General features: G+C 40.1%; 1 protein-coding gene across 6 annotated transcripts; it reads left to right on the plus strand.

The window, feature by feature from the left end:
- Nucleotides 1–28110: 28110 nt before the first annotated feature.
- pbx3b (pre-B-cell leukemia homeobox 3b) lies at nucleotides 28111–84360 on the plus strand. Of its 6 annotated transcripts, XM_054610944.1 has the most exons (10): nucleotides 28126–28322; nucleotides 28944–29017; nucleotides 72790–73034; nucleotides 74058–74248; nucleotides 75288–75423; nucleotides 76218–76247; nucleotides 80206–80371; nucleotides 81544–81656; nucleotides 82504–82593; nucleotides 84205–84360. In XM_054610944.1, exons 1-10 carry the CDS (start codon nucleotides 28126–28128, stop codon nucleotides 84295–84297), a joined length of 1335 nt encoding a protein of 444 aa, XP_054466919.1. In that variant the 3' UTR covers nucleotides 84298–84360. The 6 variants fall into 6 exon arrangements, with proteins under 6 accessions (XP_054466922.1, XP_054466919.1, XP_054466920.1 ...); XM_054610947.1 differs by lacking the exons at nucleotides 81544–81656; nucleotides 84205–84360 and adding an exon at nucleotides 80977–81054 and having other exon boundaries at nucleotides 28111–28322; nucleotides 82504–82550; XM_054610945.1 differs by lacking the exon at nucleotides 76218–76247.
- Nucleotides 84361–144179: the final 59819 nt, after the last annotated feature.

Here is a 144179-nt window from a genome sequence, read left to right on the forward strand (position 1 = left end):
ATTAATAACCATTACATGGTATTTATGTCATTCATATGGAATTGACGTGTGTTTGGACAACGATGTAGGTCTATAGCACAGAGGAATGATTTATCACATTGTTTTTTGTCTTTTCACGAGATGTGTTGACAGAAAGAACAGTAAAGATATAACCAGTCATACCCTTTAATGCTATAATATATCCATGCACTTGTTCTGAAGGGTTACTGTAAGGGATATGAGCACCAAGGTGTTGCCAACATAACATTGGGCCAATGTGAGGAATAGTGTGGCCCCTTGGCCGCAGCCTGTTTGCTGAGTGACAGGTCAGCGTGCAGCCCTCGAATTCCCCAGCGCTCCTCCTCATCGCAGGACATGGTGGCCTCACTTGAAGTCGAGCGAGGAATAAAGGATTGCCTTCTGTATTTTTTCATTAGACTTTTCTTTTGTTACTGAATACATAAATCCATTGTGGCAAGATGCAATATGTATCATGGCGCTCCACCTGCGGACGTCTCATAATGGCTGCCATGTCCCTCCAGTCAGGGATGATAAGTGAACCCCCCGTGAATGTTAATGATAGTGATCATTCTGAACCAGCCCGCCTCTTCGTCTTCGCTCACTGCCCGGGTGTCACACACAGGGTGGCAAGGATCAAGGGACTAAAATGAAAACAAACACTCAGGGAGATATATAAATAAATAAAGATGGAAATGAATGAATGAGGCGCGAAATGAATGCATGTACATAGCTGCACCTGGGGGAAAAGAATAGGTTTGACCATATAGATGCTTAGATTTTCTTTTTAGATTACTGTTATGTTATGTTGTATGCAATGTTTTGTTTCATATTGCTGATTCATTATTGTGTCATTTAATGCAAAGTCCATGATGCTGTAATATTTCTTATGCAGTAATACGTTGGATTTATTTCATTATTTACAGGGCCAGTAAACACAGGGGAGCAGGTGGGTTCAAACAGATGTGGCTGTTTACATGACCGCCATAGTCTGGGCTTCATATCTGGTCATTGCTCGTAAACAGCTTTGACAACATGCACACTTGCAGGGCCAGACAAAGGCTTGACTAAGCTAATCAAAACTGACAATACTGAAATCACAATGAGCCTTTTTCTATCAAGCACTATGAGTCAAATGGGAGATGAGCTTAAGTATCCTGATAATCTTGAACAGCACCCACACAACAGAGATAACCTGGTAAGTGAAAGGACTCTGCTGCCTGTTACCAAAATTATAGGAACAGTTCCACGGTCTCACATGCAATGGGAACCTCATTTAATCCCATTTTCACCCCTCTCTCTTCAACTTTCTCCGTCTCTGTCTCCTTCAGTGTTTGGTGGATTGTTTTGACCAACACAGCAGCCTCTCCAAGCAACACACCCAGCTCAAGTAACAGGCAGGGGAGAAAGCAAACACAGAGTCCATGCCAGCTCATCCCCCTCTCTACATCTCACCGCTTCCTCCTTGTCTAACTTTGCCAAAGTCCTTGGAACTTGCCAAATCCGGTCATGCCTGCTTAGCTTGCTGGACTGATTGTGCCAGAAAAGAAAATAAGACACAGATGTATACAAACTCTTGGTAGTGCCAGTGGAGAGACAGCTAATGGCTTCATCTCGACCCTCCCATTGTAGCGGGGCACAGGTGGGGATAATTAGAGATCTCTCTCTCCGCTCAAAGTCGATTCTTTTCCAGTTGAGGCAACTCAAAGGAGGCTAAGATTCTTGGCCCCTCCCCTCACGAACCTCCTTACCCCCATCACAGCCTTGGTAAGAACAGCAACACCTCCCCAAATACAGCCTCTCTTATATAGTTAGTGACACCACTGGACTGATCCCAACATTGGTTTGTGTTGGCAACAATGCAGGAAATTCAGAGTTTTCCAAATAGACATCAAGAAATATCCCATTGGGAAAACAAAGCTCCTTAGCAGACCTTCTCCTGTCAGGCCAGACTGTGTCATAGCAGTGGAAGAAGCACAGCAAAACCACAAGTAGAGGAACTCATAGCCAATACTGATCTACTGCTCAAAAACAGCTCAAGCTTCATGGACATATAAAGTAAAAAAAAAATAAAAAAATAGATTTTCTTTCAGCCTTTGGAAATAAAATACCTCCAAGTGCACCATGAAAAACAGTTAGGTGTCTCTGTCCAGATTGCTGCATCATTTAATAATTTACGTTCCTGAACTCCAGATGTTTGAATGAGCTCCAAAGTGTGACCTCTGTCCTCTCTCTGGGAGACTTCGTAATGAAATAATCCCCCATGAGCAGTTCCTGATGCAAAGCGTAGCGCTAACGTATAGCCCGTGTGCTTCAAAAGCCTCGAAAAAAGCCCTTTTCCCTGCGTTAGCCTGAGTGACAGCAGAGAGACATGTGTCTTCAGATGAGAGGAGGCGAGTCTCATTACGCCGTATTTGGTTGACACTGAGTGATTCAAGTGTTCCTGGACAATTCAGACACACTGATATAAAACACATTAAATGTCTTTCACAGCACTTTACCTGACACTGTTCATCTACGCTCATCTGTTATCCCTGACGAGCCAGCTTCACGTCTGGGATCAGGACTGTGGTGAGCAGTGAGTAAAAAAAGGAGCTGTAATGAAATACAAAAAAATTAATAATACAATTAGAACATGAGCTTTTAAGATGTGAATTATCAAATCTTTCTTTGAATTTGTTTTTCAAAAATAATTAGCAAATTTTATGTTGCTCATAAGTAGAATCTGTTTCAGCTCATAAGCATAATATCTGGGTTGCTGGAGATACACGGCAGGTACTAACGTATTTACACTTTTGTCAAATTTGATAGACCACATGCAGATAAAATCAAACACATACTGTTATATTAGCTGATAGTATCTGACAAGGTAACCCCCCCAAAAAAAATGATATTTCATGTGGCACAGTAATCATACATGACACACCATAATATTAATTTGACATACTGAGTTGAAAAAACAAAGAGAGCAGTAACACAGGCAGGCATGTACAGTTCCTCTCAGAGTGACAGGCACAGAGACAAGATGACACATGTGAACCTGAAAGACAATCACTGTGACAATGACGACTTGCAGCTCAGTGAGGATGAAGAGGAAGCTCCATCTTCTACATACAAAGAATGAAAGTTGTCTTGCTAGTTCACAACTATTATGTATTATATACTATATGGCTATGCAATGCATGCAATCACGAAATAAAATAAACAAATGTTTTTCTCCAAAACTATGAATTCTACATAAAAACTGCATTCTCTGTTAACTAAATGAAATATACCTGATAAGTCACTTACGTTTAAAATGAAGGATTGTCACATTGTCAGACTGGGAGTATAGTAAAAAAACAAACAAACAGAAGTCATCACGCGGAACCGATACTTGTAAGTCTGCAGTCAGAAATTGTTAGCTCGCATCCCTCCTCCTTGACATGGAGGTGTTGATCCTCATTCTTGCTGTAAAGAGTTTGAGGTGAGAGTGAGGCGAGGGATGGAGATATGGCGGAGGCGGTGATAGGGCAGGTGAGTGGAGAGGATGCCAAGCCCAGTGGTCAGCGGGTAACACAGAGAGGGCGGCTGTCACATCCTGCTGACTTAGCCAAGACAGATGAGACAATCAGCAACCCGAGGCCCGGACAGTTCTTCAACGCCGTCCGCATCCTGTGTTTGAGGGCAGCTATCCACAACATCTCAAACCCGAAGTAACCTTTTTCCTCTGCTGCGATGTGGAGGTGAAGCTGCTGCCCAGGAATGTTCTCCAAGTCTTGTTAAAAGACATGACATCCACGTAAGACTAATGCTGATAATCAAAGTTGCAAACATTTGTTTAAATAGTAACACTGAAAGAATGGGGGTTCTCTTGTAGTGATGAACCCAAAGAAAATGATGTGTTAAGTGTTTAAACTTTACTGATTTGGTTGACAATTGGAACTCCAAACAGCTGCAGGTAAAATAGCTTCTAGAATGAAAAATGTTTGAAGCTTTTAGCAGTTAAGAGCCAGACATTTATTTCTCAGTGGATGAGACCAAAACAGAGCAAAAAAGAGTGATGATTGGACTGAGTGAATATCAATATAAGTCAATACTGGCCAGACACACTTCCAAATAAATGCTAATGTTACTTTGTGTCTGCTGGATGTGTAAATAACAGATTATCCATGTCAACTTCATGTCTCTTCACTGCACAATATGAAATATATCAAATGTGGTGAGTTCTTGAGTTTCTTGACCAGTGCGCTTTGCAGCAATTAACACAACAAAGTCCTGTGTTCCTCCAATGAAGAGGTAGAGCTTGCTTTTGATAACAGACACTGGACGGAGTGAAAAGCTGATACAACAACAATTTGGACCAGAGCAGAGGTATTGAAAGCAAAGGGTTTATGGGAAATGTGGTCTTAATTTTGAAAAGCGCTAACATCAATAAAGGTGGTGTGAGACAGGGACAACCAATCATTTTGACCGTTGTCTCATTTGTTTGTGGTAATTACTGCAAGGTGCCACAAGTAATTTGACAATGACATATTGATGTTTAGAAATGCAACACACTGCACCTTTAAGCAGAGAATGCTTTAAGGATTCAGATTTTTTGCTGAGTACTCAGTGGACATTCAGTATTACTGCTGCTTATGATGACCTTGTATGTCCCAAATAAGAAACACAAAATAAGTTTCGAAGTGTGTATGTGGGTTGTGTGTGTGTCAAAAAATGTCCTAAAGACCACGTTGGACCCCAGGCCAGCTTCCAGCCTCTCTCCTAATTGCATTGATTTTTAGCACAGTAAATCTAGCTGTGTCACAATCTGCACTCCCCAGGCATGATGTACTACTCCAACGGCAGCCTGCACGTCTGCTCCCAAATTTGCTGGCTTAAAATCTGAACAGTAATGGCGTGATTAATGGTTAAATTAATTAATTGCTAAATGTATGCTAATTGTTTAATTGGTTGCCTGATCTATATAAGATCATTTATAAATGAAATGAGTTGATTTACAAAGTTTATTGATTAAATGTGACAATGAGTTATACGGCTGACTACCTGATTTGCAATTTTCCCAATTAAATTCCCAAAGTGTGGTTTTGCAAAGTGTGCCCTATCCAAGTGATCTATACCAGACCTGACACCGCTGTGGTTATTTATGAAATCAGACAGCTGATAATGATGCATTAATATTAATGCCAACTGTAAATTTTCATATTGCTGTGCAGCAACCAGTCCAAGAACGTTTGTCATCGCAAATCCGTCTATATTTCACATTTTTAATGCAAATTAAAGTGGAAGTCCTCGGTAAGGTCAAGTATCTGGGAGGAGCCATATTTTTTGTTCAATGAGCCACAGGTGAATTATCTTGTGAAGATATGTGAAGGACACTTTTAAGAAAAAGTTCATGAATAAGCTGCATCTCTATCTGTTCTCTTAAAGACCTTAAAGGAATGCTCACTACGCTTAACTCCACTTCCTGTCTGTGAATTACCACTTTTGTTGTTTCTCCCTTGGGGCTGGATGACATGCAGGGATTTTGGGAAATATGGCATTATGGTGACCAAAACGACTGCCCCTTTATATGTTTAAATCTGGTACAAGCTCATTAAAGATCTGATTCCAGGTACTAAATATTATATGTATCATTTTGTTACAATAACTATAATGACTATAGTTTGGTTAGAAAAACTATAAGGTAGTTACCAGCGGATGTAATTACTCTTTTATTATTGTATGTTTTAACAACAATTACTCTTCATGTAAAGCAAAATCATGTTTACTTAATGAATTAATTAATTGTATCTATTTATTAAAATACATGTTTAAATGCCAATTATAATATGATTTATTGATTAAGGAGTTACCAATACATCACTTTCATGACAACTGAGTAAATTGAGGCAGCTGCGGCTGAAAGCTCCCCCCAAAAAATCTAGTGAGTGCACATCAAAATTAACCATGTTCTGAGTGTTAATATAAATTACATGTAGTTACTTGGGAGCCTCCAGTAAGTTTTATAGAAACCAAGAGTTTAAATTCATTGATCAAAATCTCAAAAAAGAGTTAAAACTATCTGTTGATATATCTTACTTAGAGCTAATGAATGCACACAGAAGCATGCTGTTAAGAAATGTAAAAATAAAATCCAAGGTGTGTTAAGATGAAAAGTAGCTGTCACTCGTTTGGTTATGGGCAATCCTGCTTGAAGTTAGGTTTCAATAAATGGCAGATCCTACTTTTTACTTACGTGCACTGTAAATATTTTAGATTAATATTGTAGCTAAAAAATAAAGTGGTGGTCCAATCCTTGCTCAACTACATTGATAGTAAGGGTAATTCACAGTATTGAGCTAAAGGAAAACTCTTTCAAATGAATACATGGTGCACGGAGCAGGCGCTGTCTGCTGCTGAGTACCTGGATAGGGTGACAGTGTGTGTCAATGAGATACAGAGATGGAGGCCAACACTGAAAGCAGTAAGGGAATCTAATTCAACTTCAGCATATTTTTTCTCTAAGTGATTTGTAAATTGTATATGTTGAGCTGTTCTAATGTGGAATAATCCAATAATAGGGCATTACAGGCAAACTTTTCATCCAAGACAATCCAAACGTTGTTAGACTTGGAAAAATTGATGTCTTTTTTTTACCTTCACCCTTCATATCCATAGTGTTTACAGCTATGTCATACTGAAGCTGGCAGGAGAACGAAAGATGATAAACTAAAACACATGCTCAAAGAGAGAGAGAGACAGGGGGACTTGGTCTGTTCATGACCAGTTTGGCTAATTTGTTGTGGTTCACGGCCAAAACGTCTATGTATGAAGCCCATTAAAGTGCACAATTGTCTGGACAAACACTGGAGGTCTCTTTCATGCAAGCAGATGAATTCCAAAAATGAAATCCAGGTTTCCGCTGAATTCAGAACTGCCAAGAATCCTACCATTCAGACACATTCATCTTCGTCTTTGTCTTGTCTCCCACCGTCTGTTTATTCTGGCATTCATCAGCACCATTACTGCCATGCCCGTCAGATCCCTTCGAGGGAAATGAAAAAGCAGTCATTTTTACGGTGCAGGCTAAAGGTTAGTTCATGTAGAGGGAGTCTGGCACATAATTTCTTGCGTGCATATCTCCCATGCTGGTATATTCTGTATTGCACTGAGCATATGAGAGCAAAAGTACAATGAAAGTTCATAAAATGCTTCTCAATTTTGTATCTCGATTTTTTGAAAAGGTTACGAGAAATAAAGATGGAGAAAATACAGAAAACGGTTCTGAAACTAACAGACGCTTTGGGATTTCATTTTATAGGCTGTCAGGATTAGTTCATGATGTTAAAATGACCAAAAGAAACATATATTCTACTGCAGAAAAAGTGTCCTCAACTTAGAACTTGACACTTAAGAAGAGATTTACTGTTTAAAAAGTATTTCGATGTGAGAAAGTCATATTTTCTGTTTCAAATGCCTCATTAGATTATATCCATCCCTGCGAGTAAATGAAGAGCAATTAGCTCTGTTAAATTCTCCAAAAGGCCACATTGGCAATAAAAAGGAATGATTGTGCAGGTGGCAAACATTGCCTTGTCTTCAGGAGAGGAATGCACTTTTGCTAATGTTGGTGGTGTCGGTCCAGAGGTTACATGCGTAGCTTGTGGTGATTTTTTTTTTTTTTTAGCTTTTTTGTAGTTCCTTGGAGGTGATGAATGGCAATGGGTGTAGTGCCAGTAGCGATGTCTCTAGAAGTAGCTTATTCTGTGCTGCCAAGCATGATTTATGACAAGAAAAGGGAGGGGGGAATCTCTGACTTCACCATTTGCCCTCCTACACTTTTCCATATCGTCCAAGAGGAGTTTGGGGGTAGTGGATTGACACAGAAAATGCACACATCTGGTTTGGAGATATAGCCAAGCCCGTTTCAAGCCAACAAGCATTTGAAGGAAATAGGTGGAAATGGGTAAATGGAAATATGATGTGGCAAAAGAGGTTTCCACAAAAAAGATTAGTATTGCTTTTTTCAACAAAGCTCCCACATTGTTGGATTTCAGTTGAGTTGTCTTCTTTGCGGGCTTTTTCAATAAATGTGGATAACAAGAGGATACGTCTTTTAAGCACATGTGCTCACATGCAGAAATATTGACTGGCTGGTGATTCAACTAACACTGCTGAGTGCAGGTTTTCTGAAAGCTGTGTCAACTGAAATATTGCTCTAACCACCTGACTGACTGGAAGATTTAAGTCTGTTTTTTAATTCTTGGATGGAAATCACGGCATGATGTGATGCATTTATGGTGGCTGGAGCTATATCAACATTATTTTCCTTTTTATCGATTTTTTTTATTTTTTTATTGCAACACAACAATGTTGTTTCTCCTTTCTAATTTAATTTTCCTCCACTAAAGTCGTCTCATTCTCCCTTTAAGACAAAAAAGTAGACTTTTCGACACTTTATGAGGTCTTATAGACCAAATGACTTGTCAATTAACCAAGAAAATAATCCGTATATCAATCAAAAATGTATATTTCTTGATAGTATAGATTTTAACTAAAAGGTAGCAATCATAAATTCATTTTTCATAAATGCAGTGGTAGAATGCAATAACATTTGCCCCTTTACTGAACTTAGGTCCTATTTTGAGATACATATACTTTACTTGAGTATTTCAATTTTCTTGTATCTGAGCATTTTGACATTGTGGTATTGCTATTTTGTATATGGTATTGGTTACCATTTTGAAAAGACTAAACATAACAAACAACAACAACAAACTTCCTCTAATGAACCATTATTATCTATTTTTCCAATCTTAATTAGATGTGTGGATTAATTTGACGTTACTGTAAGGCATGAGACAGAGATGATAGAGATGTGTACATTGGGTCAAGTGCTGTATTCAACCTCTTAAAGATATGGTAAATACTACAACCTGTGATGCCAAACAGCTCCTTGAATGCTCCATACATTTTACACTTAAACAGATTTGTGGCATTAAAGAGGAAAACAGTGTCCCTGTGACCTTAGGCCATTAGTCCATTCAAACAGGAGTAAAAATGTACTTTGGTTTGTTTTTCCCCTCAACCATAAAGCTCAAGCATCAACTGACAAAGTTCAAAACAATCCCACTCTAATGTGTGTGATAAATGTAATGCTAATGATGCAACCTCAGTCTCAAGTAATTCAGTTTGAGCATTTTATCCTCCAGACATGCTTTTAAGGACCTCTGTCTTCCTAAATAATATTCATATAAAATCAATGCGGTTAAAATGTTCAAGGAGAATTTTAGCACCATAAGGATGAATTAGACATTCAGAAACTCTATTAATTTCAGCAGTACGAGGCGTCATATTTAGATTTAATAGAAAGTTTTTAATGAAGCAGATTGGAAAAGGGATCCTTGCCTCCATTACCAGATGATGGATAACTGAGAAAGGTTAGCACCAACTCATTAACACTCTCTTAAATTACGAAAGTACTTGGCACTTTTTTTTCCTCCCTCCACCTTTTATTTTTTCCCTTAAATGAGATAAAATAATATTGAGAGGATGAGCGTTGAATCAAGTCCAACCATGATTAAATACACTGATGGGGTTAAAGGGCTCTAGTGCTGCTGCTGTTTGAAAATGTTGCTGTGAGTTAAGATCATGTTTCAATCCACTCGGATGTCTGTGGGAGTGTGATGGATAAGTGCAGAGATCCATGTGTTAAAAGAGATATGGTAAAAAAGTAGACACTTGTTTGTCTTGTTAATTAAAAAAAACAGAGTCAGCAAATGGTGTCATCTGCTCCAAATTAATATAACATCCTAAATAAACACTTGAATATTGTCTATTTGTAACCTCCTGAATATATATTGCATACTTTCTAACCTGTCAGATTTGTTCTCATGTCAGGTTAAGAACTACAGTAGATACAGAAAAGGGAGAGAGAGGTAACGGAGCATCTGATAAAAATAGAGGTCATAAGGTATTCCTCATTTCGCTGAGTGCTACAGAATTGAAACCACTTGGGATGTTGGTATATAGGACACCCGCTGCTAAAACACTGGCATGCAGCACCATGATTACGACTTGATCCTTCCTCCACTGAAAGCTCATGCTGGCGGAAATCAAGTACCCCGAGGCTTACAGCTCGCAGCCCAAGGCCTAAAAGGTAATAGCATGAAATATAGATACGGAGGTGACAGATGTTTACAGTGCGTTGCGAGATGGCATTGAGACACAACACAGTGGCTCCCTCCATTGGAGAGGAACCTGATGAGTGGTATATAGTAAAGAGATGGAGTGATATAGGAGGCGCTCCGGCAGTGTTTGCAGGCAGATCATTACGGCCCCTCTTTAACTCAACCCCCAGTGACAATCTATTGCTCTCCTCCCCTGTCAGCGAATCATTATGGCCTGATCATTAGTGACATCGCCACATGCCCATCACTCAGGCTGGTGCCATATTGGCAGATGAACAGCCTCTGCCCCAGGCCCACTAATCTAGAGACTTCAGACAGGGAGGATGAAGGAATGTGCGCCGAGCATCAAAAGGACTGGACTCACTCAGATCAAATGTGAATGTCTAAGCATCGGTGTACACAGAGGGAAGCCATGATACGTGTAATGGTTGAACTTAAAATGATAGGCACATATTTATTGTCTTCATTTTTTTGTTGTTTTCCTTCAAATGTTTATTTCTTACAGTGATTTTTAAGGCATTTGTAGAAATGGTCTACAGGTATATGCAGAATTACACGTGACTGCTTCCATGTTGGTGATACTGTTTCTACATCAAATGAGGGATGCAACTCACAAATGCTATTTAAGAAAAACAGAGTTGATTCATTTTTGGGATGATTAGGAGGATTATTGGTGGGTTTAATAATTTTTTATAACTTTTCTTCTCTAACTCTTTTTACTTACTCTTCTAATGGAATCACTTCATTTCAACATCCATTTGGCAGTAACTATTAATGTAAGGAAAATAAGCTGTTTGATTAGTTTGATTATGGTTGATTGTGACATAAACTCCTCAAACTTTTGGAATTAAAGAGATCAAGGTTTGAAGTCGGATTTCAAGCCAAGTCATATGTCTGGTTTATGACTCACACCCCTCTCACTAGTGTAACATTATTATTGTTTATCATGTCACTCTTGTTGCTATAATTAATGTCATTGAATAAAAAAGAGAATTCAAGATCAAATCAGTTTATTTATAGTTTTACCACCTTTGTTTTCCAATGTATTACATATACATCCGGTCCACTTTGCATACTATACACTCTGTTCTGCACATGTATGTATTTTGGGTTGCTTCTTCCTCTCATCATTTCACATTTAAAACAGTTACATGAGCAAAAAGCAAACATGCATCTCTCTTCAACATGTATACTAATACCAGCACAACAAGGTCATTAGTTGTGAACATAATATTCATGTTTGGATTGATTTCATGGAGGGGAACTCCAGCGATGCTGTATGTTTTGAGGTGATGATGCAATGAGAACCGAAATGGTTGGCCTCTGCTCTGTGACCTGTAAATAATTGATAAATCAATTTTCTCGACTAGAACACCAAATAATAAAGCAACGCAATTCTTATCAATTACATTTTCGTCTTAATTGTTGACTTCACTTAGCACAAAGCAGCACAGCGAAACACCATGCCATTTTTCAATTAAAAGGTCCAGATGTTTTTGGAGGCTTCAGTAGACACAGGCAGTTGTGAGAAATGCTTTATCTGCATTGTAATAATCACTAGAACATCAGCTCCAGGCTGCATTTACATACTCATGTTTTATTCCAGCCCTCTTTCTAATGCACCGCTTAATTATACTGAGCGCAGACAATGTCAGACCCCCATAGCCCCAAATTTATTATTGCACTGTGTGAAGCCCCTCATCACAACATACCACCATCATCACTGCTTCACTGTATGAAATACATACATAGCTCTCAGCATTGAACACGTGTCTAAATGTTTGATTTTCTGATCACACTTTAAACCCATTTTCCTTCCCTTAGATGAGAGTGGAATGTCGACAAATCCTATTCAGTTATGTTATATTGGGAAAAAAATGTAACATTTACAGTGTAGGAAATCTAACAATGTCAAAAATGTTTTTGTAAAGTCTCTCTGGATAATGCATCTTTTTTCATCTTTAGCAGTCAGTAGTATCAAAACATTTGATATAGGAGAGGTGTTTTATGAAGCACGTTGCAACAACAAGATCTCTGTCTAATGTCAAACTGCATGCTCGTTCATTTCTATATGGTGTCTGAATAATTGCTATCGAGAGTTTGTATTGTTAACATCACATTTTGTTTTTCATGAGAAAGATTACATTGTTATGAGAATCATAATATAAATTGGATTCAGGATGAATAATCATGAGATGTAATTACCTTCCGAGGCCTTACAGCAGTCTATCATTGGGAGTGTCTGCCTCGAAACTATTGTCTTTTTTGTTTCAATCATTTCAGTTGTAGCCTTCATTCATAAAGCTGCCCTCTGCAGTGGAATGAGTAAGTATTCAGATCCTTTATTGTTGTAGAAATACCAAATTGCAAGATACAAAAAGCAAGTATAATTAGAAAAGGGTATTAAAAAGTATCAAAAGTACTCATAATGCTCAATAATGGCCCCTGTGGTTTTTAAATTATTTTGTATTATATCATGGGGTTATTTTTAGTGAAGCATTAATATAAGTAGCATTTTTAATTAGTTGTTGTTCAAGGTGAAGTAAAGGTTTACTACTTCATATACTGTTGGGTAGTTTAATCTATAACAATGGATCGAAATCTTTACATGTTTAATATCTTAATTTGCAAAGTAACTAGTGACTAAAGCTCTCAAATAAATTCAGTGGGGAAAGTATGAGGTAGCATGGAATGGAAATACTAAAGTACCTCAAAATTGTACAAATTTATAGTACCTAAAGCAATGTAGTTTCATTCCAGCACTGATCGTTTATACCATACACACATTTGACATCTGGTAAGACTGTATAATGTTAAGAATGTGTTTTATTTACTTTTTTAAATCGGTGCAAATTGGGGCTTATGATTTAACCTGAATTAACCTTCAGAGACACACATCAAATAGAAACCTAAAAATAAACCTCTTATCGAAGTACAAGTTCAGTCAATTCATATAAAAAGTTGATTCATGGTTTGGTTCTTATACGGGGTGTCTTCGCATGTCTCGGGATAAAACAGACATCCTAAGTGCACCGTACATAAAAAAACACTTCTTCTAGCGATACAAGCCGACATCTCCAGTTTTGTGAGGTCACATGTTCCGTTAGAGTGAGCAGAGAGTGGTTCTCCCCCCACCAACAATGCAATCCCTCTGAGAACAGCCAAGCATGGAAAAAATATTCTTATTTAGATGAGGGCTCTGCGAGGGGCAAAGTATGGCATAACAGAAGAAGAATAAAAGGTACTGTAGCATGCATTGAGAGTGACTCCAATACAGCCCCCTTTACAGAACGCAATCAAATCTGGCAGTCATGTGTAAGATACTTATCTGCCTGGAGAGGATTTCAACACTATATTTCTTGGGAGAAATGGAAATCAATGCTGACAGCAGCTTGTCAGTGTTATATATTCAGAACATCTGATCTCAATAGAGGAACTTCCTTGAGAAACAGAGAATAATGAAGAGATCCTTCGTAGTGAAAGGTCAATCCTACATTGTGAATAAAGTTAAAACACAGGGCAGGAAAGATTTGTTCATGCTGTAAGAATTCGGTATCCTGTTGAAGTTTGATATTTCAAGAAAAACACACAGACCTTGCACCATGCTTTTTTACATACTTTACATCCCATATTGATTCTTGCTATTGTTTGGATTTTGGTTTATTACACTGCTTCACAAATCCAGCATATTTCTGAATTCATAAACAAATATCTCTCCTCTGGTAGGTTTTTTCAGAAACGTTGCTGTAGAGAAGTCCCTTGACGTAATCTATAAATTAAGTGTCAAAACTAACCACAGTGGAGACTCATGAAATATGAAAATACTCCAGCAAAGAGAGACTTTGGCATGGACAAAGGCACTTTATGAGCTAGTATTCCTGCAAATGTGGAATTATCGCCCAACAAGCGAAACGACTTCACAATTTCAGCAAGCGGCGTTAATCAGATTTTCCCACCAGAGCTGTAGTTCATTGTCATTGCTAATGGAGCCTCCTCTGCAGGTTGTTGCTCTTCACTAAATTAGTGTGAAGTCTTATCCCAAAAACATTGACTAATACTGCACTTAATCTTAGAAACTCTCAACTCCCGTGAAAAATCTCATCTGGAATGACACTGATGCATCGGAGCGTCGCCCCGCATTGCATTCATCATGTTCCTGACAAAATTAATCTTGATAGGCTGAAACCAAATTACACCTGAGTTCACACCCATTGCTCACCACAACCGCTGAATAAATATTTATTGATGATACGTGTAATTTCTTCTGCATGTGGTAAAGTAGTTTTAAAGAAAATAAAGATGACATAATAAAACTTTCAAAAACAAAATGTGGAATATTTTAGCTGGTTGAATTCAGATAAAGAAGATGCTCCCAGGCAAAATGCAGAAAAGAGCCTAGGGCATTTCCTCAAGGTGGAAAACTTGAAAGACGTGGAAGGCAAGTTGAAACTGAAACAATTTAAAACGTGAACACTTCAGTGTGCTTTGACCAAACTGGATGTTTGAGTTATGAATTATTTTAATAAATACTGACCTCTTAAGAGAGTCTTTTTAGTCATTTATCTATAACTTTTACCTTGATGCTGCTTTGTTGTAAGAGAAAACTCAAATACTTAGAAAATGTGTGCTACTTTGAAAATATGCTTTTACTGACATTTCATAGATTAACTCAATGATAGAAACAAGTTGGAAAAAGGATTACTGTTTGTCACTGCACAAAGCCCTTAACTCACATTTACTAACATTAATCAAGTGTCATTTGGTGTGAATATAGTGCACATATGGCAATATTTTGAGAATGCAAATCCCTCCTAAAACCAGTTCTATTTTATTTGCAGGCTATTCTAATATTTTATATTATTCTAACGACCATGAAACCATCGGCGTTCCTCTTTAAGTAGCTTTGTAAGCTATGCAAATTGTGTCTCTCTCCTCTCTGGGGTGAAAAACACCCATCTTTAGCCCTGCCAACCAAAAACAGACATGCACAGCTCACGTTATTTATCTTCCAAATTAACTCATTTTTCACCACTAATTAAAACATGTTGAGATGAGGAGGAACATGGAAGAAGGAAAGCATTTGTTTGCGAACTGCACAGTCACTCATTTAGACACGTGTGTTTGGCTTCTGTTAAAAGAGAGCAAAGTGATGTACGAACACAGAGCAAGTCATTGTCACTAATAGCAAGAAGGAGTTGTTTGTATTGTTACGACGTTGCTTACACACCAAACGGATTGACAGGCCTTAAAAATATTGGGAGGTTTGCCAACCTTTTCGGGCAGCATGTTTTAAAATAGATCATTCCGTCACTTCTTTAATGTACCTTAATCTATTAGGTACACAGCAAACCAACACGAATATTTTTAGATGATGGGTTTTATGGCTTTGTGTTGGTGATTAATTGAATAAAAAGGAGGCATTTCACAAATCATCCCTTTAATTAGTCTGCAAGCGTCAGAGTGACGACGCTGCCTCTGTCTGAAAACACAGAGACGGGGCTGGGGGTACCAGCCAGAGCTCCAGCAGGGGCCGGGGGCTGTTAGGGGGCTTTAGAAGGGGGGTCATGGGGAAATGCTGGTGGGGGGGCCTGCCTGCCCCTGGCTGCCTGCGCTGCACACCCAGGTGCTGTTGTCAGCTGGAGTCCTGCTCCAGCTGCTCGCCAAAGATTGATTTAATTATTTCCATTCCCTCTGTCACTGTATTTTCTTTAATTCTTTGTCTTATACCTTGTTGCCTTTTGGCTTCTCTCTCAGCCTTGACTCCATGGTGATATGAAAACCTAAAGGTCTATTGTTACCAAAACAAAGCATGATATATATTCAAATATATAATCAGATACACAATCTTATCAAACGTAACGCTCCCTCACTCTGTTCCTCGCATTTCGAAGCATCACATTTTTAATTCAAACACACTCGATGGCTCACATCTTCAAAGCCAAATTTTGACTCTCATATCGCTTAATCTACTTTCTTTCATTCGGGTCATTTTCACACATAATGAGACAGATTCATTTTATAATTACGGATGTACTGTATTGTTACAGTCCATAAGTGCTGAAGGAGATTCCGGCTCCGCTCGCTGAGTTTGAGGTCGTAGGACTTGTGTTATCCATTCTCAATGATTTAAATTACTAAAGTTCTTTTTCTCTTATCTGATCTTTTAAAGGGCAATGAAAAGGCCCATCTTTTCACTGGAACCCGTCCTCAATCACTGTTAATGTTAACTCCATGTACACATAAGAGGGCTGATAAAGAATCATTAGTCTCGTTAATGGAATCACAGGTCCAATCCCTCTATCCTTTTCTATTGAAAAGCGCTCTTCATTTCAAAGTTGTTCTGCTTTATTAAAGCTCATTACCATTTCTCTTTTAATAAGCACTCTTTAAAGTCATTACCTGCAGTGGAGTTAAAGGCTCAGCTATTAAAAGGTTACTTTAATGTGAATAATGGCCTCCCGATATACTCAAGTTAATTACTATTGGATACTGGATCTAGTTTAATCTAATGCTTAAACCTTAATGAAAGATATGTCACGGTACAATGAAATGGTAAAAAAAATTGTTCCTGATCAACAGAACTATTTGTGCTATCTGCCCTCACACAGGCAACATTCCTCCATCTTCACCTCCAATGCAGCCTTCCAATACATTCAATTTGACTATTTTCTCAGAATATCAATAGACACATGGTTTGCATGGTTAATTGCAATTGAAGTAAATCTTATTTTACGCTGTTGTCATCAATCACTTTTTCTAAAATGATGATGCATTCAGTTACAGCTCTTTCCTTTTATTCCTGAGGTAAAGATGTTATCATTTTTCATTTTAAAAGAGAATAACACAAAAGTGTTGTGTTTAAACACACATTATGAGTTACTTTCTGTGTAAAAAAAAATTCCAATATGCTTTTTTGGTCTGAACTGACAATACAGTACAAATTTGCAACCGCAACTGTATGTTTTAGGAGAAATAATTCTGTCCAAATAACATTTCATTTAAAAAAATGTAATGAACCTGCCAAGTCGTTTGTGTTCTTGCAGTATCCACATGATAGAACGTTTTTGACCGTGTATCTTCTGGCAGAAATGGCATATTATATTAATAAGTATCTATTCTTGAGTGTATGATCACCTTAAAATATTAATCGTTGTGTTTTCATTGCCTAAGAACAAGACTTTTATATCTACAGACGGAGAGGGTACAAAGCCGGCCGTCATGATGCTACAGTAGCCCAGAACGGACAAACCAAATACTGTGTCTAGATGGGGTAATTTGCGTTTTCACATCAGCCTCCTACACGACTAGCTAATGAGAGAAGTTTTAGTTGGTCGTAATCTGACACCTCACCTCTAGAAGTCGCCAAATCCTACACATTAGATCTTTAAATTACGTAAGTAAGTTATCCTACGTTAAGCACGAGATGGAAGGTAAGCTTATTAAGTATGTGAGGTAAGTTAAAATGACATTTAGGGACATTTAGTTTCACAAGGTACACAAAAAGTGGCCTCTCTTCCATCCACCCTGATGTCCTCTCTGTGCAGACTTTGTCACTTTTGTATGTTACATATTTTACATATTTTAAGCAGTGAGTTGAAGCTCAGGGCACAACACGTTACCTTTCAACAACCTTCTTTTCTAAATGTTAACCAAAGTGCTTTTGTTGCCACATGCAAGACTCAGTTTGCTAACCCCTGGTCAATTTGTTCACTTGGAAAAAAAACATCCCCAGGGAAATAATCAGTTATTTTATATATATAAACATAGACAGCGATTCAACTTTACTGGGAACTAATTTAGTAGTATATATACGTAGTTTCTAGGGGTCAGGGTTGCATTCAAGGCAAGAAATTAGTGCAGAATGAAAGGCCCATAAAGCACTACAAATATGTGCACATATTTGCAAGAAAAACAGTCAAAACCCAGAGGGTGCACATCAAATTATTCATCACCCGGAATTCACTATAATCCTTGCCCTGTAATATGAAACCTTTGAACTCTGTGTTATCTTCCTCTTTGAGGGCACACGGTCAGATGATGAAAGCTGACCTCTCCGTTTTAAACAGATTTAATTCACAAGTGAAAAGCCTAATTGCGGTGATCTGCACAGAAGGCCAGAGGTAAAGGCTCCTGAGAAGCATTAACCTTGAGATCTTAGTGAGCTTCACTTTCCAGAGAAATCAATGCTGCAACTCAGAGAATAAATTGGGATAAAATGTGGAACCAATTTTCCCAAACACATTAGGTCAGGTGCTGCTGACGTAAAGACACATCATATCTAACAGCGCCTTTAACACAAATCCTTAAACACCTTCTTCTAACAAACTTTCCACCTTCCTTCGAGGATACTGACATCCATAATTAATGAATTTCAAGATGCTCTCGCTGACACACTGAAAACCTCTCAAATCAGCAGTTTTCACTAATTCGCATATTCTCACAAGAAAAATAATCATAGCCACGATGATATCATCATTTAACAAATTACATGTAGTCCTAATGGCTAAAGAGCAGATTCCATTAATGTTTAAGATAGAGTAAGGAACGCATCACTCTTAAGCTCCATTTTTATTTTTCTGAAGTGAAATATGAGTCGTATTCATGCACAGAATTAATGTGCACCAAATGCACCACATTAGCATTTTCCAGTGATACGTTTCCCTCTCTCTTAAGGTCATGTGGCTTTAACTGGAGGCTTAAGAAAGACTCGTGTGCATGTGTATGACCCATTTCATAAATCCCATCGCCTCCTCAGCGAGATAGTGGATACTAAATGTCACAAACCAGTGGGTCATCAAATCCCTTTTCCTCAACAAACCGCATTAAAACAATGATAAGGAATACGCAGCGGCTGTGTTGGAGGGCTTCACCGTGCTAAAACACCCTGATGACAACAAGCATTTTCAATCATGTCAACAACAAACGGCATATTCATGAATAGGTTTGCTGAGATGTGGTGGACAGATGTTGTTATAGTCATTGGTCTCCATTCTTGGCAGATTATTTGCAGAACTTCAATGTATCTTTGAAGTCCAGGGGTCGCCCACTGCCAGCCAAACAGAAATGGCACTGTCAGAGAAAGGATGGACAAGCGACTACCAGCAAAGAACTGCATGATGAAAAGACACAACATTGTTTCTTGATCAAGAGCATGAGGCTTCTATTGAGCATTGGCTTTTAAGATCAAATATTTCAACTGAGAATTGGTTATAGCTCAGGCTGTACGGTGGTGTGCTTCATAAATATTGTACCGTATGTTTCACATGAATGCCTGGCTAACAAGACGAACGGGACACAGACAGACATATTCACCTGGAGATGTTTGAAGAAATCTGACAATAAGAAATGTAATCTTGTGACTTCATAGAGGCTAAAAATAAAATATATTGCTTTTAGCATTTATTCAAATGCTCCTGATTACACAAACCAGGCTGACTGCTGTGATGCACCTGATCTTTCTCTTGCTTTCTTTTTGTTTTCATTTTTTCTTGTCTTTGAGCTCTCCATCCAGGACACTTAAGAGAAAAAAAGACAGCTATTGGTGAGTACGGTCACATTCGCTCCACTGCTTGTCAGCGTTCCAACATTAATGAACTTATCGTTGAGTTGTTAGGTACAATAAGATTATTTTCTTTTGCCGTGTCTTCATGAGAAACAAAGGATGACAAATGTTTGGAAAGAGGAAAAACAACTGTCTTGACTACTGCCTGACATGTATGTCAGCATGTCAAAATGAAACATTGAGAAGTAAACTGTGTTAATACTGTAAAAGGAAATTTAAAGCTTATTAAAAGAGTTTCCACTGTAAAAAGGCGTTCTTGTTTCAGTCTTTGTGGTGAGCTACTGAAAGCTTCATCTTTACTGTACTTGTAATCATGATGTGGTATCAATCTTCTCATCTAAAGCAAGACGGCGTCCTTCTTCACTGAGCAGCATCTAGAACCCTACCTTGATGATCTATTCTGGCATTTGAGAAATGTTTTTATCTGCATGACAGTAGATGTAAATGGTCCAAAAATATTATGTCGAGTTCATCTTCTGTTACATAGTCCCACTAGCCCGGATATGGAAAAAAAAAATCTTAACATAACTATGGAGACAACTATTGACAAAATTTTGATCTCATCATACAGGCAATTAAAAAAATCAGGCCACCATCACCACAACAACATATCAAGAATTCAAAGGTTTTTGTGGAATTTAGAAAAACTTAGGCTCAGGTCCTTAGGAGACCAGGAGAGTGGTCTCCTAAGGACTTGCATCCTTCTCAGCACTTTACACTGGCTTCTGGGTGTCATATAATTATGTAAAGTGTCTTTTTATATTGCATTTTTACATTGTCACATGAAATAATAAATATAACAATAATAATGTTTATTTTTCTTAATCCCTTTTATGCCTTATTTAAGTCCTAAACTTTAACTTTGGTGAAAACATTCATGCAAAATATGCCTCATGCATCCTTTTGCCATTGTTTCATTACATTTTTTATCCAGAATGTGATGTTTGTTTGCATCCCACTATTTTTATTCACCAAAGTCTTTCAATACAATGGCGGGTTTAGATAAGACAAGCTATTTCTGAACAATGCACAATATACTGCTCGCGCTACACTCTTTCCCTCAATTGAGAGAGAAAAATAGTAATATTGCACCTCCATAAGAGCCTCTTAAAAATAATGAAACTCTGATGCTAGCTGCTCTCCCTGCTTCCAGCAACACTACATTTGAACTGTATGTCGACAAAGCAACAAAGTCATCACTATCTACAGCGAGCGCTTGCATTTTGCTGATGAATGGAGAGCCCTGCCAGATTACTTGATTTGATAAGCAGTACAACCCATCGGTAACATAATACATCACAAATTGTTTTGTCAACAATTTATGATACCATTTATCAAATGACCATCGCAGTGGGCTGAGTTATGGTGTCATAGCTGGCATAATGTCAATACTCATGCTGAGTTGAGGGCAGTCTGGCCACAGTGATTTAGACACACCACACTCTGACCTCTTCGGAGATTTTCTCTTCATTACCAGAGAAATTGATGTTGAAGGGAGAAGAAAAGTTGTAAAAATGTAATGTTTAAATCTTTACAATTAAATATATGGAGGAGATAAAGTAAGTGAGATAAAACCCAAAGTCAATGTAGGTTTGATGCAGTTGGATGAAGACTTCACATGTATGCGGTTTGTCTTGAGATTTATTTTTGACTTTGAAAAATGAAAAAGAATTTAAAATATTTAGTTTAACACTAGTCTATATTAATGGTTTGAATGAAAACCTGTATTTTGTCATAATCTTTCTCTAGCAACTTCCTCCAGCTTTATGTCACATAAAAAAAGTCTTTGAAATCTGCTGACTGAACATGACTTTTACAACAAAAGCACGGCAATCAAGGTCAGATTTTATTCCACGCCTGAGAATCAATTTGCACTGCAGCCTGGTTGACAATTAAAATGTAAGGCCTTAAAGTGCCTCCCCAAGTCAACCCGCGTCTCTGGTATTGACCACAATATATGGCCCGTGTCCAAGCCACCACCACTCACCGGCCAATCTTAAAGGTTACTGCAACCACTACATGTACCCACATTAGCAGGACTCTCACCTCTCTGGGTTTATGGCCTGTGTAATAATTTTAAGCAAAGAGAGAAGTGCATTCAGTGGAGACAGTAACAGCGAGAGAGTCGAGGGAGGACAAGTAGAGTATGATTGATCGTGGTGAGCAGTGTAGCTGTGTACCTCTCACCTCCCCCCTGATTACTGCCTGCGCCTGATCTCTCACATCTGTCTTGACTTCCTAAAGAAACCGATTCCTTAGATATCATACTTTTCACTCTTGGGAATAAAACTTTGTCTAAAAGGTTGATTTTTGACGGAGCATCCTGCGTTACATTTGTGCAGAAACACACATCGATGGAGTGTAAACTGAAGTTACAGGGGGTGAAATGTATTGATTAAGAGCATTTAAGCATTCAACTTAGTGCTTAAAGAAAAAGGACGCTTCTCCTTTTCGATGTTTATCGCCTTATATTTTTCCAGCTCGTCCACATCAACACTTTGCAAAGTCACCGGTTAAATTCACTTCTGTCCCACAAACACGTTGGAGATGTATCAACTCTCTAATTGTGCATTAAACATTCTTAATCGTTTATTAGTTTACCTCCCACACTAACACTTGAAATGATTTAAGAACCACAGGGGGAGTTAACTACACTCATTAGCAGATGCAATATTTTCTACATAGTTATCTACCTTTCAAGCGCACTACTGCATGTACAGTTTATGGTGGGATGTAACAATGTACATTTACTCATGTACTGTACTTTAGTACAATTTAAGGGTACTGTACTTATCTCTTGCTTTCTTCTTTTATTCCACTACAGGTCGGGGGAAAATGTTGTACTTTTTACTCAATCAAATCTATTTGATAGCTATAGCTACATGCTTTGCATATCAATTAACATTTTACATACAAAAAATATGATCAGCTCATTAAATATGACACAATGTTGTAGAATTAACTTATCAACAGTATAAAAACTATTAAGAAATGAGCTCCCTCTCGACCCCCTACAACAGTAATAATTATCCATAATGAGTTCATGTTTTTAAATGAAGTTTGTGTGTTTTTTTTACAATGCTTTTTTCTTAAGTTAAGGATTTTAACACTTCTTCCTTTATTATCTTTAACACACAACACCTGATATTGTGAGCTTTGAAACATACATCATTTTGAAATGCACACTTCCTGGATGTGAGTTTACTGCACAAAACCAAGGAGCAGATACAACAAATATTCATGCTCCCTCTCTCTGCTTTCACGTGTGCAACCTTAATGAAGACAAAGTGCATGCACACGAGCGACAAATACCAGGAAATAAATAAGAATAAAATATCCAAACCCAATGAAACACTGTTCATAATTGGGTTAGTAATGTCTCTGGCACCGTCTGCTCGGCCATTTCCTCCAATCTCCCCGAGCAACAGGGGGATTATACAGGCGACACTCAAACCAGGAGGTATCTTGCTGCAGTGTGACAGGCTGCCGTCACCAGGCTCCAACATTCTTTCACCGTCTCCAGCTCCAATTCTGATTCGAGAAAGCTTAGAGAAAAGACGGACATCATCTGCGGATGTTAAACACGCAGCGATTCCACAAATCTTTGAATGATTTGTGACCCCTTTGTGGACAACAAAATTGTGAAATCATGCACCCATAACTTCTCACTTAATCTGTATTACTCTCATCACAACAGAGCAAGCCACTCTATCAGTAAATGCTAATCTCCTAATTAACAAGCTAATTAGGCAATTACAGCTTTGCAGAAGGATGCCTAAATGAAATATGACAACACAGTCACTTTCTACAGCACCTGTGGGTCTTTTCAAATGTCACAATGAGAGCCATGATGACAAAGAGTTGTCTCTACACTCATAGGTGCTAATTCCTATGCCTCGCTTAGCTCATTTGTAAAAATATTGTCATTTTATTTATCTAATGTACAGTGTGTTTGGAGGCAACTTGTCAAATTACATCTTCAAAGAACTGACCTGCAGCACTTTCAAGACTTGTTTTGTATTTATTTAATATGATTTTAGAAATGGAGTGCACAGAAAACAGGGGTTAACACAACCTCTTGGTTATGTAAACTAGGTTTTGTGAACTGGTACCGCCACAGTGTCTTACTGTCGGGAGCTGTCACATACGGAAATGAATTATGTTGACATATGGCTGAAAACAATGGTGAATAGGCCTGCTATGCAATGCAATGAAGAATCATGCACTGCAACAGAGGAGAGGAGCCGAAGCTGTACCTTTGAGCCCCTCTTGACAGGTATGTAGTGTGACTTGACAGCTCAGTATTTCAATGATAAATGCAGTAGTCCTGGGACTCCCATTCACTAAACTCAAGAGTGTGTTGATCCAATACTTCAAGGTCAAATGAATGAGCCCAACCACACAGACTGCTAAAGACTATCTGTGTTTATATTTTTCAAATGTTGAAATATTGTTATAGTACGATTACAAACTTCAGAGTTTGACACATATAGTCATATAAACTGTGTCAGAGTGCATCAAGTTGCTTTTTTAATGACAAATAAATGATGCTGGGCTTCTCATTTATACAACAATTTTTATTAATTTATTTAGATTCTACTCTTGACCAAATTAAATGTCATCTAGCTCCTGGACTGCAAATTTAGAAAAAAAAGACAGAATGCATCAGGGTGATGTTCTCCTCCTTCTCTAGTGAGGGAGTTGAAGAGTTATTCTAAGAAATGACTCACTGTATCTAAGTTTTAGCAAAAGGTGCTTCCTTTTTCTGAAAATGAATCCAATCACACAATTCTGACTCAAGAAGATGAATCATTTCCGGAGAACTGTTGGTCCATGATCTATCTATACAGTGTACTGACCAAGTAGAAAATACAGTATTTTAGAGAATAAGTGACTTATACCAGGACAATATTATAATGGGTACACTTAACTCAGTATTCATAAGGAATAATCATTTTGTAATAATGAGAAAAAGGTAATAGATTTTCAAATCACAATTAGAGATCATGTGCATCTTTTCTTTAAAAAGGAATAATTTATTTATTAATTTATTTGATTAATTATTGGAACAATTACCATAAAGAAATTAGAGCTTCCATGTCAGAGATGTTTTTTTGTTTTTTTTCATAAAACCAGTAGCTTTCTGTCAAAAGGATTATGCTTTGCCTGCACTTAATCTCAGTGTCAACCTGCAGGTGTGTGTTCTTTTTTTTTTATTTCATTGAAGAGGATACACAAATCTTTTCAGATTTTTTTGACTAATTTTACAATCCTGTGAATATATTTTGCTCCGTTTGTGTTTTTCTCTATTTGGTACAAAACAAAAAGTGTTCTTTCTCTTGCTGTAAAGCAGTCAAGCAGATTCCAAACCAAATCTGACCCAAATGCTGCCATTGTAAAATACAGCAGAGAGACAGTTACAGACTGCCTGTCAGGCCCAATGATGATTTGTCAGTTTGCTGATGTGTTAAACACATTTATTTTACACTACATAATCAGCAGGCTGAATAAAACAACTACCAACAACAAAACTTCTGAAACATTAGGATTTTGGGTCGGGAAAAATCAGGTTTCATCACAATAAACCGCAGTCCATGAGGATGATATTTGACAGGACTTCTGTTTAGCTTGTCAGTGTGTGACGTAAAAAATGGGAATAAAACTGAAATTAAAAACCAAAGATGGAAGTGTTGCAAACAGTTAGCATCTTCATTTTCCAGGGATAATGCTGACCATGGCACATTTCTTCAAGTGGAATTTTTGGGCTGTTCAACACATTTATTGATTTCCTGATGCCTAGTTTTGGAAGAAATGACATCAACAAAGGCTACTTTGGCTGCTGGAGGATAAAATGTCTTATTTGAACAAACAGTAGGTATCATGAAGCAGTAGAATTGTCCTTAAAAGTTATATACTGTATTCCAAGCATTAAGGTTGCAGCAAAGAAGTATTTGCTATGTTAAGATATAGAGAAGTAATTGCAACCTGAGCAGAGTATCAGTTTACACTCTTTAGCTGTGTGTTGTAATCACAGACTGTTCATAAGACAGTTGAAGCTTATCTGTGCTTTACTTTCAACTGTTAGCAACGTTAGCTTCTAGCCGCCATCGCTGGTTTGAAAGCCGTTCCGGAGGCAAAACATACGTTCAGAATTCGCGTCATAAGACATGGACTTGACATCACCCATTGGCTTATGAACAACGGTTTTGTAGCTTTGAGCAACCAGCTAACGGAAGTGACGCCATGGCAGCGAGCCGTTTTACTAAATGAACATTATGTTGTATTAAAGAAAACCTGAAATTAGTGATTGAGGCCATGGACTATTTTAACAATGTTTACTGAGTTATTAAATCAAGTGAGAAGTAGGGTCATTCTCTCATAGACTTTCTTACAATTTTACTTATTTTTTGCAACCAGAGGAGTCGCCCCCTGCTGGTCAGTAGAGAGGATGTTGGTTCACTTGCACATGAGCCTCACCTTTCTCTGCCTGGGATTAGGCAACAAACCAATTTGTCCAGGTTTAAGAAAGGATCCTGTTTGGGGGTCACTAAACACTTTCTGTCAGACAGCCCTGTAGGCAAACTTCTCCTGTGCATTCAGTAATGAGCACCTTTAATATACTGTTTATCTTGACTTTGTGACTTTATGGTCATGATGAAACCCATCTAAAACAAATGTCAGAAGTCTTAACTCCACACTCTGTATTCCTGTGTGGTTCTAATGAAGAACCACACTATATTCTTTGTTTCTTTACTAAACTCTCCATCTGGATGTTTATTATAGAGGCGCGCAGTATATTTGCTGCCTTGCATCCAGCTCAACAACTTGTCTGCTGCCATAGCAACTGCGGAGGAGCCCGGAGCAGCGCCGCCTGCTTGTGCAATGGATGTCACTCGTAGCAACGACCAATCAGAAGTTCCCATCCTTTTGTGCGAGCAGTGCGAAGATGGAGGGATGGAATGGGTGGGCTTTCGGCATCATGCATCTGCCGGTAATAGGACACACTGATCGTCAGTCTTAGTCATTCTCCCCTGCGATTGGTCGAGGAGCTTTACTTTCCAATAATATAAACATGTCTGCTGCTTGCCTGGCTTGAACCAAGGCTTTACAAGGGACTATGCAGTTCTACATCAAACTGTATAAAACTCTCATTATGCATTTGCCTGTGTTGTAGCAGGGCTAAATCTTTATTATTGGTAGAGAATATGCACATAGCTGCACGTGCACGCGTGAGGAAACGAGGATACCCTGCTGTCGTTGCTGCAAGAAAGAGAGAGGGGATTCTGCCGTGCTTTCATCAATATAATCACCATCCTAAGTAGTAGCTCTTAACATTTTGTTTTTGTCGGTGTTCAGGCGAGAAGTGACAAGAATATAGACCCCTCCTCTGCAGGGCGGAGCGTGCATTTTCATTTCGTATTTTGTATTTTCTTTCTGTTTTTTTTTTTTTCTACCCCTGTTCCCTGCTCTGACACGTCTGCACTGAGTGAGTGGCATTGGCACACTGTCAATCGCTCACTACCGCTGCCATCAAACAACATAAAACACACACAGGCAGAAGCTGGAGCTCATAAATTTCAGCAGGGCAAGATATTTTTTTTGCGCATCGCCTTTATACAGCGTTGTGTCCTAATTAATTTCTTCTCGTTGTTGCTTTTTTTTTTTTTTTTTTTTTTTTTTTTTTTTTTTTTTTAAACCGTAATCTCCCAACTTTTTTTTTTCTTTTTTTTGTACATTTCATATTTTTATAGACACATTTGGACACCTTATGCCGCAGATTGTGTATTTTTTTTTAACGCTGTCACTTGTCGCTGGAATCATTCGTGCACATTTATAGTTGGCAACACCTGCAAGATTTTTTTTTTTTATATATTTGTTTACAATTTTACCACATTGGATATTTTTGTTGCCGGTGCTCCGCTAGAAGGATTTGGACATTTTGGAGAAGGAATGCGCCGGGAACCCCACGAAGAGCGCTAATAAATGAGAGATCACCAAGGAGCGTTTCTGTCTACACTACCCGTCACATCCCAGAGAAAAGACAGATTGGCATGAGGATTCGCGCGGATACGATGGACCGTCAATTTTGACAAAGAAGTGTTAAGAAGAAGAAACAAGATTTATGCATTTTTCTACAAACATAGTTACGCGTTTTGGCACTCTGGACCGCGCGTAAAAAAGCGAGAGGACAGCAACTTGGACACAAGATTTACGCTTTAACATCACTGCTATAGGCTTTTTTTTTTTTTTTTTTTTTTTTTTTTTTTTTTTTTTAAAATAAACGTGTGTAGTCTGTGTCGCTGAAGACTCACAGCCGTGCATCCTTCTTGTCTACGGCACGTGTTATAACCGATTTCGTATATGAGTTTTTCAATTTGCGTGGCTCAGTGCACAGACTCTTTAGCGGCTACTATGGACGATCAAGCCCGGATCATGCAGTCGATCGGCGGTGTCAGTCTGGGCGGCCACTCGGTACAAGGAGGCATGGCATTGCCGCCTCCACATGGACACGATGGGACAGACGGAGACGGAAGAAAACAAGACATTGGTGACATTCTCCATCAAATAATGACCATAACTGATCAAAGTCTGGACGAGGCGCAAGCAAAGTTGGTTGATTTATATGTTTTATTAACTTCGCCCCCCCCTCTCCCCAAAACAAAAGCACTAACGCTGAACGCATCATTATTGAGATGTGGCCCGCTTAACTTAACTCCCTCATGCATAACAATAGACTAAAGTGGCTTTAATGATAATCATACACCGAGGTGTATTTACTGCCTTGCAAATAATCAACACACGAGAAAGTTGTCACTGAGGGTATAACAGCATTTTATTTAAACTGCTTATGTGTTAGCTGAAAATGAGTCAGCTTGTGTTGTTCAAAAAGTTTGTGTGCACACATGTCCTATAGTAAATGTTCATATATGTTCAAACTATAACTTGTGCTGAAAAATTGAAATTCCTGTCAGTAGGCTCATTATATAAATTAGATGTCATTGGACATTTTATATTAGTCTAACCCGATTAACCAATACTTATATTTTGTTAATTTTTATTACTGTATAGTTGCAAATGATACCTTTTTAAGATAAGTTTGGGTTGGAACATTGCAAGGCATGACATATTGACAACTAAACCTAATATCTAATCCATTTACTTTTAATGTCTAACACGTGATTTATCAGTGAATTTATTTCAGTATTTTATCTTGTCTTATACTGAAACAGGAAACATGGACTGAACTGTCACCGAATGAAACCAGCACTCTTCAGCGTTCTCTGTGAAATCAAAGAAAAGACAGGTAAGATCTTTGTGTTAAAAACATATTTGAACATGAACTCAAAGGAAAATAATATTGGAGCCTCCACACAATAGCACACAGGCATTCTCACCTCCGAGTGATCCGATGGCAGCCTGCATCCAGGTTACAGGAGACCTCTGGCCAAATTAATCAATCACTTTTTTTAATCTAAATATGTCATTGTGCCACACAGAAACACTCCTGTTGTCATAGCAGAGGTTGTTGGGTTTTTTTTTCACACGGTTTTGGTAGAAGCATCTATTTTCCAACACTGGTTGTTTGGATTTAAACTGAATGTGAGCCCCAGCTTTCACCAACACTACCCTGGCACCGAACAGGATGGGGGAAATCCCGTAGCATATGCTCTACATAGCTCAGATCCCAATGAATTCATGCTTTATAACCTGACATAAATTGCCAGGTTTTCAACAAATTAAGGCAAAAACACTCGCAATCAATAATTGCATGGCAATTGCATGCAGACTCCTGTCTTACAAATGTAATAAATGTAAATGCAAACAATAGAATTCACTTGTGGAAAATGATTGAAAAATAATTTTGAAAAAAAAAGGTGCATATTAGGCATTTGCTAAAATAAGCATCAAGTCTGCTTTCTTTTTCTATAACCAATGTTGAAAACCTTTATTGCATGTGCACACATAAACACATATATGAGAGACAGCTGAAATTATAGACAATGTTTGCATGAGTTATAACTTTTTCTAAAGCCCAAACTTTTCCATATTATATTTTTAAAAAGTCACCTTGTACAGACAGTGTACCATATTTTTTTAAGTCCCCTTTGTACAGATCGATTGCTGTACACTTTCCCAATAATGTTTATAGGATAATATAAACTGATTCTCTTTAAATTCTTAAATGAAACTTAATTGATTTTATAGTAATGAAAGATTTTTGTAGACCACGTATGTTTGTTATTTATGTGATTGTCCTGTTCATAAAGATACAAACATAGTACTGTTGGACAGATGCATCAGATGTTCAACCTACTGTACATCACTATTTACTTTCCAAATATAATGTTTGACTGTTTCTCAGTCAGAGGAAATATAAGACGAATACAGTGCGGTGGGTTTGGTGTAATTTAGATGAACCTGATGCCTTGTCATATTTCTGACCTTTGTGCAGTTTATGAGCAAATTGGCTTGGGAGAGATCATAAAAGTTTATGAACTTCCCCAACACAGGTGGCTTCCACAGGGCAGGCTGAGTGTCCACAGTCTAGCCGAGGTCCTCTGCTCTGTGTCTGCGTGTGCGTGTGTGTGTGTGTGTGTGTGTGTGTGTGTGTGTGTGTGTGTGTGTGTGTGTGTGTGTGTGCCTGTTGAGTTTAGATAATGAAAGAGACAGAGCGAGAAAAAACCGAGGCTGCAGATCGCACATCACACAAGATGCCAGCCTTTATTTTATACGCGAGCATTGATTTGATGCCCAAGTGTTTTCCAGTACTGAGGCTTTGCTGCATCTCTAGAATGTAGTCCTCAGAAGAAAAAGAATGAAGCAAGTGATTATTATTTATTTTTTTAAACCTATGCACATAAAAAATCCTGTTCCAATTACTCTGCAAGTTACTTTAATTAGGTGATCTACCACTTTGATAGTTGAAACTTGTATGACGGCTCCTGTTTAAATGCTTCCGCTGTGAACTAAGCCGCTAAATGTGCACCAAAAAGTCAATTAATTTGACAAAATTGTTAAATAAATAAATTCCAATGTACGTTTTTTACGTGCCCGGGAACGAGTGTGTGTGTGAGAGAGATGTGACGGTGGGGGAGAGGGAGAACAAGTGTGTGTGCGTGTGCGTGTGTGTGTGTGTGTGTGTGTGTGTGTGTGCATGGTTAACCTGTGGTTTAGAGTCACAGCCTCCCCCTCTCAGCCATTGACAGAGCTCAGCTGGTCTGGTGGCCTTGTTGACCGGTCTGTTTTTTCCAGCACACAGTGAGCCTTTCACCGGCTCCTGTAGCATCGTTCACAGGGCTTCCTTTGGCCCTTTCATGTCCGTTCACATGGCACAGGGGCCGCCGTCTTTTAGCCATGGGATCCACGGTTGGCTGATCTTGACTTGTAATAATACGTATTTGAAAGCGCTCCAAGAATCATCTGTGTAATTACTGCGAGCATGTATCATGTTATGGAGACTTACTGTCTAGTGTGCAGATAAATAGTGAGTTCAGGGTTCAGCTTCAAAGCTTTTAGTGCTCATGTTTAAAGTATTATTTTGTGATCAGCGGTGAGAACAATTATTCTCATGATTTCCTTGTAGAGATAAAGAAGAGCATTTTCTAGAAATAGCAAGACGTCTTGAAGCCATTTCAGGGTGTTTGAAAGTTTCTGGCACTCTTCTAACTTGTTATTGTAGAGCTACAACATATTTCTGCATTGCTAATGCCCTAGAAGTATTAATTCACTTTGATATGCTAATTAGAGAGCATTATGCAAGAAATGAGATTAAGTGGCAGCATGAAGTCATTTGCCTGTCACTAAATTGAGTGTTTTTAGCAGGAGGGGTTTTTGCCCCCAAATTTTCTTGGTTTTGCATTTAGATAAGCTAAATGTGAGATTCGGTTGGCAAGTAGAGCTCTTTGTCCTTCAGTGTGTGAAGATTTTCTTTTGGAACATATATATATAAAGATGGCAATTAAAATGTTTTTATTCTAATGTTTCTAACTGTTTCAGGACAAAGGATACATTCATGTACCTTTTTCCCAGTAGGCTGCCTGAGAAGACAATGAATGCATTGAGTGAAAAAATTGCCTGCGATTCAGATGAGCTGTGCAGTTATTCCTCTGTGCTGGGGTTTGTTTTATCCTGCTGCCTACTCCCTTGTCTTGCTCTCGTGCTTGGAGGAGAGGCTCACAGCAGCAGCAGCAGTGGGAGCGGCAAGAATAACAAAGGTGAAAGATTACCTCCATATGGTATTTCTGACCAGGAAAAGAGAGGTTCTGTAGCAAGACTCCTTTTTGATGTGAGGTTTAATCAATAGAAAGAGATTACAGAAAACTATTACAGGCTAAATCACGGAGTGCCACAGAGAGGCTTAGCCCTCTCCACAGCTCTCTCAGCTGCATGGCGCTTCTTTTGGCTGCGTATTGACTTGTTGTTTTCCTGACCTTTGACTCATCAGGTTCAGAAACAGGGGTCTGGAGAGGTAGGGGAGGGAGGGAGAGAGACAGAGAGAGAGTGTGTGGCAGATTCAGGCTGATAAATGCTCCGATCCAGTGTTTAAAGCAGTGGATTAGGGAGGGACTACACACTCACACTCCCGAGCCAATGTCGGTGTTTTGTCTCACATGTTTGATTTGGCTCCTGGAAAACGCGAAACATGCTTTCATCTATGTTTATCAGTTGGTCTGTGTTATATGTAATGTTCAGCATGGAGAGGCTGTGTTAATTAAATACAGTTCAGGATGAGTCTGTAATTAACCACATGCAAGGCAGACTAAAAGCATTACCTGGAGTAAATAGAGTTAGGACTGAGGAGGTAAGCATTTCTGAAATCTACAGGAAACATTCATTTCAATGTTCCCTGCCAAAGTTATTGACTTCTCTACTTCCAATTGGGATAGTATTTATTTCATTTATTTTAAATGAATTAACAATTATATTTCTTAATAATATATTTTTACATATATTATATAATGAATGCTATTATTCTAATTATTGTCATTGTATTATTATTATTATTATTATTATTATTATTATTATTATTATTATTATTATTATTATTATTATATAGCAACGACAACTAAAGTAAAATAATCCCACCTACAAGCCAGGGAATATAGAAAAAATATTCAGTTTGACTTGATTTTCCTACGTTAAGGGTTTTGTCAGTCCTGAAAAAGCTCCAGTAAATGCATGACAGAGAACAGAAAGCTATTCAGCAGGAGAGACAATTGACTTTGGCTGCTTTTTGTCTCAGAGAGCCCCAGTGATGCGGCTGCAGTGACTAGATAGTGTTGTGCCGAATGGCTCGCACACAGCTGGGTTCCAGGCTGGCTCAATAGCAGGGCCACTAGTGCTTCCTCCTCTAAAGCAGGAGGGGGACCGGGGAAGATGTGGCTATTATCTAAGTAGCTCCCAAATACCCTCCATTTCCCCATCAGCAAAGATGAAAAGAAGAAGAACCAGACAAAGAAGAAAAGGGGGGGGGGAGAGTATAAACATCAGTTTCATTTGGAAGGCTAAATGTTTTTGTGCTGAGGAGATAGATGCCTCTGCACCGGTGCTGCCTGGTGTCTGCACACACGGCTCCTCAAATCTGTTTTTTTTTTTTGTACGATGTTTCAGTGCTGTCCCTCCATCTGCACACGCGAGCACCCATCTTGCAAACGTCTCCCTCGCTCCCCCTGCATCGCTGCGAGCGTTTTCTGCCGGCTCCTGCGCGATCAACAGCTCATAATTGTTTTTTGCACATACGTTATGCAAATGAGTCTTTATGGCAACTGGCATAACAATTAGCATCCTCCAACAATATTTTAGTAGGTTAATTGCAAAATTTCTGAATTGTACATCTGAGTTGTTAATTAGGCATGACAGAGGTGGTGAAATAGTTATCTTCAGGCGGTGGCAGCCAGCAGAGGCTGCTTGGGATGCAAAGAGGAAGGATTGATTGAAATGAGTTTACAGCAGTAGCAGCGTGTTTGTTTGAGACTCTTTGCATGCCTCCTTTGTGCTTTTTGAGGCTTTTGCCTGTTGCTGAATGTAGAAATATAAACCTGAAGCAGGCAGGGAGAAGCTGGATCAAACTCTGACCCCCTGTAAAAATAGATTAAACGTGAACGATACAACTTATTGTCCTGTCGGCATGAGTTACCAAGGATTTTTTTTCATGCATCACTGGTGCTGCACTCTTGTCAAAACAGTTAAAGACCCTTGACCAGCCAGACATAGTTAAATCAAATTATTCTTTTCTAGACGTTGCAATATGGAATTTTACACTGCTTTAAATAAAGTTAATGCCAAGAGCACATAGTGTTTTACACTTTTTCATTTTATGAGGCAGAAATGCAAAAAAAAGTGTTTCCTTGTTCAATTTTGGCACCAGAAAAAAAACAAAAAAAAACATCAACCCGTGTTAATGAAACACAGAGATGCAAACGATACAATTAATTTTGGATGCTCTTATGATTAGGAGAAACAAATGTTATTTTATATTTATTGGGGTATTGTTAGGGTACATACATTTAGTTACCTGTATTTTCTTTTTCTTTTTTTTTTAACGCAAACTTTTCACAGTCTCCTGTGTCATGATGTTCATAACCGTGACACCCGATGGCCGAGACTCTGTGATGCCATGGAGCCGGTTATTAGTGTAAAAAGGGTTAGAGTGAAAGACTGGAGCAAAGCAAGTCCTCTCCCAGTAATGACTCTGCTATTTATAGGTCCCTATTTCATTAGCTCTAGTGTTTCAGGGAAGAGTTTTCCTCATGGGACAGTAGACACCATGATGTTCATTTACTCTGTACACATTACATGTGGACAACTAAATGACCTATCATTCGTGAGTGCAAGAACACTGAAAACAATCCTGCTTTTGTTGCTATTTTTCCCTTTTGCTCGAGTAAGCTTTCCTGTATTAATCTTTTCTTTTGACGGACTACTGTTACTTACATGTTTTGTAGGTAGTTAAATGCTTTATTTTAGACTGTTGTGTCATGTGTGTGGAGCTGTTACTCCGACAGGTGATGGATTCCTGTAAATGAGGTGATGAAGGAATTAGCGGCAGAAATCAGTAAATGTACACGTTTTTCATTTCTAATATTTTGACACGGCAGCAGTCTGCAGTTTGTAACTTGACAAAAACAGAATGATACATTGTCGTTACCTTTCTTTGCTTTACACACGATTGTTTTTCTAAAAAGCAAGAAAAAAAGGACTCCTTTCCTCATTTGCAAGCCTGAAAATGAAACCCCGTCTTCCCATTGTTCCGTATGCCATTGTTCCACATGTTTCATACATTACAATGATATATTGAAGGCAGAAATGGGAAAAAGACTGCAATGCAATGAAATTTTAATCAGCGTCTTCTGCTGCTTTAATAAGGCAAATAATTCTTATTGGCTGCTGTGTTAAGATTTCTAATATTTAATTCATAACAAACCTTGCATTATTCTGCTTTAGCCCTAAGACAAGCTCCACTCTGCTGCCTGCCAAAAGGCAACTATGGGGAAAATAAAGGGAACATGGGGATATAAAGGGAACTGCACAGTGAGCATTTTTCTCACCAGTCGTGGCAAAATACTATCACACTGTTTTAAAAATGTTTGTGAGTTTAAACATTTATTTAGAATCGTTTTTAAATAATATTGTTGCTGGAGCTAATGATAAAGAAGCTGGACTGCTACTGCTGGTGATCAGCGCATAAAATGCCTCCCTTCTTAACTTTGTCAGCGTTCAGTAAAGTATGACCATTCACAAACATAATTTTGTTTTCTTAAGTCCTTGAAGTATATTCCTGTGTCTGAAGTAATGGAAAGATGGCGAGGGGCCAGCAGCTAGGTGCTGGCTCATGTTACAGTGAAACGGCGGGCCCTGTTTTCGTCTCTCGGTGAAATGGCTTAATTGGTGTCAGAGCCCCAGGGATAAAGGCCTCTTGCTCTGAAACACAGCCACACAGGCCCTGTCTTCCCTCAAACCAGGAGGAACGGCCGGCGTCTGCTGGTGAATGAGGACTAAGCCGTGGCATAACAATACCAAATGATGTTTGGGATGACAGAAATTAATATGCGCTTGCTCCCAGAAAGCTATGATTAATGACGGCGGCCAGGGGAATGCTGTCCCTCCTTTTTGCTCCTCTTTGATGGGGATTGAAAAGCAAAGGAGGAAAAAAAAAAAAAAAAAAAAAAAAGGTTTCTCCTCTCTTTAGAAAGTGGAGGTCATCCAAAGTACATTACTGCTATTCTTCTCTTGCTTTTTTCCTAAAGCACGAGGCAGGAAAGGACGGAGCGCTTGTAATGAATTTTGGAATGATTCACTAACGTTGGGAGCCGGTGTGTATTGTCCCACGGCATGCTGCTCACAGAGACACTACCTGTATATCTTTATCACACTGCTCATAAAGCGTAATAATTAATAGCTGATAATTACATATATATTTTACATAACTCATTCCGGGTCATTTGAAGTGATGTGAAGCAGTTCCAGTTTTAATATTGGAGTTAATAGCTGATGTGTCTGCTTTTCATATGGAATTTTATACACACACATTGATTTGGAGCCAAAACGTGTGAACAAAATGGTGGTGTGCTGTTGCCATGATAATGATCTGTATCTGTTGTGTCCTAGGAGGAGACACATGAATATTTAATTGTGTCTGCTAGAGAGATCCCCAGACCCTTCTGTTCATTTCTTACTTTCTCTAATGCGTTTCCACCCTCCCAGGTACTTCCTCTCTTAGTAATGGAGAATTAAAGCGTGCATTAAAATGATATAAATTGCAATGTGAGGAATTTCTAAGGACATTTGTCTCCCACACAATGCGGTTGAAAATTCAAATGGCAAGTTTTGACAGCGGACATACTGCTGACACGGCATATTTGCCTCACGTTGGTTCCTCAAATAAGCATTTTCTCTGTCAGAGTGATTGATATGTATTAAGCATGCACTTTTTTTTTACATCTGGAAGATGATGTGGGTGCAAGGCTATGAGTTTGAAACAGTGAATGAGTTCCCCTCATATTGATCTATTTGTGTTGCCGGAGTGGCAGGTGCTACACGAAGACTGTGTCAGCTTTGATTGTTTGTGTCAGTGATCCGAGCCGACATTGAGCTCTCTTACTGTTCGTCACTGCACTTCCTTTTGATGAATGGCAGCGCACTGCACAGATCCTCAAAAAAAAACCATGTCTACGCCGTCTCGCCAACCCTGTGATTATTTATCACTTGTGTGCACTTAGTTTTCCTCGTGCAAATATGTGGGACATACCTGCATTCTTTTTGCAGGAAATGTCCCGAAGGTTGTCTTTTAATGCAATTATGTAAAAGCTTTCCATGTGAGTGTAAACATTAGCTGTTGAGAGACAGGAGGTGTGGTTTCTCTACTCTTCTAAATATTCAAGATTAGTTCTTAACATGTGTGTGTCTCTATGTGTGTGTGTGTGTGTGTGTGTGTGTGTGTGTGTGTGTGTGTGTGTGTGTGTGTGTGTGTGTGTGTGTGTGTGTGTGTGATGGCAGGCCTGCTAGGTTGTGGCGTGAAGGTGAGGTGCCCGATGCTCGGAGCCTCTGTAAGTATGCAGAGCACGGCAGGCGTCTCGCGGGTGCTGAAGGAGAGCATGGAGTGGCAGAGTTAATTTATTTAATGACTGAGCGTCTTATATCTCCCCAACCCTGATTAGAATCCATGCTTGATGAGGGAAGCGATAGAGGGGTGTGCACTGCCCCTAGGCCCTAGCACGTACGTTCACGGTTTTCTTTCTCCAGTGTCTTTTTTTCCCTGCCCCCTTTCCACTGGGTTTTGCAAAAACAAAAAAAGGAAAAAATGCACAACGGAGTAGGATAATTTCTACTTCTGTCTATTTGCGATATTTAGCGATTACGTCGGTATGTGTGATCACTGTGTCGCACATTTATAGGGAATGCGGCTCAGAGGCTGATTAAATGTGTGTTTGTGTGTGTGTGTGTGTGTGTGTGTGTGTGTGTGTGTGTGTGTGTGTGTGTGTGTGTGTGTGTGTGTGTGTGTGTGTGTGCGTGCCCCGTGATAAAGACGAAGTGCCGTGGAGCTCTATGAACGTGGGAAAGCCAAACAGAGTGTGTCACTTTGGCAGCACGGGCTGTCAGCATTGGGGAGCTGCAGTTGTAAAAACCATGACCTTCCTCTTTGCCAGCATGTCTCCTGCAGAGCCAAAGCGCTGCCCTGTAGTTCTGGGCTGGCTGTGGGAGGGAATGCAAACACAGAGAAAGGACAGGCCGTGGAAAAAAACGGTAAGAGCCATAATTGTGAAGGGGGGGGTTTGAAGTAATGAAATACTTCTTGGAGCTATCATGACTGAGAAGGTGAGGGAGGGAAAGTGAGAGGACTGGGCGAAGAGAGAAAAAAATACTCCGCGGCTTGTAACATTTCCATGAGCCATCATCAGTAATGCCGCGGCCGCCTCACAAACCAGAAATTATTTCTTCAGGCGTTGCTGTCAAGTGTTATTCAAATAACACCAGCCTCACATTTGAATAACAGCCGACATTTTGAATTAATTAATCAGACAAGATAGTCTGGGCCTTTTCTCATTAGTCTACAGGTCAGGCTGTGGAAGATATATGCGCTGGTGATGATATACTTGTCTTTAATAGTGATTTATGGAGATTTTGGATTGTACGCGATTTGTCAAAGGGCCCGGTAGCAGAAAAATAGGACAGTGCATATTTCATTACCTAATCTTTGATACGTTCCATGATGCTAAAAGATACAGCCCCCGTTGTTTAGATGCACAGGAAGCTCTTTTACGTTCACTCTTCTTGAGTGAAGAGGGGCACAAGCACACACTCGTTTTTGCACGCACGCACACACACACACACACACACACCACACACACACACACACACACACACACACACACACACACACACACACACACACACACACACACACACACACACACACACACACACACATTTAATCTCCTCTCATAGACCTCTCCCATTTTACTTTTCCTATGCAATTAAGCGAGGGCTGTAAATTATAACTGTGTCGTACTTTAATTATCATGGTGTAAAAATAGAGTTCCTGTCTTTGAGAGGAATTCATTAACTTACTCAATATTCCATGTCAGCTCGGAGAATCACAAGATTGCAGCGAGGTTTGTGTTTAACATGCTTCAAATCAAGTCGGTTAATTATTTTGATGTAGTTTAAACTAGGTAGAAAAGTAGCAAAAAGGAAGAACTCTTAAATATAAATGTAGACTTTAAATGTTTTTCATGATTCACCTTAGTATTTGGTCTGTTTACTGGATGGTGTGACATTTTTATTTTGGGTTCATAGTGTGTGTGGTCACGAAGGTGTAAATGAAAATGTGTATTTCTAAAAGTGTACTAACGATGTAGTGTCACCAGCTATATTGGGCATTAAATATTAATGAACACGTTCAGTTTACCAACACTCAATTTCTTTTTTTCTTTTTTTTTACATACACAGATTTTAATTATCCAAAGTAGACATGCAGCACCGGCAGTGTGCGTCTGTGATTTTTGTGCTAGTCCAGGTGTATGTTTCTGTGTGTGTGTGTGTGTGTGTGTGTGTGTGTGTGTGTGTGTGTGTGTGTGTGTGTGTGTGTGTGTGTGTGTGTGTGTGTGTGTGTGAGTGCACAAGTGTCAGGAAGCTATGAGCTGTTGCCATTCCGGTGAGCAGCCCACACAAAATGCACCAACACCAGTGTGACAAAACATTCAAATAAATTGCTGTCAGGCTGCCGAAACACCAAGTGCAGCGATTTTTATCTGACATGTGGAAGACCCAGACATGTAGTCCTGACAAGTAACGCCGGAGCACCTGTGAGAGACAGGCGATAAAAATCAGGATATGCCTGATCCTCGGCATAACAATACCTATCATTACTTGATATTATTACTCTTCTTTAAGAGAGAGCTCAAGATGGAAAGATAGTACGCACGTGTTGTCTTCCTTAAAGTCTGGGTAATAAATGATCTCAGGCCATTGTTTGCATAGGTGCTCTTAAAATGTACACTCAAGTTGAATTATGCAGTCGGATGGCATATCAACAAGTACTGAACTGGCTTTTATATTAATGTATTTTGTTTATTACTCAAACTGCCATTTTTCTTCTCATTGTAAACAAAGTCCAAGGTTAGGACATTTATTTATTCTGGTCCAGCATCATTGTTCACAGGTGTATTATTTAGAGAACACAATCAAATTCACTGGTACTATAACTGTGTAGGATTCATACTTTTTTTTCAAATGACAAAATACATTTTTTTTTCCCTTTTATATTTTATATTGCTAAAAATGTCAAACATGTAATGATAAATTCTACTGTGCAGCTCCCTCCAGTATGAATACAATTTAGTCCATATTTGTTACGACTGATGACTCTGATTGACTTTGTTTTAAGCAGCATGGAGGCACAAATAAATACTTAGGGAGCCTGTGTTGCTTCACGTATTTTCACTGTGTCTACAAAATTGACTCAGTAATTCTTAAATCCAATTGAGAAGCGTAAAAATAATGCTTTTCAGAAACACTGAGACAAAGGACTCACTGTGGAATGCGCCATCCATTCTCTACTGTATTGTTATTTTCTCCCTTATAGGTTACTAATGAGGAATCGGCCCTCATTATGATTTTAAGGATGAGAGAGGAAAGCTTTTAATTAATGATATGTAAATGGTTCTGAATTGATTATGTTAGAATATCAAGAGAGATGGGTAGAAGCTGTGGTGTAATATATTTTAATTAAGAATTAATTAAAAATGATGGCAATTTTATAGAGGCTCACAGAAAGTAGAAGAATTTATTCCCTGTCACAAGTAAATCAACCATTGATTAAATAAACAGACACACGCTGTATTCATTGAAGAGTTATATTTATACTTTGCCAGGAAGAATTATCCAGATTATTTAAAATAAAAATCAGTGTGGTATGTCAGTGGTCGACCACAAGCTGGGTTCTTTGGGGTTAATGGTGATTTATCTCATTCCTAATTCATGAGATCCTCCTGGTCTGTGTTAGGTGGATCAATAAAGCTGTGTTTCCTTTTTGAATTCAGTGTCTACAATTAGATTTGCAACGTGGAACACAATTATAAATAAGACATGAATACACGTTTTTATCACCTGTGGCAAGTGAATGTGCGCCCCCCCCAAAAGATATCAATCTGTTTATGAGGTAAAAAGATTTGTGTGAAAAAGATGAGTTGTGACTCGACATGCACCCTCGTTAACCTTTTTAATTGCTATCTGCTTTCTTTCATTCACTCTTCAGGGCAGAGGAAAACAGACGACATTAGCTGCATTAACGGCGTGCCCCACTATTAAAGGGAGAGAGGTCTTTGTTTTTTCTGCTAACGGTGGCATGCGTGCTCCGTGCTAAACTCCGCGATCAATGGCAGAGAGGCTGCTATCACAGCACTCGGAGCAGGCGTAGCTCAGGGGGAGGGAAGGGGGAGGGAGGGGGTCCCTGGTGGTTCATTTTGATTGGAGCGCAGAGTTTTGTGTTGAAAGGCGAGGGAGAGACAGGCTGTTGGAAGCAAATCCCCTCGGATCAGTTAGAGCTTTGCAACAAAAACACCTTGATATTCCTGGGAACATTTGCTTAGGAAAAAAGAATGAATTTGAATAAACGGGCAACGGGAGAACGAAATGATCTAAAGCATTTCTGAAGGTTTGTGTGAAGCTCGTGTATCTCTGGCTTAGAATTAATTTACCATCCACATTTAAAATCACAGTAAATTGGTACAGCGTAAAAAAAAAGGGAATATCATTATAACTGTATTTTGTCAATATGTTGTTCCATATTTCTAAAGAGCTTTTTTTTTTTCAGATATATAGAAAAATATGTTGGAGGATTGTGTGATTAGGGTGACGAGCAGAGAGAGGCAGTGTGTGAGTCTGTGGCAGCGGAGAGCCTTTATGAGCTAACCAATCTGTTATGGGCGGCAGGGAGGATGTGCTGCTTGAGATGGAGGGAGTGTTGAATGGATTATTAGTCCGAGTCCCCCCAGGTCACATGTAAAGGCTTAAAGGCATCATAAACAGTCACTTGTGCACACACCCATGTACACATACACAACGTGCAGAGGGATGTGCGCTCAGAAAAAGAAAAAAAAATGCAGGGGCACAGACTTCTGCATGCATGCATATATACAGTACATGCACGACAATGGCTGGCAGAGCATCTTCTTTTTGACACCTGCAACTAGTTGCAATACATCACTGTCAGGATCACTTCCTCCACCTATCCGCATTTGTGCGTTAGTTATCTACGGAGGCCTTCGTCAAAAAGGTTGAGCGGTCTTGACATCAGCTCCCTAGTGGGAACAGAAAAGGTGGAGTTGTGCTGGGGGGGGTGGGGATGCTACGGCAGGTGTCATCGCTGGCTGTACTCTCTGCGCCGAACAGCATCCTAATGACACCTGAACATACATGTTTAACATACAAACATTATGAAACAATTATTTCTGTAATTGACACGAAGATACATTTTGAACGGGAAAAGCAAATATCTTTCTTTTGTTTCTCGTGTTCATCTTGAGTAACACAGATAAGTGCACCGTGCATGTGCTGCATTTATGAAATGAAGGCAGAGGAATGACACAATAAATGCCAGGTTGAGGTTTATTTTGTTTAGGGCCTCTTGTAGTGAGTGTGTGTGCTTGTGTAATTTGACAGTGAGTGTGGCTCGTGAGGAGGAAGCGAGGGCACGGCGCCTCCTGTGTGCGCTCACTGTGAAGATGAGGAGAGTCTGCCAGTGGCACCGCTAGTGGTGAACACCAACAGCTCCGGCCACGACAGAGAGGAGGTGGGGGAGGTGAGGGGGGGGGTGGGGGGTGGCAGGGGAGGGTCAGCGTCTGAACTGGCTGATGGGAGCCAGAACATGAAACAATGCCGGGGGAACGTCTGGTGGGTTCGCTGCACAGAATTACAAGCGAGGGAGCAGGCCTGCTGAGGCAATTACAGCTTAATGGGGTCATTTGGAAGGCAATTGCCAGGGGTTAATGTAGTATGGAGAGATGAGGTGAGATTGAAGTGAAATTTTTGGCTAGAAAATGTGTTCAAATGAAAAGGGAGCAGGCATGCAAGTTGTGCGCTGATGGGGTGGGAGGTTGATTTGGGGGAACCGGGATGCAGGCTTTCACGGCCACACAGAGAGACGTGAAGCCTGGACGCTCACACCTATGATGGCTACACCAGACCACTCTGTACACACAGGTGATTTCTGCTTCTTAAGCCAAGCCTGGGCTCACTTTTTCTGGCCTGTCCTTTGCTGTGTAACCCAAGAACAGGAGCTCCACTGTACACTCCTGATCGCTGTCTGTTTACTCACAGACATACTTCTTTGGTCTCGAATTACCTGCGATATCATTTTCCTCTTTTGGGAACACCAACCAGCAGGACACAAAACTAGAATGCAAAGCTGTGTCTAAGCCATGCAGAGAAAGATGTGTCGGAGAGACGACAAGAGGCACCTTAGAGAACGAGGATAAAAAGGATCATTATGCGCTGTTACGTTAGCCAGTTCATTACCTTAATTGCCCAACATAATCCGGTGTTGGAAGGGTGCACTGGAGCTTTTGAGAAAAGAATCTTTGCCAGGACCTCCTAGCCCAGGTCTCATCTCCTTGATCCCCTGATCTGTAGCAAGCAGGTTGATCGTGCTAAACTTTGATCAAAGCCAAACTTATTTAAGGTCAGCCATGTGAAATCCCCTGGGAGCCCCCCCCCCTCCCCCGTGTTCGCCGAAGCGGACTTCAGTATAGGAAGTAGTACAGCACCGTGCCTTGCTGCTGCTGCCTGTGACCGTGCTGGATCACTGGACAGCAATAGCATTATCATCAGCCCTTTCAAGTCTTTGGCATTTTTCTTTTTTTTGTTGCGATTATGCTCAACAGTGGAACCTAACATCATCGGACGGAGATTCCTTGAGAGTTTGCTCTCTCACTCTTACCCTTCTCTGTCTGTCTGCTGCTCCCTCACTTGCTTTCTGTCATCTCTGTGAAGTCTCTGCTCCCCCCTCCCCCTACCCCTTCCCCTCTACACAGGGTTTTGGCCAAGAGCCGGCCACTTCACTGAGGCAGATTTTCCCAGGCTCCCCAAAGGCTATTTTACCAGGATTCCCATTAGGTCTTTACCCATTACCAATGTTCCAAATCATTTACAGAAGAATCTATTTACTTTATGTGGTAATGGATTCATTTGACATGGCTTGCTCTAAAGAAACTCAGCATTTAACATGCACTTTCCCACCCAATTCAATCCCTTACTGTATTTTCTACGTTTGGTTTACTTTTATCTGTTACAGCAGCGTTGGTCCTGTATATGCCTTCAAATCTTCCCCACACTATGCTTTCCATCACAGTGCAACAATGTACAATGTAGAGGTGGTGGAGCATTGTGTCAGTGCTGCAGGAAAAACAAGTATGATGCAACTCTGTTGTCATTTAAGAGTGACAAATAGACAGTGGCAGACCATCAGAAAGGGGGAGAGAGTGGAATGGTGTCGCTGACAAACTGCTGTGACCTTTGGGTCCTTTGGCCTCCAGAGTGCATGGCACATACAGTGTTTACCTCAGGCCAGCAGCAGTGTGAACACGCTGGTCCCCCATGGAGAAAAGCCCGGCCCATTGCACTCATCACATTTGAATTGGAAAAATCAATAATCAGTCAGATAACCTGCAGTCAAATTGGATGCATGTGTCTGGAATAACATAAGAAAAATGGGATGCGACGTCGGTATGTCTTTGTACATCTTAAAATACTATTAGTCGGCAATGCTAAATCACACTTAATTCACAAACGGCCCATAAAGCAAAGCAACAGCAAAAGAGAAGCATAGCGCCTAAAGCTACTGCGCACTTCCCCTGCCTCTATTCCATGTCACCAAAGCATCCCATCAAAGCCTGCCTCCTTCCTGTTGTAAGGTAGGAAAAAAAAAAATCAATGCCGCAATCTTTTCTTTTTGCCTCCTCCAATCCGTAATTGAAATGGAAAATCAAATGAACGGCAAGCAGATAATTGTTTTATCAATATTCCCTGCCTGCCCTACAAGGGTCAGTGCAGAATGATCATGAGTCGGGGATATGACGAGGACAAAATGTGAAATTGAACAGCTAGGAGGCAATAAATCAGCCCTGACAACTAAGAGTGACCAGAGTGTTGCTGCAGCAGGCAGCTCTCCCTTCAGAATTTGTCCTAAAGCTGTCTACACTAAATGGGGAATATTCATCTCATTATTGTTGCACTTAATATTGCTATCAAATATTATTCTTAGAGTCCAGACGGGAAGTCAAGGTCACTGCTGCTATTATTGTTGTCATTGTTAGTGTGTGATATTGGGGGAATAATAGAGGGCAAAGCCATATGGTCTGCAAGCCTTATGAAGACGCAAAGAATAAATTTAGTCATTTGTTAGAGTTGAGGAAAGGAGTGGTTTGCTGTTTGGTTTCCTTTTGACATTACTATTACTGCTGCTTATAAATAGGCATACAATTTTTGAAAACCAACCAAAGAGTGTTGTGCAAAATCACCAAGACAGATAATCTGCCCGTTCCTTATGTTGACCTGGTGAGGCCATTATCAGTTTTCACTGTCAAACTGTCGATGTGTAAACTTATGTCAGAAAATAACAATGAACGGATTCAGATATAATAAAATAAATTGATAACTGATAATAGGCATGGCAACTGTTAACAAATAACTGACAAATAACTGACATTACAACTTTGATGATTGACAAATGTTCCTTTAAGCTTTGATGATTGCAGACTTAAATGCCACAGTTTTTTGTTTGGGACCAGAGACAATAATGTAGTGATATAACTAATAATTTATATCATTATCCATGAATTCCCGAAAATAGTTTTACCGTCAAAACTCCAAAGATATTCGGTTTACTAAGATACAAGACGAAGAAAAGCAGCAAACTATCATAGTTTACAAGTTGGAGCGAGGTGATGTTTGGCATTTATGCATAAAAAAATGACTTGAAGGATTGACTAATACAATGTTTGCCCTCAAATTGTTTGTCAATCCATTTATCAATAAACAACTAATTGAACAGCTCTACCAACATGTTTGCCAGCTCTTTTGCCTTATATGTCTTTAAATAAACCCATCGTGCCAGCTTTCTAAGTCTTGTAAAAACTGCAGATAAAACTGTTGCCAGAAAATCGACATCCTAAATCATGTGACGTCCCTTCCCATCTGGCTCATCCAGTTGCAAGGCATTGACAAAAATATGAAATTGATTTGGTTGAAGGGTGTTAAAGAGCCGACAGGAGAATGTCACAAACAATGAATGGTCACAGCTTGGAGGAAAATCAATGACAGAGGTTGAAGCCAGTCTAGAGTGCTACTTGGCAGTGTTGCACTCTAGCTGGAAAAGAGCTGTCTTCTGGCCTGGGTTGTCTGATCAAAAGGAAGACTTGATAGGTTTAATGAAGGAGGAACGAGCTGACAGCTGAAATAAAGATATTGCAGCAAAGATTGTTTGACTTCAATTTAGGTGGCAGCTATATGCACTGTTTGAAATTCATTTTTCATTTTTCTGCTCTGGGATGACTTTCCATAGCCATACTTTTTTGTAATGCAGAATCACAGTGAGTCCCTGTTAGCTCGTAGGGCAATGCTTGTCACCTTGTAAAGCCTATATGTACTATGATGTGTACATATCATTATAGTGTGTGCAGTACAATTTTACATTGTGGAGATCCATAAATGACACTGGCCTAGAGTCAACAGATGAGAAAAATGTCTGTATTTTACACAAGTTATGTTAATTTTACGACCTATATTATGATCCTTGGAAGGAGGCAAAAAAAAATGAATTGGCAGAGTGTCTTTCAAGTGGACAAAGTGATGAAAATCCCCCCTACTTTGTTGGGATTGCAGTTGTAAGCTTTGCACCATATGCTACTTTCCTCTTTAGCTGGGATTATGCCATCATTATTGCTGATAAAAGCTGTTTACTGCCTTGGCTCCAAATCGATGCTCGGGGCGCTCTGAAACTGGCATTCCCTCTCCAGAAGAGTTCATTCCATGCCAGCTGCTCAGGATTCAACCCCCTTTGTTTAAGATTTCACAGTTTTTGTAATGTTTATTTTCTATTTAGCTTCTACCCCCCTTTTCCCCTCACACATGAGGTTTTTCCTGCATTAGCATATGTTTGCAACAATTTGACATTTACATTTGATTTGCTTACAGCAGATTGAAGATGTCTGAGACGTGGTTGTACAATACTCTTGGTGCTACAGTGCTAGTTAACACAGTAGCCAGAGACTGTAAAACACAAATAATAAGGCCTATTTTAAGGGGGTTGTTTTCTGTACCAAAAGGCAATCATGGGATTGAAAAGGCTCTAAATTCAGAGCAGTATCCTAAAGGCTCCCGACTCACAGTGTTACCAATCAATGGCATAATCAGTCAATGCAGATTCAGCCCGACAGCTGTGTTAAGATAACAACTGGTTCTCATGACTATAGCGGCCCCAATGACCTTGTGTGCCTCAAATTAATAATGTAAAATCAACACAAGACAACCATCCCCCTGGTTCCGATGCAGACAATGATGAACTACCTTCGCCTTACCATCAAAGGCCACTCAGACTAAGTCATGTTTCAAGGCATAGACCATAATGTCACGTTTCTTTTTTTTTTTTTCCTTTTCCTTTTTTTTCAACTTCGGCTCCATGTCCCTTAAATAATGTCTCTCAGTCTTCCTCTACAACCCCCTAGTACCCAGGGAAATCATACTGATCAATATTTCCCATTTGAGAGGAACTGCAGCAAACATTCACACAGGATTTACTGTAGCCCTCTGTTAGACTTTAATCAAGCTATAATTTAGATCCAACAAACAAAAGGTTGTGTTGAAAATAAATGGAAAGTCAATTTGCAATTTTACGTTTTATTACCTAAGTCTCTGTTAGCCTTAGATTATGTTATCTATCTATCTATCTATCTATCTATCTATCTATCTATCTATCTATCTATCTATCTATCTATCTATCTATCTATCTATCTATCTATCTATCTATCTATCTATCTCTATCTTTTCACATTTACTTATTTTTAGCGACTGTGTGTGTTGGTGTTCATGCATGTGCTTGCATGCATTCATAATGTCTTCACAGGGCATAAATCAGAACATGCTATCTCAGTACTTCTTTATATTGGTCAAGGGCCATTGAGCAAAACAGCTTAATGCGCCCTTAACCATTTCAGTCGTGGCAGGAAGTGAAAAGACTGCTGACTGGCTGGCACTGGGACCGACACCCTCTGCAAGTCGGTTTATTGTTTAATAAAGTGTGTTGGATTTTTTTTGAAAAATGCTCCAGAATAAGAGTTGATGAGTTTAAAACATTGGATGGATTTTAGTGAGCTAGCTGTTTTAATAAACTAGATGTTTTAGTAAGCTGGCTGTTTTAGCCTGAATTTGGGTACATCTCAGGCATAATTCAACTAGAGGCTCCTATGGTAATACTGATAACAATTATCATATCAAGGTCTATAGCTAACATCAAAACGGTCAACAGTAACGACCATCAAATCTTCGTGAAATGACAATACATTTTTTTTTTTTGAACTGCAAAAAAATGAAACAACCTAAATAATGGGCAGAACACAACTGTAGATGAAGTTTTTATCTGGTCTTCTAATGGCAAGGTTTTGGCAGTTGATACTCCTTTCATACCTCTTGGGTATTGTGTAGCAGCTCCTCGTTCATGCATGACTGTCGGCACACAAACTCAAGCTTAACCCCATCGAGCGAGCGCTCCCAGAGCTCCCAAAGGTTTGGCCAGCTCAGACAGGATGTGGAGGACTGTGTGGAGCTGAGGCAAATCTGTAATGAACATATACAAGCACAGTTACATGAGACACGTACAGTAGCCTACATGTGCATACAAAAGAGAAATTGAAGATATTTCCGAAAAGCCAAGAAGTGTTGCTTTGTGCACTTACATTCTTAATCTACAACCAAGTATGACCACTGTGAATGTTTTATTACTGGAACAAAGGCACAAGACATGTGACTCTACTATGATATCTACTTCAACCTGATGATAACTGGACGACCAGAGTGCAGACTGTTGTTGACTCTTCTCCATGGCAGGTGGTGACAGAGCATGTGTGGTCCCCATCACAGGTGTGTGCAATTAGCCTGACAGCTAGTTCTGGATAGCCCTGAAATAAGACCCTCAACTGTTTATGCGACCGTGTGTGTGAGAAGTCTGCCTTTTGTATACGAGTCACCAGCAAATATAAACCGCTCTACTTCCACGAGAGCGTTTTAACAGAGCGCTGTGGTCGCAGCAGCGTTGTATGATGTTCTACAGCGCACGGTGCGGGTCCAGACTGCCTGGTTCTTGTTGTGAGGTAGGAGAATCTGTGTGTCATTTACTCAGCCTGCTGTAATGGGGAATGGACTTGGAAGAGGAGAGAGGGTAATGTATTGGAAAATATCCCTTTCAGCACCTCAGCATTACTTGTCATAGGTCAGGCTTAAAAACGTAGCTTGATACAGTTATTAACTCTAATCCGGGCATAAACACAAATCCTCAAGCACCAGCCCAATTAATAATTTGCATAATTAACATGCATTTTAATAGAGGCTGGTCTTGTCGTTGCCAAAGTAGGGATGGGGGTAATTAGGGCTAACGGAGCAGTGCCTAGGGCCCTTACCCGCGGACGTGCTGCAGTCGTTTCCAGCAAAAAGGGATTGACAACTGCAAGACAAGCTCTCTCAGCTTAGAGCAAAACCCCCTTTGACAGAATTAATAGTTGACAAACTGCTCCTAAAGCCCTAGCATTGTTTCTGTCAGTTGTTTGGTTTGATGTCACTGTTAGACATTATAAATCAATAGTGTCAGGATTTAGTCATGTTTATCGCCATCCATGGTTTATTATTTCATGTGACTGTCGTGGACAAATAGTATTTATCATAGCTGTCTATAAATTACTGCAGACAGAGTGTTGGTTTACCCAAACCCGCTCTGCTCTTACAGGGCCCATTCCAACGTCCACTTACATATTTAGAGTAATTTATTTTCTCAGCCGTAGGCCCACATTAACCCTTTGCTTTCTCACACTCCTCCGAGACTTATTGTGGCTTGATTGCTGTGCCTCAGCTGACACATTAACACATCAAAAAAGCTGATCAAAGCTGGTTCAAAACTGCATGTCGCATCTATTTCTTGCCTGAACATATTTTATCTGTGAATTTGTTTTCAGGAGGTCTTAAATTCTGGTAAACAAAACTGACAGCGAGTTCTTTTCATGTTTTTGCAGAACATACTGTCATTGGCTCCTCTGTCTTGGCAGAAAAATGGCCATTATATAGTTAGATATTCATAAATAAGTCATTCTTAAGTGAGAAAGTCCAGACCAGCTTCATCAGTGTCACATTTTTATGTGATACATTTATAACGCATCCATTCAACGAGCCAGCTTTCAAATGGTCCTAACCTTTGCATCAGTGCCACACTCATCAAAAACAATTAGAATCATCGGTTTTAATGAGATGATTGATTAGTCAGCTCTTGCAAACACTTTGTCAACACAGAGCAAGAACACAATCACTGTATTCAGTGATTGATTCTATCAGGTGACATTACTTACATTAACACACGGATTGGCCTTGTTTACATTCTCCATCACAATGAATACGTAACAATGAGACGATATTGAGCGATATATCCTTTGTGTTCAACAGTCACCTTTCAGGTGTATAAATTACTTTTTAACATTGTTTGTATTTTGATAAGCATTACCGCATGCAACTCCTATGATAATTTTTTTTTAATTTTTAATTTATTCAATATATTTTCTAAGACAGTGAAAGGACGTCAGTTAAGACTAAAAAGGAGAAAAGAGAGGGTAAGCTGGGCTGAAGCGTTGGTATTGATCAGCTGTGCCGTGGCCTATAAGGTCCACTTGCAGCAGGGAGGTCATTAGTTACTCCTGTGTGCTAATTCATCCCTGGGTTGAGGCGTATCCGTTAGAATGCTAATTCACTACTATGATCTGACAGCTGGGGTAAAGAAAGGGGCAAGCAGGCTGCCGCAGAGAGAGAAAGCAGAGGAGGGGGGGGTGCAGCGGCCTAGTGGTCTGGTCTTGTGTTTTAGTAAAGACAAGGACTTCAGTACATGTGATGTGGCAGAGTGTGCATGGAAAAAAGGGGTGCAGAACTGACCCCTGCTGTCTTTGGCCCCCCAGCAGTAATGATGTAAAAGAAAGATGACATTTGGTGTCCACATTTAACTTGCATTTGCAGTCCACTTGAGAGGTCCAGTGTGCGTGACCTACCTTGATTAAGCCCGGGGCTGCCTAGGACTGTACCCTTTAGACTGAAACAAAAAGTGGAAGCTCACAGGAGAAAGCTGAGCCTGTATAATAGGGCCAAGTAGAGCTGCGGGAGGCAGCCAGTCTCCGCTTTGCCTTTTGTATATTCATGACCCCCTCGACTTGATTGATGGAAGGATAGCATTTGGTGACACTGTCATTTGCAAGTTGAAAAGGTAGTGCAGTGGCTGTAGCGGCGCTGTGGCTGTGCCTTAGAAGGGGCATCGTAAGGAGGCTCATTTCTATGCTGATGATATCCAGCCCCCTCTCATTTTCTTTGTCTCCGTCAGAAGGACATCTGCTGACAACACGGAGTTTAAAAGGAGCCAAGTGGAAATGAAAAGGGAGGGAAAGGAACATACATCTGCGTGTTTGCATGTGAAAAGCACATGGTTGGGCCCTGATTTTAATCAGCGCAAAAGTTTGCTATTTGATATCTGCATAATTGTGTCTTATATTTCAGCAAAATGGAGCATTTTGAACCAGATGGTTTAAGAAAGACATTATATAGTAATGGGAAGACTCACAAATAATGTTTCTTGGGTGATTTGACTTGGAGCTCATGCTTTTAACCTGTCAAAGAATATAATCACAACATTAAATTTCACTGGTATTGTTACTTCTAAGCAGATACTTTACTCCCTCTAATGTTCTTTCATTTTTACAGTTTTCAAGGCGTTTATACTTTTAAGATAACTAACGACTGTTGACTTAATCTTCAGTTGTTTACTGTTACAGATTGAATTTAGTAAGAACTTAACCTAAATGCCTAAAAGGTAGCATTACATCTGGTATTGTAATAACCATTTTTGTCTTTGACTTATTTTTTATCCAGAGTGACTAAGTCACCTTTCATGAGTATAATTTTCATGATCATGCAACTTCCCGTTTGTTGGATTAAAACATCCCGTGCTGAGAACCAGTTACGCTGATGCAAAGTGATTACAAATTTTTGGTTTTCCAGTACAACTAGTTGCATGTGGCTTGCATTTCCTTGCCATGAATATAAAATGAATCATTATTATCATTATGATAGTCAGATGTTACAGTCATTTGTAGTTCCCTGTTGTTAGTCATCATCATGCCATAATGTGAAGATATTTCTAAAACAAATTCACTCAGCAATACATTTACATGGCACTGCATCCATATGGAAGTTCTGGATACCAACATTTGTTGTAAAGTAACTGTGCAATATAATAGAAAGAGGCAGAACATCATGATCCTATTCCAAAGACCGCAAAGAATAACTAACATGCTGAAAAACGGTACAAGAAATGAAGTTGCCACGTTTCTTTTGTTTTTCTGCGGGTTGCAGGCTTCTACAAGTAATTGCATTTCTTATAAAAATAATACATACAGCGCAAACACGGCCATAACATTTTGCAGCTGTGTGCGATTTGCCCCTTTTTTTTGCGTCTGATTGCAATGATCCGTGTGGAAAAATATAAATGTTGCCTTTGTGCCAAGATCACAGTAGGAAAAAACCATTGCAGAGAGAAAAAGTAATGGTAAAATAAAAATATTACGCGAGCTACAGGTCCTGACCAACAAGGTTCAGATGCGTTCCTTCAAACATCAGGCAAGGAATTTAACCGTGACAGAGAGAACATGCATTTTGGACTTGATATCAGTAATATAGTCAGTCCTTCAGTGACTTCCAACTTTTTAAAGTTGCTAATAATGTCACTGTTACTTTGTGTGGCTATTAGAGCTGATCTTTGTGATTTTGCATGAATATTTTTTTGCATTGGGGCTCATTTGCATAGTAAGGGGTCAATTTTGTGCCTAATGTATGCATACTGCCTTATTTAAATACGTGCAAATAGTGCAGGAGCACCAAGACGCTATTTGCTCGGCAGCACAATAAAGGGCTTTAAGAATTACAAGGTTTCTTTGTGTCTTATTTGCGCAGGTTTAGCTGTCGTAGAAGACGTGCAATCCTTTTGTGAATTTGCCCCTTGGTGTCTGTTGACAACTTGGTCCTGAAATAGCCTTTCTATGACATTTGACATTATAAAGTAAATGAGACTTTCAAAGCCAGACCATGCAAAGACGTCTTAAGCTGTCCAATTTTTTTTTTCTCAAGCTGTGCTGCGCTTTGAATGTGTAAAGAAGGACGAGGGCTGGTGACAGAAATATCACTTTCCTAGACACACTTCTATCCCCTCAGCACTACAACCCACACTTATCAGAGCCACAATTTTAAAGCTGCAGTGGGAAGTGTTCGCCTGCAACTCCCATCTTTGTATTTACACCAATTATCACATAAACTCTAATTACCGAGATCAAGGCAGCCGGGAGTCCATAAACGCAAAGCGACACGGAGAACCAAGTCAGCTGACAGAGAGGGAAGGTGACGATAAATAAGGAAGTATCAATTAGGCATCAATGACGCGATGATGCATATGCGTGCGGGAGGGTGTCACACAGAGGGAGATGGGAGTGTGAAATGTGTGGGGGCAGCAGGGTCCACGGAAAGTTGCACAGGCTGTGGGGTCTTGTAACTCACACAGCGCGCTGACACGTTGACTGTACGACACGTTTCCACATTAACACCACAATCAGGCACTTCTCTTGTGTCTCGGTGAAAAGCGGTATTTATCACAGCACTGCACTGGTTTTAAGGTAACAATTAACACATGCCTATTAAAGGGGCACGCTGCAAAGTCAAAAGGTATAAAAGTGGGTTCAAAATAAGAACAAATTAATATCTTGCAGCAGTCGTCATAATTGGAGGACGAATTTGACAGTTTAAACTTCTGTTTAATTATAAGGATGAGAAACTTAATCACAGCTGGAGAAAATAGAAGCTTCTTATAATGATTTGAAATGGATCATAGACCACGCTTGAACCTCAGGTTAATCCCGATAAATTGAACTTGATCAAATACTATAGCAGTAAAAGAAGTATGGCTCTGCACATTAATCTAACAAACGCATAAAACAGGACTGGCTCAGCTCTATAAATTAAACTCTGGCTGCAATAATGCTGATCAGGCTAAAATTCTGCCAGCACTGGCTCAAGCCGCCTCTGTATGTCTGAAGTCTTGTTATCCCCTTGTCTTGATGTGGAATGGTGTTATCTGTTCCCCTCTCCTTGTGCAGCTTGGAGTTTTTTGTTTTTTTTGCAGGATGGTCCGATGATGGATTTGCAAAGAGGCTGTTTACAAGAGAGTGTAGAACATTAAAGAGCTGCCAGAAGGGCCATTAACATAAATGTTTAAATCAGACAGACAAAGTTATGCACCCAAAATTAAGATCTTTCCTGCATTAATGTGCCACATCTGCCTTTGGTCGGACAATTAGTCCCCTCTCATCCCATCCGATTCTCACTCAGTGACCAGTGTTTACAGAACAAAGACATGGGGTAGCAGATATGTGGGGCGCTGAGGCAGCAGCTTCCAGAGACCCCACCAGGATTCCGAAAATAATTGTCAGTCTTGTATATTATGATGGAGTCTGTGGTGTTGCTCTGAGGTCTCGCAGACCCGGGGTGAAGCACCAGACAGTTTACTTCTTCTTTTTCCTCCGCTATCAACACATGGCTCCACTGCTGATTTAAAGGCTTGTAAAAATGTCTCATTTTTAAATACTGTTTGCATGCTGGCCCCTGGAAGACATTTCATACTCAGCAGATTTACATTATGGCCATTATTATGATTTTATGATGCCAAAGCCTTAAAAACTATTTCCCTAAAAATGCTTGGGAAACGGCAGAGTGTTTGCAAGTGTAAATATTTGCCTACGCTGTGTCTGAGTTATTCTCCCACCGAAAAGCCAAAGGGTCCCAGACTCAGACATCACCGGTCACGTTTTCAGAGAGATAAAAGCTTCTCCCAGTGTGGGTTAATGACATGTTTGTCCTTGACCCAAAATCAATCTCACAGGCTTAAGTGGACTTCCAAGAATTTAGAGAAACAATGAAGAACAAAGTGCCACGTGAACGAGGAACGATCGTGAGAAATTCTACCAGAGTGTCATGTTTCTAACCTCTTTGCTGTGATAGCAGATCGAATGGATTCTTATGGTGGTAACAGCAAGGATAAGATGGCAGGGCTGAAATAAAGCAGAATTAGCCTTTACTTATCCTCATCCCTTTCATTATCTTGTGTTTCAGGACATCACAACCTGTTTTATCAAAACTAAACGGCATATTCCATAAACTTTTCTCAATCTACTTCATGTCTCGGAGATCTTGGAAGCACCATTGGAAGCAACCAAATGTAGCTGAGACGAATAAAGCACGTGAATTGATTCCTACCATCACCTGGGTAGGCTGTTGATTTTGGGGAGAGTTATTGCTGTTTTTCTAAGTGCGGCGCGGAGATTTGCTGGAGGGCTGAGTGATCGATTCAGCAGCCTGGAGCATCCTAGTGTGTTTATACATGGCTTGTATGGCAGCTTTCATAAGACATTTACCCCATGATTTGCGATGAGCTTATGTGTGAATAATTAATGGCAATTAATCCTTAATTACAGTAATTAGGCAAGTCACAGGAAATTAGGCTGCAGCTGGAGAAGCCCGTGCCTAGGAAAAGGGAGGACTGGGGCTGAGAGAACGTGCCATTTAGTGACAGTGGAGCCGTGGTGATTGTGTGGCAGGCCTGCACCGGTGTGCTCGCTTGCCAGCAGAGATAAGAGTATAGAGAAGACACAGATGCTGCTGGCCAGTGAACCTTTCAGTGGTTAGCTAGGCTTTGAAAGCAATCACAGGCACAGAGCAGCAACACACCCAATAAAACCCAACTATAAATGTCCCAGCAAGGTGACCTCTGACCTGAACACTGCTTAACTTCCCCAGTTTGCTCTACATTACATGCTAAGAGGTATAGTGAAGCACTCCAACGGCTTGTGACTGATGAGCTAACAGTAATTGGTTAATGCTACACATCAAGTTCCCTTTTTTCTCACTTTTATAAAACTAGATTTACCACTTACTGGGGCCCCCGAGGCTGCAGACTTTAGCACCCAATATGTTGTTAACACCAAGTTTATGAATCTGCCGTGGCTGGAAGGGGGAGATACTCCAAGAAATATCTATTTGTACCTCTAATAAAACAATTAGCGCGCTTAGAATTATTAGAGGAAACTACAGCCGGCAGAGTTGTTTGGTTGCTGATTTCATTGTTTGGTAATGGCGGGAGAGATTAGGGTGGATGTGTTCTGGGCAAAGATGGAGCAGAAGAATGAGGACGAGGCGCTCCGCATCTCGCTCGGAACTCATTTGTGCCTTTCCATGCTTGCCTTGATGAATTTCCGCTTCTTTCTGCTCCTGTTGCTTTCAATTACACTCTTATTCACAATCCTAATTGATATGCCAGTCTCAGTAGATGAACCATGGACTTTTTACGGTCCATTTTTCTATTCTTAGACCAACGTTTCCCCATGACAAAACGGGACTATGGACATCACAGATGTGAATTTTGTAGCCTTTTGTTTTCTTCCGACTTAATTTACAACAATATAATGGTGTAGTGCTTGATTAAAAACATTTGAATATGGTAACATTTTAATCTACAACATTTCAAATGAACTTCTTGCGGGCCCTCAGCTGTTTTGGGCTCCCACAGTCATCACCTCCCTTCATGCATTGCATACTTTTTCATTCTTTCTTTTTTTTTTTCACGGAGGACTTTTAAGCTAACAGGGAATGTAAGTGAGTTGAGGAGGCATCCAACTGTGATATTACATTAACCCATAGTGCTTGGCCATGTCTGTCAGTGACTGCAGAATAAAGAGAACATGCTCTGCTCTACTCTTTAGCCTTCAGAAGTGCTATTAGAAATAATGAGGATTTATAGTAAGATAAAAGACGCTCTCCTTGCTCCTCAATTCTGAATAGCCGTTCATATTCCACCACCAAAAGCTGAATGAGGCTGATTGGATGCATACACAACCATATTAATATGATTAGTGTTTGCATCATATTATATATTGCATTGCGTCCCAGTTCTCTTGTATTCATACACAACTAGATATCGCCTTTTCCTAGGACATTCACTCATCCTGTATATGTAATATAGTCTTCTAATCAGAGCTCAATAGGTTATGTTCCTGAGCCATTCAATAAGCAACGGCTTCGCTGTCACACTCAGAGGCCCTTAGCTTCTCCTTTATGTATAACACGAGCAGGAAGCCACTGAGTGGTTGGTGTAACAGTACCTGAACACCAGCAAGGCTCCTCTCTAGCACAAGGGGGGGAGATGCTGCTCACGGTGACAAGGTCAGCATGTTCTACAGGCCCCGCACATACATTTCTCACTATTAGTAATATAAATGAGGCTGTGTTAGCCGTAAACTCACAGCATGGTGCCTGTAAGCTAAAGGGTAACTGCGCAACAGCAACGCCTCCAAATCTCCTCCTGAGCAGGTCTGACTACACGGGAGTCTGCAGAATGAAAGATAGAGCCACCTGCTAGAATCGCATGTCTGGTATGAAGGTTTCTACAGATGTCAGCAAATAATCCAGTTACATTTTTAGTTCAATTTCAAGCTGAATATATGCACATAAGCTGCTAGAACTTTTTTTATTCCATGATAAATGTGACAGAATGTGGTTTATGTGCAACATTAGCATGCACCCGGAGACTCATCCAAATGTGTTGCGCGTACAGCTTTAAGTGGGAGCAACGGAGTTTGTGTTGTTAGGGGCATTCTTGTATCTACAGTGGTGTTTACTCACATTGGCAATTAATTATTAATGCAGAAGCACTGAGAGGTTACAGTGATATGGCGCTCAGGCTTTCCAAGCACTGTCTATATATGAACAGTCAACATAGTGAGAGCTTCAAAGGGACCCCTCTGAAATGTTTCAGACTCTCATGGAGAAAGCTTATTACTGTTGAAATGTTTTTCTAGGAGCCCCAGATATTCTTTGTGAATGCTGGAAAATATGGAGTATTTTTTTTCTGTTTGTCTATATCAAGAGACATGTGAACAAAGAGACAGTCAGCATTTGCAGCTCCACTTGGCGTGAGTACTGCAGTTCACAAGCGAGAACTTGTTTGTGCACAAAAAATTGTTTTTACGAAAAAAAAAAACTGTTAAGATTCGACGTAGACTAAAGATGCAGGATTCCATTTACCAGTCCCAAGAATATATATACATATTTCTTTTTCAATACATCTCATCACACGTGGAATGTGCACGATGCAAAGCTCATCAATTTTCTCCCATTCATTTCGGAGATGTGATGTCCAAGTAGACGCAGGCTGTGAGTGTTTTAAAAATGAGTCCAGAGATAAACATCAATTGGCAATCTGCTCTTTTTGAGGCGTCTTTGTTGCCTGCAGAGCCTTTACTGATGACACCTCCGTGGATCCGCTAATGGAGGAAGACCTGTAAGGCTATCCCCTGGCCTTTGTCTGACCCCTTTGTGGAGCTGAATTCTTCAGATGTTTGCAGGATCAAGTCACTTAATCTGTAGCACAGACAGAGGAGAAAGAGGACAGGGAGAGCATGGAAGAGGGAGGAAGGGAGGGGGTGGGGGGTGGGAGGGTAGCAGACAAGCGCCTCACTCTGTCTGAGGGCAGAGCATTCAGCGCACAGGGTAAAGAACTGCAAATGTCTGCCTGTTCTGTTATGCACCATTGTTTCATACAGAGCTGGAAATAGACAGGAACAGTGTAGCAGGCGAGCTCATGGCAGGCGGTGCGTTTTATTACTGCGAGGCCATAGACTTAGACATTAGTGAATATGGCTCATTAAATGGCATGGAATGTTACCATTCTACATAATTCCTCCTGTATCGTTGTTGTAAATGAAATCCTGTTTCTGTCTCTCACTGCACTCCAGTCACTCTACAGCCATTACAGCTTTCCCATCAGACCCTAGCACTCTTTGAAAGCAGCTATCTATAATTTCAGGTCCGTGTCACACACAAAAAGCCTGCTCTACAAGCCCTAATGGTACGCCGTGGTTGATGTGGAAAGGATGTAGCGCAAATAGGGGGGAAATCTGAAGAAATATTTGAGAATTAGGCGATGATGTATTCAGATGGCTGGAGAGACCAGGGTGGGCAACAAATATAAATAATGTATGTGGCAGGCCCCCCCTGAACATAAGCTGGAATTTGCCGCCGCACTTTTTGTTCTCAATCACCTTGATGAAACAATCCTGAAGCGATGGCTGCGTGAATGAGACCACTGACAAGCTGATTTTCCACCCCTGGCATGAGGCTGCTTTCTCCACTTAATGTTCTCCGATAAAGTGTAGCACAGAAGTAAACTAGGAGAGCCTCCACTCCTGACACATGTGACAGTATTTGCATCAATTATGCAGTCTACAGCTGCGGCAGGAGGGAGGGAGCGGGGAGAGAGAGAGAGAGAGAGGAGGAGATAGGAGAGAAAAGGGTTTGTGACAAGATGCAGAGGCAGAAATGAGAATTTCTCTTTAAAATGCATTCCTCAGAAAATAACATTCAAGATCATTTACATGAAAGCGGCTGCAGCGGTGAACTCGACAAAGCAGCAACGAAGTCTGTGGAGCGTTTTGACACTAAAGACTTTGGCAAACAGAGTACAGTATAATGGAGGGTTCTTTGTCTCCTCTGTATTCACTGTACGCAGAATATCTACCCTGAAGAGCAGTGGAGGAGACAGTGAAATGAGAAGAGAGACTGGGATTGAGCTGAGAGGGAGGCTTGAGTCCCAGATTGCTGAATTCTACCAAAGGAGTTGGGTGTGAAAAGCCAAATATACAGAGCTCTGTAAGAGCTGGACTACAATGACGTTCTCTAAATAAAAAAAAAATCTAAATTTAAGGTGTTTAAGACAGAATCCAATGTTTTTGTTAAAATAATGTGCTACATTTGAAGATTTTATATCGGGCTGGCTAACAACAAAATTTCAGTAAACGTGCGTGACAAACAACATTAGCAAATCCACGAGGTAGCAATTCCCTTAATACCTCAGTAGTCGAGGGAGATGCCTGCTTAGTGGCAGAGGAAATAACTTTTAAACAGTGTCCCAGTTTCCAACGGACTCCATCACAAAATTTTATTTCACCGTGTCCAACCCTATTTCACATCCTAGTTAAGTACACCTACAAATCTGCTGTGCCATGGTTTCCAACCTCTCATACGCATGTGAATCCACACACACACACACACACACACACACACACACACACACACACACACACACACACACACACACACACACACACACACACACACACACACACACACACACACACACACACAGAGACACATCACCAGGCCTGTCACTGCCTTTTATCCATCGTCAACCTTCAGCTGTATGGTTTATCCGTAGTGACACTATAGCAAAGTGCTTGACTGCTTTTTGCCAACAGACTGCAACACTTTAACTGTACTTAGTCATGCATCATTATGGCAGACTCAAAGCGGTGTGTCTGGGAACGCCTGCAGATGGTGGAGGCTGAACCATTTGGAAAGGAAGCCTCTGTGACAATGATGCTTATTGCATGAGTAAGTGTGTATGGACACAGGGGTGTATCCGTGCTGAATAGAAGTAGAAAAAAAAAAAAAACAGTGTTAATAAAAAAGGGTCACTGCTGCTAATTCAACAGGCTTGAGTAAACAGTCTCAGTGCAGTGTCTGTTTGGGAGATATGATATATGAAATCAACATGTACGTCTTTGTTAGAGGGATCCTTTTATGTGTGTATTGATCAGTCATTGTTTACTCCAATCGATGCCGACTTTGTGAAATGCACCTTCCTCTCTGTTCTTCGCAGAGATTTAACCCTCTCCTCGTCACATTTCAGCGCTTTGTTCTCCTCTTCAAACCTTCCTTCAGCTGAAAATGTGATAGCATTACTGTCACTTGTCACTTTCTCTTTATTTCAACAGATGACAAAGCTTTTTACGTTCGGTATTCTGCTCCACACATGGGTATTTCAACAGATCTCTTCTGCTATTGAAAGATAAATGTTAACTTCATTCAATGGAAACCTCATTCAGGGTTCATTCAAAGCCTGACTTCTTTATTCTTTAAGGAAATGAAGAAACCATTAACGAAATATTCACTCACGGAGAAAAGAGAATCTTATCTTTATTCTGCATGACCATGCAGAGCCATATTCCTTTTGACATCATTATGTAAAACCAATTTCTCTTTCATATCATTTCCGCCGTACTGCATTACCACATCTATACACTCGCTGTTCTTTATTACAAAGTAGGTGGCCTAGAGGAAAATATATGCATTCGTTCCCCGTGGCATAAAATATGCATATAGGTGCCTCATTTCATCTCCAATCTGTGTTATTCCTTTTCAAATTCACCGTTGCCTGCAGTCCCTCTTTAATATTTAATTTGACAACTTTTTAATCTGTCTTTATGGGATGATGAAGTAATAGTCAGCTGTCACAAGAATGATTGAATTATACAATGGGACTGAAGTGACTCATAGGTTGTAGGCTTCATTATTTGTTTTGCTTGAGCTTCTAACTTGAGCTTGAGGGAACGAATATCCTTTCACACACTAATTTGTCTTCCATCTTTTTTCATCTTTTCTCCCACGCCCCCCCCCCCCACATGAGGCGGAGCTATGTATAACATTCATTCATCATTCATACTTTGTTTACTAGCTTTTAGTTTTGAAGCAGATCAAAAAACCACAGCCTGTTGGTAGAGTACTTAAAAGACAGCATTTAATTGTGTATCCATACTACTTGCTGCTTTTTCCCAAAGCCCTCCACTTATTAGTGGGAAGCACAGAGCAATGATAATTACTCCCAAATCTTTTCTTAGCTCCTCTGATCTTTAATGATCACAGATTATCCATCACGCTAGCTAAATAATTAGCACGGAATGTCTGGTGAACAAGCCGCCCGACAGATGCTCCCGACACCCGCATGGTGAACGCGGGCGACCTTTCTCCTCAGCAAGGTGACCAGAGAAGAATCGTTGGAGAAAACAAAACAAATAGATAATGGAGCAACTTAAATGAACATTGCAGCGGATGAATGATCAGCTCCTGCTAACTCCGTAGCACCACCTCTGCCGGCCTCTCTGGCAATCTGGCCATGTTGGGCCCCCACTGTGGAACAGCATGGCACTGGGAGTTGTGGTAGCCAGTCCCCCTCATAGCCCCAGGCTGCCTCTACCTTTGGTACGCTACTCAAGGTTGAAGGCATCCCAGTTGGGTGTTTAACAGTGATGTGCTCGGATCCGAATGGCTTTTTCTCCCTCTTTTTTTTTTTTGACACTATCTGCACTGTAGAGAACAACACACAACTTTTCATCTTTGGAGCATTTTTTTTACATCTACAATGTAGATCCTAGTTCACTATTCCAGCTGTAATATTTCCATAGCAGACCTTTAAATCCTTACACCGCTGTAATACTCTCGTAGAGTAGCAGGGGTAAGTGATTTGAACCGTTTTACTGTGAGGATCTGCTGTTTGCCATACACGTGCAGCTTTTGCTGACATTCATTTTGAAACCACTCGGAGCACTTGCGACTCCGAGTAACAATGCTGGGGGAGAAAAGTGCCTGCTGAGCTCTACAGTGAATATACCTCTGACCCAGACCGAGGAAAGGGAGATTTATGAAATCCACATGTTTAATACATTTCATTTTGTCCGAGGGATTTGTATTGCTTACCACAGTATTTTAGGGTTGAAACACTCTGTATAGTCACAGCTTGTAATGTCTGAGGAGAATAAACCCCTGTCTGGTTCTGGCTGCTGAAGATTTGTTTTATAGCACCTCCTTTTTTTTTTTGTTGCCTTACACACATCAGCCATGTGCTGTCTGAGATATTGCATTTTATTGTGCTGAGGTGTTAGGTATACACACCCTTAATCTTTAATGCATAATCCCTTATAAATCCGCTACATAAATGAAAAAGATAACCCCTCGTATCAGCGTGGTGACGGGAAAATAAGATAGCTAGGTAATTTAATAAAGGATTGAGGCTGGCCCCGGTGTGATACGGTGTGTGACCTCTGTGTATTCATTGTGTAGCGCGAAGCAGGTGAGCCACTTGCTCGTATAAGAGTAGTTCTACTCCCATCCAGGGAGTGTACCAATTGCGGTGACAAACAGAATGCACCATATGGATTAAAAGCGTGGGCAGGGTCGTCACTGAAATATTTGCTTTCCCAAAGTGTTGACACAGTATGGGAAGAAAAAAGGAGAACCACAGCTGCGCTTCCCCGCTGTAATCAGGTAGCAGTAATCGCAGCAAAGTGTTTGCTTACCTAATGGTGTTTCCATTTTGTGTGAGTCTCTGTGTCCTCGGCTTCCCATTTGAAGCACAGGCAGGAGGCTTCGCGTTTGTTCTGTGTGTCTGTGAGAAACAAACAAAAAAAAAAGACGAACTGATGAATCGTGTGAGTAAGATAAGACTTTAAATAAAAAATAAAAAATAAACGTCACAATGGTCAGTCGCTGCTGCAGGAAGCATCGGGTTCATTTAGCCGCTGACCACATCGAGTCATAAATACTCCTCCCGGGGAGCGCTTGTTTTACATCAAAAATGCACTTGAGTGTAATGTTGACAGATATAGCTTGTGACGAGTGATAGTCAGAATGTATGAGCGCCCATTATGCCGCTGTCAACCTCTGGTGCCAGACTGAAAATAAGCAGTTCACCTCTGTTTTCATTCAGGAGAGTGCAGCAGACAGCACCGGCTTCTCCGCTGTATTTATTGACTTGTTTTACTAGCCTCAAACAGGGTGCTTTTATACAGGCCTGCTCAGTCTTAAGACTCTCCAGACATTTACATTATTCCTGACTGAGTTACACACACGGATAAAGCAGCACGTCCGCAGGCCTGGTTAGATATATATGCTCCCTCTCCACCTCTCTTTTTCTCTCTTGTATTCATACACACTCATGCACCATTTTATTACCCCACCATTTTAGATATTGTTACACAGTACTTTTTCTTCTATTACTGATTCATATTCCCAACATTGAATCATCTTTGGTAGTGCAAGTGTTCGCAGTCATGCTTATTAAATGGCTTTCACTATTTTAGAAGTGGATAAAAAAACTGGCATGTTTGAATACTGCATTAAAAAATGCTTTTTTTTTTAATGCTTGTTTATGCTGAAGCTGATCAAGTTGTGGTAAAAAAAAAAGCATAGATTTCAGGAGGCTCTAAAAATCCTCTTTCGCTGACTTATCTTCACAACTGCAGAGGAAGATAATGAATGCCAGCACTGGAGTCACAGCCAACACCATGATCCCCCCCACTCCCACCCCCTCCCCAGCCTAAACCTCCAGCAGTATTTAGATGATATTTCATTTTAGAATAAACCTCTTTTCTCTCCCACTGTGAAGATATTGAACTCTTTCACACAGATGTCATCTTAACCAAAGCTTATTAAAAAGATGGACATCAAAGTTGTTGGTGCCCATTTATCTTATAGCACTCTAATTGGCCACCACAGGCAAGAGCACAACTAACTCCAAAATAGGAGGCGTGGAGTGGTTGGACTATAGGAGAGGATGTCTAAAGACCTCTCAGTGGATTCATTGCCAATAAATCCTCTAGAATGAAAGCAGGGCTTTTCTGAGCGGGGTATGGAATTTTGCAAAATACATTATGAAATGTGATACGCTGAATTAAGTGAACACTTATGGCCACAGGGTTCGGTTTCTTTGTTCCGGTGTGTTTGTTTTTTTTGGCTACATTGTCCCGCGCCTGACCTGCAACTTCGATGTTTGCTTGACATGAAGCAATGCACTCTGAAAAGGTCATACAGCGCCGTAGCCATGACTGAAATGAGATTTCATTTTGCCAACTCCCAAAAAGTACACTGCATTGTTTTGAATAAACGGCGCACCACAGTGGATGGAACGGATTCTTTAGCCAGAGTCACTGCTACTCCATCAAACCCCAAACACACACACACACACACACACACACACACACACACACACACACACACACACACACACACACACACACACACACACACACAACACACACACAGGCCTGAGGTGAATAATGTATTATGTTTTCCACTCAAGTGGGCAATAAAAAACACAAAAACAAAGTCATTAATTGCCCACATACAGTAACCAAATGCCATCAAGAGCCTGTGCTCTCATTAACCTGGCACCTAATTATCTGCCTCCAGTCTGAGTCCTGACAAGCACCAGCGTCTGAACCCTCAGCTCGGTTGCGTTGCGTTGTGTTGTGTCAGCACTCGCCAACCGCAGCCAAGGCACCATTAGGTACAGAGAAGACAAAAGCTTCTTGCAGCAAAGGTTCCCTCTGCACGCGCCGCCACAATGTTCCTCCTGTTAATGCCTTCCCTTCCAATTAAATCTGCAACTGTTAATTATTGTAATTATGAGAGTGAGGCCCCCCCCCACCCCCTCTCCCCTCTCCCCTCTTCCCTCTTCCCTCTCCTCCCTCGCCGGTGTGCAGAGACGCTACGGGAGCTGTTGTGTTGCTTCAGCGGCGCCTCGTCTCTGCTCCAGTGAAGCCCTAGCAGGGAATTGGATGCGGAGGGGGACTTGGTACACATGACAGGGGTGACGTGAGGGAGATTGCACGGTTCATCTTGGATAACTGGGCGAGCAAGTCACAGCCGATGGCCACGCCTCCAGTCTAACTCATTAAATGGTGTGTAAAGTACACGCTGGGAATAATTAGCACCAAAATAACCTTTTTTTTTTTTTTTTTGCTACATTGTTCGCGGGGTGTCGCACCTAACACGAAAAAAGGTGGAGCATCATCCGTATATGTGTACAGTAAAATGATTCAGCTGGTCAAATGAAACGAGGGAGATGATTGTTCTCAGAGGAATCATTCATTTGCTTTGAAACCTCATGTTATTTCTCTCCTTCCTTATGGTAATAAGAGGCTCTATTTTTGCCACGTTCCTTTAAAGAGACACGATGGATCCGAAGTGATGTGTTGAGTATAAGGAGAGCTGAAAAAGAGTGGATGGCAGGCCGGCTGCCTGTTAAGTCTCTGCGTGTCTCAACATCCTCTTTGGCCTGCTTCTGTCACAAGCTGTTGTTTGGCCCGGTCTTGATCTGCACAGCCACTCCTTCGCACTGCACTCTGCAGCCCTAGCAGTAACCTGCAACATCAGGCTGGGGATGCTTGCAGAAGCAGCACCGAGACACTGGAGGTGGATGTGTTTTTCGAGAGAGAGACGCTCGGAGACTCAGCACGTCAGGAGCAGTCTTATTCCGGCGTAACCTCAGTTGCCTCGTAGCAGAATCCTAACACGCTAGCACAGCTAGCAAAGGATTCCCGGCTTCACAATTTGGAGCTGAATTCTCTTCTATAAAAGACACTGAAGTAAAGAGCAGCTCCTTCTGCTTCAGGCAATGCAGCCTTTTCGTGGATACACTGCAAAATCTAAATGATGGACTGTCAACTCTCTTGCAGAAATGCCACTGCAAAGAATAATCTCTCTGGCAGTAGATCATGGTTGGCTGTATGCTACCAATGCCGTTTCTTTGTTTATGTGAGCATGTAGCCTTCACATGCAGACATGACTGTATGCACATGAACACATATAAACACACACAGACACACAAATACAGAACGCATACACGAAATGCTCCAAGCCTAAATCCTTTCGTTGGGAGCATACAGTGAAATATATGGGATTAATAACGTGAATAGCATTATTTTTTCACCTCTAGCCTTTAAAATAATGCATGCTTGGCTTGGTGTCTGGATGAAGTTCCGCCTGCGTATTTGCCTGGTTATCGGTGTGTACAAGACCTGCTGTGTGACCTGGTTTCATGCAATCTCCATCTTCTAATTAGGAGGCTGCAGAAAGGCTGGAACGAGAGGAGGAGTGATTAGTTGCCTTTGGGTATTTCATAAGTGGCTTTCAGTGCCACATTTGCATTATTTGCTTGGGGTCTGAATAACAAATCAGCCTACCTTTGCAGCAAATTGAGGCTAGCAGCTAAAGACCATCAGTACATGAAATATAAAATGAAACTCAAGAAAAAGAAATAAGCAAAACATGCTAACACAATATAGGGGGATAAAATGAAATATTGAAACACGAGACACAATAACTGTCTCAGACGGTGCAAGTTCTGACAACCAGCACAGATATTAAAATATCCTTTGACTCTCCTAGTGAGTATATTTTACTTCATGTTCGTCTCAGATGTCTCTCTGAATAAACACACGAGTGTCTCGGTGATTGCGGCTCACTCTGTGACTAGCAGACCATGTGAACCATGTGAGCCCTATGCTGGAGCCCCATGCTGTATGTGTCCTGTAGGGTCAGTCAGTGTGCTGATCTGTAGCGGAGGTCCTGTCCACTCATTTGGCCAGTCTCCCCTACCGCTGCGTGCGGCCGCCACCGCCAGGCCTGGTCAGCCATCACTACACCACTTGGCCGTTTGCCCACATCGAGTCTTAGAGGGCAGGGAAACAAAGCGGGCAATCGCACGTCCACATATAAAAAACACACATCACAAACACACAACACACACACACACACACAGATGCATGCATGATCACAGCGAGTGACAGTGGCTCTTGTTCACCCCCCACCCCCCACCCCCACCCCCCACCCTCCCTGACTCTCCTTTCATCCTCTCCCTCTAGTCTGTCATGTTGTGTGTCACTTCCCACAAATGTCAGTGCCACCATGGGACAGTGATTAATTTTGGTGTGCTTGGCAAAATGTCTTCAAGATGTTTGTTTGGGATGTCTTTTCCCACCCCCTCCCTCCCTCGCCCGCCCCCTCTCCCTGCACGTCTTGGAGTCGTGGGTCGAGAGTGGCAAGCCCCCCCTCCTTCCTCCCCCTCACGCCCCTCGCCCCCGCTGTCACAGCCTCCTCTTATAGAGGGGAGTTGAGGAAGAGTGTGGGGGGGGGCGGGCTCATCATCATCGAGGGACAAAGGCTACCTGAACTGACAGAGATCTTCTTTTCTGACCAGAGCCACTCCCCACCACCACCACCACCTCCATGTGCTGTCTGTTTAGTGTGTGCTGGTGGTGTATGATGGGAGAAGTCTTGACCTAGCACTGAGGGGCTGCAACACTTCACTGTCAGCGCGGCTGATTAGCTTATCACTCACCACACTGGGAGGAAATACATCATCATTGTAGACAGGGATTCCCCAGTTATGGCCCCGCTCCCTGCCTCCTTTTACTCTGCATTTAATCACCAGACGCTCTGTCCCCTCCAGTATTTCGGCCTCACCTCTACAGCCAACCCTTAGTGATTTTCAATGAGAACTTTTTTTCCTTTCAGGTGTTTTTTTTTTACTGAAATCAGAACAGCTACATCATGTACAAAACGCACTTTTTGGGGCTTGACAGGCTGCTCTTCAGTGCAGACACATGCAATGCCGCGTATATTTCCACAAGAAAGCAGAATGAGCCATCCTTTCAACTAGTTCTTTTCAACTCACTCAACAAAGAAAGTGAAACACAGAGTGGCAAATGCGCTTTGGCTTCCCCACAGTGCGGTATCAGGTATGGTAATTACTCTGCCATTAACATTGGGAATAGTTAATGTGTATTAATGTGTTAATGGCATGTTAATTACTGTACATGCTAGAGTGAGCCCGCAGGCATTCTCTCAGATTCTTTGTGCCATGTGGATGTAGGCCAAGCTTAAAAAAGCCTTTAAGAACGTCGATGAAAGAGGATCCTTATGTTTCATTTGTCAGAACAAAAGATTTTTCAATGGTAATTTGATCCAGCTCCCCGTTTCTGGAGCTGAAAGTCACTGATCCAGGCGCCACGACAAAGGAGATGATATGAAGTCAAAGGAGACGTGGAACGCGGCTGTAGTGACACTGGCCTCTTTGTGAAATGGATACTCTAAGCCCTCTGTAGTCTCCAGTGTGTTGCTTTGGCAGCGGGTTTTAATAACACGGTGGATTAGAAGCCTTGGATCCTGAGTGCCAAGCCAGAGTTAAAGCTCACCTTGGACCAGCCTCAGTAACAGGCTAGATGCCACGGTCCTCCTCCTCCTCCTCCTCCTCCTCCTCCTCAGAGCCGCCTCTCTGCTCACAGTGTCTACTCCGCGGCTTTAAGAGAGATGACCTTTGCAAATATTGACAGAAAATAAATTCTGTTTCGATTAGTTAGCTTTGGGAGACCTTTGCCGATCAATGCAATTAGACGAACAGAGTGTCGATACGTGGCTGGAGCTGTTCACTGGAGCCACTGGGTAGGAGAGGAGCTGCAGGAGGTCAGGGTTACTTGTAATGAACAGGATGTTTTGGAAACAGCGGTGGAAGTAACAGACATTCCGGTGTGTATCGTCAAACACAGTTAAACACACAGGCAGGGCCGCTTTACTGCAACGCACATTTTCTGCAACCAGCAACATTTTAGCATCTCAGAAAAGCATTGAGAAATTGCAGCAACAACAACAAAAAAAAAATGAAAAAAAGACAAATCTCTGGCTTTATCTGCAAGAAGCGCAGCTCTTGCAGCGTATTGTCTGGCATCTGACAGTGTATTCAGTGCGGCAGAATGAGGCAGAGGAGCCCAGAGCCACCCCTTCTCTCTTCAGCAGGCCACATTAACCCAGCAGGGCTCTGCCTTTATGGCTCTCCTGCTCACACTTCAGTGATGAGAGTAAACAAGCAGCGGGCCAAAGGTCAGCTAAGCCCACAGAATAAAAGAGGGCACAAGGGGGGGAAAGAGGTGGGAGGAGAGGAGAGCGGCCCGAGGCAGTGCTCAGATCACTGTCAGGGCTTCAAGCAGGGAATGATGTACGAGACAACGGCCCAGAACCGGAAATGATTATAAACAGAGAACAGGGGAGAGTATATGTGAAAGGGCTGCATTGTCTTTATCTGTCAAATTTGTTACTTCCGCGGATCTGATACGGATGGTGAAACCTGTAAAAAATGAAAAGAAGAACCACCCCTGACTGATAGGGATGGATTAATCACAGTGTCTGCTTTTGTCTCAGCCACAGAGGAGAAATGAGGAACAATCATATAGGCAAGTGCTTTTTCCCCGGTTACTCCACCTGTATTGTTGAATGACAAATGAGACAGATTAAGGACATGTTACATTATTATAACAATTTCAGATTATTTTTTTCTTTCTTTTACATCATTAAATTCGTTCTGGTAATTAAGTGAGCCGGCATCATCAGAGTTGTGCGAAATAACCAGACCGTATATAGATTTTTCATTCTTAAGTTCCAATTGCTCGCAGGCTTTACCAAGGTGACACGACTCCTGCACTTTCTCTTTGCACCAAGATTAATCCCACTTTGGCTGTGGAGGTGGATTAGAGCTAAACTCTGGTGCCCAAACTTGTTTTAATACCCATATCATCAGACAAGAAAAAAAAAGGATAAAGATTTGAGCAGGCAAGAAGCATTGCAGGATGCGACTGTGGCTTTGCAAGTTACTATACAGATTTGTCAACCACACAGCAAATTAAAGATATTATCTTGCTTGAGCCTATTTTGTGGAAGTCGTGTGATGATGCCAAGCTTAGACAGTGAATCCAAAATCTTAAACTCATTCAACAAAGGTGCACGGCGAGACAGAGATACATTGTACCTGTTTTTTAAATCTTTTTTTTTTTTTCTCGAGGCTACGTTTTCTTATTTTTCACATTTTTAGTACTTAAGACAGACGCATCATCCCTCCCAACATGTGCTTTATGAATGGCCAGCTGTAGCTGCTGTGGCACAAATACACCCTGGTGGACTCCTGCAGGGGCCGTCTGCTTCTCGGGGCAGCGCAGTAATCATTTTTATCCCGCTGATTTCCCAAATAGAAATGGACATGTATGATAAAAATGTCACGGCCACTCCGCATGTCAGTGGACTAACAGGATTACATGTCACTTTCTAATGTCTCGCTCTATTTTCCTTTGCTGTGAATGGCCATATCATTGCGCACTGGAACTTTGAGGTAATATATGGTAAGAGACTAGTAGCTCTTTATGGCCTGTGATTATTTAGTTTGAATGAAACCAGTGATTTATGCCCATTTAGCTGAAAAGCCCTGTAAATTCCCTCAGCTGCATTTCCCCTCGGATATAGAGTGAGTGGAGTGAAAGTGACAACTGGGTTTTGTGTGGAAATGTACGCTGTGTCCCAGAGTTATATTTAATATACCTGACATGAAAAACATGCCTACCTACTTACCACCTCCCGCAGCACAAAGGAAAGTGCAGCACGCTGAGCTTCAGTTGAATCAGAGAGTGGGAGTAAATACTGAATTAGGAAAATATGAACTGTAGTGGCAGACAAACCACCAGCTATTAGAGCATGTTGAGATATGAAGCCAGGCACCTGGTCAGTCAACATTTGAATCATGTGCCATTTTGTTCTCATGCCGCACAAACTGGAATAGAAACGGTCGAGCCCGTCCAGAACGAGAGCTTTGGGTGGAGTTGCGCAGATGCGGTGTGCGATGTGGATGAGGGTTAGCGGAGCAGCGGCATATTGTCCACATGGATGGCTTGGCTCTGCAAGCCCTGATGGAGCCCTTGTCCAGCATCTCAATGTCTCCAACACAAATAGCCACATTCATCCACTCCTCTCACACCATTACACAGAGAGGACTCAAAGCCAGCCGATCCATAAATAGAGGCAAATTTGTTTTTCAGTGGCACTGTAGTCGAACAAAACACACGCAGGGATGAAAACACCAGGGAGGAGAGGCTAAAATATGATGCGTTTCCTAATTTGTTTTTATTCAGGAGTGTGTTTATAAGAAAAGATAGAAAGAAGAAAGGTTTTTTTTTTCACTGGTATTTTCTCCAGTGGCTGGCGTGCAGGGTCAGTCGGTCAGAGTGTGGTAAAAGGGCTCCTCTGATTGCATGCCTACTGGCTGACACAATAGAGCCACTAATCTTCTTATTTAGAATCCAGTTGCTGGCCATATCTTAATGAAGCTGTAATGAGCTGTTGAAAATCCTTGAATTGCGGGAGGGATTATTGAATTGAAACAACTCTGGTAATCATAACGTTCGAGTAGCCACTCAGTATTTACTGCCCATTGAGCCACATTTGTATCCACTTATTAGAGCGGATTGCTCGAGCTTGTTTTTGTTGTAATTCTGACCCGCAGTGTTTTTTTGTTTGTTTATTCTCCGTAAAGCCTGGCATTGTGGGTACATTGCAAATGCATCAAGGTGAGCATGTATGCTATCTGCTGGGTGATTACGACTTGCTGACAGACCGGCAAAGACAGAAAACCAGAGGAAAAAACACAGCAGGGTCTGAGAGCGAAAAACAGAATCCATGAATGAGCACTTTACATAAAAATGGCTCCACACTCATTTTGCCGTATGTAGATTTTTACTTCACCAGCACATTTTTATTACTTCTCAGAATATTGCAGATTCAATATTTTGAAAGATTCAAACCTTATAAGCAAATAGAAATGAGGTTACTTCTTGGAGTTCCCAGCATTCACTGTGTCAAAGACAGAGACACTCACTAGAGGTATAGTTTTCTGTTTAGCATCCTTTCGCAGAGTAGAAGTGCCACTTCACCATTGAGCATTTGTCAGTTTATGGATGTTGCTGTCATGTCAGCCTTCACGTACACACAGTGTGCAGCGCAGTGTGTAAATAAAAGAGAATAGACACAGACATGGGCGACAGGAACACAGCACAGACACAGGAGGCACCCAGTTCATACCTGCAGGGGAAACATCTCACTATACTAAAGCAGACTACGCAGACATAATGCTTTTAATTGCTCTTAACAATTCAGTCTAGGGGTCTATTCTATCAGTTTTATCTCTCATTGTTCTAGTTCTACTGTCCCTGGATGACATTAGTTGACCGTGTGATCCTGTTTTGTGTGTTGCTACAGGTCTCAGCATCCGTGGTGCCCAGGAGGAGGACCCCCCAGACCCCCAGCTCATGCGTTTGGACAACATGCTGCTGGCAGAGGGTGTGGCAGGACCGGAGAAAGGCGGCGGATCGGCTGCCGCCGCAGCTGCAGCCGCGGCCTCCGGAGGGGCGGCGGCAGACAACTCCATTGAACATTCCGACTACAGAGCCAAACTCACCCAGATCAGACAGATCTACCACACGGAGCTGGAGAAATACGAACAGGTTAGGAGACTTTGAGAGACTAAAGTTAAAACAGCCAAAGAACAGCTCCAGGATTCTTTTTTTTTTATTGCTTGAAATACCACATAACTCTGTTCTAGCTCCAAGAAAATGATCATAACATGTATGTTTTTTTGGTTTTTTTCACCATTAAAAAGGTTTAAATAACCTTGTGACTCCCACCAGCTATTTAATACTTCAGTTGGCATTCAAATAGACCTATTGAGTTCACACTTCACATCCATCCAGAACATCCAGAAGAGTTTATTCCCTGTATTACCGAGAAAATTGCAGGGGAATATGCTTGATGTGGAGAATGTGATAGCGGTTTGTGGAAAAAAATAGCAGTTTCATTCACTGTTTTGTAGCTGATTATAGAGATCCAAAGGAGAGCCTTAGTCATCTGTGTTAAATGAAAGTATGATCAGCTCCTTCACCTAGCACTTTGAGCCTGCCATTAAACACAGGCATTATGGGCAAAAATAGAAGGTGTAATAGTGATGCCTCAGCAAGCCAGTGAGGTAAATTAGACTAATTTACTCCGTGCTCTCTGAGAGAGGAGGTGGGTACGCGGGGGCACACAACACTTCGCCTGGAGTAAATGCATCTTTCTTAAGGGTGTTTCCAGGTTTTAATTATCTAAATGTAAATACTTAACGAATTTTGCTCAGAGTAATGAGCTAAAGTGTGCACTACGTAAATGAGTTATTCTAATTAATCATGTATGAACTACTGGTTTAACGAAAAGCTGTTTAAATTCGCTCTGCGTTACGGCCGAGCCAAATTGCAAATCTGCATTTCTATTCAAAGATGACTGCACCTTCCATGTCATCAAAGTGATATATAAACAGTGCATTTTGTTGTTGCTTTTAACAACAAGAGATTGCATGTAAAAAAAAACATATGTGTGAAAAATGTACACAACTTTTAGAATATCCGTGAAAGAGCTTTTGTCAGTTCACCGCTGTGACTTGGGACATTTACAGAACTCTTGGCTGCACTTTGTGTCTCTCTGTCACTTGGCAGGCATGCAACGAATTCACTACCCATGTGATGAACCTGCTGAGGGAACAGTCGCGCACGCGGCCCATCTCTCCCAAAGAGATTGAGCGCATGGTGGGAATCATCCACCGTAAATTCAGCTCCATCCAGATGCAACTGAAACAGAGCACCTGTGAGGCTGTCATGATCCTGCGCTCCAGATTCCTTGATGCAAGGTCAGTGGATCATGAAATATGTGTGTATGTATAGTTAGATGTGTATGTGTATGTGTGTGTATTTGGTATCTAGAAACTTTTATTTCTTCCGTATGACCCATATAAGCACATTTAGTTGCCAAGGTCAGTGTGCAGGTCGGAAGTTTGTTTTCCCTCTCACTTTTCTGGCACAGCACACAGTATGAGCACTGCAGAGATGCATGATTTTAATTATGTACATGTTCCATGCAGTATCCATTTTCAAGACAATCATGGCCCCACACCTGAGAACAGTTAAGAATTAAATGAAATGGGGGCCGAGTCATGTGTAATGGATGGAGGGGAGGTCATCAGCAGGTGTTGTGGATTTTCTCTAATCACTAACAGTGTGGGCGCTCTGCGGAGAGCGGCACAAGTTTGTAGCCAAACAAGCCAAGTGGAAGCACATTTGCTTGCCCACTGCCTTGGCGAAGCGCAGTAAACAAGGCAAAATAATCAAATGCTCAACAACATGATAAGTAGTGCCCTTGGGAGGGAAGGGGACCCAGATCTAGTTAGAGTTTGCTTGTTTCTGCTGGAGATCCCTGGGGCTGTGGCACTTCAGGAACAATGCTCAACTGTGCATGCCATGATTTCTATAATGTACCGAGATGCACTCCGACTGGGCTTTGCGCTCCATCACAAAGCCCACCCATCCGCTGCACTAAACTCTCCACATTACACGCTTGGACTGGAGATTGGAGACCAACAGACCAAATTAAACACTGTATGTGTTTTTGCGTGTGTTTGTTTGTGTGTGTGTGTGTGTTTTGTGTGTGTGTGTGTGTGTACGGGCATGTCAGTTTATTGGTCGGAGTCTGTTCTTCTGTGTGTTGACGAGACTCTTGGAGCAGGACACAATATTCTGCTCCTGATGGCCCTCTGAGCCCCATTCCTCATTATTTTCACTGTTTATGTGTGAGATTGATTGTGCAATTTGTGCAATCCAAATGGATGAGTTAATGCTGGTCCTGCTAATAGGCGCGCTCGGCCTTTTTCTCTCGTTCTGCTCCCCACTCAGGCGGAAAAGGAGAAACTTCAGCAAGCAGGCAACGGAAATTTTGAACGAATACTTCTACTCGCACCTTAGCAACCCGTATCCGAGCGAGGAGGCTAAAGAGGAGCTGGCGAAGAAGTGCAGCATCACAGTTTCCCAGGTGGGTAGCGCTCATCTCACAGTAGCCGGTGGGTAATCAGGGTGGGATAAGGCTAAAGTCTAGAGGGATAGTTACCGTAGGTCACACCACCAAGATACAATGTCCTTAGCTAACCTTGACATTGTGGCTTCCTAATGATGCTTCAGTCAAGGCTGGTCCCAGTCAGTCAGAGCAGGGCCACAGGGAGGGAAGGCCTATATCATCTTGGCCTCAATCAAAGCACTATGCTGTCCTTCCTTAGTCGCCCCCCCCAACGCTGGGTCCCCTGCCATTTTCCCCCTCTCATTCCCATCCACCATGTGTGCTCTCTCTGTTGCCCGGTCAGTCACTCGGGTCGTAAGCTGGGAAGAAAAAAATGGCATCATCCATTACGTTAAGAAAAGCAGTTAAAGTCTGGTGCTTCAAAACACCAGATGATACTGGCTATTTATTTGTATGTTTGCTGTTCAAGTGACCTTGCAGGATTCTGCTAATTCACTGTAATATTTTAGACTTCCCCACTTTATCTATAGTAGAGCCTCCTTGTTGGGTAAACCTGAAGGCAATATCTCTCACACCTTACCCCCACATCCACAGTAATATTATCCTGTGCTATGATTGTGACTACTATCTAGATTTTTTTTGATACTCTATTGTTCTATGGTTGTCCTCATGAGACACTATATCACAGAAAAATGAATCTATACAATAATCTGCCGTGTTTTTTTCTGTGTGGGGAGGGGGTGTTGAGGGGTATATTGAGTGTAGTCATGAAGAGTCAGATACTGTAAAAGCCCATTCTTTTTTGCCTTCAGGGGGTGGGAAGCACCATCACAGTATCACAGGTATGTCATAACTTCTCCTGATCCACTGTTTTCATTTTTTGTAACTCTTTTGTTTATGTATGTAATAGCCTCACAGTTTTTCCACTGCACAGATCCTCCCTCCCTCACACTACTGGATCAATGCTAATGTTATCATGAATAACAGTATTTCAAGTTTGAATTTACATTTTTTTAAAAGAGCGGATGAGCAGCATTTGCATCCCACCTTCAAGTCACACAAGAAACACAAACTACTTTTGATTGATTCATATTTTTTAAGCTACACCCATGTTCTCACCATATTATGTGTGTACAAATGTGTCACATAAAACTTTACTTTTATGGCTATTGTTTACCACATTTCTTTTTTTTTGTTTGTTTGTTGTAGAGCGTGGACTTATTGTGTGGTCTTTTGAATCTTTCAAACTGAGATAATCCAGCCCCCCCCCATTCACCCCGTGATCGCTGTGTGCTTTATAGCGGTTAAAGAAATGACCACCGACCCACACAAATGGAGCTCCACTCTGTTTTTTTTCCAAGTGCCTCGCAAAAACAGGCCACCGTTCCAGTTCCCATGAGAACAAATCAGTGTATGCAGAAATTAGAGGGCTTTTAAAAATTCACTTGAACTCATCTCAGGCCCCATTAGTGGCGTACTCCTCGACCGGCGGAGGCCACGGCAGACATTCTTATTGACTTATTCTTAGTGCTTTGGCTCATTTTAAGTGAGTAACAAAGTCGGAGGCTCGCCATGAAGCCGAGTGCGCCGTAAGTGTGTTATCCCTCACCGTGCCCCGGCCTTTCAGAGCCGCAAACCTCTCGCTGGGACCACTCTGAGGGCTCGGGATCAGTCATTTTTCAAACACCCACAAAATACTTTTTGCGGGCTTTGTTGATTGCACAAGCAGTTCATTAAGTAAAAACCATCCGTCGTGAATGGAATGCCAATACCAGTCTGCTGCTCTGCTTGATAGATCGTCGCTGACGAAACACCCTGCATCATTTCAGCAGGGATCATTTCAAATGCGAGTGATGCACAGTCGTCTTCCCTCAGAGCAAAGCCTCTTTACCTCAGGAGATCCCTGCAGCTCACATCCAGTGTTTTAGTTATGTCTAAATGCTACAATGATTATCTTCTAAAATCTTTTCTAAAAAAAATTTCAATGTCAAAAAATAATGATTTGTTTAATATTGAACCCTGAAAGTACAATGATTATTGCTACGATTACCCAAGTGGCTCTTTAAAGACAGGATGCCGTCTTATTCCCTCTGTCACTCTGCATGCGCTGAGCTGGGCTCCTGAATGAAGCCACGGGATTGGATGCCTGTGGTTTGTGTCAGGGTATACGGAGGTCATATCTGAGATAATGTGCGGAAATGGTTCAACATTTTAGGCAGATTCCTCTGCAGAGACTCATTTACATTACTTACATTTTTCTTCTGAGTGACGCTTTTCAATATTTCAGATCATAGTGAATTTAGAGAAGCTAAGACTTGAGCTCTTATTCATTATTAATGTGGCATCTATAATTGATGGTATCACAGCAAGTGAGACCACCTTTGTATTTGTATTTAAAGCTTCAGGCATTGTAATCTCAGATATATTGAGATCACAGACGGATTGTGCGTTGCATTACATTGACTTACGAGGAGTATTGACCTGAAATAGGGTGAAATAGTTTGAATTATTAACCACAGCTCCACGGCCTCTCTAGTGGGCAGCAATGAAGGCAGCGGTATCGTGTTCTTGCAAGGAGCCCGCGTGGTCATTATACAATCGCTGCCTTTGAGGCTGCTGATGTCAGGTAATTCAATCTCACAACCTGGCTCTCACCACACATAGGAGTCAATTGAATGCATGGCCTGCCACAAGATAAAAGGGAATTAGTTCTGTAGATTGGGTTGTGCTCCACACCTTACAGTGCCGTACATTTGTTCAATATTTAGCTGAACCTGGGAATCACTGAAGCCAGAGTTCAGTGGGCAGGAGAGAAATGTGCTAGAGCTGAGAAGGGTGGTGTAACGTCCAGAGGGTTTGGAGTCCCGGGCTTGTAACACCATATAGTGGCAGAACACAGTCATAACACACTTCATCATAAGGGACAAGAGCAGATTAAAGTTTATTTTTCAACTGTACCTAATTTATGCATAATCACATTTTAATATAAATCTGTGGTATTAGTATGTATCACTGCCATGTTTGGTAAAAAAGTAAACTAGTATCGACCACTTTTAACTTTAAGACTTAATGATACAAATATGTCTTCATGTGCAAACACCCCATCTGACATTTTAATATATGTAGTTCTGTTTAATACACTGTTTGCAAGAACATTTTGTTAAATTAAACAGACTGATGAGCTTTAGAAAACATTTTTTTTATGATTTCGAGGGGTTTGTAGGCACTTTATGAGCTGTCCAAAAGAGGGAGAATATTGCATCGTCTTTGGCTCTACAATCCACTATAAGCAGGTTAAGTAAAAAGGATGATGGCCAGGGCTTTCATTGCTTCCAATTAAACCTTGCTTGTTAGTTTAACCTCTAGGTAAACCCATCAAACAATTGATGTCAAGGAAACCCTGCCAACAGTGGGCCTCGCCTGAATGGTCATTAATTTTAATTGCCTAGATATTAAAGATTTAGAGCACAGAGACGTGCAGGATGGAAATGATCTGATGTCCTGCAAATCCAGTCGGTTTTTTACACCACAGCATTGGCGGGCTGCTGGGGATATTAAAATTTAAGCACATGGGTGGAAATTAAATAAAGCGTCATTAGGGGCAGCTGCTCTTTGGCTGGTCCAGCCGTGGGCTGCAGGGCCTGGAAGGGGGGCAGCAGCCCAGCGACAAGACACTCTAATTTATAGAAGCATTAAAAACAAGCATCATGTCATTATTATTCCACTGTTATTGCAGAGCCAGCATTCACACATAAGGTTCACCCCTCGTACAACTTTTTAAGCGTCCGATTGATTCAACAAAATAAGCATTTTCGAAAGCTCTAAATCTGAATATACCAACTTTAAGACATTCATTTGAAGTCAATATTCCCTCGTGCCTTCAGAGTTACATTTAGCTTCAAATATTCTCTCTTTTTTAACACATCAATTAACACTGACTGTTAAGGTTTTCCTTGTTTACTGCCTCACATGTCTGCAGGGCTTCACCTTCTAACCCTTGTTTTTGATAATTACAATCAAAAGTTGCTTCATCGGATCACTGAGCATGCACACACACACACACACACACACACACACACACACACACTCACTCACTCACTCACTCACTCACTCACTCACTCACTCACTCACACACACAAGTGTTTCATTGCTGTTTTAATGTTTTGTTATTTAAAAAATGAAAGCACTTATGTACAGCTACCCAGCAGCCATTGATTAAAGCAGATTGTTTATAGATAATAAAGTGGTGTATATGCTTTAATCTTAATCTAATTTAACACAGATATACATTTTCCTTTCCCTGTTAATGTGAAATTTGTCACGCTGCCTTATATCACTTTGCCCTATAATATTGAATCCCTGAAATTGACTAATTGTTATTGTATTTGCATAAGGTGTCAATCACCTAAACTCATTCTTTACAGTGTAAAATATGAACATTTGTATATTTAACGGACCAAAATGTAAGGATTTGTATCATGTTAGCCCTGATATGAGAGGATTGCTATATATATATAATACATTCACTTAAGTGTCTGGCGGAGCCCCCTTGTGTTTTAGTTTTGTCGGGAGACAGAACTGAGAGTATGTCATGCTCCCATCCATGAGAAGACACAAGTGGTTCCTGATTATGGCTTAATTAGCTTGTGTACCCGGCGGACATTACTGCAGGGGCTGGGAATTGGGTACTTGATGGACCCAAACATGACATCTTGAAACAATCACACTGCTCAGTGCACGGTGCTGTGGCTGCTTGACGTCTGACTCCTCTGCTCCTCCTCCCTCTGCTCTACCACACAGGTATCCAACTGGTTTGGCAACAAAAGGATCCGGTACAAGAAAAATATCGGCAAGTTTCAGGAAGAAGCCAACCTGTATGCCGCCAAGACTGCTGTAAATGCAGCACACGCTGCAGCCGCTGCAGTGCAGAACAGCCAGGCCAACTCCCCTACCACACCTAACTCCGGTAGGCACTCCCGCATATAGACAACAAAAAAAAAGAAAGGTTCTGCCCTCTATCTCAGCCCTTAACCCGCTGCCTACCTGCCTCACTCTCTCATGCACCATTCACACAGGCAAGAGTGACAGGCTCTGCTCCCAGCTCGGGGATCACAGTGTCTCCTGTCTATAAGAGAGTTGATGCCAAGCAAACTCATGCATAAAGAGAGCGTTCCTGACTTGTGAACCGAGAACACATGTATTTTTGGCAAAATAAAAAAAAATAAAAAGACAAGAATTCAGAAGGATGCCAGTGGGATTTGTTTTCCCCTGACTTTCTGTCAACTTCCTGTCATTTGCAATGTATGTAGTCCCACTGAACGGTTGTGCTTTTTTGTGCTTAGTAAAATGACACATAATTGCTGGGAGCAATTTACCCTAGAGTAATAGTATTATATCAAAAATGGCGTTATATGCCGCTCATATTGAGTAACAGTCATGTAAACAGAGGAAGCCTAAAAGGAGGGCATGTTTAGTCTGGTTTAATGAGTAATGTAATGCTGAGTTTGGACTAGGTTGACCTGCGTCGGGATGGGGTAAGCTTATGAAGTGGTCCCTTTTTCTTGCACCCAGGATTCCAGATGAAAGATGAAGAGTTTCAGCTGGATTCTGCAGAGAGCAAAAACACTCTTTTAACCAACATGTTTACTGGTACTGGTCTTTTCATAAGCTTCTTATTGTCCTTGTCATTTACCGTGTGATACCCTCCCTGCCAACGTTAGATTGGAAGTAGGTGATGTGGAACAATTGGGAGCTTAAGCGACCAACCACATATAGAACTGCCCCCCCCCTTTTCCCCTTGTGTCGTGTGATTTTCATTTCATTTGTGTCTGCTGCATTTGTAGAAAAAAAAGATCCTCTTCAGTCCTTCTGCATCTCGTCCTCTTCTGTTTGTTTCTTTGCTTCCCTTCCTTTCTCTCCTTCACCTCGTAGTTGCCTGCTTTATGGGAGTCTTCCTTCAGTGTATTTGTCTGCTTGAGTTGGGTCTGTGTAAGCAGACGCGTGCGTGGTGTGGTGTGTGTGTGTGTGTGTGTGTGTGTGTGTGTGTGCGCGCGTCGGCATTGTTTGTGCGTGTGCGCGTCTGTGCTTTCCCTTTATAGCCTTCTCATGTATTCAGCTACTTACATCCTCCCTTTCCAGGTTCTTCAGGTTCTTTTAACCTCCCAAACTCTGGGGACATGTTCTTGAGCATGCAGAGTCTGAATGGGGATTCTTACCAAGGGGCACAAGTCGGAGCCAATGTACAGTCACAGGTAGGATCAACAATCGGGGACAGTTCCTGACTACCAGTGCAGAGAGCTGTCCTTGTCTTGCCTGTGTACTGAGCCATCCACAGTGCAGTCTGAAGCACATTAAAACCAAAAATAGAAAATAAAATGAAAAAACACCCTGCTCATATGAGGGGCAGGTCAAATTACCACAGCGAGGCCTCCTATAACCTCGGATTGACTAGAGTGTTTTTCTGACTATTTCGCTTTGGATGGAATATTTTGGCAGCCAAAATATAATCCCACCCCACTGCTATCATGCCGCAAAGCAACTTCCTGGTTACTATTCCAAACACCTTTTAGTAAAACATTTTTGCATTTGGCTTTGACTTGAACTCTTGGGTTGGTATTGGGTTTTTGGTACTGTGTTTTCCCCTTTTTTTCCTGTATTCTCTATTGCTATCTTCCTGTCTCATCTTGTTATTGTTTGTTGTTTTGTTGATGTCTTCCATTTTTGTAAGTTTAAAGCAGCTGCACAATTGACACACATGTAAAAAAAAAAAAAAAAACACCTATGTTTATTCATGATTAAAGTAAAAATAAAAGTTAAAACATAGTGTATTTGTTTTATGATTGTCATAAACGCATTTGTTTATACTTCCATAGCCAGTACAGATAATGTAATAGATTTGAGCATGCTAGTAATGTCAGTGTGCCTTTGTTGTTGTTTTAGAAAATCTATTAGCTGCGTTACAAATGTGCTGTCTCAGGAAACCCTTTGTGATTTCACACTAGTCAGTATCTGTCGCTTCACTGAGCATGTTTACAGTTAGCGTTGACCTGCTTCGAGACACTGACTTGACCAGCTTGTCCACCTTGTCTGTCCCCTCAGGTGGATACCCTGCGCCATGTTATCAGTCAGACGGCAGGATACAATGATGCTCTCGGGGGGAACACAATGTATAGTCCACATGGGTTAACTGTAAGTAAAGCTTTTAACGGTTACATGTCTTTTGCACAGTTATATTTTAATTATATCTAATAGAGGTACGGTACATTTTACTGCATTATACACAGGACAGATACAGAGAGACATAAACCTTCCATGTGTTTCCCCGAAGCAGAAACAGCATCTTGTCACTTTGTCACCTGATATGAATAAAAGTTGCCTTTAATAAAACACATTACAGAGCAATCTCCAGCTTTAACATATTTTAATACTTTGTGTGACTGAAACCAAAGATGAGATGAAAAAAGGCACTTTTTTTTTCTCCACACGGTATCTGTTGCATTTAGCTGTTTTGAAATTCTACCCAGAATTTTCCGTAGCCTTACCGTCATGATAAAATACGAACATGTGATCGCCCGCAGCCCTTTCCAGACATGAATTCCATCTTCCTTGATGAGGTTTGATACGGCTCCTTTTTTGTAAAGCAGCTCACAATCTGAAGCCATCAGAGTAAAGATTAATTTCGTTGATGAGGGAGAATGAAGAGAAAGGAAAAGAGAGAGAAATAGTATCAGACAGCTCTTTCTCTCTCTCTCTCTCTCTCTCTCTCTCTCTCTGCACTATAACAGAACCTCTGTATTTGCTCTCTTTACATTGTTATGCCTGTTGGGTAAAAGACACACATATTTACAGTCTAATATTATTCTAAACTCAAACATCAAAAATAAGGTATTAGATTCACAGCAGCATTACTTGAAATAAAAAAAAATATATATATTTATGCAAAAAAGAATTAACACATTTTATGTAAACAAATGGTGGGGGCTGTTGCCAGCATTCAGTGCTTTTGGTGTCATGTTGGCTTTGCTGAAGCTTTATTGCTATAAGCTCTTTAGACATGTCAGCTCCTACCAGGATCAAGCGTTTTTCACTTTCTCACAAGGTTTCTCACTTCCATGCGTCGTGGAGACCTGTGCCTACTGGCTCACCAGAGCTCAGCGTGATCCCTGCTAAAACAGCAACTGCCTGCGCTGAGCAGACAAGACAAGAGAGAATCAGAACAAAATAGAGTAATGAAACAAATATTTTCAAGAAGTCAAATTGTGGCAAAGCTCCTATCTCATAACAACAAACCTTAAAGTTCCACATAGATATATTAGCATAGACTAACCTTTAGCTTTGTTGGTGGTGACGTAGAAGGATCCAGTAAAGGCTAGGTCGTGCCTGGAGCAAAGAGAAGTCAGGCTGGCTAAGACTGGCTCTCTTGGAGAGGCCCTGCCCTGTCACTTTCACTCAGCTCCCCCCACCTCACCCGGCCCAAGCCCTCCCTCTTCTTGACTGACAGGAGAATATGTAGCGACAAGCTGTCCGCCGCTGCCGAAATCTGCTTAGACACGGATTCCAGGGACCGCTCCTATTGGTCGGGACACGAGACAAATTTGTTTCCAAGATGCTGATGCTACTGTAACGCAAAGACTTATCACACAGCATCGCTGTTTGGAAAACATGTTGATATCAGCTGACACATTAGTGCAACCGGAATCTAGTTTGTGTTGTGTTACATTTTTTGGGGGATAGAAATGCATCAAGCTCATATTGCAGAGAGTGTGATTGTAATCTCAACCTTTTCCATTTGTGTCCCAGGCTAATGGGGGTTGGCAAAATGCAACGACTCCGTCTTCTGTAATATCTCCGACAGAAGGACCCGGAAGTGTGCACTCCGATACCTCGAATTGATCCGCTATTAATGCATCTTGCCTCAAGCTGGGCATGGACTCTTTTCACTGACTGCAGAGGATATTCAACAACAAAAAAAAAAACACTTTTCACAACAGATTGGTTTGTCCTGTACCTTAAAATTTGCCACACACAAATGACATCCTCCATTATTAACCACCAGTGTTTCCTGATCGTTCAGTGTTTTCTTTCTGTCTCCATGAATCACGTGTAATCACCATGCTCTTATTTGTTTGTCGTAGGGGTAAGCACACACATGTACAAACAGAAAAACAGCTCTTACATGACACTCAGTAAACTTTCAGGATAATTAGCTCTTATGAACTTAAAGTACCGGATGACACTCGCACATTTAATTTGACATTTTAAACGCAGCCATTTGTTTGATTCTTGCTTTAATTACCACTCCCATTTTGATAATTGGGTTCTCTTTCAGTTCTTACAATACATAGATTAAAGCAGCTGTTTCTTTGACTGTAATGTGCTTTGCAATCTTGTCCAGCAACTCAACAATGCTACTGTTGACAGCTCAATGGCAGCTTTGTAGTTACTTTCAAGATTTATTTTTGCCTTACAGCCGTGTACATTAGTAGGAGGAAATGCCTATTCAAACTCTGGAACATAAAGAAGTGTAATTGATTGCTTGACTATAACATGACACCATTCCATATTTTATAATTTGATGTTTAGTATGTACATATGTAAACATTTTTTTTTTGTACTGCTTATCAACTAATCTCTTACAGTATATCATTCCTTCATGGCTCACAGGACCAGGGCCCGTTAACACAGGAAAAGTTGTACATAATATAGCTCAAGAGTAATTATACATCCCACAAATCAAAACACAGCTTTATTACCTCATTCAAATTCACACAAAAAAACAATAATGTCCAACATTTCTGTAGCTTAGAGTGCTCACTTACTACCTCTAAACAATATCATCACCATAGTTTCTTTTGGCCCTTAATTCATGTTTTTGTAGTTATTTTGATTACATCACGTAACACTGTAAACTCTACATCCTCTATGTAATCTAATGTATATTTTAATCTTTTAATAAAATGCAGTTGCTGTACTGCAACCTTAAAATGACAAAAATAAAAAAATGAAAATGATAACAATATTAATACCATGAAAACGAGACGGGGGAGGGGGGGGGGGGAGACGTTGTTGGTCTGTGGCTTTTACGAGGGGCTGCGATGAACATTGTTGATAAATTAACACCAAACAGTAAAACTGTTGTAAATAATGAAGAAGAAAAAAAAACATTTTGAATGTTGCTCATCTTGTTACTAAATCATGCAGGAAAAAAGAGAAAAAAAAAATCACTATAAAACTGTAATGCATAGAGGTTTCAGTATTCAGAACTGTACATTTCCAGCTCTGTTCAACAGGGTGCAGAACTTGTTTTTTCTCTTTTCTATTGTATGTGATTCTGAAACTGAAAAAGTCATGACAAATGATTTGTGGCAGTGATTCTAATGTATTAAAGATGTTTAGTGTTACTTTCTAACCAGACTACGCCCTGGACTGAAAAGTCTTCCTTGTGGTAGTTGTGTAATTTCAAACATGAATAAACCTTTTGCTTTCATGACAGCAAGTTGTGCTTTTCTTTTGTTGAGTCAGTGGGAGAGGCTTCACACTCCTCTCCTTCACAGACTGCCTTTTCATTTAAGCCTGTCCTTATGCTGTCTCTTATTTGTATCTGTCACCTTTTAAATGATAAAACTTCATGTATTTTCATGTTTTTAAGCAATTGTATTATGCATATTTACATTTGCTTTATTTACTCATTCATCAAATATAAATTCACTCCAATATTTCAAGTAATTGATGCATCATTTGCTCTCAGTGATCCCTGCATTTATAAGCCCTGCACAAGGCCTTTGCTCCTGTTTCATATGGTGAATAGAAGGTTAGGACTTAACCTGGTTTGCAGCTACTGTGGAGCTGACATGGTTAGTGCAATTAACTGAAATGTCAGGCCCTTCTAATTCAGGTTTTTTTTTTCTATCTGTTGTGGAAAGCTGCCTTAATGGATCATTGGTTACCAATTCCACATGGAGATTGACATCCATTTATTCTCATTTTCTCAGCAGAGTTCCTTCATTCCTGTCTTCCTCCATGGTCTCGAGTCCAGTGTTTGTGTCTCTCAGTCATGGATTTCTGAGTTTAAAAACCACCGAATCACACAGTGTGTTTGTACACTGCTGCAAATAGAGAAAACCACCACTCACAATGGGCAGCTAATGTGAAACTTCTCTGTGTGTGTGTGTGTGTGTGTGTGTTTTTGTGCACGTGTACTGTTTGTTTTGATTCCAACATCAGTGTAGATAGACAGGAAAGAGAGAAAAAAGAGATGTTACAGCATAGCATGAGTTTAATTCAAGCGCAAAGCACAGACGGTTTCCCAGGAGAGCATATTTGTCCACTCAACCAGTGCAGAACCTCATCGAACACCTTTCTCTGGAAATCATATCTTTATCCTGATACCACACACCCGTGCCACACATGTCCAAATGCATGGAGATTTTTTTCATAGCAATTCAAATTAAAAGGCTTGTCCATTTGAGATAAATCAAAAAGGAAACTTTAAACTACTTTGCATACCACTATTTTTGTTATGATTAATACAAAATATTGAGTTCTGCTAGAGGGAGATTTTGGCAACATTTCCCCATTGTTTTATTTAACATTTAGTGCATTTGTCCAAGCTAGTCCGCTCTATTTTAATGCTGTTTAAGGCTATTTTCTTCAAATAGAATGAAGTGTGCATGTGCATGCATACTCCCTTTCACAGAAATTATGAAAGCATTTGCAGTTTGAAGTCCAGTACTGCTGTACCCTGCAATTTGAATTACAATCTATTTGCTCATTCTTCCTTTACAAATAGATACATTTGCTTCCACAAGACTTTAGCTATTGGATTTTAAGTACTGCACTCAGCAAAATTGGCCCCAGAACCTTTTAGATAAAGAAGTTACAATTTCTGAGATTATGCCTATTAGAGATTTTTCTAAGGTTCATTAAAGACGACATTTTCTAAGTAAAATTCAACATGAAAAGCATGCATCATTAAATATGGAAATCCAGAATTATATTAGCAATATGCACATAGCTAGTGCCAATTAAATTAGAGAAAGATATCATTTATATTATTAAGGTAGAGTTCATATTAGATTAAATATAAAATGTAGTTCTTTCACGGTTTGATTTATAGCTTATAGTGCATTGTTCACAGACCCATGTTATACTTTATTTCAAGAGAGAGATTGTTTATATTTTAATGTAAAAAACTGTAATTGAATCACACTATCGCTAAATTAAATTGGTAGGAGGTTCAAACAGGAATTCTTAAGCTGGCCCATATCTAATTTGCATTCTTAAATGTGACTCTATATACACACAAAGCCCGTAAAGCCTCATTAGTGTCTGCAGCTACTTTGTTTTTCACTTACTTAATAATTACTACTTTCTAAAAGTATTGGTGATATCAGAATAAATTAAGTTTAAATTAAGTGTCCAAGACAATATTCATAATGTTGTAGCTTTAATCCTTGATCAGTGGACTGGAATATGTAAAGTATGAGGAATACACAGAAGTTCAGTTTATTCAATAGAAAACAATGGACATTCCCCAAAAAATGGCAATTTTGGATATCAGTCTTTTTACAACAGCTGATGAATTTGATGCACTTTCTCAAACCAAACCGCTGACATGATCAGGCTCATTCAATAATCGAAACACTTGATGCATCTGACTTCTAAACACATATGAGATGCAAAGCACAAGTCACACCAATTTCAAATGAATAAGATTTTAAGAGACAGACACGGTGTTTAGAGCCACACAAAAGAACACATGTAACAGAATGAAAAAGCAAAAGCCTTGTGACGACCGTGACTATTTAGGGTTCATTTAGTAGTATACTGTGGAGATTCATCAAAAAAGCAGGTAATGTGTTGCTATATACGTGTGTTGGTTGCACTAATCCTCTGGGTGAAGTCAGTATTGGAAGTGACAAGATTTTACTTACATGTTTTAAAAACGTTGGAAACCTTTTACATTAATTCCCCCTATTTACACAATTTAAACATTTAATAAGTGCATTATACACACACACACACGATAATGCAATATTAGGCAGATACAAGGCCATTTTTAAGAGTTTATTAACAATCATATCTTCTCCTGAAACATATTCATATCATTACTGTTTTATTTTATTATCCTTCATTTTCTGTTTATAAACCTCCACATACTGTCTGGATGTCCCCAGGAGGAGGAATTATACCTTTAACAAATGTATTGATAAACACTGATATCTGCTTGCGACTTTATAATGAGTAATGAATCATTTATTAAATGCTAGCAAATAATTAAAACACTTTGAAGCAACAACACTGAACCTAACAGTGCTTTATGATTTGTGCTAACTACCAGTGCCACAACAGTGAAAATTACTAAAACAAATCCTTCAAATTGTCTGGTTTCCCCTTGAATTTATATTTTTCTGACTCAGCCCATATTGCATCTAAAGTATGGTGAGAATGCTTTTATCAAATTGGGATGCTGATCTAAAATGATTTGCTTTATTCTAATTGTGAATCAAAAAAGGTATATATATGAGAAATATATTTGAAAATCCATGATTCCCCTAAACAGATCTGGTGAACATGCTATTTAATTTTTTGTGAAATAACCCCTCCGTATAATGATTTTAGCTTCGTAAGAGCTTGCTTCATGAGATGCTCATAAAGCCAGGAGCAGGAGGAGAGAAGTGTACAGTAGTTTGATTTACTCAGCAGGAGTATAATGGACCACAGACTGCCTGCACTGATCTCTTCAGCCGCACTGACTTCTATTACCAGATGAGTCCTGAGTGGCCTTTGAGCTTAAAACAGTGGAGTTAATTAACGTTTGATCCTACCTCTCCTTACATCTCTAGAAGTTCATTTGCAATTTCATTTCTGCCCGTTCGCCCGTTTTGGTGCTTAAAGATTGCTTTACGATCACGCGAAAATCCTGTCTCTGAACTGATGGTGGCTTATCATAGCTTGTTGGGCAAAGGCAAGCATGTGAAGGCTTGTGACAGGAGACAGATGTTTGCCTTACCTCTTAGCAGACGCGTGTCAGCAAGCAAGGGCTGCCTTTGTGCTGCTCAAATAAACTGACACCAAGTCACGAAAAATAGAGAAAAGCAACAAAACAACAAAAAAACAACAGGACCTGTATCTGTCTTCCTATGTGTCTCTGTGTCTCTTACAGACACACGCACATTGCACAACACAAATTCAATATATACATCATGTAACTTTATTAAATCAATGGATGCATTTATTTAATCTCTGGACCTTTCTAATTTGGTTTCATAAAGACTTCATTACTGAGCCGAATGTATCATCACTCGCTGAACTGCACAACTTACAAAGCAGGTGCAAATCACCACCGTGGCAGATGATGGATGAAACCTATGGAGCACCATTTCATATTAAAGCCACTAAAGACTCAAGTACCATAATATAAAACTGATTGTGGTGACAGCTCTTAAATTCATTTGATCTATAGGGGTGCAGCATCTGCTTCTGAATAAAATTGGTCCTTCATTCATACTTAATCCTTACTGTTATTAAAAAATATATATGTTAATATGTGTAATTTTTATAAATTATAAAATAATGTGCTTTAAAGGCAGGGACATCATCATAATGAAAACATGGCACCCTGAAAACATTATTGAAAGTGGTTCATGTGCCAGTTACACTAAATACTTGTATCAATGTTTCCATTGTGCTGTTACTGGAACAACTGGGAAGCTTTCCACATAAAGATGTACTCCACCACAGCTGAATTCAACGCATTGCTTTTTTAAAAAATGTTTTATTAAAGATCAATAACTAAAAATATTACATGAAAATTGACTGCATTAATAACAATGTTTTTAAAAAAAAGCAAATGTTTCATAAGAAAATAAATGCAAAAATGTCTGTTTGTTAGAGCTCAAGCATGTGCACAATGCATTCTGGTGAGAACATTCAATGTAAATATATGTTTTTATGGTTTGCAAAAAACTTGTAACGCAACTTTTAATGTATAAATCATGGCATGCAGCATCTTATTTCCATTCCCATGTCCAGTATTAGTTTACAGGTATTGTCTAGTTGGCATAAGTGAAACAAATATATTTTAATAGTTGTTTGTAATTTTAATCTAACTATATATATCGGTTTAACTAAAACACTATGCACTCACTGGGCACCGTTTGGGTCTACAAAAGAAAAGAGAACAACATTTCTGCAAATCCATGAGTATTAACTGTGAATTTTTGGTATTGGTTCATGGTATGTCAGCTAAGAGTTGGCAGGGCATGCCCATGCACAACTGTATAACTGTTAAGGCTGATGGAAAATTTGATTAGGTTGGAAGGACACGGTAAAACGAGTGCTGAGTCAAGGGCACACCCTAAACCTGTGACTGGGCAGCAGCCGTGGCATGAAAAATGATCCTGTTGCTTAGAGAACGATCCGATGATGAAGTAAGAAGGGGACGAAGATATCTGTGGGTTGAGGGGTGGTAAGACTGGCAAAAAAAAATGCACTTTTTTTTTCTTCTTTCATAACTCATACAGAATATGTCAGAACAAATATTAAAATGAATTAATTTAACCATTGATTACTTGGTATAAATGTTGGTGTCTCTTGGCATATAGTGATGAAGTGTCACCTCTCCAAGTGGCTTAAAGATCAAAGTATAACATGTAAATTCAATGTCCTGTCTCATTTCTACTCCCTCTCTCTCCCAGTGTCTGACTCTTTGTCTCCCTGTCTTTACTCAGATATGCGTCCTGACATCCAAAAGCAAATGATCCTGTTGTCAACTTCTGGAAAAAAGATAAAGCGGCTGAACCAATTTGATATCCAAGATTTGGCAAGTGGGTCATTGAATAAGTATACGAGACAACAGAGTAAGTTCATGTACAAGCTTTAAATAAAGGTATAAAGTGACAAGTCTACCTAAAGTGACAACATGTTTGTGACTAGATGCCTATGATGTGTTTTTTTTTTAAAAACATAAAATGGCTTGTTAAATATCCTTTGCTTCATGTTTTCGTGCTGGAGGTGGGATGATTCAAAGAAGGATGGCAACATGCTGAGAGAGATTATCAAAAGCTTCTGCAAGCATTCAGAGTAGTTCTGAGCTGCTAAAGGAATGGTACAGTCAGAGTTATATTTGAGGTTTATAGCCTGGATGAACCTTATTGTTCACCATCATCATTGTTTTCTGCTGCAACACGGGAGTTGTTTCAGCAATAGGTTCACATCCATGAGTCTGCAGTGAGCACTTATTTGTTCTTGGTGCATCTATACTCTGAAATGAGCACACTATGGAGTTGTACCGAACTCTTTTAGTGCTTCTTTCCAGCAGCACAGATCCTTGCTTACAGTGTAGCTTCTGTATGTGTTCTCCTGTGGCTTTTTGTTTGTGTGAGCCATGTACTGGTTGTGCTTTGTGCTGTAGTGTCTCAACTGTGGAGGCACCATGATATCCTCACCACCATCAATTCAGTTTTAGTTTTGCAAAGAGATTAACGGTAAGAAATTAGTCTTTCCAAAGCTGATCTATAGGAACATTCTGTCTCACTGCATAATAGACCCGACAATTAGCAAAAGGTGTGCATAATTTATTGTGTTCAGACTTTGTTTATAGTGTTCAAATGCACTAATAGACGCAAAAAGATAGTCAGAGACATGAATTTTCCAAGACAGAAATGCGGGAAGAAGCAATTTTTTTTCCAAAAAGCACATAAATGTTCCGAAAGAAGGACATAGTCTTTTGTAAAAAACATAAATAACTTAAGTTACTGTTGAGTTAAAAATACACAATTAAATGTTGTTGTTGTGAGTATTAGTTGAGATGATCAATACTATTTTCATACCTATCGGCTAAATTTGAGGCTACAAGCAGCAGCTATTTAGCTTAGCTTAGCATAAAGACTGTAAACAGGGGTTAACAGCTAGCATGGCTATGTCCAAATGAGATGTGGTTTTATGGTTCTTTATATCCTTGACTATTTTTTATAGTGCAGTGACTTCTTATTCTTGCATTTACGTTGCCAGGCAACCAGCAGAGATTCCAGGAAGTTGCTGCTGTCACGCTAACTGGTCACTTTTATATTTTTTCTACATTTCAAACAAACTATATTGTGTCAATATGTGAGGCTAACTGTTTCCACTATTAATGCTGAGCCAAGCTAACCTGCTGCTAGCTGTAGTTTTATATTTAGAGGACCAAAATGAGAGTGGTTTCAATATTCTCATTCATCTCTCAGCAAGAAATCAAAGTACATTTGTTAATTTTACTGAAATCTATCCAAACCCTAAATCCACCTCCCAGCTGCTTTGATTTTTGTAATTACTTGAAATGACAACACATTTGTGCAACACATTGTCCCTCCTCCGTGAACTATCTGGTGCAGTGTGGCTATAGGCTACACTGTGTAATGGGAAGTCATTAGCTTTTGGTCTGATGCAGTTTGTTTTCAGTCCCTCGCTGCTACATTTATATTTCATATCTTTTGTTTCACACTGTATTAACAGCTGTGGCTTGTTTTTACCATCTGCAGACAATTACTTTAGTTTACTTGGCTTTGTAATAATAACATGTTTTCTTCTTGCAACTCTCTCAATAGACAACGTACTGCAAATTCTTGACAGGTGCTGAGGCATTTGCTCGGGAGACATGGCGAGGAGGATTATTACTGCATTATTTAGATCTCCTGAAATAAACAAACACATTCCCTTCCTAGCATCATGTGTGACTACCAAGTCAGCATTGTGTTCTGCATCGCTCCAGCTCGGAGCAGCCAATTATGATTTACGTCAACTACCAAGAACCTCAGTGCCCCTTTTTTCGCTACCAACAAGACCCACTTAGTGTCGACTATTTCCCCCTCCATACCCTCTCATTTGCTCGGTATCTCCTCCTTTTATGACCTTTTTACATTCACCTTGCCTTGTTTCACCTTCTTGCTATCACCACAGTGGCTCAGGTTCCGCTCCACAGTCTAGTTTCAGTATAATAACTTGACACTTCACATTGCATTAGTCTTAGTCCCGACAACAAGGTTATGTGACCTATAGTGTCAGAGAGCATACACCATACTTGCCTGGAGTAGCTATTTATCAAGACAGCTTTGGGCCACCTATGATTCAGAGCAGAACAAATACAGATGTGGGGCGGTTTTTACTGAGGACATATTTGTCCAGCAACCAAGAGTTTTGGCTAGCAAACACCATCACACAGTCGTCTCTCACAGGACCTGAATGGGACATTTAGTCCTATTTAAGACGCAAGGAGGTATATCATTACATTGTTAAGAGCAAAGATGTCTTTTCTATAGAATGTGGTGTTAAATACGTAAAAATCTTCTATTTTACTCCTTCTTTAATGTATGCATCTTGATTTTTATTATTGATTATGAACAATGAGTGGAAGTGTGGAGGGCCATGCTCTGGGTAGACTCGGTAAGGAGGAAGGGAGGCTGACTCTGAACCCCGAGGAAGTCATTAGGAGACCAGTGACCTCACTGGTGCAGCGCTCAAAGAAGCAGCCCACGGGCATGATGTCATATTTTACATGCCATCAGTCTTTCTATCACCCCTGGTCATCAAACCTAAGGAGCATATAGATATTGAAAATTTAAAATCATGAAGGGGGAAATTTTTTTAAATTAGTTGAACATTTATGTGGACGTTTTGGGTTTATTATAACAGAATACAGCAACATGGTTGTTCAGTACACAATGTGGTATCAGAAAATGTAAGATTAACACAATTAAGGTAAGCACATATATTTTTCACATGACGAGTGGCAAATACAAGGGTAACACACAACTTCCTGTTTTCCAGAGAAATATTATAGGACATTACATGATACTACATGTTTGGAATAAAACATGTTTTCTCTGACACCGTAGAATCAAAGTATTTTCTATATATACACTTTTTTTTCCAATTGTACATTTTATCTGCATTTTTTTTCAGTAGGCGTTTCTTGGTGAATTAGCTATCAGAGTAAGTCATCAGACAAGGGTCATCAAGCAAGCTCAGATTGAATTTATATTACCGCCAAAGACAACAACTGTACAGCACAACACAAAGCAGCAGCACTTTGACTAACTGACATTATCATGATGATTAAACCAGTAAAAAATAAATGTAAGCTTACTGCTAAGCCAGGTAGAGGCATTCGAACAACACTGTGTACATTTGAATCAATCAAAAACCCCTTGAGACTTTTCAGATGTTTTTGCATTAAGCTTCAATGTGCTTCAAGAATCACCTCAGAAAGCAGTGTAACCAGTGTGGCTACTATGTTGATACAATCTGCACCACTGTGCTGCATAATTTATTTTATTGCACAAGAAGTAAACCTCTATCACTCTTCCACACAAACGCAGCCTTAGTAAATGTGTTTATCTTGTTTATTTCTCCCTCTCTCTCTCTCTCTCTCTCTCTCTCTCTCTCTCTGGGTCTCTGGGGTCCGAGCCGCCCCTGTCTGCTTCCTGGTGGTGTCTGGGAACCCAGGTCTATGAGGCACCAGGATCATTTTCCCTCTGTAGCTGTTGTCACGAGCATGGACCCAACTAATTCATCTTGCTAATGGCAGGTGGGTCAGTTGAGCGCTATAATTGTGATTTCCGTTTTCTCCTTCTCTCTTTTTCGTGGCTGTAGTTCCTTGATCTAATAAAAATAGCAGATCCTGCTGTAAGAGAAGACAGAGCTACCTGCCATTAACATGTTTTAACATATCATTAGGAAGATATGCAAATTCACTTGTGTTTTCAGTTAAAAGAAAAGAATGAGACATTTTAAAGATTCAGAGTTCATTGTTTTCAAATGCCATACAATTTGGTTGAACTGGTTGTGTGATTAAAGACTGAAATGCACATTTATTTTTAAGTGAATCAAGAAATTAGGGTAGCATTTTAGGTAATTTAAGCCCTTGAGTGGCCCTTAGATTGTATCTGTGTTGCATAGAGCCAACTGCTGGTCATGAGATAAATAATAAAAGACGTTTTTTTTTTTACACACAGCATGGTCTGGATATAATGAACTCTACGCTTTTTAAAGAGTGAACAGTTTATTTTTTTTTTAACCAGAATGAAGTCAGCAGCCAGTTGGAGCCACTGGGGCATGAATCTCCAGAGAGCAGTGGACATGGAATGAGCCCGGGCTGATTTCAGTCAGGAGGAAGGTCGTCACCACACAAATGAAAAACATGAGAAGTGGTTGAAGGTCTAATCAAGTCCTCAGACTGCACTCACTGGGAGCAATTAAGTTCCTCCCTCTGCCTCCACATAGGTAACCAGATCCCTCTATTGACATTCTCAATAAAAGGTCATTTACTGTATGGATAAAATGATCAGCCTCAATAAGCCTGAGAACCTTATAGAATAAAATTAGCTTGAAAATTGTGGTCAGAGCTACGACCAACAACTGCACGATGTTTACAAAATTGACAAGGACATAAAATCGAAAAAAAAGGAATCACATAAAAGAACGAGAGGAATACATTTAATACAATAAATGCTTGCGCTGTGTGTTTAGAATTTACATGCATCTTCACTGCATGAATTTCAAGACCTTGGCACCGAGTCCAACCCAACCGCAGGAATTCATTACCATCCTTGCTAGCCTGACACAAATTAAGTCCTGGTACTTTCTGTCTCGGCTCTCAGACCACAATACTTCATCATAAGTCATCCTTAATTTGTATGGTTGTCGCAGGCACTTGTTGTCAAGTCTGTTAGCTTGCAGCTCTCTGTCAAAGGCTGTCAGGACGGCGCAGACTGGCAGGGAGAGAGAGAGAGAGATGATTTTCACACTTTGATTCCACCTAGAATACCCCAAAAACTCCTGTTTGCCTCTGAGCCAGATTGTAAAATATAATCCTTGTGAATGTTTGTTGTACTGTCTCCAATCATGTACATTGTGCAGGAAGCCTGAAGTAATAGGAGAATTACTCTACATGATACCACTATAGCAGAATTCTACACCGTCCAAAATGTAATATGATGCCGTTTTGGCTTTAAAACCCTATTTAAACAGGATTTTATTGATGTTGAGAACATGTTTCCTGTCTCTATTTTTCAACCCCCCCCCAGGAGGAGTAAACCTGTCTCTGTTTCTTCGTTGAGCATCTGGCTTTTACAACACAAATTAAAATTAAATGCAACTTTGACGCTTACCAGGTAAGATTGAATAAGGGGTGAAGATTCTTAATGATACTATAAGAATTGTGATTTGCAAAAGGTTTAGACGTAGGAAAAACGCAGGTTTAAGTGTCACTTGTGAATCAGACTCTTTTTCTTTTTCCAGGGTCATAAGGAGCAGATATGAATTATCTTAAGTGTGTAGATCTTAAGCTTGAACACAGTGAAACAGAGTAACACATGTTATGGCCTTTCTTGTGGGCAGCTCTTGAGAGTTAACAGTCATATGTCCCCAGTCGGTTGGTTAAATCACCCCCTCTGCATTCTGACCAAAGAACTGACACAGTCGACGCTTAACATATTTTGAACAGGAGAGTCAGATGGAATCTTATAAATAGCTCTGCACGCCAGGAAAGCAATAAGGGGAAATACAAAAACGATCCGATGGTGATGGGGAGTCCGCCATCATTTCACTTTAAATTCTTTTGATGCCACCCCTCTATGTCTGTTAATTACTCCCAAAGCAATATAAGGATTCCCCTGGGCTCTTTACCAAAAAAAACAATAAACATTGTTTCACACTGACTCACCAATTGGCAAACAACTGAAAAAGAAACACGAATAAAAGTAACCAATTAGCCAGAAAACCCATTTGCCCTGATTGGTAACACTTAACATTTCCGACAGAATTTGACCTAAAGATTCAATAGCAATGCTGGTCTTGTCTTCATTTATGCTCATGAAAATAGCTTTGATGTTTATAAGTTGTACAAATCTGATATGACTAAATACCTGTTTACTTATGATGTACTATATAATATCTATTAACCCTATTACAGTGTTTGTAATACTCTTTTGGTATAAAAAAGCACTTTACAAATAAAATGTATTATTGCTTTGATTAGAATTAATATTCATAATAATAAAATTCTCATTTATATTAGTTGCTTCTTCAATCTTCTCATTTAACTATGGGCATTAAAAAACTGCTTTATAAGGTGTACAGCAGCTGTACTTTCTACATTATGACGTGTAACTGGCAGTGTAACTTTCACAAACAGGAGAAGCCTATTGACTCTGCAGTTTGTTCTCAGTATAAAGCAACATATTAGCAATCTGAGGCTAACACATTAGGCGTGTAACCAAATCTAAACTCTGTAGGGAGCAATTATCATGTTTTCCATACAGAGTTTCCTCAAACTCTAGTTTAAGATTATTCCGTTTTTTCTCATTTCATGGTTGCTGTTTTGTCTTTGATTCAGCTAATTTAATACAGAGGCAATTGAGAAAACATGAGATTCGTTTTTCAGAGCACTACACATTTTGGCACTCGGACTTACAATGTGCAAAAGACATGTATTACATTTTGGGTAAAATGGTTTCCAAAGAAATAAAACAAATTCAGTGCTGCATGTATCTGCCTTCTGCATTTGTTAAATTATTGTTTAACGTTATTTGGGAAACGTTTGCTAATCATTACAACAAATTTACCAGCATGAATGCTATATTTTGCCAGCTAGATCCAGCAGAAATGCAGGGTTCTGTGGACTGAGGTTCATTTTTGCTGATGGATTCTGGGTATTTAGCCTACTAATGCTACTAGATGGAAAACCAGTTCCCCTGAAGGCCCAGCGCCAATCTGCCATTCCGACTCAAATTGTGTTTTTACCATACTAACTTATTACTTTAAAAACGCTACCACCATCAATAAACTCAGCCGGGCAAGTGCCAGTGCATCTTAGTGCATGTTAGTCCAACTTGCTAGCTAGCTAATGGCCGCAACACTGCACTGCGCTCTTTCCGATTTTGCGGTAACTGATGGTAGCGCAGTCACGTGCCATGGAGTCCTCCCCCCTCCAGGTTAACTCTTCTAACTCCGTCAGCACTGTCATGGTTGTTTGCATTGTTCGTTTCGTTAGCAACGGTTGCTGCTAGAAACGGTTGCCGTTAGCCACTGGTGTTCTTTCAACATGTGCTTCCTATTTGCATGTTCCCTGTGGGATATGCTCTGAATACCGTTCATCATTTATTTAATAGTATAATTATTAACGGTAACACTATTTATACTGCACAGTTAAGAGTCCTGCATTCAAATGTTTACTTCAAGTGAAGAGTGAAAGAGAGGAACTCTCAGCACAATGTACTTACGTTGACTCAATGTCTGTTTAAGGTGGAGCAAGATGATGCTCGATAGTTGAATGAATAATATTGCATCATACATTTTGTGAATAAAATCTGATTCTGCAACATAACCAGAAACATTTCTAGGTAGATGTATTAGTAGAATGTTTTCCCTCTGAAGTAGAAGTACACAGTATGTAATATACAGTTTAATTACAGGGTACAATGACTTATAGAATAGTAACATAGTTCAATAATTTTCATATCTAACCAGCATTATAAGTCTTTAACTCTTTGGGGCCCTTTCAGCTGAGGGCCACAGGCAGTTGCCTACCTTGCCTATCGGTGTAAATCTGCCCCTGGTGGGGTTTTTTTTCTGTGAACCCGGCCGTATTCCACCGGTGTTTCTGAGTAGCTGTGACTGACGTTGCTAACTATCTCCATTGTTTTCTATCATTCTGAAACACAACCACCGGCCCGCAGTCAGTGTTGGGTTACAGAGAATATTATTTACTTTTGGTCTGTAAGTGAATTTGGTCCAATTTTAACACGCCATGCTCTGTCTGGGCCTTCTGTGGTAGCACTGTAGCAGAGAAACAAATGCCAAGTTGTCTGTTTACTAGATAGCACTCTTGACTTCCTCACAATTGCAGTCATTCCAGTTTAATGGCTGTTTGAAAGCATTACGATTGTGTGTGTGGGGGTTGCAGAAAAAAGAAGTACCTAATGGAGTCACAAGGGCCATAATCTTGTGTAACATGCTGTATTAGTGGTGGCAATACAACAGTTTGGGTTAATGTAAAAATGCTATAAGTATGTTCTTATGTCTTTTTTACAAAGCCACAACTTCATTAAAGGAGTATTTCAGAAATAGGCTTAATTGCTTTTTTTCTATGAGTTAGATGAGAAGCTTGATACCAGTCTCATCTGTACACTAAATATGTAACTGGAGCTAGCAGCCGGTTAGCTTAGCATAGCGCAAAGCCTAACAGGGGGAAATAGCTAGCTTGGCCAAGTCCAAAGGTAACAAAATTCAAAACAAAAAGTTAGAAATATAGAGGTTTAAAGGGGGGATAGCCTATTTTTTGCCAGGAGTTTTAGATTGTTTCCCTGCAACCTTAAGAGTTATACCTTTGGACAGAGCCAGGCTAGCTGTTTATCATCCAGTTTCCAGTCTTTATGTTAAGCTAAGTAAAGTTAAATTGGCTGTAGCCCTAGCGGACAGATATGAGAATGGTACCATAATCCACTAACACATAGCAAGAACGAGAGTTAACCCATTTCCCACAGACATTTTTTAAGCTATCACTTTATTTTACATATTTAATACGTATTGATATTGCCACAGTGTCTATGGTATTCAGTGGAGGAAACAATGCAGCGGCGTGTTTTTAATAAGTAAAGAGACACTATTACTAACACATTCATGTTGGCACTATCACCAACGAATCATAAATGTGGTGAAGGGCTGTATTTAACTGAGAACAGGACAGGGACTGAAGAGGGTTATCAACCGTTTCACACATCCACTGATTCCCTGTGAAGTGAGATGCACTATAAAGACGTAAGAACAAGAACGACCAGCAAGAAATGTTGGCAACATTGTCATGTTGTAATTATTTATGGAGTAGTGCATTTAAAGTAATTACTGAGGCTCCCACAAAACAAGCTGGGCGCCGTTGCCTTTTTTATTTTTTTATTGTCCACGTCAACTGCTTTGTACCGAATGGCTTCAATGCAAAAAGCCCATTTCAGCAAAAGGTGTCACAGCCATCCATATCGTTATGTGGTCATAGTGCTTACTTGCAAAGTGCCAGTCTTATTCACGTCTGAGTGGGCATATGCCACACAAAGGGCACCTCACACAGCATGGATTCTAGTCATTGTGTAAGTAGAAGTAAAGCCGTCGCACTGATGCATTGACATGACATCACAGCAAACCTCAACATCAACACATAGCCGGCTATCTTTGGAAAGTGATGATGATCTTGGCTGTGCTTCTCATCAACAGTGAGAAAGATTGCAATGTACAGCTGTCTGCGCGCCACATCCATTTGACATGTTGACACAGTGGGTCCTTAAAAGTGCATGTGTCAGGAACTAGGAACTAATAGCGCAACGTCTAACTTCAGAAGATTAGCCAAGCAACAACATAAGCTGTGGCTGCTCTGGTGTTTAGAGGCTGTTTTTGAAAAATGTCGGTGGCACTCGTACGTGAGGAGAGAGAAATGAAGGCGACGGGAAATGCTCTGCAGGAGTGGAAAATAAGTGAAATGTAAGTCATAGGTAGCAATATTTTGATAAAGTAATCATGCTTCAGGAGCAAAGCTCGGACTGTGATATCAGCCTTTGGTGATTCCACGGAGCTCCGCCGAACATGGCAGCATCAGATTTACAAATTGAAAATCATTAATAATTCTAACCAGGATGTGATAAATCTGGAATCACTCCCGATGAACCTGGACACACTTTCATAAATCAAAAAGATTACTTGGAAATTTTTTAAAATCTGATGTCAAAGTGTCAGGCTTACTAATGGTTTTTGTAGATCCCTCGCCGTGATATATCATTAATCTGAGATACATTTGAAGTGTGTCACCGGGGCAATATGTGATCCCTCTAATATTAGGAATATGCTGGTCTGTGTCAATACAGGAGATAGGAAGGATAAAAGCGGGTGGGGGGTGCTGGAGAGAAAGTTGCCGTGGGTTACATTTTGATAAGGTGTTCAATGAATAGCCTGTTTCAAATCACCGTACACAGCATGAACTGAATATCTGTACGTGTGAATGTAACAGAAGTTCTGGTGGTGGTGCATCATGATGAAGGTGATAATGATGATCATACATTGCGATTAAAACACATAACCTACTGTAGAAATAATAACGGACACTTGTGTTTTAACATCGCTCCGTGTTTCCCGCCTAAATCCTGAGAATATCCAAACAGTGAACTCTGCATCCCCCAAAATCCACATCACTGCTGAAACACCTTCTTTATTCTGAGAGTAGCGTTGCCGAGACTTAGGAGTGCTATTGTGATAAAGGAGGTATTGACCGTGATGGTGAACAGGGCACCTCTGTAATCTAAATGTCATTCACTGAAAAGCATCTCCCACACAGCCAATGGCTTTCATCTGAATGTGCCTCCAAAAGATTCAATTACTTTTTCTCTCCTTCTATTTCTTTTCACTCTCTGATCTCCACCCTCCTTTACCATGCACTAGTTGCTTATCTGCTGTGATTATAGTCATTATGAAGCGACCGTGTCTGTAGTGAGATTTCGTCAGGAGCAGACATGCTCAGCCAGCTGCCTCTGAAACCAGGTCCTGTTTAGTAAAAGAGCCATACAAAGGAGATGAAATACTGGATATTTCAACTACACTCCCTTCTTACCATAGATTTTTACACTCAAGGCATAACTTAGGAGTGTATCACTAATAAGTATCTATTCTGTGCCACATATTTCGTAAACATTATCCACATTTAACATGAACTGCTCCGTGTATAAAGCTCTATAAAGGTTATGCTCTGTAATGCACTGCCCTGACTGTATTTCACTGTTCTGGTGAGGCGAGGGGAGAAGTATGGCAGCCTGAGGATAGAGGGATGTATCAGACAACACATCTGCTCTTTTCATGTTCAAAATCAGTTCCTCGCACGTCTCCGTCTAGGTTTCAGCGGAGGGGGTGGAGTTTAAATGCAATGGAACAAAACTCATTTTTTGACAATGACATCAAAGGAGATGGCTGCTTTTTGTGTTTGAAGTGGAGCATGTTTGAAGTGTTCTGAAGACAGTAGAGTGGTGGGGCAAGTTCATTGTTGCTTCGCTCTCGGGATGATTATCAGCTGCTATCGGTGCGGATCTCTGAAACAACTGTCAGCGTGACATGTGAATAATGATCTCCCTTTTCCACCTGCTGACACCTAAATACCTACAGTACTACCAGAGTTCAGACATCCCTGCCTTCGTTCTGTCTTCGGCTGCAGTGTTAGACAATTGTTGGGAATTATTGAAATTATGGAAATATTCAATTTTTTACATTGCATTTATAAGCCCCCTCTTAGTTGATTAGTCAACTAATGTATTGTTTTGGTCGTAGTTGACTAAGGTCTCTTTTGTGGATTAGTCGTTTTTTATGTCTTTTTCATGCTAAACAACTGATCTGTCGATTAAATCAACTAATCGATTAATCAACGTAATTGTGTTAGTTGACTAAGAATATCTTAAGTTGAGGATGACCCAAAAATTAACAATGAATAAATTGTTGTATGATGCACTTTAGACAAATATAATGATGTTGTAACAACATTTTAGTTGTTTATTTAGGTATTTATAATCATTATATAACTCTTCCTATGAAGCATTTGTAACTGATTCAGTCAATGAATATCTGATCACTTATCACACTGTATACTGTATATTCCATATTTTTGAACACCTCTATACACAGATTGGAACTCGCTGTTTATGTTTAGAAATTATTCATAACACAGTGGAATTTACAATATATAGATATGTATATACATACTATTAAGTATATAAAATACAGTCAATCATACTAATTATTTATTCTAAACAATTTTAAGTTATTAGTAAACCTTTGAAATGTCCTTGGATCTTTTTACAGCTTCATTGTTATAAATCATGTATTATGTATGTTTTTCTAGTGCTTATCATTAAAATGCCCCAATCATTATGTTCTGATCACAGATATGTAATACTGTTCAAGTTAATAAACGTTATACACTATTTATTAGGTGTTAATACTGCTTATTAATGCTAAATAACAGAGATTCAAAAATATTTTTTTATTTTATTTATGTTAAAAAAACATCTGTTATGGATGAACATCCTCTACATTAAACAAAACTGCTTGCAAAGTTGCTACCAATGTCAAATTATACATGTTTTTTCACAGGAAATAAACATGTTCTCCTCTTCTCTCTGATGATAGTGCGAGTCAGAGAGCAATGGCTGACACTGCCCTTAAATATAAACCAATCTTTGATATGAGCTACATCATATAACTGTGTGCCCTTAATGGTTACATTAGCCTAGTAAAATAGACAAGTTAACAGTCCTCCCAATATACGTAGTGAGCTGTAGATTTAGCTGGGCCTCTAAAACCCTCCTCTGCTAACTATTATTGTACATGGGTTGGCAGTCTATAGTCCAGCCTGTAAAATCTTTCAGGAAGGGTCATTAAGGATATTTCATTATCTCCATATTGCCAAGGTCAGGTTGTCCATATATCCACTTTACGGCTGCTAGGGGAATATGCTGCGACTGTAGTATAATAGACCAGAAAATGTCCACACCAGGAATGATGGGAAATCAATATTGGGCCCAGCTCATCAATACAAACCCCATTTTCACAAGCAGGAAGAAGGTACTCGGGGAAAAAACGTTGAGGAAAATAGATTGAATCAGAGCGTGAAAATAAAATAAAACAATGTTTTATTGTTAATAAAATGTTTGTTTTTGGGTGTACAATTTGCTAGGAGACTCGTCACAGAAGTGGTTTAAACTGGTTTGGCTTGATTTTGTTTTAATCTGCCAGCAGTGGATCAGGCAGTCCATAAATGTCCCGGCACAGTCGTGTAACCACGTTAAAGCAGAAAGAAACATGGGTTGTGACAATGATTTGCCCCATTTGTTACAGCAGTGGCAGGGGCCTCAATCTGCCTTCGGTTTGTTGGAAGAATGTTGATGCCTTCAGTTTATTGCAGGGTAATGGCGAGAAGAAAAGTAGGATGCCTGCAAACAAAGAAAAGCTTATATCATTACAACTTAGAGAGGATGTGTAGTGGAAACCATTCAATCGTTACTAAAGCAATGCCACTGTCATCCTCAGATGATGTTCGACACATTTTGTATTAATCAATCAAAGCCTGAACATAAAACCTACACTCTATACTCTTCTAAGGTGTAAATATTATAATGTGAAAATGTCAGTACATGTAGGCTATTTGTTAAATAAACATAGCAGAGCATGTTGTGGTCCAACAAGGAATTCACAATGTTCTATGGTGGAGAAAAGAGAAAACAGCCTGTGGTTGTTTAACCAGCCAGTGGTAGCCTAGGGCGTTGTTTGTTTATGCAGCACAGCTTCCAACAAATGAATATAACACTGGCAAACTGATGTTGGGAAAAAAAAAAGACTGCATACAAAAGCATCTCCCTTCCTTCCCAAACGACTGCTAGCATCAAAACAATCCCAAATACTCCAAGTGATGGTTCTTAGTTCTCTCTCTCTCCATGTTGTACATCTTTTATTTTCGCACTGGATTATTTAATGGCACAAACACTGACTGGCTATAGTTACTGTACAGTAGACACATTGTCTTTGTGTGAGCATTACACATTGTCTGCTGCATGTTAATGGCTTATTGACCATGTATGGTGTAATGAGACCTTGGGTGCAGGGGCAGCCATGATGTATGAGGGTGAAAATTGGCCTCTGCTGCACTGATGACCTAATTTCAATATTCAGGGACTTGGGGATGGAAATGACACTTTTCACATTTAAGTGCTTTGTATTAGCCCCTGGCTTACTGTACCTCTGCCTAATCCCAGTCCACAGACAGAACCACACGCTGCACAGAGAGAGAGAGAGAGAGAGAGAGAGAGAGTACTGGCCGGTGTGGACCCGCCAAATCACCAACCATTCATTGCGGACACAGCAAGGTGTACACCCTACAACCGGCAGTCAGCATGCACGAAGAGACAGAGCGTTTAACTCGTTCCAGGAGTCACCTTCATCTTTTCTGTTCTGCTGGCTTGATGCATGCATTCAAGAAACCAAAGCAGGGGCCGATTCCAAAAGGGCTCTGTCTTCAGAGATAACCTTGAGGATGTATGGCATTTAGCATTCCGCTCAACCCCGGCCGTGGCTTCCTGAAAGCGGTCATGGCTTCCTTAAAGCATGTATTTTGATCCCTAGCCTTGTGTAGGGGAACATTAATACCCTTTCATGCTAAATGGGAGAGTTTCCTTTATTTTTTTTTTCTTCTTAGGGGAGAGGCTTGAAACTGGAATTTAAACACTGTCATTGCATGTTAGGGCAAATGTGGGATGAAGCTCGATGACCTATTTGCATTTCTGTCTAGGAGAGGATGAAGAACAGGAGGATGAGGTGTATATACTGTAGTTGAAGGTTGTGAAAATGCAGATTTATTTATCATTCATCCCTTATTTCTCTTGTATTAGTGAGTGGAGGTGTCATGTTTGGCACATCGAAACTCTGCGTTCTGCCAAAGAGATGTGACGCCAAGAGAAATAGGTGTTGTTTTAACCTTGAGCCTGATTTAAGCAAACATGAATATATTACGTGCAGTATCCCTCATCCCCCAGCTGACATGCTCACACTGTATTTTTACTATGCTACTGTATATTAAGTGTAGTTTTTACTGCAGACAGGAATATGAAGTGTCAGGTTCTGCACAAAGGACAAGTGAACCACAGCATGGCAGCTTAGCCCTTTTTCCTTGACAAGGGGGGGAAAAAATCCTGAAAGATGCTCTGTAAGCTATAACAAAACGTAGATAGATAGATAATTTATTTTTTGACTCACCTGAGACGCCGTACAAGAGCAGATGGGACAGTGTGCTGGCCACAACTACTCCTACGTAAAGAGTGTTTGCAGTTTGTGTTTGTGTGTGTGTGTTTGTGTGTGTGTGTGTATTTCTGTGTGCCATGGGGACAGCGCAGTAGCTCACGGTGCTCCGACAGGTCCACCGTGTGTGGTGTTCTGCAGCATCAGCAGCCGGACAGGGGCCAGACGGTGGATTTATGATGCCAGAGAGCGGAAATGACCTGCTTCTGTCATTGGGTGTGTGCCCCATCACGAGAGGCCCTAAACTATATTGGCACAGCGCTGACAGACATGTTTGTCATCCAGTCAGTTTTGAAGATACCATGCAAGGGGTATTAGTCCTTTGACAAGTCCCTCCACTCAATCTGTGTTATTGTGTGTGTTTGTGTGTGTGTGTTTCTATGTGTGTGTGCTGCGTCTGTCTTTTCTGCTATGTCTACTCTTTCTCTACCTTTTTTTACTGTTTAGAGCTGTTCTGTCGCATCAGCTCTTTGTTTGTTACTCAAATTACACCAAATTTCGTAAAAGTGATTTAGAAATAGTAATACTAACTCTCTATCACAGTGTAAGTATATTCAATTATTGTAATTTACATTTATACTAGTAAACTAATGTATGCGGAAGGTACTTTCAACTTCTCAGAATAAAGTGTGGAAGTGTTGCATAAACAGTTCCACCTGGCATTCTGAAAGGGGCCACGTTTGACGAGATTTAATCATTAGCCAGTGAAGCTAAATGAAGGGGAAGTTGATTTTGTGTTTGTCTGGTTATTTAAAGTGGCAGAACATCTTTTTTGTTATATGAATATTCTTTTATTTTTTTATTTTTTTAAGTAATTGTGTCATGTCAGCAACACTTTCCTAATCGTAGCACTATTATGATAACTTTAAGCTCTCCATATTAATCAGAGATAAACTGAACCTGTAGTTCCATGCCCAAAAAACAAAACTAACAATATGCACTCCTGAGAGGACACTTGCTAATTGTCTTTTGTGTTTCAAGACCTCGTTACTCAACATTTATTTTGTCGGCCAATTATCAGTCCATCTTGACCAGGACTCCCTGGCAGAAGACTTATTGTATCTCAATGGGACCTTTCTGGTTAAATAAAGGATAGATCTGATCAGCCATCTGTATTGAGCCCATTTTAGGTTTATTTTTGCCCATGAAGCAGGTTGAACAGAAGCTCACAGGTGTAAGAGACAGTTGTTGTAACTGGAAATGTGTGATCATTGCATGGATGTCACCACATGGTTATATAAACTTGGAGAATATAAAGAAGGCTCCTACTAACATTAGCAACAAAGACCATAGACTGCCAAGATGGTAATTAAAGATCCAGCTGTAATTTAATCACGATCATATCTTAAATCAATCTTTTGTCAGCGTAAAATGGATGAAAGATGCGGTAACAAAAGCAATCTCACAACAGTAAATCACTCGATCAGCTCATTTGCTAGATGCGCAGCATTTATTAAAGGACTAAAAAAGTGCACTTCATTAAAATCATTGCACCACATCTTTAATAGGAGTACAAAATCCCAACCCCTTTTTTTTTTTGTTGCCTTTTTGGCATTAAATTGTCTGACCTACTTATGCGATTTACACAGCAGACACCGAATTCTGTTCCTATCCACTTGAACTTCCAAAGATTTTCCTCCATCACCAAGCAACCATCTACAGAGCCTTGCCTCACCCATCCACTCCGATGAATATTTTATAAAGATGCAAAGATTTCCTCCATCTCAGTGTGTAATCAAATGCACACAGTGCTGCAGGGATTTAAAGAAGAGATATAAAGTCACATCTTAAGGAAGAAATCCATTTTTCTCTAGCCTTGCATTCATTTAGGAATCAATGCGCCTCTCAAGAGACTGGCTATTTGAATCTCACACGCACACACACACGCACAATTGGAAACCTTTTTGTTATTATTCTGATCTTCTGAGCTTTAAATGCTTCCAGACAGCAAGCATTAATGGACTGCAGATACTTTGAGGGCTACCGTGTAATGGTGCTTAACTCAACACTTATGAAACATGTTAATTAGGAGAGAAAATAAGGTCAAACGTTGAACAAAACACAGCACTCAAGCATAATATATATAGCTTGTATTCATAGTCTGTAAGTAATAACTGGTTTATTATTATAGACTCATATTAGTTAAAACATTTTGACACGACTTCTGCTGTTCACGTGAATACTGTAATACCTTTTTTCATTCTTGTTCAGAGCTTATGTTTGTCATTTTTCTGTATATTTTACATAGAAACAGATAAGAGGAAAATACTGAGAAAGTGATCATTTTCATAACCATATTTTCTTTTAATTATCTATATTTTCAGCTGAGGCATATTTCCATCAGAGTGAATTCAATGCCCTTTTAATATCTGATCCAGTGTTTTCCTGTGAACTATTGGCACAGTGTGCAATCCATTTGGGTCCTCTTGTTATTTTTATTGTCATGTTTGAAAAGCTGTAAAGCTGAACAGTTTTAATTAGTACTCTGCACTTTATGGAGATCATTGTTCACGCTTGCCTAATTATGTTGAGATGGCCCAAATCTCCATCAAAGGAAACCATTATCCTACATCGATGGTAAAGCGACGGGATTCCATCTTCAGCCCGTAGACAAGGCTATTACTGCTCTGCCTGGGCTCGGACACGCTAAATAAACACATCAATTTCATAGGTCTGGAAAGTTAGAGATTGTAGTTATCAGCTGCTTATGGCTGATGATACAGATACTGTACTGTGCATCACAAGTGTTTTTGCACCGGATGGAATGACCAGCAGATTTGTTCCCTGCCATTTCTCTAACTTCTGTTTAACCACAAAGCTGCTTCCTGACAGGAAACCAGAAGAAAGAAATGAAATGCTATACTTCCATTACTTACATTTTCCTTTGTAATGCCTCCTTAATGGTGGTATTTAAGAGCAGTGGGGGAGGGGGATGATTGGTGATGTAGTCTTTTTTTTGTTGTTTTTTTTGTTTTGCATGCATCCTTGCCTGAGAGCCCAGTGAATGTGATGGTTTCAGATTTGATTAGGCAGCCCAGGGGCCTCAGCAGTCCAGCCCTGCAATAGGCCAGCAGGGGCCTTGTACAGGCGTCTCATTGCTCACCATGCCTCAGTGGTGATGTACACATCGAGTGTGACCGCCCGCTTGATTTAAACAGCAGTCCGGCCACGATGTGGGAGTGCGCTCACTCAGTGCAATATTGTGGCCCATTCATCCAGTAACCACTGGACATTGGTCTCTGCCAAATATGTCGAGCTTGCCACCACATTTGTGTTTGGAGTGAGAGAATCGATGGTGTACGAGCGCTGTGAGACTTCATGCTTGCGTGTCACGTTCCCTTTACACTGCACTAAACACATTGAACACATATATTGACAAGCGCAGAGCCAGTGCAGTGTCACAGCATTAAATACATTGGATTAAAACTTTGTTATACTTTTCTTTTTCTACCAGCTACCTGGCTAGTTGATATATAAGTATGCAGAGCTACTAAGAAGCCCTGGCTTGTAAAAATATTCAACTCTGAAAAGTAATAACACAATATTCCTCTTCCTCACAGATATACGTTTAATCCATAAGCACTGAAACCCACTTCAATGCAGTCAGGGGTTTTGTTGCTATGGCCTTACTTTGTCTGGTTTTACCAGTCATAGAGTCTGGTGGCTACTACTAGCTTATGTTAGCTAGCTTTAAATAGATATTTTTAACATTTACCATCTGTACACCTGTTTCTACGGTTGTCCCCGTTCAGGACAAGTTGCATACTTTAAGCTTGCTTTAATAGTTGCAACTGAATAGTATAGAGTTTAATTATTCTTAAATTAAAAACAGGTGCGTGCACGTGATGCAAGCGCACAGAACAGTAATTGCGAACATCCTTGCAAGGGGGCATTTCTTCTCTGTGTGCACAAATACGGTCCTGTGAGCACGAGGCTGTGAGGAGCGCGTCTCTACCCTCCCTGCCCACTTGCAACTGCTCAGTCAAGTTGACTTATGAGACTTATGACTGATTAAATGGCATAGAAGAGTCAGAAAACATAGGTGCACTAAAATAGTTACATTATATTATATTGTTTTGCAATAAAAAATAAATGACAATTAGGGTTTTTAAAGAGTCGCAAAATTCTTGTTTTATTTTAATACAAGCAGGTGGTGTCATGTTTCAGTTTGTTAGTTGGCAGCTTTCTATAACATTCAACCTGTTATAAGGGAAATATTTCAGATTTTAGAATAAAAAGCCCATTTTGTGGATCCTCTGTGGATACTTTAGATAAAACACAAAGAAAAAACATTTCATAAGAAGATAACTTCTAAAACATATTGATCTTCTTATGATGTGTACCCTTGCACTGAACATGCAATCCCTTGAATTCCACAATACATGAATGCATCCCTACAGTCCAGGGGAAATGAGTTTCACTGTTCTGTGATGTCAGATAGATCCTTTTGCATCATGGATTATGGGAGCTGTTAATTCTTACATTAATACAAGTTAAAGCTGATCAGTAATCCTTTTTTTGTAGAGAGTGACTGTGGGACCTGTGATGATGTTTGACTGACACACTTTTAACATGCAATGGACTAAAAACAACTGAAGCCATTTTGGGGTAAGATCACCCCACACTTCCAACACAGTATATGTCACTTGCATTGTCACACACTGTTTTTTCCCATGTTTTGATCTAAATCTCTTATTCATTGCTTCGTACAAAACAATGATTCTATTTGCAATTTACTCCCCTTGTAAACTAGCCCATCACACCATTTCTGCAGCCAGTGAGCACTGAAGTTATATTTAGAAATCCAATTCTTCACTCAGACCCTCAGCCTACAGGCCTTCGCTTTGCACAAAATGAGCAGAGTTATTTTCATTTCCTAATGGTCACCACAGCCAAGCAGTAATGAGCGGGGCCAAGGAGGATTGTTATTTTCTTAAGGACCAAATTAAAAAAAAGAAAGAGAGAAAGAAAGAAAAAGGAAATCCTGAGTAGTTCCATCATTACAAAGGGAAGCCTAGAGGACAGTTTGCAGTTCATTAGTCTATACGCTTGGTCCTCCTGGTCCTACAGGGTGAGGGAATATGGGTGATAAATTGTGCGTCCATTCACTTCCACAGTGCGAGTTGTCATTAAAGGCCCAGTCTGGAATTGGAACATAGTGCCACCTTTGAGCTCCACCTGCTGCTGTGTTTGTATTTATTTTGTAGGAACGGGGACTTTTATAACTCCCACAGAGAACGGCTGAGTTCCTAAAACAAGACTACCAAGTATGTAATGGCCTTTAATGATTTTTTGAAGCTAGAATGATTTCGCTTTTGACAAGTTTATAAACGCTAGGAAATATGGACCTTGATTTGTTTGCAATGCTGTTTATAGAAGAGTAGCAGATTTCTTTATATCATCCAAATGACTCATTATTACGTTCTGTGTGTTGGTGTGCTTTTCAGCCACATATGTACTGTATGTATACATCCTTAGGAGTTTAATTTACTTAAGTGCAGCTCATAGTTTGTAGACACAGTACCACAGGTGATGCTCGTCTGATTCATAGGTGAGGCCACTGCTGTTTGTCAAATGAAGGTAAAGCTGCCAGGTGCATGATGTAGTTCTTACAGTTTTGGACTCTTCACTGTGTCGCTGTGATGAAGGTTGACATGTGAAGTATGACATCATGCCAGTGGGCAGTTCTTTTTTTTTTTTTGAGCTATGCACCAGTGAGGTCACTGGTCTCCTAATGACTTCCTCAGGGTTCATAGCCGGCCTCCGTCTCTGCAGCCCATAGGGCCCCCCCCCTCCTCCATCTACCACGTGGCTCACACAACATGAAGCAGCTCAACGCTTGGCTAGCCTCTCTACTCATTGTTCTTAATCAAGAAATGTGAGGCATAAAGATGCAGCAAGTCAGTTCATGCATGCCCAGTGGGGTCCGTTTTGTCAGACAGTCAGATGAAGCCGAGTGGAAAAAGCCTCTTACAAGCATACAGAGGGATTGTGTAGAGAAAATTATGGCTACCACTGGCTGGTTTTGTATGCGAGGTGATCACATATTCAGTTTACATGAATATAATAATTTTGCACATGATCTAGAATTTGATACAGCACAGTGTGCATTGTAATTTTACAACATCACGTCCTCCAATCTTCAAAGCAATGCATTTTCAGCACAATATATATTTATTCTTGATCCTAGTAATGGACCACAGGCCTAGAGTGATCTTTTTTCTTACTACTTCTGCATCTAAAGGTGGGATGAGAGGCATGTAAATCAGGCAGCCCATGTACTTCTTTAATATTTAACATAGGGTTATTAGACAGGGCAAAGATTTGACCCCGAGCGCTTCTGCACATCACATGAATAACTAATGTTGGTTGATTATGTTAATCAGTAGTACTAGGCGGTGATGACCAGGAACGCAGCACCACTGCTGCAGGAGAGAGCTATAATCTCAGACACATCACAAAAACACAGCCCGGGCCCATCATTAGCTCTGAAACACAGCCACTGCACACTGTGTGCAGCACAGGGTGATTTACACTTCACATGCTCAGCTTGAATTTTCCTTTTAATATGTATACTGGAGATAAACATGCTGCATTCGTGAAGCAACTAGCTGTGATCTCCCTTTACAGATAATCAAATATTTGCATAATGATAAGAACACTGGAGCTACACCAGGCAACTCTGCATGTCTGCAGCTCCAAATGGCAGCGAGAGGAAACAAAAAATGTTAAATTTGTTTATATAGAAATCACGTAATGAGACTGCAACTCAAACACTCCAGGTTACATTACCAGCCACAGTTGATGCCAAATTATATCAAAGACACAAAAACAACAACAAGATTATCGACGGGTCCAACACTTGGAAAACGTATGTGTCCATCTTAAATTTATATTTGTCAATTTATGTAGGTAGATAGACATACAAACCGCACCTTACCAGGATTATCTGGGCAGCAAATATTGCAGATAAACCGTATTTTTTTATAAGAACTATTGATTTCAGCTATCTGTAGTAAAACTCTTCAATGTATGTCTGTATGCATTCAACAGCTATGCCAGTCCTGACATGTTTATCTTATGAGTGAGTGAACTTTGTGTGAGCCCAACAAAGACGCCTCCATATTTATTTTTTCAAAGTTGACAGTGCTGATTTTAAAAGCTTATTGCTGCGTCATAAAGCAAGTGCCTCACTTCTCTCCTGTTTGTTTTGTGCCCAAGATAAAAACATACTCTGGGAAAGCCATTTAGAGGTAGAAGCGGGTTGATCGTGGCTATATTCCATCCCCATCACCAGAGTTCTTTGGCCTCCACCATAAAGAATTCCAACGAGACAATTTTGCGCAGTGTGGGGTTAGCTGACAGGGAGTGTTATTAAAGCACAGGGTGCTGACCGCTCTCAAAGTTATTAAAGTGCTGTGAGATTGTGTCTGTGATAGCCCTGCCGGTCGGGATGTCCTTCACACACACAGGTACATTACAGCGGGGATGCGGTCATCGCAGGGAGAGGGGGGTGAAGGAGGGTGATGGGGGGTGTAGTGGGGGTATAGATAGACTCACCAGGACCCACTACGGAGAACTGTCATTGTCTTTATCCCACCATTAACGACAGCCATAGTCAACCCCTGGCTTAAGATTCCCCCTATTACTGTGTCGGTGTAAATTATTCAGAATTACAGCCCCTTAACATTTTCAGTTGGGGCTCAATGGTTGCAATGGACATACAGTTAACTACATGAAACCTAATCTGAAATGTAGCATGCACACACCATTTAAATTGAAAGATTCAAAATGTTATGATATTGTAAACATCACAGGAAATAGATAATAGTAGGACTTTGACAGTTGTCTTCTTGACAACATCAAAGTGGCATTGAAATGTGCAATTAGTGTTGGCTGACATTGTTTTGTCTGTCTTCGCTTAAAGGAATATAGACTTACTGGGAATAACATATTTTTCCCTTTTTGCCACGAATTGGATGAGGAGATTGATACCATTCTTATGTCTGTACGGTAAATATGACGCTAACAACCGGTTAGCTTAGTTTAGCTTAATGCCTGGAAACTAGGGTTTATTCCCCGAAATCTTATTTCATGTATCCAAACTATTTTCCGTTTCTCGAGAAATATAATAACGTGAAAACGAGACAAACTAGTTACCAAAAAGGCTGATACATGCAAAATATAGGTATCCTAAAGAAATACTTTATGAGTAGTTCAGCTGTGTCCGGTGCAGTTGCAGGCCGGTACGTACAAGCAGCCTCTGGACAGAATATAGAATCCGTCTCAACTTAATAGAATTAGTTTTTATAACGTCAAATTTCTTGATTTAGCACATACCGTTGGCCTATGCAATTAGAAATAGTCCAATATGAATTGAGGCTGTTCTCAGCAGATAGATCAAAGTACATTTCAAATTCCTTCCAGCTATAGCTAAATTCAAGCTACATGCAAACTTCATGTAATCAATCAATCAATTCATTTGGATAATCTGCTGATCGGGCGGGGCAGGTCGTAAAAATAAACATTCTGATAAATGGCAATGGGTTTCAGTCGGATGAAATGATACTGAAAATATAATAATCAATATTGACAAAAAATGTAATTACGGTACTTTCTGTAAACATAGCAAAGCGGTAGTGCTCATTTATGCACGAAGAACAGCAGCATGAATTAATTGATTATTTCAGAAGTTTAAATTTTGCATTTAGTGTTTTTTCAAATACGCCCAATGCTTTTTGAATGTAGCTGAAGTTATACCTTAAAAACAGGTACATTTCAGACAATTTCTGAGATAGTGTGCTTCTTCTCCAGGGAAAGAAAATGTCTAATTTAAAAAAGAAAAATACGAATCCCTACTGGAAACTTGAGAAATTCAATGGCCGACAAGGGCAAATGCACTTCAGTGGCCCAAAACATTAGAAAAACGACCTGCAGCTTTAGAAACAATGCCAACAGACAGAGTGGTATCAACACTCTTGTATCTTAATCTTAATGTCAAACAAAAAAAAAAACTATTCCTTTAAAGTTGGACTCTCCATAGATTACACATAGCTTTGCTGTTTTTATTGTGTATGGCGCCATTCTGACTTCTACTATGCAAGTACTTATTTTGTTTGAATAACTGTAACATATTTAAATTAAATAGTTTTATTGGGAAGACCAAGCAAATAAAAGACGGCAAAAATAACAAATACAGCAAAAACATGATTTTTACATAAAATCCTCTTAATATTTTCATAAGAAATGTAAAAAAAACGTAAAAAACGATATATACCGAACTAGGGAAGCTAAAGACCTCATTGGTCTGTTGTGTGTCTTGGGTTCAGCCCCTAGGTGAGTCTCATATTTGAATGTGGGGGCAGCTGCCTGTGTAAAATGATAGGCAAATAGGAGGAGGGCTAATGGACTGTTTCTGTGTGTTTTAGAGGAGAGGGAAGAAGCCTGCAACATCAATCTGCTGTCGGCTCCCTCTCAATCTGTTTCTGCTCCACTCTGACATGACAGCATGGGGGACTACAGCCCTCGATTCATCACCGGGTCTGGAAATAACAGGACACCTCCAGTTTGTCATACTAGATTAGTCTGTGGCCCGTAACCACTGTCCTTAATAGAGTCTCCAGCGTTTCATCCGAGGTGTCCACTAGACCACCACTGTAGACCTCAAGGGGGAACACAGAGGTTGTATCGACGTCTCCTGTACTGGCTTACATGTAGAGACCGCTGCGGTGTGTTTCACCTCTACTGTATAACGGAAGACAAGGAAGCAAAACCAATGACAAATATTTTTTTCTTTTTCTTTAACATGAGGATTTATATGGATAATCAAAACTGACCTGCATGCAGCGCATGTCCAGTCCATAGGCAGAATTCTCCAAGTCTATATCCTGCACATAAAATCAATTGATTGCAATCCATAATATTTCTTAATTGGTGATTAGCTGTTCCTTTGTGGATCACAGGTCCTGGCAGTGGAATTAGCCCTGGTCTTTAATAAGTGCTTGACCATCCAGTGGAGAAGTGTAATGGACAGGGGAGGGTTAGGTCTGGACTGTGATACAGTAGCTCCTCACTGCCTCCCCTCCTGACCTTGACTGGCAGTATGGCTCTTTGGAAATGTAAGTGCCCATCTTACAGTATGCCTGAAGCAATTTAGGAGTCCATACACATTCATAAAAGTCCAACTTATTGATTCTTTTGCTGCTGTTCACACACAGTCTGGCAATGTAGAGTTTCAATTATCACTATGTGACCTGCCATTGTCTGGGGGGGAAAAAAAAGGTGATCTATAGCCAGGGAACCTGAAAGTTTGCAGAAAAAATAACAACGAAAATATGTGAAACATCGACACCAGCATGTGTTTACTAAATAGACATTTTTGACCTTGAAGATATCGAGTACAATAAATTGTAACTTTTTGGATATACAAGTGATGTGCAGGCTCCCAAGACCAAAGATGAAATTCTAAATAATGTGGACAAAAAGACCAGTTCATGCATCAACTGAAACCAAATGTTTTCTCCATGTAATTATTGTCAGCATTGTCTGCAGACATGTGTATATATATATATATTTATATATAAGCAGCAGAGTCAGGGCCTCTGATGGATACAGGACTGCTGGGGGGCTGCTTATTTAGCCCAGGATGATGTGTGCTGTCTCCGGCTCCAGAGGCTGCCCCTCTTCCTGTTTACCTGGGAGTCCTTTGGGGTGAGGTTGAGCTGAAAAGCCCAGTCAGAGCCAGTCAAAGGGAGCGTGGCGCAGTCTTGACCCTGGCGCTCCACTCATTGTGTAGTGCAGCGGTGTAATGAGGCCCTGTGTGGATATTGATATGACAGAACAAAAGGCCAAGGTGCAGTAAGGACAGCAATCCACACGTTTCACACCATTTGTTTTTCACACCGTATCCATCACATTAATGGGTCACCTTTCTGTGACAGCTCATGATTACCTGCTTACCCATGGAGAGAAAAGGGGGTGAGAGAGAGAGAGAGAGAGAGAGAGAGAGAGAGAGAGAAAGCCTGGTGAGAGAGAGAGAGATAGGCAGGAAGATGGGGAGTGAGGGTGCTCCAGTGCTGAGGGTAAAGGGTGAGTTGGGGTTGGAAGGGGGCTCGGGGAGTGGGGGGATGGGAACCTAGTGCCATTTTTTTTATTCTTTCATGAAGATTGGCTCCAGCCCTGTCATCATCCCCACAGAGTGAATTTATGACAGGTCAGCTCTCCATGTAGTCACCTGATGGATGGAGAACATCCAAGTTTATTTGGGGCACAGTGGAAATGGCCAAACAATTCCCGAAAGCACCAACAGATTTTTTTTTTCTTTCCTTTTTTAAGCGAGGGGAACACTTACATTCACCAGTAGATATTCACAACAAAAATCATTGTCGCTTGTTAAATTTGCGATTTTTTTTCCCTCCTAAAGAACCTGTTTTAATTGTTGAGTTTATAAGGAATTGTAAGAGCGTAATGGATATATAATGCTTGGTAAGTGAATAATTATTGGCAATAAAATACTAGAGAGCAAAGGAGTTTCTCCCATTGATCACATATCTTGATATGAAGTTTTATGAAGTATGTATATTTGGTTTGTTTTTCCTCCATCTCTCTGTTGATTATTGCCCATGCATGGCTCATTTACTGTAATGTCCAGTAATTTCAAATGCTGAAACTCTCGACTTGAATATATTTTATTGCTGTAACAATGAGTCTGCTGCTGATACTTTGTAGGAAGATTTAGACAAAATCAAATTTTTTTTCTTCTGAAGGCTGTTCTGACACTCGCTCTGGCCTCGCTTTGAAATTACAAAACTTTTGCAGAGGAGTACTTTCCAAAAGTTAGAACATTTGGCTTCAAAGAGTCAGCAGTGTACAATGAATACAAAGGAGCTTTTGTTCTCAGCTTCTCAAAGTATTTATCGGGTTTTCAGCTGCTGTTTTGCTTGGATCTTGCAAATATGTTATGTTCTGCTTAGCTCAACAGCTATTGATGCCTTCCATTCCCAAAGCACCAGCACCGGTGTCATCTATGAAATCTTAAGTCACTTAAAACGAGCATTTCAACTTCCAGTCATTGCGGGGAAATGGCAAGATCCCATTTTATGATAAAATAAAGCTACAGCCATGTATTTTTGGAAAAGGCCTTAGCTCAGCATATCAGGTGAGAGGCAGGGGAGGATGAAAGAGGAAAGAGAGAGATCACTTTGTCCCAAATTAAAAGTCAGAGTGTCATCTTTCGGTCTAATTGCCTGGAACCATTATTGGACACTGCAAAAAAAATAGTGTCTGCATATGCATTTATTTTGTAATCCATTGATGTACTTCACTCTGAGCGTAGTCTAAGGGGACCAAACCCCAGGCATGCAAACATACACTTATTGTATGAATGGGGGAAGGATTGCAGCCCGTACTGCACAGAGACAGTTTGCCATATGTCATAGCACCCAGCAGATATGAGGTGATGGTGTCAATACATCTTGCGTCTGCCCAGTGGAGGCTTACTCCGCATTACACTAAAACATGAATAATATGAGTGGAACAACGCTGTGTTGGGCCGGGACGTAAATCAGAACGGAGAGAAATTGCTGACAAGTTTTGCTATTAAAAGATAATTGTAATCAAGGTGCAAGACGAGCAATGAAGTGGTGATAGCAGATAGATAGACAGCTGCAAAAGATGGATTGTTTTAATTTACACCAATTAAATTGAAGTTCAGTGGATCATCTTCCTCAATCTTCATGAATACTTGATTTTCTGGCCGCTACTAAGCTATTAAAAAGAGTGATTGGACTCTAACACTTGGTATACCATGTTTTATGCTATACTTTCATTAACCCTTTGTAATAATGGAGGAGCTAATAGATATATCACTAAGCACAATATAGCATGCATATCATGTGCAGGTTATTCATATTGCATTGTCTGTAAACTATCTCATGATAACAACTAATGAGTGTGTCAGAATATTGAAATTGGCTATTTGTTTGTTGGTATAGAACAAGTTTTACTTTTATATACATTTTTTATCCCAACTTCAATCATAAGTAAAGCTGAAGGGAGATAGCACCACATGACTTTGAAATTCAGGTTCTTAAAGTATGAGGGTGACCTTATTTTACGGTTGTATTGTCATCAAATTCTCTGAGACCAAAACCAACAATGCAATACTCCCATCTCTTTATACTTTTTGACTTCCCTACCCTGTTTGTAGCACTCAGCACCAAGCCCATTGATTTATGCTGAAGATGACAATCTTCTATAACGGGGTCACAAATATATAGTTTCATTATAAAAGGTTATCTATTTTCCTAAAACAGCTGGGCGATGTATTTTTCACCAAACAATACTCAAACAGGAGTAAATAGTGAATTTTTTGGAGACTATTTTCAAACACTGTTTAATACACATGGCACATGCTAGTTAGTATTTACAGCAGGATTGGGTGATTGGTTAATATAAGCTATAGGTCCCTCATTGGCTCATTGATGTGATTCAGGGACAACAACTAAGCTCTGTAGCAAACAGCACAAATAAATATCAGGTTTTTATTACACAGGCGACACTTGTTAGCATGATCAATACATTTTTGGTTTTAATCTTTTTATGGGTTTGTTGACATAAGATAAATCTAGAATACAAGCCTTATAACTTTAACAATCAGCAGGTTAGGTGAGTCAAGGTTTGCCTTTTTGTTGTTACTTAACAGCATATTGAACAGATTACAACCCTCATCAGTCGTTAGGAACATCGCTAGAGGCTGAACATAAGTGGTCATTATAACCTTCCTTATGGTTATCCCACGGATGAGAAGAGAACAACTTAATGTTGCACACTCAAACACATGCACATACATCGACACATGCACATACATGTGTGTTTTAATGTGCACATTACAAAACTCAGAATATATGGTTGGTAGTTAAGAAAGCTGGATATTAGTCTGAATACTTTTTTCTTTCCCAAATGTCAATCACTTTAATCTGGATGAGCACATTTAAAAAGAAGTTTTCATGCTCAATTTAAAGTATATAAACAAAGTAACAGATATATGCAGTTAATTGAGGCTGGTCCTCACTTCTTGGTCACGTTGCAATTTCTAAAGGTCAGTGATCTTCATGTTTGTTTAAGTCTGATATATAGTAAACACTTAAGATATGTTTTAAACAACCTCAAAGGGAGAACACAGACCCTTTAGAGCAGAAACTTCATGTATTTAAGGAAAAGTTGTTTGGTATTGGCAGATGTAAATTGATGTTGTAAATCACAATTTCACACACGGGAAAGGCAGTGTGTATGTGAGTGTGGTGAGGCATTTCAGCGGGGGCTGGGAGCAATGTTCCACAGTGTTCGCTTCTGAGCCAGACTCGCTCCGAGGCAGGGTGATTAGTGCTTGTTGGTAATTTGGCAACCTTGACCATGTAACCTTGCTAAAGCTGGATTAACATTTTACCCTGGAAAAGCCAGAGATGCCTTAAAACATGTTCCATTTTCCTGCTGCTTATTATGAGACAACAGCCTACAGAGGCTATTCAAATAAATGCCCATAGTGTGCTGCATGGGCACTCAAGGAGAAACTCTTATTAGACTTAAAGCATGCTAAGTGTCATAAAAATGTTGACATATCCAACTGATCACTCAGTGAAAACATCACACTTAACATATTGTGAGGACATAAATCCCAGGGGTTAACAGCCAAGGTTTAACTTAAACATTTACTCAATAAACAACAGGAATCTTATGTGCATGAATAAACTTGAATGAACATTGAATTGCAGCAGTTATTATGAAAGAAAATCCACTTTCTATTTTTAATTCTGTAAGACAGCGGCAGGTTTTCAGGTAAGGGGGTAAACATTATGTTTCACTCTTTGAAATAGCAATACAATTACATTAAAAAAAAGAAAATCCCTTCCTTTTACTTAGAAATATCTTTAAAATCTGTTTTGCCATTTATAACTCATAGTGGAGTAAGAATGTAACATTGTGAACTCCAATTTAAAGTATGGATGTAAATGGGAAAATTAATTTTTTTTAAATCTCACATAGAAGTGGAACTAGCAATTCTCCGATTATGGCGAGCATATGAAAATGCTGCTTCCTTCTAACCAAATTCCACATTTCACATTTACACCATTTGACTCATTGTCCTTTAATGTAGTTCTGCCTTCTGTTCAGATGCAGAATAAAGGGAAGGTGGACGCTGCTAAAAGATAGTGACAAATTGCGTGCTTTGTGGAGAGATAACAATCAATCACTTAAGACCCCCCCCCCCAAAAAAAAAAAAAGAAATCGACTCCCATCCCTTTATGTTTTTTATACTGTGCCTAAAAGTGACCAGTTTCACATCAGCCTTTAATTGTAATTGCTCCACACTTTTGCTCAAAGCCCTCTTTTTCATTACAATACAAGGTTGTTTGCTAATTTCAAAGTGCGCCTCCTGTTTTTGTGACATTGGTGTATCTGAGGTAGGTGCTACATTGCCCTCCCACAAAATGCTTGAGCTTATTATTGAGCCTCTTTATCTTTACTGTAGCTAAGTTGTTAATTAGCTAGACCTTGAATTAGATTATTTGCATGTCTGAACAAGGGCTAAGGTATTAATACTCCCTTAGGACAAACTGTAATAACCTCTTCGGTGGCTCCGTGATCCCAGTGGAGGGGGCTGCGTGGACGCCGGCCCCTGGAAGGAGGGAGAAAGCACAGCCATTTCATCCAATTAGCTGTGGATTATACTGCTCCTCTCCCTTTGAATCCTATTTGCTGTGATAAGGTGTTCTCCTACAGGGACAGAGCTGAGCTTTGCTATCAGGAAAAAAATGATTAATTCACAACCCCAATATTAAAATGCAGTGCCTTCCATTTCACAGTGTCTGACATAGGAGGAAGAAACAGCTCAGAAATCAATACAGGCACTAAACAACCACACAGGAGAAGGAGAGGTTGGGCGAGTGAGAACATACCCCTACGAATCTCAGAAAGCAAGCTGCATTTCATTTTACACATCACACTTATACAGCTCTCCATGGTATGGTGTGTCCTTGAATTATTCAGAGCCCGCTAAACCGTGGGAATGGTTTTAAGACTAATGTGGCACAATATCATGGTCGCTATTGTTATTGCATTCTACTGTGCAATTTTCTAAAATATTTACCTCTTTCTTCTGATCTTCCCAAGGGCATGTATTTTAATTTTACTATTCCATGCTGCTTGCACCTCTTTGAATGAAGGACATGCTCACATATAGGGTGGAGTCAAAGGGACATTTATTCATGTCTTTTCTGCTCTGTATCTGAGATAAGTGTGGAGAATCCAGAATCCAGATTTGTATTTTCCAATCCCTCCGACGCCGCACAAATGATGTTTAAACACCCAGCACCTAGGGTTTAATTAAGTCCCTCTAATCGTGTTCCAATCAGAAGCTTGGACTGATGGGCTGGAATTCCTGATGTGCATTTCTGTCAGTCTTAATTGGATAATTGATTGCCAATTTGAACCTGGCCACACACTGCATACACAATAAAGCGCCTGGCCATGTTCCTTGAGGATTCATTTTCCATCCGAATAAAGATGCTGCTTCGATAGGCAGAACTCCAACTATTGGTCTTGCTGAAAAATAAGCCCCAGCTGATGATGTAGATTGGATCTCCATTTATGAATGCCTTTTCAATGTTTTAGTGCATGAACACAGTTTTTGTTTGTGTAAATGCACTTGTATTGTCCTCTGTTTTTTGGTTTTTTTTTTACCCTTGCAACGTATATTAAGATGTGGGACGCTAAATCCAGCATTTTTCGTTGTGTTACAGGCAACAGTGACCTTTCATAGAATTATTTGTACCTAATTAGTTTGTTTACATACTTATTTCGGACACGATCTAAAATGCGTAGATTTTAATTCAAAGCAACACTTTTCAAAGCAAGGTGTAAGGTCTTATTAACACCTCCTTTTGTGTTTCACACCAAACTCAGTTAGCTAGGATGGAGTTGTCACATCTATGTATTTAAAAGTGAAAAATATTTCACATTGCGCTCAACATTGATGAAGTTTGGCATGCAAATTTGCACTGTTGACCTTAACTGACCCCTGACCACCCAGCCATACTCGATCCTATTATTCCTCGACATTAGTAAATTAAACAAAAAACATGTATTACAAACAATATGATACAAAGCAAAACGACATAACATTCTATTTATTCCAATAGTACTGTAGAGTTCTGTCAACACACAAACAATTAAAGTAGGGAAGTATTCATGGCAGGTTTTCTGCATTGCACTCCATTGCATCATGATAGGTGTTTCTATTTTTCAGGTCGCTCAGTGTGTTTTGCTGTTGTGTTGGTGTGTTTTGTTAACGCAGCAGTAGCTCGGAGACAGTCAAAAGGTGATGCTGAAGGGGAGAAAAGGTGATAACAAAAGACAAGGAGAATATTAATATTTATCAGGCAAAATATATGCGATGGCTGTGAAGGGGCTTCATGGATAAAGACACACAACGTCTGTTTACCAAGGCCTTTTCTGGAATCTACAGTACACTTAGAGGATACATACTCTCAAACTTGAAGATACCTATAGCTAATCCTATATGTGATGGCGAAATAGTCACATAACATTACATTGGGGTGTTAAGTCTTAAAAATGTCCATGTGATCGTGATAAAATTGCTTGAAAATAATTACGTATTGACACAGCAGTATTGAGATAATATGTTATTAATTCTAGAGTTTGCAAGGTTTTGATAATTATGATTTTATACAAAGGTCTGTTAGTGTAAGCAATGGTTAATAACACATTTTGAGTCTTGTCACAGAATGATAACACGCCATGATAATGGTGACCAGATTTTCTAAATATCTTTATGCACTTATACACATTTTACTTGTCAGAGAAAAAACGTCTCTGGAGAATCTGAACCACGATGGTTTGATGGGAAACAGATTTAAGGAGTCACAGCAGCACCCAGCTGATCTCCTCTGATCTTCCTCATCACTGACCACATTGCTCTCTTCTGCGCATTTGGTTCCATTTAACCTTCGCCGCTGAAATGCCTGTTTGATGGTGTCCTTCACCATCAAAATGTCACCTAACGCACCACAATTTAATCATTTGTAAGAATAACATTTCTCAGCTTTTTTTTTCACTGGGAGTGAATTTCTTTAAGTTGAGGGTGCCAAAATGTTTCGACACGCCAAGGTGAAAGACTGGGGGCCTAGTTTTGTGTGGACAGCCACTACTGCCCATGAGTCCCACTCTGGGTGGGCTTGAGTTATTCTAGTCGCTCTCATCTACTCTACATTTCCTGCACTGTTTTCTCACAAGGAATTGATTTTCCTCTGTAAATAAGAATTCTTCCAAGGAGCCAAATGGCAAAGAGAGAATTCTCCTATAATAAATGGCCTTTCTCAGCGCTGTAACCTCGCTTCGAGTTTTAGCACTAAAGTGCAACCCGTGGTGGGATTAGATATTTTGGCCACCATTTGAACAGAGTGAAGTTTCTTTGGAGTCTCCTTGAGACAAGTGACCAGTGCAGGGCAAAGTGAAGGCCTTATCAGTCACCCCCACAATGGTGCCACCCCATGAATTATATTAGGGACGGATGTGGCTCACCAAGCCACTGCATTGTGGACCATCTGGGTGACAATAAACATGTCGCCACATGGTTTCCTCCATCATTCAAACCCAGATAGCAGATCTGGACCTTAACTATAGCTCACTATCTCCTGGATCTCGGCGTGACCTGTTAGAGAGATGGAGGTGAGGCTCAAGGATATCTCTCAGAGAGTCTGCTCCAACACCAGGAGGTTATTATAGCCATGCTGGGGGGAGGCAGCCCGTCTATCTAGTGGTGCTGCTGCTCTCTCTCTCTCTCTCTCTCTCTCTCTCTCTCTCTCTCTATATATATATATATATATATATATATATATATATATATATATATATATATATATATATATATTGCTCTCTCTGTCTCTCTTACACAGAGAGGGGAAGATTGTGAGTGAAAAATGTTTAGGACATGTAAACACTGCTGCCCTTCTGTTGGTACAAACTGAGTTAGTTCAATAAATATCTATCAGATGTGTGTCTATTAAGTACATGAAAATTATTAAGAGTGCTCAAATAATAGCTTCCTGCGCATGTAGGCAGTAGTAGCATTATAAAGTCACCTAACCCTAAACCACTGGTAGTTGATGCTGATGTTGATGGTTTTCTTTCTAGAAAAGGATCACGTGATAGGGGTGTCTTGGTCATCGTTTTCAAAGGTTGTTCGTTTCTGCCCATCAAGACTAAAACTGAACCCCGGAGTTTCAAACTAAAACGGCTTCAGCGGGGTCTTCAATCGTCTCCGTTTATATAAGATATAAACATGCATTATGCATTTTAAAACAAAAAAGTAGTGGTGTGGATGTAGCATAATTCCAATGTTTTGTTCTCCACCAACTCCTGCTGGAACTATTTGACTTTTTAGCCGCTCACTGTAATGCTCCACTATTTACCAGCTGTTTGCTAACATCAGTTGTCTGTTGTTGATACTGGCCCAGTAACGTAAAAATAAAAAATTAAATCGTAAATTGTAAATAGAGCTGAGGGAATCCTGTTTGAGGAAATCTGCAGTAGTCCAGTGATCATAGCTATAATCAATATGAAAATACTGAGTGTACTTTCTTGTTGTTGTTAATATTTCAAAGATGGATGTAAAATGCGCAAAAGGTGGTTGATTTTTTTAAAGCATTTTTACTGTTTTTGCTTTTCTCATAGATTGCATTTAGACATTAAACATAAAAGTGCATTTTGACAAATCGTTTTCTGATGTTATATTAAACAGTAATTGGTCAGACCTGTGACAGAGTGTTGCTATGAATGTTTGTTTGATTTGGTTCTGATATGCATTCGACTTAACTTTATCAGCCCACTGCTATGGCTGTCTTGGGTCTCTCATTAAGAAATATTGGTGTAAGTATTTTATTTCTCTCAGCTCTAAAGCTTGTCACCAGCGAGCCAACAATTGGATTGTTCTGCAGGCTTAAATGAACAGATTATTAGTTCAGGTTTTTGCAGTTGTAAATCCACCTGCTTCAGCAAATGGGTTACTGAAGCTAGTTATTTTCTGCTGCTGTTGCTGATAGAGAACCATACAAATTAATCATTCACAAGCAAAAGGATTCAGTGGGCTAAAAAAAATTGCGAGGTTCCACAAATCTGGCATGAGGAAAAATTGGTTAATTTGACTTAACATGCTAACGCCTTGATGATGAAACCTGAAGTGAGACTCAAATGAAGCGTGCTAAGGGCAGGCAACAAAATAACAGCGTAAGACCAATGAGGAAGTGAAAAGTGAGGCATAAACAATGGCATTTAATACAATTTCATATAACCACTTATAGTGCATGACAGGGGCTCACATGTAATCACTGTAAGTGGAGACGGGGATGGGGGCTGCGGTGTCGTCGTCACGATGCCAGAACACTTCTCCATGACACGTCCCCTGCTTCTTCTCATTAATCCCCTAAGCTACATTCATTAACGGTCACTCCCTCCGTTCAGCGAGCCTGCACACCCGAGTGAAGTCACACTAGCCATCACAAAAATAACCTGCTGTAGAAATGCAATAGGATAATTTGTTATAGCTTTCCAATCTTAAATACTTCCATTTTAATTAATTAGTACACAGTGTTACTATATTCATTATGGTGATATTTAAATGGAAAAGGGTATTATGCATGGCTTAGATCCAGGTCAAATCAGAAGGTAAATTTAGACATGTCGGAATAGTGCTGGGAAAGAAACTCATGTCTCTGTATTTCACCGGGCGAACAGTGAAATCCAGCTGACAGTGAAGGACAGTTGTGTAAGGATGGCAGTCAGGGGGGGAGAGGTACATGAGGTGATGATAAATACAAGAGATTTACAGGTCCTGGGAGTGTCAGATGCACTGTGGAAATAGTGCTGGGTGTGCTGTTATCTAGATGGGCCAGTTAGTGGCTTTTGGAGGATCCCTGTTCTGAATAGGGCTGTAGTTTCAGAGGGCAGCCTTTATGGCTCACCAGTGCACTGACCACAGCCCATTAACTCAAAGAGCCTCCACAGGAGCACTGGAGCAGGGAAAGGGGCCGTGACCTGCCCGAGACCATCTTATTACTTTAACACATTATGTCTCCCACTGCGATCTTTTTATTTAAGTGACTTCAGCAGAACGCATCATCTCGGGCCAAGTCGGGGACAGACAGGGGCTCCCAGACGAGAGGCGAGAGGTGGGGTCAAATGATTTATTGGAAACGTCTGCTATTGGGTGCTACGGAGAGGGAGTGCAAGGATGGACAGTGAGTAAAAAGTGCGGGGAGAAACAGTAAGTGATGAACCTGACTGAGACGGGAGCTGTTTATGGCGTCGGGAGGCCGAGCTGACCCCAGAACAGCTCCTGGGAGGATTCTCAAGTTCCCACTGATGAGCTTTTGCAGCCCTCTGATGGCCACACGGCCCAGACAGTAAGAAGCAGGGGAGGTGGGGGTGAGGCGTCGGGAGTAGGGGGGTCTGGGGTCGGGGGAGTGATTTATTTTACCACCGTGTCACTCTTTATGGGCCACACCACTAGAGATGGCCTCAAATGTTACTGTCCTCAAGAGGAAGATCAGCACGCTTTGCCTAAGTGTTACAGCAGCTCAGACAGACTTACTCACCTCTTGTGTGCTCCTCATGGCTTTGTCTGTTTGTCAGAGTTCATGCTTTAACCGCAACTGACACAGTGTGTATCCCAGTGATGCATGAAGGAGGTCAAAGGTTAAATTACAGCATTGCATTTAAATCTTGATAACCCTAACCCTTTTTTTTTCTCAGTATTTTATGAAGCTAGTTGTGTCACTGATGTGTTTTTTGTTGTTAACATTAATGCTGGTAGAAATTTATATTTATAAATTTAGCAGCTCAGTTTCCTTTGGAATTATGTCGATATTGGACGATTTACTCAACTCATGGCTGTGAGTATGTGCAATGCTAACTGTCGAGGCTAACGCAGGAAGTACAACCAAGGTCTAACTGTGGTGATGAAATAAAACTAAAAACAGTAACGCTGGATTACATGACTGCAACGTGAATCCCTTGGTAGGTCGTTTTTATCTGGTCAAACATTTCACTACCATTATCACTACCATTGTAATTCATCAGACGGGCCAAACTTCACCTACCAACCTAAGAAAGTGAAACTTAACATTGTAAATTGAAACAAAATAACTTTAGGTTAAGGCAACAAACCTGGTTAGGTTTAGGAAAAGATCGTAGTTGGAATTTAAAAAAGTATGTTTTGTTATGTACAGTTGGTTTGCTTTCATACATTTTTGGGGGATTTTAACAGTAATATAGATGCTTTACACAGTTATTCTAGAAATTACCCTTTGCATAATTTCCCCATATTAACGTTCTGGTCTTGCAATAAGGTTGAAATTCATACAGCAGACACAGACAGAACACAGACACATACTAAGATGAGTTGTCTACAATATCAAAATGAATATTTACACCAGTCGCCTTCTCATTTTATTGCAGCCTACAGTCCTAGAGTGCGTGCTCGCCCCAAGAAGTGCAGGAAATATATTCTTTTTTTCTGTTCAGAATCTTACAAGGCCCCTTAGGTTCATGACATGGGTCATGGACATTCCACCATGGCTGATTTATTTCAACCCATTAGGATTACAGAGACAAATCCACAATCCTCCCATTTTCCGAGGCTGTCCCCTCTTTTTCACCCAGCCTTCCCCGACAACCCACACATCAAAACTACCATTACGTTCTTGTTAGTTCACACTGTCGATTAGAGAAGGGCAACATAGATTCATGCCAAGGGCTAAATGTGTTTATTCTAATTCCTCCCCCGTCTCTGCTTTGTCAGAGACAGACACCCACAAACATAGAACATCTGAACGGCTCCAACCGTTCACATCAGAAAGACTCAATCCTTCAGGAAGTGGAAGTAACCGATTAGATTATGTCATTGCCACAATCTGTTACGAAAAATAAACACTGGGCCTTTTCATTAACCTAATGAAGACGAAGCACGTTGATGAGCTCTTAAGTCAATTAACGATATTTAAAAACAGGCGGTGCAGCCCCAAGGTAAATTAGCATGCAGAGAGTGAGGAGGACCCAGGTTCAAACAAATTGTGCGTGGAACCCTCTGGTTCAAGCCGCTTGACTCTCTCCCCCCCTAATGTACACCCCTCCTCTTCTGCTCAAACAAGCTTTCATTAGCCATAATTAACTGCATGCTTTCTGTCTTTGCAATGCCAAGAGAGTTCAAGTTGAGACTGAGGGTAAGGATGTAGAGGAGACATGCAAAAGTGAGCTTAGATGCCTCTTTTGACCGACTGTTCTCTTCAGTCTTTGCATGGTTTGATGAGAGAATGATGCAGGTTAAGAATCATCTATAAGATCACAAAGAGAGCGCTGGATTGTTGCTCGCTTTCTTTTCATGGCTTTCCTCAGTAAACTTATTTGAAATCCCCCTGGGTTTTAAACCTCTCGCCCTCTCTTTCCCTCCCCCCCTCACTCCCTCACACACATTCACTTGGTCTCTTGGCTGCAACAAGGTCTGAAAAGATTGCAGTTTATTTCGACCCACAGTGGATGGAGGCCTCATTTAGTGGCTGCTGGCAACTCAATCAGCCTGCCTCACACTGATGAGTGAGTGACTACTTTCAGAGCGCCAGTCAATATGTGTCTGCTGTGATAGAATGTCAGCACCCATGCCCTGTGTTCTCCTGACCCAATGTTATGGCTTTTTTATTTTGTCTAATCAATGATATATGAAACAACACAGACACATTTCAACAATAGATCTTTTTTTCTTTACACATACCAACGCTCGCTACGATTTCTTTTCATGCAACTGCTGCGATCTTCAGGATTAAATAAGGAGTTTACATTCATTGTAGCTTTTTCCTGGCTGTCTAGATTCTGGCAGAATTCATTATAGATCGGAAAACAAGCAATAAACAGTGTACCAAGAGTGATCCAAATAAGTAAAAACACCGGTGCCTTCTGTTGCACACAGACAGCTAATTCTGAAAAAATGATAGTATTGCGGATTCTTTATGCGTCGAAGCCCTAACCAAGAACAGTATGCCATGTTGTAGCCAGTGAATACAGCGTGTAGATATTTTCATCTCAGGTTTGTTTGTATTGTTTTCTGTGGTGTGAAAGAAGAACATGCTATATTGTGAGGCTGGTCGGATGAGCCGAGCCCGGTGTCCCCTGTGTCCTTTATTTCACACAGCCCACTGCACATGCTCTGCAGTCTGCCGACCTCTTGACCCGCCTGTCACTGTGATGGCCTCAGTTATCTGGAAGTAGTTATTTCATATAGATGGTCTCGCTCACTGCTGGTCTTTTATTGAAAATAATAATTAGAAAGATCACCCCAGGAGGAGTTTGAGCAATGGACTTAAAAGCAATATTTGACTTAATAGAGGGGATTTTTTATTGTCCGTACACTCTTATAAATCCATTAACAGTCAACTATGACTGCAGATGGTGATTCAAGATCATGTCCAAAGACAGACATTCTAATTCCCAATTTCCCCCAGTTCACAGTTTCAGAAACGCATTTACATAACAATATAAATCAGGAGCACTACTCTCATTGTAATGCTCTTTATTTATATTGTATAATGTTGGGTTTTTTTAAGGTGTTTTCGCCAATTGACTTTATTTTTGGGGTCTTGTGATTGGACAATTTACCCCACATATATGTATAAATATTTCTGCTTCTGCATGTGCTGATGAATATCATATAAACCCATTGTTGGGCAAGTTACTTTGAAAGTGTATTGAGCTAAGCATCCAGTTAATTACAGTTACACCAAGCTATTTTTTTCATCTTTACTTGATTGCAAGTCAATATAAAATTATAAAATATAAACGTGTATAGGTCTAATGTAAATGATATAATTATTTAATAATATAATTGATAATTAATATAAATTAGAATCTTTATTCAATCATCATCAATGCACACATTTCTAACATCAACAACTCTCACATCATTAGACAATGGCTGCTTCTTATAGCCAACACTACTGCCCAACACTGTATAGACCGAAACATTGTTAAGGAGTATACAAGTAGTAAAGTGCAAATTTCCCCGCTGCGGGACTAATAAAGGATTATCTTATCTTATCTTATCTTAAAGAAGTGACAGTATAGGAGTTATGTTTCATTTTTTCAGCTGTAAAAGACCGACATTAAACTATCAGAGTGCAACTGTATCAAATTCCGTTTAACTTTGGAAAAGTAAGTAAAAGTATTGTTTGGATGTTACATCATGCATGAACTATTTATATATATAAAAAGCTTTTTTTCTACATTAATTTAGCAAATGATTTATTTTCATAACTGACATGTTTACTTGTGGTGTGACTTTGGGTTTAATTAAACTATCCGTTGACCCTCGCCATCTGGGGTGTCCAAGCTTCTCAGCAGAACATGAAAGTCCTGTATTTTAATGCAGTGTTTTTAAATCAGCTGCATTACTACACTTTATAGTATTGTGGAAAAAAGTAAAACTACTTGTTTGAATTAAAGGAAATCAGTGGCTACCAGAGAGGCCAGCAAAACATTTGTTTTGCTCTGAAAGTGAGTGATCAATAATGTAAAGAACTTGTGATTTGTGGGTTTGAAACATTCACAAACACTGCTATGCTCTTATTGAAAGTAAAGCTATTTAAATGTCACTGTCACATTTATTTCATCATAGAATTCCAAACTGAATATTTGTCACAATAATTGTAAGGTTTAAATGAGTAGCTTAATCAAATAGCTTGGCCAATTCATGAGAAAAAGATTATGTTAACTTCTTATTTTCCCCAGTGGAGTCAATAGTGAGAAATGTGGTGTGACCCATTGATTTTATCAGAGGTTAAATTAATATGTTAGTTATTGATGTATTGATATTGGCCATTAGATTTATGAGAGCCAGAGGTGGAAATTACATAACTGGAGTTATATATAATAATTCCCCCCCAGTCTAATTCATCCTGTAGACCTTTAGGTTTAATTGACTATCACCCAGGAAGCACTGATGACTGCAGGAATGCAGGATAAATCAGAATGAGAAGTCAAAGGTCAGAAACCTGCATGAGAGAGACATATGTACATGAGGGGAGGAGCAGAACAGTGAAGCCATGACCAATGTCCACAAAACTCATCAGGTTACAGCAGCATTATGCTGAATTTATACTAATGCGAAAAAGCTTCTTTCATTTAGCTCACAGAGACACGCTGCGCAAAAATGTAAGTAGGCGCCAGGCACCGCGGACGCCAGAGGACTTTGATATGACATCAGAGCTAAGGGGTGAGTTTTTAGGACAAGTTCCTTGCATCCTTAACAACCGCAACCTCATTCATTTTAGGCAAAGGAGCTCCAACTCATCGTCCAACTTCTCCATCATTTTATGTGTTTTGCCAAACTTATATGCAACTATTGAATCACACCTATCAAAGACCGCCTGAGAAAGGATTTAAAAACCATGGGTCCAATTCAATACAAATTTAAATGCCATGCGCTACATCTTATAGTACTACCTGCCATGCCTGAGAGGTGCCAGCAACAACCCGCACATAACGCAAAGGTGCACAGCTGCAGGAGAATAAAATAGGCATCAGACTCTAGATGTTCAGACACCTTGGTCTAAAGTGTACTACTGCGTCCACATAAATTGGCTTAGGACCTGTGTGTATGAAAAATATACCTGATAATAGGGAGCAATCCCTTTATATAGACCACATACTGTACTGCAATGGTGGTGTGCATGTGTGAATGCTAGTTATTAAGATATTAAGAAGAAAAAAAAACAGGAATAGATCGTAAATCAATCAACTTCTAAAGTCTTCAAAGGCTTTTTTTATGGATGTCCTGCCTTGCCTGTCTCCTTTAGTGTGTCTATCAGTAGATGCATTCAGCAGAGATTTTCAATTTATTCCTAATCAAGCTTTATCTAATATTCTCCCGACAGGCAATTAAAAATTCAAACTACCCTGAAATGCCATTGCTCACTTTTCACTCCCTCCCAGTGTTCATATAAGGATGTTATTTCATTAAAAGCCCTTGTTGATGAGTTTGAGGTAATTTGCAAGCATATTTGATTACCATATTCTGCATTCACCATTAGCATGTTCCACGGGTATTGTCAAGAAGTTTTTTTGTAAGGGAATTTCTATAAACTTCCTAAATATTTTGAAATATTGAAAAAGTTCTGCTTACCACTTCCTAAGGTCTGCAGTGCGAGTTAGGCAAGGACAGCACTGATGTCCCATGTACACCAGCTCATTTGTCAGCAATGTTTTCTATAGAAAGTATATCACTGTCCTGCCTGGTGCACTACCTCACCAGGTTTATGGCCAACCGAGCGCAAACCGAGCCCTCTCCCCACAAGATAGAGCTTTGAAATGGCAGCAAATAATTGCAAAGGGTGAATTTGTCATTACGAGTCATAATGAGATTCTCCTGGAGAGGCTTTGTTTGGTGGTGTGAGAAGCTGCTCCGTTTTAAAACCTCATAAACAAAATGCCACAATGTGCTTTTCTCTTCCTAAGGGATCAGCGGTATACTCTTTTATTCTATACATCATTTCAACTTGTTTATTTAAAGAATAATTGTGTCCTTGTTTATCCTCTCTGGAGTAAAATAATGCGGCTTCAATTAAATGAACAATAAGTCTAGAGTTGGTTTTAAAAAAAAAAAATGGATATTAGACCTTGTTAAACTCCTGGTTTTACTCGTGATGACAGTTTTAATCTGTGTTTTGTTTTGTTTTTTTATCCCCCGTTTTAATCAGATATCAGTGGAGTGGTACAGATTTCCTTGTGGGAAATGTTGCTGAAAACAGACAAAAACATGAATAGATAGAAAGAAAGATAGAGAGAAAGAAAGAAAGATAGATTGAATCGAGCAGCCTCTCCATTCAAGGTCCAAGTTTCTTAATCACTTGGCATCTTTGATTTTCATGCATCGCTCTATTCAGCTGTGATGCTGATGAGTACACCACCAGGGGCGTTTGAAACAAATGCCTGGAAGGGCCTCGATCAGAATGTGCTGGAGGTGCTTGATAGAAGAAGAAGAAGAAGAAGAAAAAAAAAAAAACACATGGAAAACAAACCACCCTTGAGTGCTGCACGCTCTGCGCCTATTTAGGGCAGCCATGTCCAGCAGTGGATTTGAATATGCATGACTATCCCAGCTACCCTTGCAGCACAACTCTGAGACAGGGCACCAGCCTTTTTCAAAGAAAGAATACACATGCATCACATTTGAATATGTAACAGGCCCTGTCATACACAATAAATACAATGCTCATGACATGTTTTATAGGGTAAATGACGATGAAGTACCCCAAAACAACTTGCAGTGACACCAAGTTCTAAGAGCACAGAATATTATAATTTGGTATAATTTTAAATTTTGAAAGATTTTAAAAATCAAAAATAGTTGTTTTTCACCTACTTCTATAAAAATGGTAAATGCCTGCTGTTATAATAATAGTCTAGACAATAAAAAAATCAGGAAATAGGTTTATTCACTTTCAAGCCAAGTGAAGATTTATACCTCTCTTAAGTTTTACGGTAAATTTGAAGAGGTTAGCTTAGCTTAGCTTATTTATCCTCCATAAAACCGCACCATTGTGTTTTCACACTTAAACAGACAATACATAGCATGAAAAATAGTGAGATTTAGAGGTGAAGGTAAAGTGATTTTGTTACTTTCCAACTGAGCCAGGCTAGCTGTTTGCGCCCTGTTTCCAGTCTTCATGCTAAGCTAAGCTAACAAACTGCTTGTAGTCGCTTTATATTTACCTCAAAGACATATTGTTATCAATCCTCTCATCTTACTCTTGGCAACAATGTGAATAAGTATACAAAATGTGACTGGATTCCTTAAAGACAACAATTTGATGTCTTTCACCATTTGAGAGAATGCTTCATGCAATCATATAGTAGACAAAATAACTGTCAGAGATGCAGACAAATTAATTCACCCTAAGAATTTTGTCATCACAGTCAATTTTGTGGTATTATTTCTAGTTGGAGGCAATGGCAATGCCGTGATAAGTATGTTAGCGCAGCAATTGCCTCAAATCCCACTTGAACACAAGGCGAAGATGAAGCTGCATGTTAGCGATGGGATTATTATGAGGGAAGTCAAGTCTGCACATTGTGGCTCAGAGCCGCTAGGTTTCTGCAAAGAATCTGACTCCATTCCAAGCAACAAGTACTCGTATGATACACTACTTGTAAACCAGGGAGCAGGAGACCTCCAGTTTACATCTTGGAGTCTTGGAAGGTGGCAACATAGTGGATGTGAAGCTATCCTCCTTGGTCCCCGTGCCATACTAGCTAATTAAATACTAAGGAAGGAATAAAATCTTAATGAGAAACACAAGCTTGTTGTGGTGTTTGGCACTGACCAGCTCCCTCTTATTAGGTGTACTTGCCCATATGTGCTTGGGTGAAGTGCCCATTAGAGCCTTCCCTAATGGATCTTCATCCGTGGCACTGAGATGCTGGTGGAATGTACAATGCGTCAGTTTCCAAACTTGGCGCGTCCCTGCTATGAAATTTCTTAGCCACAATAAATATTTTATGCAAATTCAAAATTAAATTCTTTGCTTAGTTTGAACAATTTCTCCTGTAAGTAGTGTATCTGTGAAGGAGATTACAACATTTGCTGGTTTGTTTATAATTTAATTTTTTATGTTGTGGCTGGCGGTGGGGAAAGACAGAACACCTGTGAGTGTTTATAATGTCCCATCTCCCTCACAGCTGCTCCTTTTCAAAACACCTCACTGGTGCAATAATTTCATAAAATTTCATGATTTACCATCTGGTAGACTGAGCTATAAGCACATGCAATAAGCATTTGTATGGCGCCGGTCCCAGAAAGGTACAATAACTGTATATTTTAACTTAATGGCTTTTCGGGGCATGCAAATTTCCACAGAGCAGATTGCAGAGATGCTACAATGTAAGTCTGGCCCCCGTCTGTCTGCCTCTGCCTCTCCCTCCCTTTCTCCCCCACATTCACTCCTATACAGTACATGCCTCCCCTATCATGCGCTGTAAAACATCCACACGCAGCAGCCGTCTATTGCCTCCGTCTTTGACTGTGAAGCAGCCCGTGTCAAAAATCTAGATATCAAACTCTGGAGAATGAGAGACACAGTAGGAGGTACAAGCAGATTATTTTCCTTTTAGCATCTAATGTCTCTGCATTTGGGTAATTAAAATGATTACTACAACAATTACACCAAGTAATTAGAAACTAATTACACTGGCATTTTTTTTGCGATTACAGGAGCAGATGAAAATAGTGTTCAAAATTAAATTCATTGCATATTCATGGAAATGAAATTAAATAGTGCTGGGGTGGATGAGATAATAGAAGCCACAGAATGGTGTTCTGAGGGGTTTGGGGAACCGTCTGTGTCGAACGCTCTGAACAGGCATTTTGTTAAATCAGTGATAATCTTTTAATGGCCTTAAAAGAAGTTCATATATAGAATGCTGTCAAAGGCACTAAAGGGTGTGATGTTTTTCTTTTTCTGCCTCTTCTCTTTGGCTCTCAGAATGATTAAACCTTTCAGCTGTACAGCACAATAGAAAACATTTAATCATTATCTTCTCAAATGAAGGAAGAAGCAAGACTCTTTATGCCTCCTTTATATTGCTTCATGCACAATGATTAAATTAAATATCCATTCCTGAATTCATTTTTTTTCACCGCGCATCATCTTCTTTCTCTGCAATCCCCTTCTTTTCTCTCTCTCCTCCCCCTCCCCTCCCACCTCCCATCTATCGACAATAGTCAGGGCCTTAGCTGCTGCCATGATCGTGTAATGAGATTCTTCAGATTAAATAGATTTCCTGTTAAACTTGGGGCCTGGTAGATAGGGTGTCAGAAATGAATGGTTATTAACATTTAAATATATCACAGAATAAGAGAGAGCAGGGTGTGTGAGAGGAGAGAGAGAAAGAGAGACAGAGAGGGACCGGGGGGGTGGGGAACAACAATATGAATTTTTCATTGTTATCGAATATGGATTTTTCTCTTCACCAGATTTCTGTAGGACCCGATGAAACCAAAGTAATTAGAGAGACACAAGTGGGGCACCTTAGAGCCATTACAGCAAAGAGAGCTCATTGTTTATGGTGTAAAGCCAATACAGCTTCACTGGCTAGTTGAAGTCAAAAAAAAAAAAAAAGCAAAAAGTCCATTATTGTTTCGTGTTTTATTCTTGCTTTGCTGCAGGTTATTACACAATATTAACAATGATGATTTCTCTGGCTAACGTGCTTTCTGAAGGGACTCGTCATGAAATTGATGGTCTCGTGATCTATCACCATCTTGTCAGCTTTTTTTCATTTTTCACTGCTCCTCAAACAGAGGATGGCCCTGGAGGAGGAAGTGAGAGTGATTGTACTTCAGTATCAAAACTTGACTGTGATGGAGAATGACAGCATTTGTCTTTGTTAATGCCATATTGGAATGCTAATAGACATTATTACAGCTATACTGAGCGGGGATTAAAATCGAGCAGTGCCACTAGACGTATAGGTCATTATATGTCAATCACAAGTGCTATCATAGGTACTGTGAGGGCTGACTAACTGATGGAATGTTACAGAGCAAATACTGTCAACTGCAAGATAATGAATCTAGAAATAAGTTATTTTTTACGACAGTTAATGGTGAAAAACACATTAATGCAAACTCCTTTATATCACTTGATTTAGAGACTGTAGGAAAATTATTGAGGGGCAGAATTGAGGCAGTGATATGTACTTTTGGTGTTATTTATTACTTTCTGTATAAGGTAGGATAGTCCAACATTTTAGGGCAACCTATATGGGCCTTTATTCCACTGATTTGATTGTATTATTTGTATTATTTGTAGTGGTTGTGGACCTCAGCTCCATCAGCAGCTACACAGCATGTCCATTCATTCAGTGACCGTAACACATATACACTTTCACAACATTGTGTTTGTTAAAAATTAAATAATGACACATTCTACTTTTAATGTGTGTATTGGTCGATATAGGGAAAATAGTTATTCTGTTCACATGTTTAGGTTTAAAATAAGGAATACAGTTTAACAAGTGTGCTTTGCCTTCTTTTAATAATTGTCAAATTAATTGTGCATTTCTGTTGTGCAGTTTTTTCTAAGTCAATGGGAGGGTGAATGCCCCAATGCCCCAATCATTTTTGTACATTCCTGTACTGTCATATCCTCACAGATAGTACAAAATATCTTGCTTGTACAATATTTCGACCCGAAAAGACAGATTTTCCATAAGCCAGGCACGTCAACCAGCAGACAGGTGTGCTATTTACATAACACTGTGACTTGCTGGAGAGCATTCTCTGTAAGTAAATGTCACATATCCACTTTCACTTGAAGTCTAGAAGTCCCAACTGACATCCATCAAAATTTAGTCCAGTCCAGTCTGTGATGTGTCTGCATCCGCTGACTTTGTTCACTGAGTAAATAGCAGGTTTGGTATTTGATCCAAACCGGTCAAAAGTAAATGTTGCCTCTCATATTATCATCTGTCATTCAGAAGAAAATGTATTTTTGCTCCATACAGGAAAGTCTGTAAAAGGAATATTCATCTTATTTAAAGTGTTGTTGATGTTACATTTATGACCTCATATATTGTAAACAGTGATTTTATTTAGAAAAATACAATGCAGAGCCACTGTATATGAATTCATAAAGTTACATTAATGTACAAGTAAATCCCAATAAACATATGACTGAAGTAGCCATCACCCTGTGTGCATAAAGGAGTGTCCAGGACCCCATTTAATCTCAAACATTAGTAATGAGAAATCCACCTTTGAAAGACTTTGGGTTTTGTACATTGCTATATATAGTTCATGTGTAAAGGGGAATGTATTTTTAGAAGGTAAACATTAGCTATTGTTGTGATTATGTGCATGTTAGAATAACTACAGGGATGTGATGTAGTGCATGCTTAGGGTTTGTAATATTTACAGGTTTCAGAAATGCAACAACCTTTTAGATAAGTGGGATTAAAATTGTTTCATAAAATGTATTTGTGCATAATTTGTGAAGGGGCAGTATGTCAGAATGCCCTACACTGAGTTAACCGTATCAGAATGGTATCTTTATGTTCACCAGTTATACAAGCTACAGTACTAAACTTTTAAAGTTTTTTCGTTGTATAAAAACCCGTCTTATGTTTGCTGCACTGATGGGACTGACGATGACAAAGCTGCAGGATTCAGCTCTTTGTGGTCCTGAGCTGTAGACTGTTGTCAGAACTTCTAGAATTATCAAACAAACAAGACAGGAGAGGCGGCTGGCTTTCCCTGGAGTTCAGTGCACTACAAGTCATCCTTCATGCTGGGCCAGCGTGGCTCTGTGGATGTGGAAGCAGGTGTGGTGGCAGGACAGTGGAAGCCCCCTCTCCGGCTTTGCCTTCACCGCTGCCCACTTGTTAATGACTGGGCTGGTGGAAGATAGTCCTTTGTGTACGCTGTTATAAAGCACTCAAAGCCTCCAGGATGGCAGCAAGCTCACTCCTTGGCCCCAGGGCACTCTATGGAGAATAAGACACACCTCATGCTTTGTTTTCCGGCTCCACAGGATCCCACACCAGAGGAGAGCCAGAGTGTAAAGGAGCAGGCTCAGTTCTTTCTATTGTAAGTATTCCTCTGCTTACACATTCTCTCAGGTAAAGAAACGTTATTGCTTTTCATGTACTGATTCTGATGTTGGAAAAAACTCAATATATATTTATAAAGAGTTATTTTACCAGAACTGTTGAGAGTATTAAAAAAGTAAAGATAATTATTGGTGACTACTCTCCGTAAATTTAAATTGGGCCTGACAGGCTACAATTTGTTTAATAAATTTGTGTTTAATTAGAGCTCATGTAGTGCAGACTGCAGTGTGCATCAGTTATTATCCTAATTTTAAAGGAATACTTTACGAGAGTTGGATGAGAGGATCAACACAATTTTAGATACTGTATGGTTACCACTAGTAGCGGTTTGTTTAGCCTAGCATAATGAATAGAAACAGGGTAAACAGCCAGCTTAGCTCTCTCCAAAGTTAACAAAATGAGCCTATCTGTTAGTAACCGTGCTGTTTGAGTTTTTGTTTTTCCAGCAACATGTGCTTTTTGTTTACACTTTGATCATGTGGTGTTGTCATGTGTTTTCTGTTTTTGTTTTGAAAAGTCATGTGGCCCTGACTCCACCCTGTCTCTGTTTGTTTTCCCGCCATTTTGTGTGCACACCTGATTTCTGTTTGTGGTGATTGGTTTGTGGGTATTTAAGTCCGGTGTGCCTTGGAGTCTCTGCCAGATCGTGCCAGTTAATTCCTGAGCCTTTCCAGCGTTCCGTAAATCTTGTTATATTCTGTCTGCCTGTGATTTTTGACCTTTGCCTGATTTTGACCTGCCCTGTTTGGATTCTGTGTTTTGGATACCTTTGCCTTGGACTCTGCTCTGACTTTTTGGATTGTTTGACCTCTGCCTGCCTATTGACTACGAGACTGTTTTTGCCCTTTGGATTGTTGCTTGAGAACTAAATTAAATCTACTCTGAACCAAGAGCTGTGTGTCTGCTAGTGGGTCCTTTTCTACTGAATCCCTAACACTATCAAAACCTCTCAAGCTCACTAGTCAACGCTGATACAGCGGGTAAAATAAGTATTGAACACGTCACCATTTTTCTCAGTAAATATATTTCTAAAGGTGCTATTGACATGAAATTTTCACCAGATGTCGGTAACAACCCAAGTAATCCATACATACAAAGAAAACCAAACAAATAAGTTCAGAAATTAAGTTATGTGTAATAAAATGGAATGACACAGGGAAAAAGTATTGAACACATGAAGAAAGGGAGGTGCAAAAAGGCATGGAAAGCCAAGACACCAGCTGAAATCTATCAGTAATTAGAAAGCAATCCTGCCCCTTGTCAGTGCAAATTAATATCAGCTGGTTCAGTCCCAACTGATGGCCTATAAAAAGGTGTCTCATTACCAAGGTGTCACACAAGAAACATCTCATGATGGGTAAAAGCAAAGAGCTCTCTCAAGACCTTCGCAGCCTTATTGTTGCAAAACATACTGATGGCATTGGTTACAGAAGGATTTCTAAACTTCTGAATGTTCCAGTGAGCACTGTTGGGGCCATAATCCGGAAGTGGAAAGAACATAATTTCACCATAAACCGGCCACGACCAGGTGCTCCTCGCAAGATTTCTGACAGAGGAGTGAAAAGAATTATCAGAAGAGTTGTCCAAGAGCCAAGGACCACTTGTGGAGAGCTTCAGGAAGACCTGGAATTAGCAGGTACAATTGTTTCAAAGAAAACAATAAGTAATGCACTCAACCGCCGTGGCCTGTATGCACGCTCACCACGCATGTTGAAGCTCGTCTAAAGTTTGCTGCACAACTTTTAGACAAGCCGGTGAAATACTGGGAGAATATAGTCTGGTCAGATGAGACCAAAATTGAACTCTTTGGATGCCATAATACACCACCATGTTTGGAGGTCAAATGGCACTGCACATCACCCCAAAAACACCATACCAACAGTGAAGTTTGGAGGTGGGAACATCATTGTGTGGGGCTGTTTTTCAGCATACGGCACTGGCAAACTTCATATAATTGAAGGAAGGATAAAAATCTGCTGCCATTTACCAGGATGATGAAGATGAAACGAGGGTGGACATTTCAGCAAGACAATGATCCCAAACACACAGCCAAGGAAACTCTCAATTGGTTTCAGAGAAAGAAAATAAAGCTGCTAGAATGGCCCAGCCAATCACCTGACTTGAATCCAACAGAAAATCTATGGAAAGAACTAAAGATCAGAGTTCATAGAAGAGGCCCACGGAACCTTCAAGATTTGAAGACTGTTTGTGTGGAAGAATGGGCCAAAATCACACCTGAGCAATGCATGCGACTAGTTTCTCCATACAGGAGGCGTCTTGAAGCTGTCATTACCAACAATGGCTTTTGTACGAAGTATTAAATAAATTTCAGTAAGCGTGTTCAATACTTTTTCCCTGTGTCATTCCATTTTAGTACACATAACTTAATTTCTGAACTTATTTGTTTGGTTTTCTTTGTATGTATGGATTACTTGGGTTGTTACCGACATCTGGTGAACATTTCATGTCAATAGCACCTTTAGAAATATATTTACTGAGAAAAATGGTGACGTGTTCAATACTTATTTTACCCGCTGTATATTTTTCCCTATTTTTGTTATGTAATTATATACTTAACCAGCACCAGTTATGTTACAAACTTACTTATTTAATGCAACAAACCTAGGCTTATTTATTTCAAACCAAACCACAATCTTTTCCTAAACCTTACCAAGCTGCTTTGTTGCGCACATAAACTCATGTTGAATTTTTTTTTGAAAAGAGACTGTACGCATGTAACAGCAGATTTATTTTGAAAACCCACCATGCATGTAATGAACGCAAACTGACACATCATCCCTGCCGAATCCAAAACTGGCACAAGAAGGTTAAGTAGATGGTCATCATTTTAAGTATTGGGCCACTGACAAAGTGTCGGTATTTGACAAGATGGTAGTGAGATTTTGTTATCTTATGTGGCCCTAAACACAACGCCAAAATAAATATAATGTGATTATGGATGTTTAAATAAGCAACTTTTTGCTAACAATTTCAAATTAGCAGGTCATGATATGTTAGTGTTGTTATTATATTTAAAAATTGTCTCCCGTGTTCTTCTATGTCCTCCGCTCATGAAAACAAAGTACTGACTCAAGTTAGAGCCAAGCTAGGGGAATCAATAACATCAAATTTAACAATATGATGTCCAGGTGCTACCACTTCGTTCAAAGTGTGATCTCATCTGATTTCCAAACTGTACGTCCCTCTCAAATTTTCTCATTTTCTTTGGATCGATACGGGTTTTCTGTACAAGTTCATCAAGTTCAGCTCTTGTTTGGTTTGTTAACCTCCTGTTTTTCCATCACAGACCGTCTTTCCAGAGTTTATTCAATTTATATTTAGGCTCTCAGAATTACACCCATACATTCATTTGACATTGTTATCAATATTTATCGCATTTATCACGCAAACGTACAGGATTTCACTGGTCAGTTACAGAGACAATAAGACTGCGGACCAAGAACTCATAATATTTTGGTTCCAATTACTATTGATTTTACAATTGGTTTGCAGCAGGATGTTGTTTTATTACTAATATATTTAATGTGCAAATCAATAAGAACACTTGCTCGGCTCATTCATAGGAAGGGCCGTAAAATCAAAGATGTGGACTTCAAACAGCGGCTTTCCGATCTTTCCAGTAAACGACTGCAGCAGGCGCTTTAATGCAAAGGAATCATTTAACTATTACGTCACCACGTTAGCGAACTATTATCTTTACAATATTCACACAGCAGGTAAAAAGATGGTCATTTGGCTCTAGGTTGGTATGTTGACACATGTTTAAGTGCATTGTGACTCTATTGGCTTATAGCCGAGGCTAACAGAGAGCCAGCTGTGGGGTTTTTATCTCAACAAAAGACCGTCAAATGTAAGTGCAATTACTGCCACAAGCAATAAAACAGCCACTGCATTCCATAGCAACGGTGAGAGGGCGCGTAGGAACCGGAGAGCTCCGCTGGCCTTCCCGTGTGGGCCTCACTTTGAGTGATGACGGCACAACATGATGGAGTAAGGCACAGAGAACCAGTCCATGTGGAGTACATTTATAATCTGTAATTGATAATGTAATAAAAGCTGTGAATAGGCTCAGAGTGACTTCTCTCTGTTCGCAGTCACTGTCACACAGGCTTGTGTTTTTTCATGCCTGGATGTCGGGGGTTGCTTAGCGATGTGGTGTTCGTTCTACCAAAATT

The sequence above is a fragment of the Anoplopoma fimbria genome, chromosome 13 (genome assembly GCF_027596085.1).
Source record: "Anoplopoma fimbria isolate UVic2021 breed Golden Eagle Sablefish chromosome 13, Afim_UVic_2022, whole genome shotgun sequence".
In the NCBI taxonomy this organism is placed as follows: domain Eukaryota; kingdom Metazoa; phylum Chordata; class Actinopteri; order Perciformes; family Anoplopomatidae; genus Anoplopoma; species Anoplopoma fimbria.

What these genes read in the sequence shown, in the direction of transcription:
- pbx3b (XM_054610944.1), top strand. Translation starts at nt 28,126, where the DNA reads ATGGACGATCAAGCCCGGATCATGCAGTCGATCGGCGGTGTCAGTCTG. An exon ending in TGAAATCAAAGAAAAGACAG is followed by an intron (nt 29,018 to 72,789) that starts GTAAGATCTTTG and finishes GTGTTGCTACAG; the next exon opens with GTCTCAGCATCCGTGGTGCC. An exon ending in AGCTGGAGAAATACGAACAG is followed by an intron (nt 73,035 to 74,057) that starts GTTAGGAGACTT and finishes GTCACTTGGCAG; the next exon opens with GCATGCAACGAATTCACTAC.